We start from the raw sequence: 143,717 nt of genomic DNA on the forward strand, positions 1-143,717 counted from the left end.
GAGGAAAAACATGGGGTGGGGGAGCAAAGAAAATGGCCCTAGAGCCTGGCCTCCAGTCAATCACTTCTCCTTGGCATTCCGTATTCCATTTTCTATATGACTAGCAGATAGGGACACGTGCTCTGAAGGAAAACAAAGCAGGGCAAGGGGACAGAGAGGAGAGAACTGCTACTTTAGGCAGAGGGATCGGGAAGGCTTTTGGCAGAGTTGATATCTGAGCAAAGGTCACACTGTGATTAAATGAGGATGAGGTCTGCTGAAACCTTCCCTCCAGTGGATGAACACCTTCGCCTGCAAACAACGAAGAGGAAACCATACATAATTTATTTTAATTATGTTGATATTCAGCTTTAAAAATCAATAAGTTTGGGCTACTTTTGAATAAACTGTCTGAGTTTGAGCAAGAAAACCAGTAAAACCTAATTGGCTCGGGAGACAGCCACTGACATTCCTCAAAGAGGCTTGTGACTAAAGTACTTTTTTAAAAAAGGTGTAAGAAAGTCAGAGCAATGATTAGGATCATCTGAACCTTAGTTAAACTGGCATATTGTACCAAAGATGGCTTTGCTATTTCCTAGAGAAGGGAGTGATGTCTATTAGTGACCAGGATTTTGATGGCTCAAAGACAGAATGAGACAAAAAACACATTTCAAAACACAACGTTACAAAATGGCATATTCCTAGATAATATCCTCTCACATTGTTAAGTAGTATGTGTAAACATACACTAATTACATGTGTGTCTGTGTATAATTGATAAAATGATGGATGATAAACACAGATCAGAGTCTTCCGAGCAAAGCCTAAAGAACTTTTATTGTAATGCTTCCAGTAAAGAAGGTTGGTGGATTTGACTTGTATTCTCTTTGCAATGCAAGTGTTCAAAATTAAGTTGTTTATTTGTTTGCACTTCTCTCAGACAGGCTCACATCTCACTGTCAGACAAACAGATACATAGTATAATACTTGTTCTTCCATTTTTCAAGCGATAAACGGTGTGCTGAGGCTCTGAAGTCCAAGTTCCATCAAGATGCCACTTGGAATCTCTTTCTTGTAGTCAGAGTCGTCCTCTGAAAAGATTTAGGTGGATATTGTGAACCTGAAACACCAACCAAAAAGTAACTCTCATTAAAATGTTAATAATTCCAGCTCTCAAAAGGATTCCATGCAGATGATATTTTTAAAAAAGAAAAAAACTATTTTCATGTCACTTTTACATAAACCAGGAAATAGACAAAAACTGTCGTTTTGGGTCCTGAGAAGAAAGAAGGGGGCTCCCCTCCACTAAAGCCTGGGTGCTGGCCCTGTGTCCTCCCAGAGCGGGTGGGTTTGCTAGAACCTTCTACGCAGAGGTGGATCCCTGAGACCCAGGTGGTCTGGCGGCCCTACTACTTCATGGGGACAGAAGCAATGTCAGCTGCCTGAAGAGATCCTTCCAATCCCCTGTGGGGATACCCCACAGCTTCTCCTTTTCTCTTTTTTTTCTGCCACAGAACAAATGTTGGTAAGTTAATAGCTCCTGTTGTTTCTGACCCAGAAGCAAAGGTTAAGAAAGAGATTACACACCTGCTTGTCAGAGGAAAAGAAAATGAATGCTTAGAAATACAAGAATATCTCTCTCATGTACCCTCAGTTACTCTTATAGAAATGAAAAAGGCTTCTGACCATCAGTAACAATAGTCACAAAATTATCGATAAGAGAATATACTGACTTAGCATTGGGGGGAAATTAAGTGTGAAGATTTAAAACAAATTCAGAGCCCAGTTCCCTCTCCGAACCTCTAACCCTGGGTGCCCAACAAACTATTAGATAGCTCCGGTCAACATGCTACAGGCAACATCTCCAAAAATGAATTCATCAAAATTCCATGAGCTCTCTCCTTCAGCACCACGGTCTCCTGGCCACCCGTGGAATCTCTCTCTCTCTCTCTCTCTCACGTACCACATGATGCCCATCCTGCATGGCATGGCTCTTGGCTCCTCTGGGAAGCCTCTCTGTCTGTCTACCCATCTGCATATCCAGCTGGCGGTCCTGCTCACCTCCCTCGTGGTCCTTTCCATCTTCCCTACTACACTGAGTGTTCCTTGAGGTACAGACCAAAACGTCTTCGGTGTTTGAATGCCGGCCCTCAGCACAGAACTTGGCACAGAGTGAGCACTTGGCACGTTGTCATTTATTAATAAACACGCTTTGATGCCTACTTTCCTCCAACCATCTACACGTCAGACCGATACTTGTAACAGGGCATGGCTGCCTTTTAGAGAACAAACTACCATCACTGACAGTGAGAGTGAGCGCTGCTAGGGAATATACAAAGAAAAGCGACAGAAAGCCACAGTAGCTTAGGGCTATTCACATAGGAGAAAAATTGTAAAGGGCTTAAGAATCTTGGACACCACTCCGCTACAGAACTATAGAAGGGCTGGTGTAAACAGTGACAAAATTGCTGTGTTGTCCCAGTGCTTCCCTTTTACCAGATTTATTTTTATTTTTTTATTTTTATTTTATTTTATTTTTTTAAAGACTTCATTTATTTATTTGAGAGAGAGAATGAGAGAGAGAGAGAGAGAGAGAGAGCACATGAGAGGGGGGAGGGTCAGAGGGAGAAGCAGACTCCCTGCCGAGCAGGGAGCCCGATGCGGGACTCGATCCTGGGACTCCAGGATCATGACCTGAGCCGAAGGCAGTCGCTTAACCAACTGAGCCACCCAGGCGCCCCCCAGATTTATTTTTAAACTATAGCATTTGCCTTAAAACAGCAAATTATCCTTTACATTTCAGATTATCTAGAATGCAAATTATTCATAATTTTTAAACAAAGAATAGATGCCTGGAATCTAGCTAAGTCCTTTGCATATGTTTTTCCAACAATGGTTTTATCCACCCAGACTATTATAAAAGAGGAACTTGAGGCCCAGAGAGGTTGAGGCTCTCCTAAGACAGCTCAGCAAGTAGGATGGAAAACAGGCATTTGATTCCAGAATATCACAACTCATGACGACCCCGTCGCCTCCTTAAACAAAAATGCTGGCAACAGTTTTGAAAACTGAAACATCAGTGGCCTGAATTCAGACTAGAAACTTTACTCTAAAAATAGCTACTAGGCTGAAAATAAGTATTTATCTGTACAACTCTCCATTATAAAATAGTTAGAATATTTGTATTAATTTTATGAAGCATTTTTATAATTAGGTCTTCAAAGAGAACTAAGATTAGGGTTTCATGGAAAACATGAAAACTCTGTTGCAGAGAGAGACACTGATTTCTCGTAAGACTCATGAGACAGAATTGTCCTTTTGCTGAGAGTGAGGCCTCTGATTTAATGAAGAGCGTTTGGGCACATTTTCCCCATTATGCCAAACAGCGGATAGGTGCTTATCTCTGAGGTTTTGCTCTTTCTAGAGACTTCTGTGTCCGGACATAGCGGAGAAACACTTGGTATTTCCTCCTACATGGTCAAAATAGTCCTGTTAAGGTAGATAATCCTCAATTTCTCTTTCCAAAACTTGAACCTCACCTATTATATCATTTTATTTATATGTGGAGAAAACTGACCTGTGAAGAAACTCTGACTTGTCCATGTGTGGCCGGCAAATTCCATCAGGGTCAACGGACCTTTCCGGGGAGTATCTAACTATTGGAAGAAAAATAAAATGAGGGATGAGTTTTATTGTTTCAGACATTTTTAAAAATCATATTTAGGGTTAACAGGCAACCCACCCGAAACGCATGGGTCGTGCTCGGTCTTGAAAAGTGTTCTATAGTCAGAGATCTTTCTCGAAGAGGCGATCGCTCTGAACTGTCCGGAATCGCACTTAGCACGCGGTTCTGTGGGTGCCTCCCTCTGTACTGAATAAAGGATAATATGTTCTGGTTTAAGGTAAATGCAATCCTTAAAAAAGGCAAAAGAAGATCTCTATGTGCTCATTCACTTGTTAAATCAAAACTTTTATTTATATACTGTGAAGTATAAGGTCCATCACGCATGAATATCAATATACATTTTAATTATGTAATTTTATTATGTAACCTGATTAAATGGTAGTGACCTCAGAAATAAACATGGATTCAAAAACTTAACCACCTAAAATTCTCACTGTTAAATTATAATAGCCATGTAATTTTGCATTTGTGAAGCATCAGGCTTTTTTTTTTTTAATGTGATGTTTGCCTTCTTTTATGACTTTACTCTAAGCCACAACATCCTAAGGTTACACATCAACCCTTTGCAACTCCTGCCTCTCTAGGAATGGGTTCTATTGCAGTACTCGAGGAGGCAAAGGAATGCAAGAGAAAACGTTTCTGTTGGGTTTTCTCTTTAGTCCTTTATGCTCCCACAACTGGGGTCCTTCTATGTTTTGCGAAGCAGAGACAAGTTACTTGCATGGGAGTGAAGTGAGGAGTCATTGTACATCTGGGGGGAAATGTGGTTATGCAGACTAGGGACCCCAGACCTGCCCAGACCATTTGCCATCGTGTGGCCGCATGGAGCATGGGTGCAGGTGTGAGAATGAGGGCTGATAAAAATGCCACAGGTGTTTTCCTGAGGTCTTACTTTATGCAGGCATAATCTACCATCTATAAATTCATTTCACCCTTATAACAATTCTTTGAGGAAGGAATCACTTTGACCCTTTTACGGGTGAGAAAATTAAGGTGCAGGCAGAATATGTCTACAAGTCATACAGAGTTCACCCGGCAGGGTTCAAACACAGATCTCCCTGTCTCCTGACCTGACCTTCATGCTCTTTAGTTCCCTCTACCGTCCTATCAGATGTTCCTTGACACCTGAACTTTCTGACTTAGTTCAAATCATGTTTGTATTTCACAAAACAGTGAATTAACCCTCCCACCTCCTGTCCCTTGTCGCAAGCCAGTTACTTTCAGGAAGCAGATGATGAGACATTTGATGGCACTGAGTTCATTGGGAAGGTCAACATTATATTCTGCTTGTTTGTCTGTTTCCCAAGAGACAATCTAAATGGTGCACTTAAACAGAATGAAATCTGTCTTACAGAAACAGGTCGAGATCCAGGAACTGCCACATTCTGCTCACCGGTCTCTGAGCCTATTGGGGGTAACCTGCTCCGGGAGGCTTGAACCGGTGGGGAGGACACACACCCCATGCCAGTTTGCCTGTAAACAAAACAACATTTGGCTGAGCAGCTAGCTGCAGACAGAGGGGGCCAGACCCCCCCGAAGCTCCCCATCTGAACTACTAATCACAACTGCCTTCGAAAAAGAAATGCTCATGTAGAATGAGAAGTGTCAGCAAGACAAATGTGGAGAGGGACTGACCACGAGCTCCAGTCACCTCCTCCTCGGTCAGCAGTGATGTCAACCTGTATTTACTGAGTGCTCGGCTGTGCCAGGCCCTTGCAGGTTCCTGAAAACATGATCATCCAGACGGAAATCAATAAGGAATCCAAGGTTTTGAATGATACACAAGAATAGAGATGGATTGTCTAGGATAAATTCTAATTCATTTATTCACTAATAATAAAGTTATGAAAGCTAAAATATGACCCTTTTGACCTGTGATGTTTTAAAATACATATACTATCCATAGTTTAGAGGCTGCAAGGAAAGATCCTTGTGTCCTGCCAGTGGGATTATAAACTGTGAGAACCATTCTGGGAAGAGCTTTGGAAAAATATTTCAAGAGTCTTAAAAATATCCATAACCTTTGACCTGGTAGCTTTACTTCTAGGACTGTACCACCAGGACACAATTTGAAGTCTTCCTTATCAAGATTTATATAAAATGATACTGTACACCTGAAAGTAATACTACACTGTATGTTAACTAACTGAAATTTAATAAAAAGTTAAAAAAATGATTTATATAAACATGATGTTCAGGGACGCCTGGGTGGCTCATCAGTCAGTTAAGCGTCTGCCTTCGGCACAGGTCATTTTCCCGGGGTCCTGGGATCGAGTCCCTCATCGGGCTCCTTACTCAGTGGGGAGTCTGCTTCTTCCTCTGCCACCCCCTCCCCTGGCTCATGCTCTCTCTCTGACAAATAAATAAATAAAATCTTTTAAAAAATGATGCTCACTATACATTATAATAGTGAAAATATAGAAGGAATGAAAAGTTTCCATAATGGAAATACTTAATAGATTATCACATACCCACATGTTATTTTCTAGTCATTAAAATCATGCTTTCAGAAATATTTAACAACATGGAAAATATGAATTAAGTGAAAAAATCATATGAAAAAGTGCTACAATAGTAGGATAATGTAGTCTTAGAAAAAAGATAAGGGAAAGAAGAGAAAAGAAGAAACATAACCACAGACAAAATTGGTAGTCATCTTACCAAGTTATCATTTTTCTATTTCTATGTGTTGGGCATACAGGGGATCTTTGATACCTACTCATATTTTTGGTATTGTTCTAATGTTCCACAGAGAACTTGTTGTACTTTGATAGTTTAAAAAAAAAAAAGTTTATTTTAATAAAAGTGAAAGACAGAGCATGAACAAAATCACGGAAGTCAGAACACACACAGCTGGTCTGTTCGTGGGTCAGAGAGATGAGAAGGCTGCCCCCCAGTCAAGATGGGTGAGGAGAAGTAATGGGAAGATATAGGAATGCAGAGTCAAAGATGGTGACATTGCCCCCAAGGGGCAAACATGAATTGTTGGTGGGACCAAAAAAAAAACAAACCTTGTTCTTTTTATGCATAAAACACAGATATAAAGAACAGTACATAGACTGCACAGTGTATTTGTGGCATTAAAATTCCACGGGTGGGGGAGGAATTAGGAAAAAGAGTCTAAAAGGGCTCCTTAGTATGGCAGTAATAACAAAAAAGTTGAAAAACATGGGTCTACAGATAAGAAGGGGCCAGAGCATGAAGGGAATGGACAGCTGGAGGCATCTGACTTACTTCAATAGAAAACAGAAAAGGTTTGGGATGAAAGCCTGACGGTGGAGCCCAGGTGGGCTGGGAGGAGGAAGAGAGGGCCAGTGAGGTGCTAGTGACACCGGCAGGGGGGAGGTGTCCCTGGTGGTCCCCAGTGAGAACGGAGGAGGGGGAGAGCTCCTGGAAGAACTGCCAGAGCAAATAGCCCCGGATAACCGGAATACCCCAAATAACGCTGGAAATACCGGTTCCAGACTGTGAAAGAAACAGTGACCCATCAAAAAACCAATCGTGGCTTGGCACTGTGGAATGCATCCTGAAAAACCCAGGGGCTGGTTAAGCCCTGGCAGCTGCTTTGCCTCCCACCCCTGCAGGGGGGGGGAGCCTAAGGCAACCCCTTAAACACTAGCTCCCTTGAGGCAGGAGGCGGGTGGCCCCAGGGGCCCCGGGGGCGTGGTCTCCAAAGCTCCACAGCACTGTGCAGAGTCCCAGCTCTGCCTCTCTCTCCCTCGTGGGATCATCTCGGGCAAGTTATGCAACTTCTCTCAGCCTCTGTCTCTTCACCTTGGATCTGGGATACTACGAAGACCAACTCAAAACATTTGTGGCAGGGAATAAATAATAAATGTGACTCCTTTAGCTGGTGCTGGTGACAGAATGCACCCAATAAACACTGGCCCTTATGAGTGAGAAAGCTGGATTGCTCCTTCGTAATTCTGCAGTGAAGGAGGGGACAGATTCCTTTCTAACAAGGCAGTGATTTGAAGTTGATCCCTAAGGTCAGAACTTTTCTGAAACTCCCCACGTGCAGTGAAGCATAGCCTTAGAGATAAATAAAAACTAATAGTTATGCTACTTCTGAAACCAATATCACACTGTGTTAACTAACTAGAACTTAAATAAAAATTTGAAACAAACAAAAAGCTAATAGTTATATATGTCCCTTTTATTTGTGTAGCATTTTATGCACATTAATTTTTTTGAACCTCATAATGAGAAAGAATTAATTATGTAATTTGAAAGCGTTAGCTAACTGTTAGGTTTATAGATGAGGCCACTGATTTCCCATCCAAGATCACCTCACCATTACAGGCGCATTTTATAGTACGGCCATGGGTACATTACCTGACATTATATTCTAGTATACAGCCAACTTGACTACGCAACACAACTCATGTGAAATACTCAAATTCATGAACTACTTGGAAAGTGGCCACATAAAATTTGATAGAGGATGCTTCGTGCATACGAATCCATAAGCCCTAACTGGCAAGCGTCTCCGTCCTCTGTGACATCTGGTCTACCAGGAGAGAGACAGGACTTACAGTTTTGTTCCCCTAAGAACTTCATCATTGTACACATTGGGGGTTTTCATCCTCTGTGAGTCTGAAGTAAGAGAAGGCAGCCTCGTGTACGCAGGTGTTTTCCTTTCAGAAGTGTGGAGTATGCGAGCATCGGAGGAGGTTCGTCCCAGGCGGTGCCGTGCCAAAGAAAGGGCACTGGGCCCTGCACCCAACGATCTGTCCTCTTGCTCATTCCTGGGGGATGGATGGAAGTCAGGCTGATGACTCAGATGTCAGCCTCAGGACAACAGGGCACATATACGTGTGTCCATTACTAGGTATTGTCTAGAACAGTGCCTGGCTCAAGAAGATACTCCTAAATATTGGTTGAATGAATGGACAGGCTATCATTTCCAATTCAATTTCTATTTCAATGAAGAATCTTCCACAGGGGGAAAAAATCTAAGGTTCTCACTGATTGTAATCCTACAGTATAGCCCACAAGATTAAGAATTCACAGCTCTCTTCCCCTTATTTATCTGCCCTAACCTAACGGTGATCATTTTGTGGTTGATGTTAGAATAGTGTGTCTTCATTCTCATGCGTGGCTGTCTCCTTCCCCGAATGGGCTCAGGCACACCTAGTGCATATGGGGTTAAACAGGATGCTCCTTATCCCACATCCTCTGCAGTCTTCAGTGCTCAAGGGTATCCAGCATACAGAAGAGGCAGGGTAATTATTTCTTATACGTACTGTGTTCTATCTGAGAAATAGGTAGGTCTCTGCTGCAGTGGCTTTGCTTGAATTGTCATCACACCACTCAAATCACTATAAAAATTGTTGGAGAAGCGATGAATCTGAGAAAAGTAAAAACAATACAAATTAAAAAGCACCCAGTGCTATTGTGATTACCGGTGTCTCTCAGGAATCAGCGGGAAAAAAAATGGCACACTCCAACCAGCTAATTTGAGGAAAAAATGTAACACGGATGATATTTTACAAAGATGTGGGAAGAGAAATTAACAAGGACTGGCTTAATTCCCCCAGGCAATATAACAACGTAACAGCAGGGACACATTACCATATGCAGGCCCGGAGCGGCAAATAATGAGGGAGAGATTTCTGGAATCTGGACAGGATAGCTGCTTGGTGGAAATGCCACCAATGCCACAGTTACTGGTGGAATGTGGAATGTGGCAGAGAGGCCAGAAGTAAACAACGTCCTGCCATTCTCCCCGCCTTGCTCTGAGCTCCTAGAGCTGCAGGACAAGGGAGCCCTCCATACTGCTAGTGCTCCCCCAGAGCACACCAGGGGGAGGAAGGTTGAGAGAGAATCTGGAGAAGCAAAGAAAGAGTACCCCAGCTCCTAACTGAGCTGTTGCCTCAGACCTCTTCTCCTACCCTATCCTTCACAGCTGGCCCCAGCTGGCTGCCCTGGGAGTGGCACAATAGCCTGGGAAAAAACCCAAACACCAGATCTCGAAGGCTTACATTTGAATCCCAGTTCCCACAGCTCCCTTGGTCTTGGAAAGATTACTTTGTTCTTGGAGTCTTAATTCCCTAATCTTTAAGTTGAGGATAATGACACATACTTCACATGAGAAATAAATTAGATAACAGTGGTGGAAGCATGAAGTGAGGGTAAATAATCATGAATTCCCTTTCTGGTCCCATGATATGGCCAACTAGGATGGAAAACAACATTTAGATTCAGGGAAACAGGATTTCTGAAACTAGAATCATATTCTAGTTGGAGAATAGATGTAGAAGCCACAGTCACATTTTCCCCATGTTGAATATTAAAAAGAAATGTTAGAGGAATAAATTAAGACCTGTTGTAATTACCAGTAGGATGCTTTATTTCAAAATAAGCTCTAATAATACTTCATTTTTACTTTCAACTTTGTTGTCCATTCATTTTCTTTTAACATTGATCCAAATGAAAACAAATTAGCTGTAAAAAACATTTTCAAAACCCATTAGAAGCTATAAAAAGAAAATACTTGTAAAAAACCCTTTAGACTTAAAATTTTCCATATTTCTCAAGTTTACTTATATTGTCTAATACTTAAGGATTCTTTTCCATGTTGTCATCAGCTGCCCATTTTTATGGGATTCGTACTGCATATTTGAAAATGCAAAGTGGGGAACACTGTTGAACCTGCCTGAGCAGTTTAAAAAGATCAAAAAATACAATAAACGGTAGCAGTTCTGAAAGTTTATTTTGAACAGCAAAAGCAAAGAAGGCTTACTGTAAAGCCCTTACACTACAGAGTAAAACAATCCTATTAGACATTTCTATTTTCAACTTCTGCCCCCAGAACCATACACACTATTCTGTGTCCTGGCAACCTTGCGAAGATTGTCCCTTCACTTGCTCCTATGCGGGGAGCATATTTCCGCCTCTGCCTCGAGGCAGCCTTACTAAATGTTACCTACCATTTAGGATTTGGTTCACGTATCACTCTACTTTATGGAAGTGTACCACTTTCCCCCTGAACTCCGTGGCATTTATGAGCTAAAGGACATCAAATTACAATATAGGATAGGATAGGATAGCATACGGTGGGGTATAGCATACGATTCATGTCTGGTTATAACGAAAACTAACGCTTATTGAGTGCCTTCTCTACACTACACATTGCACTATGTGTCTTATTTCGTTTACTTCTCAGAGCGCCCTGACTCACAGATCCCACAGATAATGAGACGAAGGCTTTGAGGGACCGATTCAAGATCACAGAGCTAATAAACTGTGACGTCGGACCCTGTACTTGTAGTCCTACAGCGCAAGCTCTCACCCGCTCGACCATCTCCTGGCTGCCTCACGTTGCGTGCATGCACCTGTGTGCACGGGTGTAGTAGGGCTTGGCACGGCTTGACTCCTTGTGGCTAAACTGCACGGACCTCAAGACCAGGAATCCTGACTTTTCCTTTTTCTCTGTTCCCCCACACAAGACGAGCTGTGAGGGACATAGTCTAAGCTCCTTAGCACTACTGAAGGTCTCCCATGAAGAAGCTCAGCCTTGGAGATGGAAAAGATGGCGGAGGAGTAGGGGACCCTATTTCAACCGGTCCCCTGAATTGAGCTGGATATCTACCAAACCATTCTGAACACCCACGAAATCAGCCTGAAATGTAAGAAGATATATTTGGATCTCTACAAACAGAATATATCCCATGATCTTGAGGTATAAAGCGGCAAGCTGTGATTCTGCATGCAGATATCAGAAGATAAACAGAAGGGGAGGGAGCCGCCATAAGCTGGTGCCCGGAAGGTGATACAACACCGGAGCGCAAAAGCCTCCCGCGCTGGGGACAGGGCACAGACTTGAGACGGGTAGTGGCCGGGAAAGGACTTTAGTGCAGCCCCCAGACAGGATCCAGGAGCTGCAGGTGCATGGGCCCGCACAAACCAGGGGTGGCTCATGGTTTTAGAAGCACGAAGGGCAGAGATGGCCTGGGTTCCAGCGCTGGGAGAGTTGCTGAGGGGTGCACAACCAGAGAGGCTGTGGGTTTTAGCAGCGCAGACAGAAATGGAGACAGTGTGGCCTGGAGAGCTCAGTGAAGAGCAGACTGCGATCTCTCTGTTCTGAGACAGAGGTTTGGATGTGTCACTTCTGCTCTGACTCTTGGAAGAGACGTGAAAAGCCGCCAGAGAACAAAAGCCCGAAAAAAATGGTTTTCACTGAGCCCATACCCCGTCCTCTTCCACCCCTCCCCCCACAGGGGGCAGGGCAACTCTGCCCAAGCCTGGTTGCCTGAGTCACAGCGCAGCAGGCCCCTCCCCCGGAAGACAGGCTGGAAGAACAAGAGGACGACAACCCTAAGGTCCCTATAAAACAGGTGCATCTTGTTTGGGCCATGGTTAATACTTTGGATTCTGTACATTCCCACAACCACCCCTCAACAGAATGACTAAGGGGAGGAACCCCCAACAAAGAAAAGACTCAGAGACTGTGGCCTCTGCGACAGACCTAATGGAAATGGATATAAGCAAGATGTCAGAAATAGACTTCAGAGTAACAATTATCAAGGTGATATCTAGGCCTGAGAAAAATATTAACGACAATATAGAATCTCTAAGGGCAGAAATTATATCTAATCAGGCCGAACTTAAAAATGCTATGAATGAAATGCAGTCTAAACTGGATACTCTGATTGCCAGGGTAACCGAGGCAGAAGAACGAATTAGTGAGATAGAGGATAAGATGATAGAAAAGATGGAAATTGAAGCAGCATGGGAAAAACAAATTAAAACCCAAGGAATCAAACTGAGAGAGATTAGTGACAGAATGAAACGTTCCAATATCAGAAATTATTGGGATCCCAGAGGGGGAGGAGAGAGAGAGAGGTCTAGAAGATATATTTGAGCAAATCGTAGCTGAGAACTTCCTTAATCTGGGAAATGAGAGAAACATTCATGTCCTAGAGGTAGAGAGGACCCCTCCCAAGATCAATGAGAACAGACTGACACCCCAACATATAATTGTACAATTCACAAATCTTAGATCCAAGGAAACAATCTTGAAAGGGGCGAGGGGGAAGAGATTTCTTACACACAGAGGGAGGAACATCAGAATAACATCAGACCTGTCCACAGAGACCTGGCAAGCCAGAAAGAGCTGGCAAAACATATTCAGGGTACTAAACGAGAAGAACATGCAGCCAAGGATAATTTATCTGGCAAGGCTATCATTCAGAATGGATGGAGAGACAAGGAGCTTCCAAGACCGGCAGAAACTGAAAGAATATGTGACCATCAAGCTGGCCCTGCAAGAAATATTAAGGGAGGGTTCTATAAAATAAGAAAGACCCCCAAGAGTAATATAAAACAGAAATTTACAGAGACAATCTATAGAAACAAGGACTTCACAGGCAACATGATGGCAATAAAATCATATCTTTCAATAATCACTCTCAACGTGAACGGCCTAAATGCTCCCATGAAACGGCACAGGGTTGCAGACTGGATAAAAAGAACCCATCCATATGCTGTCTACAAGAGACTCATTTTGAACCTAAATATACATCTAAGTGTATGTGTGAGGGGATGGAGAACAATTTTTCATGCCAACAGACCTAAAAAGAAAGATGGGGTAGCAATTCTCATATCAGACAAATTAGATTTTAAGCTAAAGACTGTAGTAGGAGATACAGAAGGACACTATATCATTCTTAAAGCGTCTATCCAACAAGAAGATCAAACAATTGTAAATATCTCTGCCCCCAACATGGGAACAGCCAACTACATAAGCCAACTGTTAACCAAAATAAAGAAACATATTTTTTAAAAAGATTTTATTTATTTATTTGACAGAGAGAGAGACAGCGAGAGAGGGAACACAAGCAGGGGCAGTGGGAGAGGGAAAAGCAGGCCTCCCACTGAGCAGGGAGCCCAATGCGGGGCTCGATCCCAGGACCCTGGGATCATGACCTGAGCCGAAGGCAGACGCTTAACGACTGAGCCACCCAGGTGCCCAAAATAAAGAAACATATTGATAATAATATTTTAATAGTAGGAGACCTCAATGCTCCACTCTCAGCAATAGACAAATCCACTAAGCAGAAGATCAACAAAGAAACAAGAGATTTGAATGACACACTGGACCAGATGGACTTCATAGATATATACAGAACATTCCACCCTAAAACAACAGAATACTCATTCTTCTTGAACGCACGTGGAACTTTCTCCAGAATAGACCACATACTGGGTCACAAATCAGGTCTCAACTGATACCAGAAGATTGAGATTATTCCCTGGATATTCTCAGACCACAGTGCTTTGAAATTGGAACTCAATCACAAGAAAAAAATTGGAAGGAATTCAAACACTTGGAAGCTAAACACCATCCTGCTTAAGAGTGTTTGGGTTGACCAGGAAATTAAAGAAGAACTTAATTCATGGAAACCAATGAGAACGAAAACCTATGGGATACTGCAAAGGTGGTCCTAAGGAGGAAATACATAGCCAACATGTCCAACATAATCCCCTCATCCATTCCTGACTCTCAATGCCCTGGTCTTGGTTCAATGCCCCTGCTGGTCCCAGCATCCTCGCCTCTAACCCCACTCCGCCCAATCATTGTTCTCCAAACACGCCCCCCTTCATTCCTCCATGCCTCTCCTTGGCCTGAAATGACCCATGCAGACTTCCTACCCATGCAAGTCCTACTCATTTCTTCATGTTTCTGCTCAATTTTCACCTCCAACCTAAAAGATCAAGACTCAAGCCCCAGTCAGGATGAATCACTCTCTTCTTTATTCTCCTAAGGCCTTGTTTTGCACATGACTCACACAATGTATTGCATGTGACTTGTATTATGCTTTTCCTTTTACTAGATCAGGGACCATGCTTTGTTCATCTATGTATCTCCTCAAAACACCTAATACAGTGCACTTAATGCAAACTCAATAAATGTTGAATGAACCCAACATATTCTCATTGACTTTTGTTTTTTATCATTTGGTGGGAAGATAGGAGAACATCCGTAACCTTCAAATTGGCGCGAAATGTTGGGGAAAAGCATTTTTTCTCCTTAAAAATATAGAAAGAGCTCTACAGCTCCAAGCATGTGATAAGTCTCAAATCTGAGTGTCCCTACTCTATTATAGAACGTGGTGATGGTACTACACTCCATGAAAAGATTATTTTTAAATTTTGGTCTAATTGACAAACAGAACCAAACATGCCATAATAAAGTAGCACGCTGACAAACCAGGACAGAGATAAAAAATACTGAAGGAAAGAAAGATCTTAGCAGAAAAGCATCTACCTGAGGTGGATTAAGATGAGGAGCCAGGGATATGCTTCGGGCTTCAGAGCTTCTGGATGGGGGAACACTTGGTGCATCAGTGTGAATATGGGAAATGAGTATCAGTGGAGATTTATTCTCAGCTACTTTCAATTTTTCTTTTTGTTTCTTTCCTTCTGTGTCAACAACAAAAAAATTAATATTATTAGGAAACATGTTATCAAATATATATACATAAAATTCACTGTTCAAAGAGAATCTTTGTTTTTGAGTTATCGTGAGTCTGCTATGGCCACTGAACCCTGCATGGAGCAGAGACCCCACAGAGTCATTGGCTGATGTGATGCTTTCCATACACACATGCCTATCATTTCAGTGGTAGGTAGAAAACTAGGGATTATATGCTGGGGCAAGAAAAATTCTTGGTATTTTATAATATCCCAATTAACCCCTTTGGCTGGAAAAAGAATATATTTAAATGAACATGAGCAGTACCCTATGGTACAAACTGATTCCATAACATTAGCCATTAACATCTACCACAGACATTTCTAGGATTTGTTTCTTCTCAATTTCAAGTAGTTAAGAGAACACTTTATAAGGTTAAATGAAGTGATTATTAAATTATCTATGTTTCTATTTTGCTTTACAAATAAAGTCATATACAATTAAAAACCGATCTCCCATTATTAGAGAAGTTATCCTATTATTAGAGATTTTTAAAGTGACTTTAAGCTTCTTTCTTGTGCATTTCTATGTTACTGTTCCAAAGTGCGTATACATTTTTTTTAAAGATTTTATTTATTTATTTGACAGAGAGAGACACAGCGAGACAGGGAACACAAGCAGGGGAACAGCAGGCAGAGGGAGAAGCAGGCTCCCCGCCGAGCAAGGAGCCCGATGCGAAGCTCGATCCCAGGACCCTGGGATCATGACATGAGCCGAAGGCAGACGCTTAACGATTGAGCCACGCAGGCACCCCATTTTTATAACTCAAAATAATAATAATGTCCTTTTTGAAGGGATTCAAGATCATTTATGAATAAGGGGAGAAAACCTACTTCTCTTCTCACTCGATCATATCCTAGGTGTGGCCAAGTTGGGTGGAGACACAAAGCTGAGCAACGGGGGTCTTTTTTTTCTTTCCATTAGGGCCAAATGCTACAAATAAGTACCTGTGAGTGTAACTTCCCAATTTTTTCTAATCAGCTCTTCCAATATCTCTACCACACTCGTCCAGACGTGATCAAACACTTCTGCAGCCACCGCATCTTTGGTACAGTCATGAGGAGAAAGGGGAGGAAGTCCATGTTTCCGCCACATCCTACGGCGGTGAGCTGATTTTTGTTCAAGACATTCATCATCACTAAGAACAAAACCCATTGTAATTACTAAAAGTATCAATGGTTAAAGTTAAAATAGTACTATCCAACTAGTTGTCTCTCTCTCTAATATGTATGCACATGTACATTATACGTGTATAAACATAACATTCTTTTTTAACAGCACATTGTTACTTTTTAATGTATCCATTTTCAATCACAGGCAACTTTTTATTATTCAATATTTGTAGCTCTTTTCAAAGAACCAATTTAAGTCTCTGTATTTAGTGCAGAGACTGCGCCTTCCCTTTGTCTTTCTAGAAGGGCAGCCTGGAGTCCTCAGGGAATGAAGGCTACTAGGAGCCTCGTCCACTTTCACCAGCATGCTGAACACAATTCTTGTTTTCTAGCTGTGCCATGTTGTCAAGAAAAGGCGGGGGAGGGAAGCACTGATCTAGCATAGACATATCCTGCTAGGAATTGAAAAGCTTTTGGAAGCATATTACTCTCAAAAGAATGGAAAATCTTTTGGACAAGTAGAAAATATAGAAGACACTAAATGAGCAAATAATCAAAATAAATGCCAAGTAAATTAATATAATTACACTAAGTCAATGTTAAATAAATTCCACTTACCCTTCTTTTCTGTCAAAAGCAAAATATTCTTCAATCTTTCCATCCACGTCATAAACCTCTTCTTCCTGGGGTGAGCCTGCCGTTAGGCCAGCAACCTCTGGGCCCTCGGGGCCTGGCAGGGCAGGGGCTGAGCACACCTCAGGGAGTATTTGAGAGCCAGAGACACACAATCTATGGGGAGAAGTAGATCCTCCATGAGAGTTTGTAGAACATCAAGACTATAATGCTTGCATGATTTTGGTGAGTCTTTAAATTATCCATAAAGTACAGAATCCCAAACAAAAAAATCATTGCTTAAAAATTTGATAAAATCATATCCTTAAAAGCAACATTTTAACACAGGCATCATTAAAAAATTTTAAGGGCCTCTTAAAAGCTTAAATTACTTGATGAGTTTGCATCCCCTTTGCTGTAATAAAATGATGTCATGGCATAGTCCCAAATATGTGTGACTGGCATAGAGGGATTTATCAAAAGAAAATGGGATAGAACTTTAGTTCTTCTGCTATTGAGTTGGAGCTTAGGATGCATCACAAGGGAGTCAGTTTTTTGATTTTTCATCTGGCCCACCTTTCAGAGTCTTTGGAACAACAGTTCAAAAGTTAACTTCCTTGTTATCTGTATTACACACACTCATCATCATCATCATCATCAATCTAGAATCAGAAGCATCTTGGGAAAAAAGTGCTCTGTACCTGCCTTTCACTGAAATCTAAGCTTCCAAACCAGTGGAGCCAAGGCTCATGGCTAAGACAGACATGAAAAAGTTTAACTGAAATGAAATTAAAAATACTTTCAAAAGTTACTTATAGGAACCTACTCTCTGCTGTTGCGGTTGTGTCCACAGGCATCTAAGAAGGGTTTGTGGACCACAGTACTAGGCTCACTGCCCTGGAAATGTTGGAACCCTTCATCAGTTGGCACGATGAGCTGTCTTCCTAATACTCTGCAAGGTAAAAAAAGAAAAAAAAAAAGGAACTTACTAATATTTTTGATTGGAAAAAGGAAAAAATCTTTGCGATGCTTAAAGTCAGATAACACAATATTTTGAAGGCGCATGTATGAAGTGATAAGGAACATACTGGTATGTGAGAAGCACAATGGTGTCAAAGAGAAAGTGTAGGCTTTGAGGGAGCGGGACAGACTGTTCTCGCTACTGACAAAGAGATCTGAGGCAATGTTCTCAGGCTCTCTAAGCCACTGATTTCATCTGTTTGCTGTTTGTACACGAGATATAACCATAGTTACCTGGAGGACTGATGAGTGGTTTAGAGATAACACGTACCAGATTCAGACAGCTAGGGTAACGCTGGGCACACAGGAGCTCTCTATAAATGGTCACTAATATTTACATAATGAATAAAACTATACAAATATATATACCCGGCTTATATTCCTTGCAGTCTTCTTTTTTTTAACTTTTTTTTTAATTTTAGATTTTATTTATTTATTTGAGAGAGAGAGAGAGAGAAAGAGAGCAAGCATGAGCAGAGGGAGCAGCAGAGGGAGAGGGAGAAGCAGACTCCCCGCTGAGCAGGGAGCCCGATGCGGAGCTCGATCCCAGGACCCCGGATCATGACCTGAGCCGAAGGCCGACACTTAACCATTGAGCCACTCAGGCGCCCCTCCTTGCAGTCTTTTCTTTTTCCACCCTCCTCTCCTTCATTTTTATCTTAACTATATAAGACAAGAGGGACAGGAGCAGGTCTGAGGTTCTGGCTTTTCAGTAAGTGCCCCATGCCTAAAAAGTAAGCATCCACAATTAATACCAGGTGGACGTATTATACTCTTCAAGACGAGGGCTTATGGAGGACTGAATAGAAAGATTTAAAGACTACGTAGCCAAGATTTTTTTTTAAGTTACCTAGTTGAGGTAACCAGAAAATCCATCTACATTTGTATGAGGGTTCTAATCTATTCTCCCCAGATACAATATAGAGGAACTTCTGATAACGGAGATGGATTTTTCTCCTAAGTGGATTTGGCCGAATCACCCAAAGAAGAAAAGCTTTCCTTCAGACCTAATCTATATTTTCCATCTTTGATATGAAAAAATAAGTGATCCTGGGGCACCTGAATCAGTTAAAGGTCCAACTCTTGATTTCAGCTCAGATCTTAGATCTCAAGGTCATGAGTTCAAGCCCCACACTGGGCTCCTCACTGGGCGTGGAGTCTACTGAAAAAAGATAAATTAAAAAAACAGTAACAATAAATAAATAATTACATACATACATACATAAAATCCCAGAGGGATTAAAAAAATAAGTGATCCTTCCTACATAAGGAATCTTGGTTAGTTAGGAAGATTCATCTATCCAATCATTCATCAAATAATTACTCTGTTTCTCTCCCAACCCTGACCCCAAGTACTGTCCTCAGCTCTGAAGACTGATGTGTTGTTCACATACTAGTGAATGTGAAGGTAAAGGATCACTTCTACCACTCTTGCATTTGTTACATATGTAATGCCCTTCTGAAAATGAGCTAGGTTTGTTTCTCACAAGTTAAGACGCACTTGGGTATCTGGAATGTGCCAATATTTCCTCAGACACCATTTCAAAAGCTGTGCTTTCTTAGTAAAGACATGTGTTCTGGATACATATTTTGACTGGGCAACTGCTTTCAGTCAAAATATACTAATTGTATTAAACAGGCCAGGAGTGGGTGTTTCCAGAACGCATTTCAGAGAGTTACTATGAACAACTTCCCTACCTCAGATGGAGGGATCTTTTTGCCCACTCACTGCATTCGGCCACTAGATTCTGAGTATGAGGGCTTACTTTCCCTTCAAATAACATTTCCTCCACCTCCCAGAATAACTGCTGGACTTTCTCTGCGTTCGCCTTGTCAAACTCCTAAAACAGAAACGCACATTTAGTTACAAGACTAAAAGTTGTAGAAAGACGGCCTTCACGATCATTAACACTTACAGATTTAAAGTGCCCTTTATATAGGAAGAAATATGACGTGATAACAAGAATGTGGACTTTGCAGTCAGACATACCAGTGGCCCAATTTTTACTCTTCTGAGAAATTACATCCCACTGGGAGACTCAGCTTCTGTAACTGTTAAATAGAGATCATTTCTACCACATGCGTTATGAGACTTATTTGAGATTTTAAGTAGATATAAATATAGGTAAAGGTACACATATTGACAGACATTGATATACTCACATGTACACATACCTATATATCCATATGTATACATGTACATATATGTACACAGACATAAGTCCCTCATATAGTGAGCGTGACACACTTAAGCACAGCTGCAAAATACCAGCTAGTTTTTCTTCTGATGGTATCACTGAAAAGGAAAATGACTTTTATACAAAGGGCCATTTACCTTCTTTTAATGAAGAGCCCTGGCTATATTTTCTTTTAGGGGAATGTGAACCTAACATCTAATCCACAACTCAGAGCAATAAAGTGCACATTCATTTTGACATACCTGATCCAAGATGGTCAAACCGGATTGATTTTCATAGAATGATACTCAGTATTTTTTTTTGTTTTGCATCTTCTCTTAAATTGATAATAAACCAGATTCCCAGACAACAGGGGAATTGAATGCTCTCTTTTAAAATGCAAATCAGGTAAAAACTAAGAATTTTTGCCTCCGGGCAGGCAACCAGGTGGCTGAGGAGAGTAAAAGGGCTTACTTTCAATTTCCTCTCTTTTGGCTTTTGTTGCTTTTTGCAAATATGACCTATCAAAAAAGTTAAAGTTTTTAAATGAAAAGCAATTGTAGGGCCTTAAGTCATTTCAGTTCTATAAATGAAAGTCACAAGACTCTCCACAGAATTATGTAAAAACGTGTACTGAAAGAATCGCAGGATTGGGACGGTATGAAGCGATGGTCCTCAGCCTTCTTCCCACCTGCAGACGCTGGAGTGAGGGTGGGGACTGTTTATCACAGGTGAGCCAGGCCCGCCCTGTTGGAAAAGGCCTGAGTGGTTTGGAGCTGACGCTTTCCAGGGTCCCTCCCACTGCTGTGAGAAGCCCAGCTACTACACAGCCCCCATCCGAGCAAGTGGACCCGCGGGTGCCTTCCAAATGGCAAACTGCTTTCAAGACAGCAAAGGAAACAACACGCACACCAAAAAAGAGCTGGAGTCAGAGCATCCAAGGTAATGTAGTGGACATCCTTGCATAGCCACGTGGGCTTCACAAAATGCTGGGTCCCTGTTCTCAGCGGCACTTGAGGGAATAGAGACAGGCTGGCAGAGTGCCCAACAAAGCCTGAGCTGGAGACTCAGGTCCACACAGCTAAGAATCCCACTCCCGCAGAGAACAAAAATAGGGTTCAAGTTAACAGCTTCTGCTAGGGTGAGAGGTGAAAGTAAAAGATCTGATTTAGAATATTGGGGGGAAACTCCCCTAATCATGGTGATTTTGTACAATTTTTACTTCTCCACATTTTTTCTGGTATTTAAGTTGCTCATTGTCAAAGTCTGTCCTGAATTTCCAGTCTCGGATAGGACAGAAGTGATCATATACAACATACGGAGGGGGAGGGGTTGGGAAGTGGGGGAAAAACCAAAAGTATCAACAGCTATGACTCTGGGTTATGAGATTGAGTGATTTTTATTTTTCCTTATCTTTTCTATATTTTTATATTTTTCCATGATGTGACATGTAAACACGCTCATAGGGATGTATGTGTACGTGTCCAATAGGTAATGCTTTCAAAAGTGGTAAAAAGATGATTTAAAAGTAAGAAAGCAATTCATTACAAATTGTAATCACGGAATTATACAAAAGATGCTGAGACATACGTCATCTCTCCAAGAGTAAATGGAGCTCCTCTCAGTTGATAAGCCAGTGGTAGAACTCCGTGTCCCAGACCGAGACCAAGAGCTGTGGGTCCCTGCGGGCGTGGTGCTGCCACTGGATGTAAATGATGACCCAGGGTCACTGCAGAGACAAACGTAAGCCCATAAAGACCATTTCCTGGGAAGAGATTAAACTGGAACTGGTTTTACTTCTTGGAGCCGATTTTAAAACTGATTTTTTTTTTAAAAGATTTTATTTATTTATTTGACAGAGAGAGAGATAGCAAGAGCGGGAACACAAGCAGGGGGAGTGGGAGAGGGAGAAGCAGGCTTCCCGCCGAGCAGGACCCTGGGATCATGACCTGAGCCGAAGGCAGACGCTTAACCGACTGAGCCACCCAGGCGCCCTTAAAACTGATTTTAAAACATTCATGCAGTGTAACATTTCATTACACTAAAAATGAAACTTTTTTTTTTTTACTCTTAGAAATGCAATCACTGATATCGCTTCCTATATTCATTATGGGCATGTTTTGATTTTGCAATCAGAAGCATTGCAGTGCGTTCATTCTTACCAGGTATATTTATCAATGGCTTTCTGCACATTGCTTGTAAAATGTGTAGGTAAAGGATCTTTGCTTTTCACAGCCAAACTTTGCTTCCCAGATCCTTCTGACAGTCCTCTTCTGAAAAATAAAGTAAAATATGAAAAGTATCTCTAATGTAATAATTTTATTCATGAAAACTTTTAAAATGTCCTTCTGCATATAGTTGCTCCTCTCCTCTCGCCATGCCCCCCGAAACACACATGTGCGCATGCACACACACACACACCACATATCCTCAAGAAACTGAGGCATGAGACCTTACCATTTTTATTTTTCTTAGAACAAGTTTGCCATGAACCTACATGCCCCTTTATGTAAAACGGAAAAAAACAACAACAACTTTTCTGTGACTTGGCCAGACTCGTAAAAGTTGCCCAAAACTCTGGGCAGACACAGCCTCGCTCCGAGGCAAATGCAACATGAGCTGGACTTCAGGTCCCACTTGTCCTTTGACCAGTGTCCAGTGCCCTTGTGATTACAAAAGCAACTAGCCTTCCAGGAGAAAAAAAATCAATGATTCCATATTAATTCTGAAATATATTAAATTCTCTTTAGTCACCAAACACATGAATGAATCAAAAAAATGACTGAAACACACAAACAATAACTCATTTTAATTTGGCACCGTTGTTTGGTTTGTAGCCTGATGTGTAGAGAGTTTTAAAATATTAAAATTAATGGAAAACTAACACAGAAGAAATCTCTAAACTTTAAATAAGATACTAAGCCTGACTGGTGTATGAAAGTTAGTGTTAATCATTAAAATGCCCTTTCAGTGAACCTCTTAAAACATTTACTTCCCTCTTAGTCAAAGTAGCTTCCTAACGTTTAATAGTAAACACCTTGTATTGTTTTACAGAAATAATATTTTCCCATACAAATTACTCATATTTTGTATTAACTGAAGATGTGACAGTGATTTGGAAAAAGAAATCAACTTTCAATATTTCTAACAACGATACCACAGTAACATTCATTAAAAAAAGTTTGCTGTCATCAATTAAACTGGTGCCTAATTTACAACATTTGTATTTCTGAATGTAAATGGAGTTTTTAAAAAAGATTTTATGTATTTATTTGAGAGAGAAAGAATGAGAGAGAGAGAGAGAGAAAGCATGAGAGGGAAGAGGGTCAGAGGGAGAAGGAGACTCCCTGCTGAGCGGGAGCCCGATGGGACTCCTGGCATTCCAGAATCATGACCTGAGCCTAAGACAGTTGCTTAAGCAACTGAGCCACCCAGGCGCCCTGAACGTAAATGGAGTTTTAAAAAATATGAATACAGGGAATAAATTCTGCCCTTAGTTATGTATCTACAGTACTCCACAACAAATGGAATTTGAAAAACAAGTTCATTACTACAGAGGTTAGCAAGAGCCTCTGCCTTCCATACATATGTCTTGTATGAGAAGAACAGAATTGTAAAATTTTTTTCCCTCCTTATTACTCATATGTCTTAAGTACAATCAAGCGGTTCTGAGGATAAAGGTGCTAAGAGAAAAGAATACAGCACAAGCTTTTATGCTAATAAACTGCTTTACCTTTTGCCTTGTTCAGTTGCTTCAAAACCATCAATTATTTATCATTTCCATGTGACTCAATAACTCTTTAAATAAACATAAAAATACGATGAAAAAAGAGACATTCAACTAAAAATTACATCAAAAAGAGCTGCTTTGAGCTTTAAGAAATATATGCTAGCATGTGAGTTAATCTGCTTCTTGCTGAGAGAGAATTTTAAACCTCAGGGTGGTGAATTAAAATAAAATACGTTCTTTCATAATAATCTGTATAAGAGGGGCACCTGGGTGGCTCAGTCGGTTAAACCTTCAGCTCAGGTCATGATCCCGGGATCCGGGGATCGAGTTCAGCATCGGGCTCCCTACTCCGCGGGGAGCCCGCTTCTCCCTCTCCTTCTGCCTACTGCTCTGCCTAGTTGTGTGTGCTCTCTCTCTCACTGTCAAATAAATAAATAAAATCTTAAAAAAAATAAAATAATCTGTATAAGAATAACAAGGGTAGATTAGAATCCTGCTCTGCCCCTGATACTCTAAGCAAGTTGCTTCTCTTCTCCTGGAACCAATACACACATCTGTAAAACAGTGACAATACCGTACACGTTTTCCTACAGTTGTTGTGAGACCTAACTTAAAGTATGTAAAGTGTTTTCATAAATCAGTGCTCGGTCAGTCAGGCTGCTCTTGTTGACTGCTATCGTTATCACGAGGCACTCGATAAAAACACAGCTGTTTCTTTGTACCTCCCGCAGCATTTCGTATTATATATATCTCTTTCCGGCCCTCAGCTTTTTATTGGGATGATTTTGACACTTTATTTATTTATTTTTATCAGCAGCACCTAAAAGAATGCCTGTCACATAGAGATGCTCCATGTTCACTGAAAGAATCAATAGTAAAGATTAAATTAGTGAGCCAAACAAAGAACATGTTTTTACTCTGTAAATTCATGCTTACTACAAGAGGTTACATTGTGACCAGACACAAACATACTCTTCCAGTTCAAGACATTTCTGGAGATTTGTTTATCCTTTATAAAGACAGAAAATTCACAGCTCTTGGAGTAACTCACACCTATCTCCAAAAGTGACTTTTACAACTGAATGGTTGGATGAAATTGTTTCCTGCTTTCGGCTCTTCCTCTGCCTTTTGTGAGACTGGAAAACAAAATTCACTAAGCAGACACATGCCTGTTTGTTTTGTTTCCAATGAACAATCATCTCTTCCTCCAGAAAATTCACCTTTTTTGGGGGGGAGGGGAGAGGAGGGAGTCTTTCCAACCTAAGAAAATGATTTACAGAATGAAAGAACTACTTCCTCTCTTCATATAACACCATAGCCTTTCGCAGATGGCATTACTACTCACTTCAAAGTAGAGCTGATGACAGATCTTCAAGATGCAGGGATGGGGTGGGGGGGTGCAGGGGGAGGAATTACTGTAAAATGGATGCCCTCAACCACCATCTACTTCCATACTATTTCTCTAACTTTTTTCTCCCCTGCTCTTCCTGTCTCACCTACTTCAAAAGTCTCTCTATTTCCGTGGAACTTCTTGAACTTGAGAGTTTATTTGACCACAGAGTTCAGAGGAATTCTGAAGAGGAACTTGAGACTATTAATGCAATGACTACCCAACGTCACCAAGAAGATAGGGATGGAGCTGCTCCCTGGACCCAGGCCATCTGCATGTCTCTCCAGGGACCCCAAATTACTGACATTGTTAACCAAAAACAGAAGCTATACAATTTGCCTTCTGTTTTTTCTTTTTATGTTTTGCTTTGAATCTTTGATTTCTCTCCCCTAACCATTGTACTGTGACTTCATGCATAACATTGAACATTTTTAATTCCCTGTGAACTATCAATTCCTACATAAATGATGCAGTCTAAAAAAGTGTACAGGGTTTATAGGATGTGTCCTATAAATATCTTAAAACTTGAAAGTGGTGGAATGTCTATTAAGCTTTTATTACATTATACATAGACATATAAGTTTTACACTAGTTCCTGTCTATACTGCTTAAATTTTAGAGATGTTAAAAAACTGCTAATGGGTACATTTAAGGCTGTTCATTTGGAAACAGGATATGGGTTTTAGGGCAGACTGAAGTGCACCCACTGAACTATATGGCCCTAATTTGTCGGTGCGTCAAAGTGAAGGCTGAGTCCCAATCTCTAGGAGTCACTCATTTCCAGTGTCAAGGTAATGACTCTAGGATCTATTTTTACTTTTTAAAACTTAACTCTTGATAGCCCACAAACCTCTGCCACTTTGCCTTGTAGACAGTATTAAACAGTGATCGAAGCTTCCAAAATTTCCTATTTCTGCTTAAAAAGGATTGCCTGAAATGAAGACTTGTATTCTGCATGGGTTGAAATGCAGGATGGTTTTCTGGGTGGACTGGCTCTCACGAAGCCCCTCCTCCCATGAAAAACACTCAGCGCCGCCCTGACTTAATACAAGCACATCCTAGAAGCAACTGCTGCTCTCGGGACTGATGGAGAATCTGTCATCTCGGACGCGACGGATGCTTCTCAGTGCAAGTGAGCAACTTCGCTTGGGGAAGCGGGATGATGTCAGCACGAGAGATTTCATGAATCGATGCGGGGAAACAGACCAGATGAATTCCAGCTTTTCAGCCAGGGGAAAAAAAAAATCACACACATGGCACAAAAACATGACACGACAGAAAGTTCATCCGACCTCCCTTGCCAGATCAAGACTTACCCAATCACAATCAGCCCCAGGCCTGGGCTCGCGTCCCCGGGTCTGGGCCCCGCGCCCCGAGGCCTGGGCGCCTCCGGGCGCGGACACCCCGCGCGGGCCCCCTGCAGGCGGCGGGCGGCCGTGCGCCCCCGCGCCCCCGGGGCCTCGGCTCCCCGCCCGCCCAGCCCTGCGCCCCCAGCCCGCTAGCCCTGCACGGGCAGCCGAGTCGCTCCCGGGAAGCTCGAGTCTTGAGCGGCGCGGCCAGGGGCGCTCCGGGCCGGGTCTGCGCGGCCCATAGGCGCGGCTGCTCGCGGGGCGCCCCGACTGCCTTCCCCTCCAGGTCCCACGGCCCCGCACCGGCCAAATTCCGGCGCGGCGGGGCGACGCCTCCCGTCCCTTCGGCGCACGCCCTTCCCTCCTCCTCCCCGGCCGCAGCGCCCTGCGCGGAGGTCGGCCTGGGCCAGGCGGCGGGTCTCCAACGCTCCCCGCCCCACCCGCCACCTCCCTGCCCCGCGTCCGCCTCCCGCGTTCCCAGGAACCTAACCTTGGAAAAGTCCTGCGGTCAGAGGCCGGATTTCATAATCCAGTGACCTGAGCTTTGGCCGCCAGCCATTCGGCCTCGTGGCACCCGCCCTGCCGCCCTCCCTGCGCCTCCAGTGCGCACCTTCTGGCCTTCTCACCCCTCCCCAGGGCCTGCCTGGGCAGGAGGGTCTGTCCGGACAGGTGTTTGCTATCCTTAATTCTCTCTCTTTTTTTTAAAGATTTTATTTATTTATTTGACAGAGAGATAGAGAACACAAGTAGGCAGAGTGGCAGGCAGAGGGAGAGGGAGAAGCAGGCTCTCCGCCGAGCAGGGAGCCAGACGTGGGGCTCGAACCCAAGACCCCAGGATCGTGACCTGAGCCGAAGGCAGCCACTTAACCGACTGAGCCACCCAGGCGCCTCTATCCTTAATTCTTTTAAGTAGACCTTTAACTAACAGGAGAAAGACCGAGAACTACAGAAAGATTTCACCTGTCCACCTCCTCCCATCAAAGGATTCCTAGTTGGGCAGGGGTGCGGCGGGGAGGGTAGGCAGAAGGGAAGTTAAAAAAAAAAAATTGAAGTCTCAGACCTAGTAAATCCAAGATGCTAATTTGATTAACAGATTCTCTAGGTATAATTATGCGCCAAAGATTTGTCTCTCTCCATCTTCAAATAGATGCTTTATCTCATCCAAGCCAGTAACTTTTCTACAAAGCAGCGAGCATACCTGTGTCTACGTTTATTAATATGTGCTTGTCTCCATCTTGGAGTCATACAATTCATTATGCCAGGACCAGTCACTGGACCCTATGTTGTGAGACAGCAAAATGACCAAGCCACCATATTCATAAACTGAAAGAAATAGGAATGATTTAGCTTAAGATACATAAGCAAGGTGTCAAAGTGTGGGCACCACATATGGCGTGCCTGTCCCCACCAAAAGAGTTTTCATAATTACAGTTAATGAAATGGCTGCTGGTACTTTGCAGCCTGTGCTATATATCCATTCTCCTTTGATCTGAGGCCTTCTGAGTCTGAACAGGTACAAAGAAGCCCACCGATTCCTCCTGCTCAGCTTCCTGAATTTACAGAGGTACAGCATGCCTCTTCCATTTATTAGTGAAAAATCTGGTTTATTTATTTTTAATCTGACTTTCAAGGAGCAACCCTGAGAGGACAATAAGAAACCACTACCAACAACGAAACAATCCATTTCTGGAAATACTGGAATCCTCACCACATTTACCACCACAAATAATCAGTTTTGAAGTGGTAGATGGTTATAAATCCTAAAATTAATAAGATTTTAAATCGTGATCCACTACATCAAAAACTAATGATGTACTGTATGGTGATTAACATAACATAATAAAAAAAACCGTGATCCATACATATGTGTATATATGTGGGGAGCGAGTGTGCAGGTGTGTGTCTATCAGGAAAACTGATGGTGTCTGAAGTAAACACATACCCACTAATACTATTGATATGTTAAGGGAGACTTGACAGAGAAACAAAAGAAAGAAGAATATTATGATCCAAATACATGCTGGCTGCTTTATATGTATGTTGTTTTGTTTAAATTTTTTTTAACACCCATGCTAGGTAGATACTATCATCCAATTTTACTGATGAAAATACTGAAGACAGAGACCTTAAGTAAAAATGTTCCAGGTCACTCAACTAGGATGTGGCATGTGTGTGTGTGTGTCCCAGGTATCTACTATTGCACGATAAACTACCCCAAATTTAGTGGATTAAAAGAAGTCATTTTGTTATGCTCACAAACCACAGCAGTCAGGAATTCTGGCAAGACTTGGCTGGGTGATTTGTCTGCTCCACGTGGCATGTGGCTCCGTGGCATTGCTCAACTGGCCTCTGGGCTGGGCTGGAGATTTCAAGAAGGCTTCACCCACATCGTATCTAGCACTTTGGGGTGGAGGGATGGCTGGAAGGCTGGGCACAGCTGGGCCCTTCTCTCAGGTAGTCTCGGGACCTCCCTGGGTAATCTCTCCAGCAGGACAGTCAGAACTCCCACATGGCAACTCAGGGCTCTAAGAAACCAAGGCAGGGGCTGTCCGCTCCATTAAAGGCGGGCTCCGAACGGGCATAGTGTCACTTACATTGTACTCCATTATCAAAACATTCACAGGTTCAAAGCGTTGGAAAATAGAACCCATCTCTCAGTGGGAAGCGTGTCAAAGCACATTTTTACTCTACCATATCCACTTTCTCTCCAGACATTATTTACACTCCCTCCCCCACTTGCACAATACACTCAGGCCACTCAAAATTCCCTAAAATTTGATCATTTCAATCATGTCCAAGTGAGGATGAGGAGGCTCCTCCTTGGGGGCGTTTCCTCTGGATCTGAAGACCTGTGAACTAAAGAGACAAGCCAGAGGCCTCCTGCATGCACACGAACAATGGAGAGACAGAGACTGAAGAACCAGAGCCAGCGCTGGTGTCCCAGGGGAAGGGCAGTGGGAGACACAGCGGTCACTGGTCCACGGCTATTGGAATCCAAGCAGGCTCCTGTTTCCAATTTCCTCATTAGGACCCACTTCTGCTCCCTGGCTTCCTCCGAGCTCTTCGCTCTGCCTTCTGGGCTCTTGCTTCCACCCTCTGAGTTATCCTCATAAGGAAGAAATGGCCCAGGTTTGCAACTGAGTAGGCCCTCAGCCTGCTTCCTCACAGAGTCACTTCTAGTCCAAGCTGGTCATGCTTGTACTCCTCCTCTAATATAATCCCCTCACATAACTTGTGTGCTTTCCTTTGAATTTCTTTAGAGTTCACTCCATTAGCCATAAGCCACTCTGACTTTTCCTTCTGGGACAGGTCATTGGGGCACCTTGGAGGCTGCCATGGGACAAGGCTCTTACACCCCTAAATCTCCCTGAGGTTTTTAGTTGGCCAAACCTTTGGTTTCACCTTTACCGCTGCCCCAGATCTCATCTGTGCATGGAGGTCATTTCTTAATTGTGCTCAGAGAGCCTGTGAGGTTGAAACAGCTTACTTTCCAAACCCAACATGTGCTGGCTCTTATATTTCCTATGAAATCTGCTCAAAAATTGGACAGCTCCTTATTTAGTGCATATCTCTCCTCTCTCAAATTTCAAAACCCAAAGCAACATTGATTTAGAGACAAAAGTCACAGGATCTTCCCACTGGATTGGTCTAGAGCAGTGTGTTCCAGTAGAAAAATAATGTGAGCCACACACATATTTCTAAATTTTCTTGTATCCACATTCATCAAGTTAAAATAAACAGTTGAAATTAATTTTAATAATATTTTTATTTAATCCAATAGATCTAAAATATTATCATTTCAACATGTAATCAATATAAAATTATTGGGATATTTTAAATACTTTTGGGGGGGATACTGTCTTTGAAATCCAGTGTGTATTTTATACTTACAGCCTACCTCAATTAGGACTAGCCACATTTCAAGTGCTCATTCACTACATGCGGTGAGTGGCTTCTGTACTGGACAGTAGCCCAAGAGAATAAATCCCTTGACTTTTATCTTTAATTCGGCTTAAACATTTTAAGACTCCATCATTCTTAGCCAAGCCTGAAATTGTGAAATATTTATATACACAAGATATATATATGTATATGTGTATATATACATACAATACATATATATGAGAATACATATGTATTCTCTTCTAAATACACACATATTCTATGTAGTTGTCATAAACATCATCAATACACAGTTAGAGGCTTAACTGCATTATCAGAACTGAAAGCTACTGATCCTGTCAGTTTATCTTTAAAAACACATTGAAATTTATATAGGCAGAAAAAAATTCATTTAAAAAAAAAGAATTAAAAATATTCTACATTTGAATATGGTTTATAAAAGAAAAACATTTTTCTCAATGTTATTTGTACTTAGTGCATACAATTTTCATTCTTTATTGATTACTTAAACCATAGTTGAGAACTGAAAGTAAATAGCTATTTCCACATTCTTGTTTGAGTGTTTTACATTCTAATGGGGGCTGGGGGCTTGGGATCAATAATCACAGTAATTAAATAGGAGGCCTCAATTCCTAAAATAAGGATATCAGAATCTGCCTCAGCCTACTTTGGAGAATTCATTAGGATGAAATGAAATTGTACATGTGATCACCCTCTGAAAATCTATTAGTAATTTAAAGATATATCAATATATCAGTATCAATAGATAAAGATATATCAATAAAGATATATCAATCAAGCAACATTTAAATTGTCTAAAAATTGACTTGATTTGAGGGAGTCCTGAGCTGGTAATAATTCTCTGAGCATAAGTTGTCAAAAACAAGTCTAATATTATTCTCTTTCTTGTAGAGTTGTATGAATTAGAGATGATTTTTTGGAAAGTGCATGTAGATGCATAAAACATTGTGACTTAAATTATTCCCCCTTTCAGCTCTCCAAACATTGAGTTACTTCCAGTGAGAGTTTAAAAAGAAAACTGAATGGAGAGTTCACTTGTGTTCATTTTATTCTTATGCAGTTGCAATATACAAATGTTGCAAATAGACTTGTATATTTATCCAGTACAGGCAGCCTTGCCTTTGCACAGGTATCATGTAAATGAAAACTGTGCATATCAAAACTGTGTCCTTGCTTTGCAAATATACACATATAGACACACATGTTATTTTCTTTCTCCACCACAGAGCTGTCCCCAGTAGCAATGAGCATACCCAGCACCTAAATCTTGGTTTCTAGTACCATTCTCCAATAGGAGGAACTAGGGTTCCTTGGAGAAAGATGATTCCAGGGCTGGGGCAGGGAAAATATAAAAATGTACCTGAAGCATTCATAGTGCCAGAAAATAAGGAAGTACTCAAAACCCTACAAAAGAGTGGGGGCATGTCAGAGGGACTCGGGAACCAACCTGAAAGACCCCTGAATGGCTAAAGCTAAAACAATTTGAGTAACAAAATAAATAATGTGGTATTGAATTATAGTCCAAAGAGCAAAATAAATATCTATGAGTGCATACTGATATAAAGGAATGAATGAACCAAATAAATAAATGGAGGGAAAGAGGTGAATCTCCTACAGAAGAATTATAAATGAATCATGTAATTGCTCCTTCTTTCAGGAGATGGAGCTTAACACCTCCTACCCTCAACCTTGACTGTGGGCTTGATTCCAAAGAGTAGAGTACACAAAGGGGGCAAGACAGATTTACAGCAGAAACACCTGACAAGCACTCCCTCAGCCAGGGGATCAAGTTCAGCATCATTAGTGATGCGTTACGACGATAGCATGTCCTTACAAAGATAGGAAGATAATGTCGCTTCATCTCTGTGGTCTTCCTCCCAGAAACCCATAATCGCAGCCTAGTCATGATAAAAACGTAAGACAAATTCTAATTGAGAAACATTCTACAAAATACCGTACTCTTCAAATTCTCAAGGTCATCAAAACAAGGAAAGTCTGAGAAACTGTCTCAAACCAGAGAATACTAAGGAGACAGATGATTGAATGTAATATGGTATCCTGGATAGGATCTTGGAACAGAAGAAGGACAATGTAATGGCTCACTTTAAACCAGTGGACTTTGAATAAAGCAGATTATCCTCCATAATGTGGGTGGGCCTCATCCAATCAGTTGAAGCCCTTAAGAGAACAAAGACTGGCTTTTCTTAGGCAAGAAGGAATTCTGCAACCAGACTGCCTTTCGACTCAAACTGTAACTCTTCCCTGGGTCTCCAACCTGCCAACCTATCCTGCAGATTTTAGACTTAGTAAGCCTCCACCATCATGTGAGCCAATTCCTTAAAATAAATCTCTCTCTCTCTCTCAAAACACATCTTTTTATGTAAATCTATAAATATAGATGCAGGTGTAGACATAAAGATGCATCCTATTCTGTTTTTCTGGAGAATCTTGGCTAAATACACTGGTGAAATTGGAATGAAATGCGAATTTTAGTTAATAATAATACATCAATGTTGGTTCATTATTTGTAACAAATGTACCATTATAGTATAAGATATTAATAACAGGGAGCAACCTTTCTGTACATTTAAAACTGTTCTGAAATAAAGTCTATTTAAAAAATGTTTGTGGTAAACTCTTCTACACATTTAAATATATTTTACAAGTTAGTAACTACTTTCCAACAAGACCAATAAAACAATATTATGTTTTATTATTTTAATGTGAACAGTATAATAATCTTATAATGTGTTAGGTAAACTGTGAAGTCCATAGCTTATAGAAAATTATAGAAAAATGTAGAATTTATATGTATATATATATATATACTTTTTTTTTTTTGAGAGAAAGAGAGAGTGGAGGGTGGGGAGGGGCAGAGGGAGGGGGAGAGAGAGAATCTTAGGCAGGCTCCACGCTGGGCAATGTGGAGCTCATTCTTACAACCCTGAGATCATGACCTGAGCTGAAATCAAGAGTTGGACACTTAACAAACTGAGCCACCCAGGCATCCCTAGAATTAATATAATTTAACATAAAAATGAAAAAAATTTACCTAGATAGTAAAATTTATAAGGATGTTATTTTTAAAGAATTATAATAAACTATAATAAGTAATATCTTATATTAAGTAACAACAGAAATTTGCTTTATATGAATTTTTTTCTAAGAACAGCCTATGGGATGCAAAATATAACTACATTATTTGACTCCTTTGGGATTGAAACGTTTGCATGCAATCCTACTAGCGCGCCACTAGATGTCAATCTTTCTCATCTGTTAACACTGAAGAACATGCCCAGGTGGGTTTTAATACCATGTATGTCTTTTTGCAAGATTTAGGATTTAGTGAATTTTCTTTCCAGTGCAGATATGGAATCCTGTTTGCATTAAAAATCACTATTGCAGTGAACAATATCTAGTATACACAGCTGACAGAAAGTATCAAGATACTAACATTGTCTGTGGATGGAGTGCTAACACTTTGGTACACAAATAGGCTCGGGGACCTACGTAACTTACTGCTAAACCTAACAACACCCTGGTGGGTGGCTACTTTTAGGTACAGAAAAGAAAACTGAGGGTGAGCAATGTTAGTAAATTATCGAGGACAAAGAGTTTTATCCAGATCTGTCTAGTCTGAGTTCAAAAGTTTGCCATTTCTAAGATTCGTCTCTGATCTAATTTGCAGATTTCTGCTGAAGCTCCTTCTCTCATAAAGATGGCCTATGGACATCTCGTATGGATATACCAAATATGTTCTATAATAATATTCGATAACATTTCTTGGAGACTAACCACATCCCCGTCCCTGCTTTAAAGCACTTGCTACAAGTTAGTGCATTTAAGTTTCATAATTAATTCTTTGAAGAGGAAATACTTTTAGTACCATTCTGCAGACGGGTAAACTAAAGCACAAAGAAGTCAATGACATCACAAAGCCAACAGTCTAACTTAAGTTATTGAAGATAAAGCTTATTCAACGCCATACTTCAGTCTTTTATGCATGGCATACACCTCACAAGCCCTCTACAAAAGATCTGGAGAAGCTCAAGCACACTATATTTAATAAAGCACATGGAAAAGTTTTTAAATTTAGAGGAATGTTGTATCTGAAAAGCGTGACAGAGGGAAAAATTATTAGACTTTTAATATGAAGACTATAAAAAAGTTAGAAAGTCCTAAGTAATCTATGAGGTTAACAGGTTATATATAATTACAGAAAGATAGAGAATTTGTATTTTATTCAAAACAAAACACCTAAATTGGTTATTTAGAAGTCCAATAATTTCTAAATTAGTGCTGCAATCTATTTTTTTAAAGATTTTATTTATTTATTTGAGAGAGAGAATGAGAGAGAGAAAGCATGAGAGGGGGGAGGGTCAGAGGGAGAAGCAGACTCCCCGTCGAGCAGGGAGCCCGATGCGGGACTCGATCCCGGGACTCCAGGATCATGACCTGAGCTGAAGGCAGTCGCCCAACCAACTGAGCCACCCAGGCGCCCAGTGCTGCAATCTATTAAGGACAATAATTTTTAGGTAAGATCATATGAAATTGCCAATCATGTACTGTTTGAACCAGAAAACCAGAAATTTATGTGTCAAACTAATACACTGGATAAATGGATTAAATAACAACCTGTAATCAGTATTTTGTCTTACTTTTAAGCATTAACTTTACTGTACTATTATAGTAGAAAGTGATAGAGGAAACAACAATCTGAAAAATTTTTTATAAGTATTTTTATAAAGAATTCATCAGATTTTCAAACTGAAAAAAACTACCTACGTATATTCTATGAAGAGTTTAATTTCCCCCACTGCAGCATCAATATAGTCAAATTTTTCAAAAAAGTGTGTTTTAATGTTTAATTTCACTCATCCTTTTTTTTAAAAAAGATTTTATTTATTTATTTGAGAAAGAGAGAGTGAGAGAGAGCACGAGAGGGGAGAGGGTCAGAGGGAGAAGCAGATTCCCCACTGAGCAGGGAGCCCCAAGTGGGACTCAATCCTGGAACTCCGGGATCATGACCTGAGCTGAAGGCAGTCGCTTAACCAACTGAACCACCCAGGCACCCCAATTTCACTCATTCTTTTAATTAGTAGAGCAGAAAATGAAGACTTGGTAATAATTGCTAGATCACTATTATAAGTTTCAGTTCCATTTGATGTCATTAAAATATCAAATTACAGTTGATCCTCATTATTCATGGATTTCGTATTTATGAATTCACCTACTTGCTAAAATTTATTTGTAATTCCAAAATTAATACTCAGGGTGCTTTCATGCTTATTTACAGACATGCGTAGAGCAACGAAAAACCTGAGTTGCCTGAATTGCATGTTCTCAGCTGAGGTGGAACAGGGCAGCACTTTACCTTCTTATTTTTGCTCTAATACTATCAAGTATTATTTCTGTAGTCTGTTTAATGCCATGGTTTTTTTTTTTTTTTTGCATTTTTGTATTTTTAGTTTGTGATTTTGCTGTCAACATTTGTGGGATACTGCAAAAACAGTACTTAAAAGGAAATTATAGCATTGAATGCATATATTAGAAAAGAAGATTTAAAATCAATCTTCTAAGCTCCCACCATAGGAAACTAGAAAAGGAAGAGCAAATGGAATCCAAAGTAAGCAGAAGAAAAGAGATAATAAGAATTAGAGCAGAAATAAAAAATTGGAAACAGGAAATTTAATGGAGAAAAATCAATGAAATCAAAAGATGATTCTTTAAAAAGCTTAATAAAAACCAATAAGCCTCTAGCCAGAAAAACAGAGAGAAAGAGAGAGACAGAGAGAGGAGGACACAAATTACAGAAATCAGAAATGAAGGAGGGAATATCACTACAAAAACCATGGACATTAAAAGTTTAATAAAGGAATACTCTGAGCAACTCAGTACTCACAAATTCAATAACCAAGATAGAACAGACCAATTCCTTAAAAGACACAACCTGCCAAAACTCATACAAAAACAAATGGACAATCTGAATAGGCCACTTAAATCTATTAAAGAAATTAAATCAATAATTAAAAACATTCCAAAACAGAAAGCACCAGGCCCAAGTAAGTTCACTGGTGAATTCTACAAAACATTGAAGGAAGAAATTATACCAATTCTCTAAATCTCTTTCAGAGGATAAAAGCAGAGGAAATACTTCCTAACTCATTCTATGTGGACAGCATCACGATAATAATACCAAAACCAGACAGACATTACAAGAAAACTACAGATCAATATCTCCCATGAAGATAAATGCAAAAATCCTCAACAAATTACTAGTAAATTGAATCCAACAATGTATAAAAAGAATTATACACCATCACCAAGTAGGATTTATTGCAGGTATGCAAGGCTGGTTTAACATACAAAAATCAATTAATGTAATCAATCATATCAACAGGCTAAAGAAAAATAACATGATTATATCAATAGATGCATAAAATGCATTTGATAAAATCCAATGTCCATTCATGAAAAAAACTCTCAGTAAAGTGGATAGGGGGGAATTTTTTCAAATTGATAAAGAGCATCTACAAAAAGCCTACAGCTAACATCTTACTCAATGATAAGAAACTAGAAGCTTTCCCACTAAGGTCAGGAATAGGTCAGGATGTCCTCTTTCACCACTCACTTTCCAACATGGTGCTGGAAGTCCTACCAAATTCAGTAAGACACAAAAATGAAAGAAAATGTATATTGACTTGAAAGAAAACTATCTTTGTTCACAGACTATCTAATTGTCTTTGTAGAAAATCCAAAAGAATTGGGGAAAAAAAAAAAAAAAAACCTCCTGGAACTAATAAGTGATTATAGCAAAGTTGCAGGATCCAAGATTAATATAAAAAAGTGAATTGCTTTCCTATATATCAGCAATGAACAAGTGAAAATTAAAATTAAAAATACACTATTTACATTTGCACACCCCCAAAATGAATTATTTAGATATACAACTAACAAAATATGTACAAAATCTATATAAGGAAAACTACAGAATTCTAATGAAAGAAATCAAGGGAGAACTAAATCAATAGAGAAATATTACATGATCATGATAGGAGGACTCAATATCGTCAAGGTATTAGTTCTTCCCAAATCAATCTCAGATTTAATGCAATTGCAATCAAAATCCCAGCAAGTTATTTTGTGGTTATCAACAAACTGATATCTAGAATTGATTTTAAAGTTTATATGGAGACACAGAAGCCCCAGAAAAACCAACACAATATTGAAGGAGAAGAACTAAGTTAAGGAACTGATGCTACCTGACTTCAAGACTTACTATAAAGCTACCATAATCAAGGTTGGTGTTGGTAAAAGAGTACACAGTAGATCAGTGGAACAGAGTAGAGAGCCCAGAGATATATGAATGCAAATATATTCAGCTAATCATGGACAAAAAAATGAAGACAATACAATGGAGCAAAGACATCTCTTCAACAAATGGTGCTAAAATAACTGGATATCCACACGTGAAAAAGTCAATCTAGACAGACCTTAAACCTTCTCCAAAAATTAACCTGAAATGGATCATAAACCTACATGTAAAACAAACAAAGAACTATAAAACTCCTAGAAGATAACATAGAAGAAAATCTGGATGAGTTAAGGTTTGGCAATGACCTTTTAGATACAACACCAAAGGCATGCCCCATGAAAGAAAGAATTGACAAGTGGGCCTTCATTAAAATAAAAAATTTCTATTATGTGAAGGACATTGTCAAGAGAATGAAAAGACAAGCCTGGGAAACAAGACTGGGAGAAGATATTTGCAAAAGACACATTTGATAAAGAACTATTACCAAAAATGTAGAAAGAACTCTTAAAGACCAACAATAAGAAAACGAACAAACTGGTTTAAAAAAATGGGCCAAAGACCTTAACAGACACCCCACCAAAGAAGATGTACAGATGGCAAACAAGCAAATGAAAAGATACTGCACATCATAGGTCATCAGGGAACTGCAAATTAAAAGAACAATGAGACACTACTACACACCAGTTGCAAGAGCCAAAATGCAGAACAACACCAAATGCTGGGAAGGAGTAGAGCAACAGGAGCTCTTTTATAGCTGGTGGGAATGGAAAATGGTACATCCATTTTGGAAGACAGTTCGGCAGTTTCTTACAAAACTAAACCTACTCTTTTTTTTTTAATATTTTATTTATTTATTTGAGAGAGGGGGAGAGTGCGAGTGGGAAGGGGCAGAAGGAGAGGGAGAAAGAATCTGAAGCAGACTCCGTGCTGAGCGCAGGTCCAGAAGCGGGAATGCATCCCACGACCGGGAGATCGTGACCTGAGCCGAAACCAGAAGTCCGATGCTCAACCCCCTGAGCCACCCAGGTGCCCCCTAAACATACTCTCACAATACAACCCAGCAATCCCACTTACTGGTATTTACCCAAAGGAGTGAAAAATTATGTCTACACAAAACCTGCACACAGATGTTTACAGCAGCTTTATTCATAATCGCCAAAACTAGGAGGCAACCAGCGACCTACCTTCAGTAGGTGAATAGCTAAATAAACTGAGGTACTTCCAGACCATGAAATATTCAGCTCTAAAAAGAAATGAGCTATCAAGCTGTGAAAGGGCAGAGAGGAAACTTAAATACACATTACTAAGTGAAAGAAGCAATCTGAAAAGGCTACATACTGTATAATTCCAAATATATGACATTCTGAAAATGGCAAAATATGGAGAGAGTAAAAAGATCAGTGTTCATCAAGGGTTAGGGAGAGGGAGGGATGAACAGGGCACAGAGAATTCTTAGGGCAGTGGAAATACTCTGTGTGGTACTACCGCGGTAGATATATGTCATACATTTGTCCAAACTCATACAATATAAAACGTCAAGGCTGAACCCTAATGTAAACTATGGATTTGGAGTGATAATGATGTGTCCATGTAGGTTTATCGTTCATAACAAATATCTAACTCTGGTGGGAGATGTTGATAATAGGGAAGGTTCTGCATGTGTCGGGCAGGGGGTATATGCAAAGTATCTTTATTGTCATTCTGTTTTGTTGTGAACTTCAAACGGCTCAAAAAACAGTCTTTAAAAAATGCCAGTCTAAAAAGTTGCAAAAGTAAAAAATAAGAACCATAATTTCTCACATTTGAATCTCTGAGGTTGGGATGTGTATCACCAACAGCATCTTACAGTGGCCAGCAGAGCAGCAATCAGAAAGTCCTTGTCACAAACCATAAAAAAGATGAGCCTCCCATGTCACACTCATTAGGATGGCTATTATCCAAAAGAATAAAACATAACATGTGTTGGTGAGGATGTGGAGGAATTGGAACCCTTGTATTATTGGTGGGAATGTAAAATGGTGCAGCTACTATGGAAAACAATCTGGTGGTTCCTTACAAAATGAAACACAGAATTACTATATGATGCAGCAAATACCCCAAGGGTTGAAAGCAGGGACTCTGGCAGATACTTGTGCACATTATTCATAATAGCATTATTTGCACTGGCCAAAAGATGGAAATAACCCAAATATTCATCAACAAACATATGAACAGATAAACAGAATGCGGTCTATGCTTACAATTAAATATTCAGCCTTAAAAAAAGAGTGAAATTTTGATATCTGCTACAACGTGGATGGACCTTAAAGACTTGTTCAGTGAAATAAGCCCAACACAAAAAGACAAATAGTATATGACTCTGCTTACATGAGATTTCTACAGTAATCAGTTTCATAGAGACAGAAAGTTGCAGGTGGTTGCCAGGGGCTGGGGGAACAGAGGAATGGGGAGCTATTGTTTCGTAGCTACAGAGTTTCTATTTGGGATGATGAGAAAGTTATGAAGATGAATGGTTGCATACTATTGTGAATGCACTAAATGTCATTGAATTACACACTTAAAAATGGTGAAAATGAGGGGCACCTGGGTGGCTCAGTTGGTTAGGCTTCTGACTCTAGATTTTGGCTCGGGTCATGATCTCAGGGTTGTGAGATCAAGCCCCACATCAGGCTCTGTGCTGGCATGGAGCCTGCTTAGGATTCTCTCTCTCCCTCTGCTCACCCTGCCCCCAGCTCGAACTTGCTCTCTCTCTCTCAAAAAAAGTGGTTAAAATGGTACATTTTATGTTATACATATTTTACCACATTAAAAAAAAAAATCACCCTCCAATTTGCATAATGGGTATTAGTGACTTGGAAGGAAATCTGGAAACAACACAGAGGCACTTATGTAAACTTTAACAACAAATGCCCTTAGGGAGGACATGGGAGCGGTGTTGAATCAGACGTGTTTATTCATGTTCCCTATGCAGGGTCAGGTATAGGCTGGCTCTATGTTACCAACCGCAAAGCCAGCTTAAGAGAGCCCAGCAGCAGGGGCGCCTGGGTGGCTCAGTCGGTTAAGCGTCTGCCTTCGCCTCAGGTCAGCGTCTGCCTTCGCCTCAGGTCATGATCTCAGGGTCGTGGGATGGAGCCCTGCATCAGGGGAGCCTGCTTCTCCCTCTCCCTCTGCCTCTCCCCACTCCCCCCATCGTGCTCTCTCTCTCTCTTTCACTCACTCTGCTGTCTCTCTCCCTCTCAAATAAATAAATAAAATCTTAAAAAAAAAGAAAAAGAGCCCAGCACCAATAGCTTTTTATACTTTACTGGATTCATATTTAAAAAACTGTTTCATCTATGTTTTAATGGCATAGAAAATACTGTGTGGAAAAACCAAGGCCTTGACAATGCTGAGTGGAAAACAAATTCAGAAGAGTGTCTTACAATCATTAACATCATAAATTCAATGAAGTTCAGTAATTCTTGATTTTGAAATAAGGTTTTTATCAACACAGATGGCTTAATTTGCTGAAATGAATAATACATCTATAAAGTTTACCCTTTGTTAAAAAGCAGCACAAACTGGAGATGAACCATGACAGACTATGGACTCTGAAAAACAAACTGAGGGTTCTAGAGGGGAGGGGGTTGGGAGGATGGGTTAGCCTGGTGATGGGTATTGAGGAGGGCACGTTCTGCATGGAGCACTGGGTGTTATGCACAAACAATGAATCATGGAACACTATATCGAAAACTAATGATGTAATGTATGGGGATTACCATAACAATAAAAAAATTAAAAAAAAAAGAAATGTATGAAAATGACTTGTCTCTATATAACATCATACAAAATATATTTGCAAAAAATATGACACTTAAATAAACATGACATTATCAAAACAAAACAAAAAAAAAAAAGCAGCACAAACTGGAAAAGGATACTGTACCCGGGTAATTTGTCAAATAATTAATGGTCCCACGTCTCTGCCATGGAAATACTCAGTTTATCTGTTTCTAAGTCTTTTTATTTTTAAAGATTTATTTATTTACTTGAGAGAGAGTGGGGGGGGAAAGGGCAAAGGGAGAGAGAGAGAACCTCCAGCAGACTCTCTGCTGAGTGCGGAGCCCAACATGGGGTTCGATTGCAGGACCCCGAGACCACAACCTGAGCCAAAACCAAGAGTCGGACACTGACTGAGCCAACCAATCCTTCTTGGTTTAAAATTTACTTGGTCTGATATTATAAAAGCTATACCAGCTTTCTTTTCATTAGAATTTACATGTACAAACATGCCATCCATACACTTATATTCAGTATTTCTGTATTCTTATATGTAAACTGTTTCTTTGGTAAACACTATAAAGTTGTTGCTTATAGCTAAATTCAGAGAGGATTAAATTTGCTTCTTATGGCAGACTGGGCTGGGGGTTCTAGCCATCCCAAATCACGCTAATCCAATCAGTAATTAAGAAGATTTAAGTCTGGGTTTCAGTCTCTTTGGTGCTGGTCTCTTTCCAGTTCACCCCAACTCCTGAGTGTTTTTTTGTTGTTGTTGTTTATTGTCCAGTCTTCCTACCTGCACTCAGGTGGTGGTTGGTCTGACAGAGTCTAGTCTGCTATTGCTGGAAGTAGAATTAAGGGAATTTTTGTAGCAAAATATTGTACAATGCATCATATAAATCACCATTCATGTCCCAGGAAAGTCTTCAGCAAAATATACATTTTCCCCTAATGCTTTAATGAGGAAGAATTCATAAATGTTTTATGTGAAAACACGGTTGCATCCTGCTTCATGGTCAGCTTGAAACAAAAATAGAGGTTGCTAAACTTAAAGTGTCAGTATTAAACAAATGTGCAGCTGAAGTGCATTAAATAATAAAAATAAACATTCTAATCCTAAACTGAATTTAATATTGACCTTGAATTCACAAAAATCATGAGCTCTGAAACATAACAGACATATTTCCAGTAAGCACAGCTCAACCATTGGCTATAATAAACTCAAAAACGCATTTTCCTCATTATAAGGAAAATGTATTGTGTGCTAAGGTGTTTCACGAAGAGTTTCTTTGTTTGTTTTTGTTTTGTTTTGCTTTTGATAACATTTAGCCGGGTCACTCTTCAAGACAGAAAACTATTCTGAGTCCTCCTGCTGGGCATAATTTCTTCTTATCCATGTATCATCTAAAATCATGGTCCTTAACTTCAATCTTCATTGTGAGCTATGAACCACAAATTTGAGACTAATTTTATCAACGATGGGCCTGACAAAATAGACTGCTTTCAGGACCACATTTTCATATTCTTATTTACGTGGAGAGTAAAGGATTACATGAACAACTGTGCATGAAAACGTGTCTTACACGTAAAAATGTCATCCTCTAATGCTGAGGAAACCAAGGTTGAGAGCCCCTCCTTGACAGGGACCCCCTATCTACTGTCCAGCTCTGTGACTTCTGAAAGGCAGAGCTCCCAACACCTCTTTTAAGTGTTCGTATGAGAGAACCATTTTCAGTAATTTCATAAGCTATTGCTAAAAACATCCTTTTGTTCCAATCTACCTGTCATATCAGGATGGCTTTGGAAGTAAATATACTTCTTACACTTATTAGCAACGGTGTGCTGGTAAACCAGTTCTCTGAAAAAACATAAGTCCTGATGTGAGCCGTTTGCAGACTTGCAGGGTGTGAATACTCCCTCCTTGGCCAGCTTCCAGCCACCACTGGGGTGCCACTCAGTGTGGAACAGGAAAGAGATGCACACAATTGGCTCCAATCAACTCCAGCATGCTCCTGCTTCATGGGGATGGAGGGAATCTCAGAGAATCACACAAACTGCTACTCTTGCCTCTGAAACAACTTCCGTCACCACAATATGTGTAACTGACTCACAGGACAACTTTATCACTGCAGAAGTCCATTCTACTCTTCAGCCAGCCTCCTCGGTGGTTCCGAAGTGGAAAATCAGCTCAAAATCACCACAGAATCCTTAAAATAAATACCTCATTATTTGATTTTTCAGATACTCAAAATTATATCATTAAGTTAGAAACCAACAAGCAAGGTCCAAAATGTTAAATGTGATGTGAAAGAAAAAGAAATTCATTAGATAAACATGAATATAAGTGTCTGGCAAGAATTACAGTGGTCAATATCTAATTATCAGGCTTCTTCTAAAACCTTAAGTGAAACGTCTGATTAAGAAAATGCTAAAGTGAAGGTACACCCTTTCCCCTAGCAAGGGCCATATCTAATTGCTGTTTCTCCATTTTTACTAGTAAGACAATGCTTGCTAATTATCTGCCTTACTAGTATGAATAAAACATTTGATTTGCTATGAAATATATATGAAATAATTTATAAGAATACTATATACAATAAAAGGGAAGAGAGTTGATAAAACTAATGTTTTATTTTAAAGAAGTCATAGCTTTGGGATAAAAGTCACTTTTTTATCTGCACTGCAAAATGGACAAAACTAAGCCTTAAATTTGTCCCCTTATCAGTATTACTAGAAGTATTATTCTAAGGAAGATACTCTTAAATTGCTTATTAACATAATTTTTATTTTTTCAGATTTATTTTTGGAAAGGGTAAAATTTCTTAGAGTCAGTTTGTTCCAGGGAAAATACTACCAATTACTACAGATATAGATTTTTATCCTCCTTACCATCTTAAACAATTCATTAAAAAAACACGTATACATATAGGTACACGATATAGATTGACTGCCTGGATTTGAATGTGATATTTTCCACCCATTAGCCATGTGCAAGTAAATAATTTCTGTTCCTTTCTGAGCCTCAACTTCTTCATCTGTAAAATGGAAATAAAATTCCTACCTTGTATGTTTGTTTTGGGGATTCATGATAATGTCTATAAAACATGCATGCAGCCTTTGGTACCTAGTAGACATGGAAATACCAGCTGTTGTTTCCAATGCTAAAAATCTTGGCTTTGCAGAAAAACACATATTTGAGGAATGCTCACATTAGTCAACATGCTTATAAAAATGTTAAAACTAGTGAGTAAAACAAAAGTCTGACTGAGGTAGACTTTTTCTTGAGAATATGTCACCTGCTTCTTTAAAATATATTTTATATATAAAATTAAAGTTCCTTAGGATTTATCTTTATGCATCAATTTAGCACTGAAATTACTGGATTTTAAAGGGGAGGGGCTTGGGCGCCTGAGTGGCTCAGTCGGTTAAAGGGGAGGGGCTCACCTTCTTCCATGGAGACACTTAATTCAACTAGATTATAAAGAATCTTGGATATACACGAATGACTTCTAAGACTTCACTGGTGAATGGTAGAAATTTGAATTAAATATTTCATTTGAAAAGAAGTCCCCATTTTAACCTTTTAGGCATCTAGTGACACTCTCTGAAATTTAATTATTAGCATTAAAAACCTAATGTAATTTGTGAGCTTCCAAGTTGGGTTTCATCTTTATTATTGGCATTACAATAAATTTAAGATGACAATGATCCTAAGAAGAATATACATGTATATGTGCATATGAAAAGAACCTTTTATTTAGTTCTTTTTGTACTTAGTTTATTTAGCCTTAATAATCTGTTTATTAATCAAAAGTAGGGAAAGGCTTCGCTTGACTGTTTTTCTTGTCATTGCCAAACACCATTCACTTCCAAGTTCAGAACTGGATATTTACTCATTTCAAAAGCTTTAATTTCTGTGCTTTATGAAACATAGTATCTTCGTTGACTATTTTTACCTTTCAAGAATAAAAGTTCAGTTTTTTGAATTTTTCAATACATATTTAATGAACAGTATTTATTCATTTATTTAGTAAATAGCACAAAGTATTTTATGAATCATGTCCTATTTAATATGCATATGTAAAATACCTAGTATTCCTAGAACCAAAGAATATTCAGATAGTTTTTTGTAATAAAGCAAAATGTTTGCCTACAGATTGTAAAATTATACCCAAGAAGTGTGTGGTTTGGCTGTTGTTGAATTAAACAAATATCCACACTGCTCTGGTGAGGGGAAAAGTGTTCTCATGTGAAGTATTTTTAAATGTATTTCAACTGATATTTTTTTCCCCTAGTGTTTTCATGTTCTTTTGTCCCCTCCCACAATGTATAATCCAAAGTTTTTTTGCTTATTGCTTCAGAAAACAGAATGCAGCAGGGTTTTTCTCCCCCCTCAATTTTTATGTGTGTGTATGTTTTTAGTAAAGCTTGAACTTACAAGATTGGTATGGACTTTTAGCCTAGTAAAAGATTGAGGGAAAAACACAAATATCAGGGAGGTTCGTCCCAACCCTCAGAAGAGAAACAGATTCCTAAGAATGGGAAGATTCTGTGGGTCAGATCTTCTGTCTCTGAGAAGGGAATCTTAGGGAGATTAGGAAATGAGGAAGTGGGACTTGAGTGGCTACTACAAAGCAAAATAGTCGATCAAGGACGCTATACCCTAGAGAAGGCACAAAGCCAGGAGGTAGATTGAAATCTAGCCAGTCCTCTGCTTGATTTGTACTAGTGCAGTAATGGGCCTAGTGGAGGAAGGAATGTCTTTTCTCATTCCCATGAACTGGTGGGTCCCTGAATCAGGCATTCAGCACCAGGAATTCCTAGAGTTTTTTCAAGGATCTAGGGTAGGGGATCAGAGGGGACCTATGCCCGATCCTTCAGGAGATCTGGGGTAAGGATCCCAGAGGAAAGAAAGGCTATGTGGTGTGGACTGGCATTCTTCTGGAAGTCCTGTCATGGAGAATGCTGGTATGAGAGCAACAGGCTGACCCCAAGGGCTCTCGCAGAAATAAGGGAGGGAGCCCTAACTTGAAGAGTCTTGGTGGATATATGCATGAGACCTGGGTTATACAGAAGGATAAGATAAGATTACGGACATTTCAGTGGATCCAGCAAGGATAGAGGTTATCAACAAACAAGTGGGCTCCTTCCCTGCCACTGAATATCCCAGTCCCATGTAAGCAACACCCACCTCCACCCCACCACCAAGAAAGTGGCTCAAACCCAAGATAAAGATGGGAGAAATCTCAGACAACTGAGTTTTAGTTTCTACCACTTTGGCAGAATGTGAGCCTCAAATGTAAATTTAAAATATGGGAAAATAGTCTCAGGGGGCATAAGATCAGTGCCCTCACTGTGACATGCTTCCTTTCTATGGGATTCAGAAGAGATTAATACATTGTGATCATCTCTCAATCACAAGCAAAGGACTGTTCCCAAAGAGGATAGATGGGCAACAAGAGAAGAAAGCATATAATGTTTGCAAATTTCCTGTCAAAAGTTCCTTTTGTTTGGAAAGTATCTGTGTTTGCAAGTTATGCTTTATAAGACAAATTGCCATCAAGGGTTGTGAATGAATTTTGAGAGTCATGGTGGACATAGCCTTTGGCTTATGACTTCAAAAAACAAAAAAAAAGCAATAGTATGAGAAACCCCGTCCTATTGAACAGTGGACTCTTGGCTACAGGTTGTATCCCCAGGGCCCCAGCTCCCAAAGGTATTGTGAATAGAGCGTATTTGCAAGTCTGGATTATTTGAGCAACTGAAAGAATCTCATCTTTAACCAGAGGGTACTCTGAATGTACTTAGCCCTGTATTTTAGGGAGGGTAAAAAGACAGTATAATCACTTGGCTGGCTTTTTCTCTCTTGGTGTCCTGAAATATTTTGCTCCTTGTGGTCTAAAGGTATCTAAGTCAAGTCTGTCTCGGTGCTTCTCAAACTATTGTGTAGTGTCAGACCATTTAAAAAAATTTTCCAATTCATTGTGGATAAATAATTGTCAAAGCATAATAAAAATCAATTAGCTAGAAAATGAAATGGAAAAAAAAGATGCACAAAATACAAATACAAATGTTTTGTTATCAGCCAATAGGCATAAAGTTACTCTGTCAATTACTATAGAAGTGTCTAAATGTTTATTCCCACTTCCTGTACTTCCTAGCCCCCGCCATGGACAGGACACGTGTCGAGAAACGCTAGTCTAGCACAGAGAAGAAACACCTCTCATTTTCGAAGATCTTGAAACACCCATCAACAACAACAGAAAAGATTACTGTATCTTGCAGAGGATGTAATGCGGTGTTATATAATTTGTAATTGCTGTACATATTCACCACCACTATACATGGGAAGCTGCCATATTTATATTTCCAGTCCTTAATCCTTCTCCCAAGTTCCACTCACGAATGTCTGGCTCTCTGCCTGACACCTTCTTCAGTTGTCTTCCTAAGATTTCAACTCAATATGCATCCCAAAGTGAATTCCTCATCTACGCAACAAACCCACTTCTTCTGTGTTCCCGCTTTATTAATGGCATTCTCCCTGCAGCCATGTAAAATGATCTTCATCTCTCCTTCTTGCTTCCTCCAGCTGCACCAATGCATTGCCATTCTTGGGATACTTATCATCCCAGTATCTTTATTTTTATCATCTGCATCCCAGGCCCTCGTACCTCTCAAGGGGTCTACTGCCAGAGCCTTCTACTATTTCTGGGCTTACACTGTCCTGTGCATTAGCTTCATCCTTCTAAAGCTCAGTCCTGTTCATGCCACTTCTCTGTCTAAAAACATTTCACTAAACATTTCACTAAACACTCTCCAGTGTTTACTAAACACAGTCTGGAATCCAAGCCTCTCCCCGGTTTTCTCCTAATGCCTTTTCACAAACACTGTGCTCCTAACAAATTGAACTCCTTCTGTGACATATAGTTTTGTGCCTCCATGATTTGCTCACACAGTTTTAGTCTCCTGAAATGTCCTTCGAAATCCCAAGACTCCATGTGCCCCAATTTGACACATTATTTAGGACTCAAATTCCTGAGCCCCTCCCTTCCCATTATCTATGGATACCTTCTCCCCTAACCATGTGAGCATGGCAATTTGTCTGAAACCCCTCCTGAATCGTTCATCTTATTTTTCTTACTCTTTGATGATAAGATTCATTTCCAATTGTTGCTCTGAATACTCAGAAGGTCGAGCTCTGTATGGGTCTTAAATGGAACAGGTATTTTTTTTTTTTTAAAGATTTTATTTATTTATTTGAGAGAGAGAGAGAATGAGAGACAGAGAGCATGAGAAGGAGGAGGGTCAGAGGGAGAAGCAGACTCCCTGCCAAGCAGGGAGCCCGATGCGGGACTCGATCCCGGGACTCCAGGATCATGACCTGAGCCGAAGGCAGTTGCTTAACCAACTGAGCCACCCAGGCGCCCTGGAACAGGTATTTTATAAATACACATTGACAGCTATGTTTTGAAAATCATATATTAATCTTTACTGAAGATCATAGCAATAAACTGTACTTTATACAAAGAATGCTGATGATGGGTGATAAGTAAAAAGATACTGAAAATGATAATTAGGAGCCAATAGTAATAGCTATTTATTGAGCGCTTATGTCCCAGCCACCAATGGGAGATGTTTGCATATATTATCACTTTTAACGCTTACAATATCTCTTTGACTTGGTATTATTATCAACACCCATTTTAGGGATGAAAAGGCAAGGCTTAAAGACAAGGTGAATACTTAATTAGTATTCTATTCTTAGTATTCTCAGAAAAATTATAAAGTGGGATTTAGTCGAAGTCAATCTGACTTCAAACCTATGCTCTAAAAACTATCCTAATTTAAATTAACTAGTACAATTTCAGAACTATCAAGATTTTATATCCCACATTATAGGATTGTTGTTATGTACCTGGCACATTATCAAGTGCTATATATATTAGCTACTACATTAGAAAAAAATACCAAAAGGTGTTCTTTAAATACACAGCAGAACATATAATTATTAGCTCAAGTATAATTTTTGAGATTTTTAAATATAACAAAGTAAAGAAGATAACTGAAAGCATAAAAAACGATTCCATAAGACAGTAAAAATAAAATTGTTTTCTTGGGTTGAAGCAAATGCTTGGACAATTAAGCAAATATGTGGACAACCAACTCAAATTATTAGTATTTTTAATAAAGGTAATGGTCATAAGAGTGTAATAGAAAGTAACAGTCATATGACCATTGTCTACCGAGCTCACTATTCATCCCTGTGGAATTGCAAAGTCCCAGCAGAAAACGTTACTAACTTTGGGGAAACTCTAAGACAACGAAACAGAAAGACCTAAGACAGCAATTACTCCTAAGAAAGGACATTTAAATTGCCTCTAGATTTTTATGCGATTACCCATGAAAGTTAATAAAATTGTTTTTTATTTTACATTTATTGTTATATTTTTTACTTTATATTTATTGTTTTATTTATTGCATATGTTGTCTTCAGTGGCACAGGACAAAGAGTTTACAGTCCAAATAGGATATAATACGTGAACATGAATCACAACGCTAGCAGGTAGGAATGGCCAAGAGCTGTACAAAGCGGGGGCCGGAAACAATTTGTGATGTTACTGATTATTCTGCAGTGTCTGTAAATCTAAAAATTAAAAGTCTGATCCCAGAGTGGCAAATACATTTCTTCTAGGTATTATATCACAATCAGTGGTCGTACTAATGAAGGTAACCTTTATCTTCTGTCAGTTGTGATGAAAGATTAGAGGACTCTAATTTGTTCTCCCAAATAACGGAACTAAAAGACGCCTTTTAGTACAGTCAGATGCTAACTGTAAATGAATTCTTTTTTTCGGTCACTCTTTCCTTCACCTGGAATGTATCCTTTCAGGAAACATGCTCTCAAATATCATTTCTGTGCCAAGAAACAGATGGTGATCATGGCTCACATTTTTAAAGCATTTCTCCATGTGTTAGGCACTTAAGATATTATTGCAATTAATTTTCAGAACATCCCTATGAGGCAAGTATTATTATCAGCTGCATTCTATCAAGTAGGAAAACCTACAGTTTGGAACACTGAATAACCTGCCCAGAACTACACAGCTAGCAGGTGGTTTGAGATTGGAATCCCACTCTTCTGATTCCTGGGTGCACGGGCGTCACTCCAACCCTGGGCTGCTTCAGGAACGGATGAACTGAGAGATAAGCCCCTGCATTCGTGTTATTGCCAGCCAAGTTAACAAGCCCTGAAGGCAGTTACTGCAATAATTTCCACACTAACATGACTCTGACCATGGAACTCAATCACTCAAAAAAAAAAAAAAAAAAGGCATTAATTATATGCCAGCAGCTATGACTTATAAAAGATAGAAATCCTTTCTGACCATGTGAAGTTCACAATCTACCAACATTCATATACATCTATATAGTTATTATCCATCTATATAGCTACCTCCCTTACCTACTGTTAGCAATTCTTATATTTCCAGAACAAACAGAATAAGACCTTTCTCAAGGTGGTAATTGTGTAGTTCAGAAGCCCAAAGAGGCAGTGCAGGGTGCGGGCAAGACTGGAAAACAGTGTGAATGAGGTGCACAGTGTAAAGGAAAGGCAGTAAGGCATGGGGAAGTGAGGGTGAAGACAAAAAGTGTGGGATCACATAGCGGGGAGTGCAAGAAGGTGAGGTGAAGAAGGGAACTCAGTATCCTCTGCCTCTGGTTCAGATGTGGCAGCCAATGCACCTCGTGGAATGCAAAGGGCAAGCTTTTCTTCGGTGGGCCATTCATTTATCAAATCCGTGGTTCAGAGATCAAAATTTGTCCTGCCATACAGCAGTGTAGTAAAAAAGGAAAAAAAGAGAGAGAGAGAAGAAAGACCCAGAACTAAAAGAAAGTTTGCATACCTCCCCACTCCAATTAATTTCACTATTTTTAGTTTTAATAGAACAGTACAGAATCAGAATGTAAAATGCATGGGTTTTCTTCAAAGAAATATAAACTGTGAATGAGGATTTTGCTTTGTAACTGAGTGTAATGGTCTTACCATCAGATTCATGTTTCCCAAGGGTTTATTTCCAGTTGTTTCCATGTCTCCGCACTCTCTCTACCTACTGCTTTTTTCTTCCTACTCCTTCATTAACCACCTCCACCTCCTCATGTCCCTGGGGTTTAGAAAACTAAATACTCTATTTTAATATTAATCAAGCAGGCTAATAATTCGTAGCAGCTATCTGCAACCTGGCAGGTGAGGTTGTAGTTGTATAATGTAAATCCATCATTGAATGATGTCTCTTTATTCAATGTTATAAAGAGCCAACCCAGAAATCCAGGAGGGAAAAAAATATACTTCAAGGAGCAAAAGGTCTGTAGTATTGAAGGAAAAAGCAGCTTAATACTTTCTTTCTTTCTCCTTGTCCCTTTGTAAACTTTATAAATGAAAAAGGATTGAGGCATGAAAGGAAGAGAATATGAGGATTTGTGTATCTACAAAAGAAAAATGGTGCACTCAGAGGGCTGTCTGATGTCCCAGGAGAGTATGAACACACGTAATCAGAAAGATTCTTGAATGCTGTGCATATTATTTCTCATAGCAATTATCAAAAATTCAATGCCTGTACTTTCAGTAAAATTGGATACATTTACTAATGCAGAAGAGTCACTTCTGTATATAATGCCAAATACAGTGTCATTCAAAAAGTACCTATTAAAAATGTTCAGACAATAGAAACATGGACTAAGATGCTTGAGAACTGAGACCAGCACCCAGTTCTTTCACTGGCCATGCTGAATGTCTGGGTGCCTTTTTGTATAAAGCACTAAGCCTAGAGTTTAAAGTCAGTGTGTAAAACTGTTTGCTCATAAAACATTAACTGCATAAGTGATAAGGGCCAGTAGCCAATAACAAAGGCCTAATTCTTTAGGATAGGTATTCTAGCCACTTATCCAAATGCAATTGAATTTCCTTTGAAAAAAATCAATTGATTAATGCATTTCCTACTATGCTGTTTTAAATGAAAAGAAACAACTTAATGTTATTTAATTGTTTATTTTTGCACTGAGATGAATGTCACGCAGTATTGTGAAAATGCAGTTATTTAAATTGTGATAGGGTTAGAATCCATTTTAATGCAGAAGTTCTCCAGTCCATGGGGGGGCGGGGGGTGGGGAAGACCTGGTGGGGAAGAGCTTCTGTGCTAGCAGGACTGACTATTCTTCCTTCCCTAGGTTATAATGTAGAAATTTCCATCTGTGAATGGGCCCCTCTGGCCTGCCTTTGACCATTCCACTATTCTTTTGTAGGATTCAGAAGGCTGAACATTTTTGTGCCCACTTAAGAATCGCCGTATGTTCTGCTGGTTAAAAAATAAAATTCACCTTAATTCTGAACTGCACATTTTTAGAGCAATGTTTTCATCACTGCTCTTGATGGTGGAAGGATTGTGTGTGTGTGTGTGTGCGCGCGTGTTTGCGCGCGCGTGTGCGTGTGTGTGCGTGCATGTGTGCGTGTGCGTGCATGTGTGTGTGTTGAGGACAGTGTTGCCCGCTCTCCAGTGAAATGTTCCCATGAAGTCAGTCGGCGTTTCCGTAGTACTGCAGCGCACTATGGCAATAACTAGGAAGCTGTAGGGTATATGATCAGAAGTGTCCTGAGCATTACAAATCCCCTGTGTGTCAGATAATGTTGTACATATGTAAATTAATTAGATGTCACACAAAGAAAACCCATCCCATTTGGGATAAGAGTTGTGGCTGATCTTTGAAAAGTAGGGAAGCACCGTGTCTCACCCTGTCTTAAAATCGTAGCTGCCAAAGTGTGTATTCGGTTCGGCTGCACATCTATCTGTCTTATTCTGCCCGAGAGAAAGGGACTCCTTTCAAGTCCCCAAGGAAACCAGGGTATCAAACGATCTAAATGAACGCTTCAGGCAGAAGAGAGACAAAAGGCTGTCCTTTCCTTCAAGCCCTGCTTGGTCTCCCGTCCCTCTCCGCTAATAAACAGCAGAGGATTATCTTTGACAAAGTTGAGCAAAAGCACGTCGCAGCGTGTGTTTGAAAAGAATAGGAAGCCAAGCAATAAGGACTCAGGGAAAGTGCAAGGGTTGTGGGGGGGGGTGCCCAGGGGAGTTAGTGGAAGTTACTTGCAAATAGCACAATTTTCTAACGCGCGCCAGGCAAGGTGGGTGTGGCAGGGAGAGGGTGGGCGTCCTAACCAAGACAGACAAGGACCCCGCGGCTACTCACGCGTCTCCGCCGTCCTCCGAGTCGCTGTCCGAGGCCCGCTCCTCGCCGATGTGCGGCAGGGTGAAGAACAGAGTCTTGGGGCCAGGCCCAGGGGGCATCCAAGCGCCGGGCTCTCGCTCTCCGGGGCCAGACCGGCGGGTGTTCCGTGGGCTCGCGGCTAGACTGCTGCTGCCCGCGGAGCCCCCGACCGACGGCCGCGCAGCGCAGCCCCCGCCAGCGCCCGCAGACCGCCGCGCCGAGGCCGCCAGGTGGGCGGGGGAGCCCGCGGCGCTGCAGCCCCCGCTGGAGGGGCCCGGGGGCAGGGGCTGAACTCTGGCTGCTCTCGGGCTACCGGGCAGCGAGAGGGGGCTCCCTACTGCTTCCGCCGCGCGGCTCGCCACCGAGACCCTGGGGTAAGAGGCGGTGAGCGGAGGATGGAGCGAGGCGGGCGGTCCCCTCGAGGCGGAGGGGGAGTCGGGCGCCCGAGCGGCCAAGGGGGTCAGGGTCAGGGCCGTGTGGAGCGAGGCGCCCGCGCTGGAGCCCGCCCGCCGCGCGGTGGCGGCGCCTCCCGAGGGGCTGGAGGGGGCGGCCGGGGAGGGGACGGCCGGGGCCGCCGGCGAGGTCTTGAAGATTTTGGCAAAGAGAGACCCCAGGTCCAACACAGCGACCTTCATGTCCCAGTCTTGGAGATGCTGTCCCCGCTGCTGCCTGAACCTCCAGACCACAGGACGCCGGGCTGCTGGGCTCCATCCAGCGCCGCCCTCAGGGATCCGGCCCCGGCTGTCCCGCGCTGGGGCGGGCGTCCCGGGGTCCCCACCCGCCGCGGAGCCTGGGGGGCCTCGGGCGCGCTCTCCCGGCGGCGGAGGAACCTCTCGCGGCGTTCAGCCCCGCGTAGCTTTAGACTGACCTGCCCCGACAGCCTGGTCGGCCCGCGGCGTGCTGAGACTGCCGGCGGCGGCCGCCCTCTGTGGGCAGCAGCCCCTTCTCTGCCTAGTGCTTCGAGACCCGCGAGGGCCAAAGGTCTGGGAGCCCACGGAGGCGACGTGCCGCAGCCGCCCAGCGCCACCGCGGGCTGGAGGGCGACTTGGGCCTCCGCCCGCCGGAGATACCCCAACGGGCCCCCGGGACCGCGCCGGCGGTTGCTAAGCTAAACAAAAACCCTGCTTAGCTCATTGCTAATTGGGCCCCAGACTGCAGCTTGGGGCTGTGGCCACAGTGCACACACTGGCTCCCCTCCTTGATTCGCGCCTTAAAGGAACACTGCAATTTCTCCCTCACCCTGAGAAAGATAACCCTGGCTCCAAAAGATCTTGTCAAAAGATTTGGCAAGACCAAATGCGCCAAGGTCAGGAAGATGGCCAGCCCTCTGATACGAGGGAAGGTTAGTACAAACGTGTATTCAGGCGGGTGGACTTGGAACAGCAGTGCCCATTCCTGCCACCTCAGGGCCAAGTTCAACGTGTGTCACTAAAGATGACATAGGGGAATAACAGCAAGGGGCCTCACCCAAGAACTTGGAAAGAAGCTTGGGCTCTGATAGTAAAATCCATATACAATGCATGTGTTCAAAACACCTATTGGAGTGAACCAAGAGATTTTATACCTAAAATGTTTGAGAACTCGGACTATAGCCAGACTGACTGGATACAAACCCAAAGGCAGATATGAAAGGTAAGAGTTCTTTATTAAGTGGAATAAATTGCATTTTGCTAAATCTGAAGAAATATGTGTGAAAGATAAAGTTATGAGTGTGAATATATCTGCAGTAGCATGGGGTCAATTTTGTGCAAGATTTAAAAATAAGATTTTGACAGGGTTTATCCACTAATGTTTAGTAGAGAGTTTCTGTTTTGATCTCAGGAGGTTTATTTTCTGATTTGAGGTGAGGAAAAGAAATGAATAAGGCTGGTAATGAATAAATTAACTGATATTCATGACTATATACATTAGTCTTTTGGAAGTTATCAAACTGGATTCTGAGCCATGGGACATTTCTATAATAATGCCAAGCTTTTCATTGGCTTGAAGACAGCCAACCTATCATGAGCCCTTTTCTGCAACCAACTACCAGGATCAAACATGCACTGGGCACTTTTCTACTTCAAGATTGTGTTAAGCATTAAGATGTAAAAAAGGAGAAGTTCTCCTCCCACAATGTGGAATAATCAGCTTTATATCACAAGCTAAGTGTCAGGTGAGTGCCCCAGAAAACAAGGCAGGCCCCGCAGTCAGCATGAGCTTGAGGAAAGACGAACACATGTGTGCTTAAGAGAAGTAAGAGACAAGGCAGAGGAGGGTCAGATTATAAAAGGCCTCGGGTGCTGGAAAGGGGAAGAGCATGCAGTTGCAGCATATAAAGCACCAGCACACCGTGAAGAATCAAAATGAGGGAAAGAGTGGGGAAAAGTAACTGACACATCTAGAAACTAGAGGCCAAGGTCTCAGGGTCAAACCGAGCAAGCGGCACCAGCTCTCATCATGCAAGGAAACCAGAAGCAGCATGGTTTTGGACCATCAACATTTCTCATATTCTCATTGTTTCTCTTTTGTAGCAACTCATCAGGTGGCCTCAGGGGTGTGTGAGGTGCATTAGAACATTCAACTGTTTCTGTTTTCATACAGCACTCATTCAAGATTGTAAATCTGTTTCCTAAAGATTTTCTGTTTGTTTATTTCATAAGGATCTTGATTCTGGTTCATCGAACAATTAAATCCTCAAGGCAAGTAGAGATCATTTCTAGAGCATGCACTTTCAGTGTTTAAGCTGCTAATCGTCTGATTGAGTCCGAACATACGTACTATAACTTGAAGGGACAGGCAGCAAAGGGGAACCACTGCTGAGTGAAGCCTGGTTCAAGTCACCCAGTTCCTGGGGAGCGGTACTTGTTTGCTACCACATCTCAGACAGATTTTTTGGACTCGAAAAATCGGATCAGCTCAAGACCTTCAGAGCTGACCGGCCTCTTAGGATGGAGCTCCACTAACCTGACTCAAAAAATACTGGTGTATAAGTCCCTATTCAAATGTGTTAACTAATAATTACACAACTGCAGAGCTGTTTTCCGCTCTTTTCCTTTGAAGGAATTCCTGTTAAGACCAAATTAAGTTGGAAGATTGTTAGGTGAGCAGAGAATCAAATCAAAGGGAGTAAGTCATATATATATATATATGTATATGTATATGTATATATATGTTTTATACCAAAGGGACAAGTAACCATAGAGCCAACAACTTCTCCCTCTTAGAAGAGCAACCTTATTTTAGATATTTCTGTGCTTAAATCACTAACCACTTCCTTTCTATGCACATGCTTTTCTTTAAGTATATAGATACTGTTAATAAGACTACAGAAAAGCTCATGTTCTTCCAGAACCCGGCTTGAAAGTATTCTACCTCTAAGATGTGTCTACATGTATTCTATCTGTTTTGGTTGAATCATGTCCCCCAAAAAGATATGCTGAAGTCCTAACCCTCAGTTTGTGTGAAAGTGGCCTTATTTGGAAATAGGGTCTTTAGAGATGTAATCAAGTTAAGACAAGTGCATTAGGATGGGTCCTAATTCAATATGGCTGCCATGCGAGGATGAAGAGAGAAATTTGAAGACAAACACAGAGGGAGAACATCAGGTATTGACAGAGGCAGAGATTGGAATGATGCATCTGCAAGCCAAGGACTGTCAGGGATTGACAGCCATCACCAGAAGCTAGAAAGAGGCCAGGAAGATTCTTCCCTACAGGTCTCAGAGAGAGCATGGCCCTACCAGCACCTGATACCGACTTGTAGTTTCCAGAACGATGACAGAATAAATTTCTGTTGTTTCAAGCCACCCAGTTTGTGGCAGCCACTTTGTTATGGCAGCCCTGGGAAACTAATACACTATCTGGGTATTAATTAATTATTGGGGTAATTCATGATCATAGTATCTGGCTGGTATGTTTATGAACATCTTCAGTGGGGTATTTGTTCTATAAAGCTGGTCACAAATTAAAATCATAATTGTCTCAACTCTATACAGAGAGTGGCAGGAGTCATAGAAAGGACAGGGGAAGAAGTATCATTGTCAGTGAAAGCAGTGGATAAAACATTCTGGCCACCCAGCCTCCTGAGGAAGGCACAATGAATGAATGATTGATCCTTTTGTTTGAAGGTCCTTTCAAAATGGCCTATAATTGCAAACATGGTAAACAATTCCTAGCAAGATGCTAGGTCTTTTACACCCATTGTTCATCCATCAGCAGTCTTTCAGACAGATGTTAGATGCTACCAGGCTTCTCTGTTAATTACCATTCTCATAACATGAGCCCCAGGTGATGTACCGCAAAGATCTAACTCAGACGTAGTCATGAAAGCAAATGCAGTAAACCATTGCTTTTAACTGTGGCAGTGTTGATTTTTCAAAAGACTATTTCAAAGCAGTGTTTTCTGTGATAAAACTCTTCTGATTATATTGGCTAATTAACAATTAGATGCATTGGTTTTCTGATGTGTATAATGATGCTTGGCTGCATCACTGAAAAAATATTAGGAAGTTATGACCATGTTGCTATGAAGAAATGTTATGTTTTGGAAACCTGAAACTTAAAACAAATAACCTGAGTGTTTAATCTGTTTAAGAATTTAAACTGCCTTACGTAGCATGACACCAAGGCCAGAACCTGCAAGGAAAAAGACTATCAGATTTGATTATAAAAAAATGTAAAGCTTCTTGGGGCGCCTGGGTGGGTCAGTCAGTTGAGCTTCAGACTCTTGGTATTGGCTCAGGGTGGTGAGATGGAGCCCCTCCTCTGACTCAGGCTCCATGCAGTCAATGGGGAGTGCTTCTCTCCCTCTCCCTTTGCCCCTCCCTGCCCCTCAAATGAATAAATAAATCTTTTTAAAAAAATTTAAAGCTTCTTAATAGTAAAAGACATTTGTTGATGCAACAAATATTTACAAACAACCACAATAGAGACACTACAGTATGCTAGACTCTGGAGCGAGACTCGCTAGGTTCATGTCATCTCTGCCATGGATCAACACCCATGCCTCTTACTGTCGCTTAGTTTCCTCAACTGTAATCCAGGGATGCAAATAGTTCCTATCTGAAATAATGGTACTTTCTGAGAGTTATATTAATTAATACATGCTTGGCAATTGAAACAGAGCCTAGCACAGAATAAGCTCTCAGTAGATGCTAGTTTTTATTATATGCCATTTTATTATATGATATTAATGTTTATCACATAATCTCAGGTTACAGTGAATAACCCTGAGGGAAGATCTGAAAGGAAATTATAGCTACATTTACTTCCAGATGTACTCACTTTTGTACTATTTGAATATTTTCAGTAAGTTCATATTATTTGTTTTCTATGAAAAACACAATAAAAGAAAAGTAAACTAGATCAAAACCTCAAAAGCCTCAGGAAAATTGTCTTTGTATTTGATTAAGAGTTCTGGATTCTACCAAAGGAAAAATATTAAAACAAGAACAACTTTAAGCTGATCAAAAAGCAGCTTTAGATCACAGAGATTATGAATAGATCATGACTAAATCTACTGGGCGTAGGAACAGATACAGCACGGAGAGAGCAGAGAGCAGACTGATGAGGCTTTTAAGGTGCTCTCATGAACCGTGGCTCAAGCACTCACAGAGCAAGAAGCCCACAATAAACTGGTTCTGAGAATGGTGCCCTAAATTGCCAACATCATCAGAGATGCCAAATCTTTTTTTTTTCTTTTTTGTTCACACATTGTCACAGTGTTTTATGTATGGCCTGTTTCCTGGTGGTCCCAAGATGGCACCCTGAGCACCAACCATCTTTCCCTCAAAGCAAAAAGAAGGTACAGCCCACTCTTTCATTCTCCCTCTCATTAAGGAACAAAATACTTTCCAGAAGCTTCTCAAGCTGACCAATTGAGTCTCATTGGCTAGAACTAGATTAAAAGTCCATCCCTCAACTAATCATCAGCGAAGGAGAAATAAGGGTTATCCTGCTTTATAATCATAGCACATTCCATAGTACTCAATAAGGGGTCAAACCCGAGAAGGGGGTCATTGATCTGTAACTGGTCTGTCAGAAGCACTGGGGACACCCTGGACTTGTGACTGGTTTCTGAAGTAGAGGGGTGGGGAAAACAGTCTTGCAGGACTGAGCCCTTAAACTATGGGAGCTGACCGTACCTTCCAGGAGACAGTGTTGGAAGTGAGTTGAATTATAGGACACCCAGCTGGTGTTGGAGAACTGCTTAGTAGGGCAGGAAAACTACCAGCACCACCACACGTCAAAACTGGTTCTAGAAACTTTAGGGGAACTCCTGTAACTCAACAGCAAAACAAAACAAAACAAAACACAACAAACCAACCCCCCCCACACACACACACGCAAAAACCTAATAACTTGATTTAAGAATGGGTTAAGGAAAAAAAAATGGGCTAAGGACTTGAATAGATATACATATATTTTTAAATCTGCAAAGTATATGCGAGATATTTCACTCAGCCACATCTTAGATAGGGGATTCCCTTGTGTTTTGGTGGTGTTTGATAACATCCACAAGTGTAATTTTCTCCAAGTACAGCCAAGCTGAGAAGTGATACCTGGGCTTGGAAAAAAGCCTTTGCCCCATGTAGGCCCAATGACCCCTTCCCCTACCTTTCTGCCCAGAAGAATGCATTCTGGTGTTTACAGGTTCAAGAGTAATACTGCCCAAGAAGCTTAGCCACTCTGCAGTAGAGTATGGTCCTAAAAGGACAGATCAAGGGTACAATAATATTTTCCTCTGAGGGATTTTTTAAATTAATATGATCTGCGTTTTTCTCCTAAGCATGCCTCCACACCAGGTGTAGAACAGAGAGGAGAGAAAAGAATAGCAAAAGCAGATAAGAGAAACAAGAGAGATAGAAGGAACAGGGAGGATGTACTATGTGATAGGCAAATCTGTCCTTAAAGTTTGAAGTGGACCCAATGGCACCCCTTGGAATTTGTTCAAAGATATGATGTTCAAAACATACCGTGCCAAGATTAACAGAAACTCCAGCTTCCCACCCCTAGACCATCACTTAAGCACCTCCTCTTGTGTTCAGAAATCGCCAGATGTTTCTTAATGAGTGTGGGGGTGAGGGTGGGGGGTAGTTCTGCCTGTTCCACTCTCCTCTGGGGTAGGTTTGGTATTGGGAGCACACACACTTTAAGGCCAGAAAACGTCAGACGAGCCACTAGAGAGAGGTTACATCAGAAGCTGCAGAATCACTAAGCGGCCTAGCTGGGAAGTTGGAACTGTTATCAGGGAAGTCTAGAGGGACCCTCTGTTTCTTACCACTGCTTCGGTAACAGGGTTTCTCTGAGGAAGGACGATCTCACTTGACCCAGTGTTTATCCCAGTCAAGATTGCTTTACACCAAAACAACCAGAGCAGAAGAACAGGTCTTCAAATCCCCTTGCACTGAAAGGTTATCTTCTGTAAACAAGTAGAGCAGAGAAAAGGCTCTGACCCAAGAGCCCCCTCCAAAGTCACATGGCTGACACCAAGCCCCTTCTATCCAGGATTTGCACAGATTCTTACACTGGCCACAGTGGGTCTTAAGGTTACATCCTCTGTAGACTCTTTGCAGGCACTCACACTGTTTAAGAGATTGAGCTCTTCTATCCAAGAGTGCTTGGCACAGGATAAAAGCCAACTAACTCGTCCCAAGGAGGAGGTGTGTTTAGGAAGGCTCTAAGTTTCAAGGTTAGGTCAGATTCGGCCAAGGGTTAGGTCTCCTTATCGGAGAAGCCGATGCCTGACCTAACCCTTGAAACTGCATGCTTTTGCCAAGAAAAGGATGTAGGACAGCCGTGAAAGCAGAACCACATTTACATAGAGATGGAAACGTGAAAGAGCCAGGCATGTGAGCAAAACCACAAGCAGTTCCAGGTGGCTCGAGTTCGGCGTGTATTCATTCACTTGGTTCTTTAATCATTCACTAGCAAATATTTTGTGACTATTTACTGTGTGCTGGAAGTGAAGCAAGAGAAGAAAGAGCAACATCTCACACACACACACACACACACACACACACACACACACACACACAACTTCAAATGTGAACTAAGGTTTTCAGTGGGGGCTAGAACTCCTTGGACCATTGCTAACGGAGTACCAGCATATTCTTGGAATAGTTACTGCAGAGTTGGAGGAGGTTAGAGGAAATTTTGGAGCATCCCGAATCCCCGATTCTCTATTGTTCGTGGTCTCCCCCAGAAACATAATAAAATTTCTGCATGGTAAACATATATTTTCACAGAATGGAATGTGTTTGTTTCCTTTCTATGTCCACTGCTACAAACTTTAGTCTAACATTTATGGTTAGATTTGCAAAAGTGTGGTATGCAGAACATGCAGGAAGCAGGATGTTAACAAGTCAAATGATGAGAAGGGTTCTATGATCAAATTGGCTTAGGGAATGCCTTGATCATAAAAAGTTAAATACCTATCTTTAAAGCAGGACATCTTAGCTTTGTAATACCCTGATGATCATTGTGTATTTCTGAAAGGAGGAATAGCATACAGCGCTTCCCACATTTACTTGGCAGGGGCCCTTTGATGGGATGTGATCTTGGAAGACCAGTGAGGAACACCAATCAGCACCTTAGATGTATACAGCTATAGTGGAGACAAGTTTGAAAGATTGGGTGGAGACAGAGTGATGGAAAGTTTTGAATTCATTTTATTAGATGCCAGGAAGTCACCTGAAGAATCTGTGCTGGGAGTAGCTAACCACAGCCATGCCTCGCCTGTGAGTTAGGCTCCAAGGGAAGATTCTGCATCTCTGAAGAAGTGACAAAAGCATCCCATGACAGAAAGAGCCAGCCACCCAGAATTATGCTGCCAAGGCCCAGAGGCCAGATCATATCCATACCAGTCAAGTGTAGCTGTCTCTGTCCTTGATGTCCCTTCATTCCTCTGTGTTCTGAACTCCTGAGATTCTAGAGGTGTTCAGTTAGCCAGTGGGAGAGCAGGTGGAGTGAGCAGAGAGACAAGAAGCCAACACCATCACCCCCTTCAATGGGATCAAAGGGGTCTTCCAGCAGATGGAAGCAGACCCCAGCTGGGGAAGTAGAGAAGCCTAATTGGGCAAGAGTTTGTTATTACTACTGGACCAGAGGTTTGTGATGATGAGGTTGGACAACACTTTGTACTCTCTAAGAGTGTCTGAAAAGCTCCATGACAAGCCTGAGGTTTCAACCAAATGGCAGAATTTTCTTAAAAAGAACTTTGAGAGGAAGAAAGAATAACACAGTTTCCTTTTTGCACCTCACCAAGTCCAGCGTATTCAGTAGGGCAGTTCTACAGGTCTCAAATGGTGGTCATGAACCGCTGGGTCTGTCCAGCTCCCCTCTTTGGGAAACAGCATTCTATCTACCTGGTTCTGGTGGGTGCTACCAACCACAGGACCCCACTGCCATGGCACGGCATGGACATATAACCCAAACTGGGCTAATCAGAGGGCTTTCCTGAGGTTTTAGAAATTGGGATTGTGGACGTGAACTGGGAGCCTAAGAGATCCCGTGCACACACCCCCCCTTCTAGCAGTACAAACCAAGGGCATTAATTAACGTACAGAGAGGAGTAGGGATGAGGTGTGGTCGTGTTTGAGTCCCTGCTCTAGTTCTCCTCGACAGCTGGTTATATCCCTGCCCTTTTCCCGTTTGGTTATAGACCACAAACATTCTCCCTTTCTGCCTAAACAACGTTGAGTTTCTGGCACTTGAAACCAAGTGCTCACTAAGATGAAACGGTATTTCTTCCAGGAGCCAAAAAGATACCTGCATTGAAAGCCACTGAGAAAAGCAAAGAGTAGCCCCTGACATCCAGAACCAGCCCAGCACTCAAAGCTGGGCCATGTTATCCTCTTGGTGGACAGAAACATCCCCACAGAATATCAACCTCGGACAAGGCAACGCTGACACTATAAAATGAGACAAAGCATGACCACTTCCTAATTTTGTATAAGAACAGACAAAAATAAGGTCATGGTGCTACCTTCAAAATGCCATAAACACTCCTCTCTTGGCTAAGCTGCTATTTCTTTACCAAGTACAACTTCATCCGGGTTCTAGTCTCTTCTCTCTACAGACAAGCTTTATTGAGATAAAGGTGCCCCCTCTCTAAGAGCATCACAAAATTTCCCCCTCCTCTAACAGCATGAAATCTAGAAGGAAACTCTGCTTCTGTATGCCCTCCCCCCAAATCACCCAAGGAAAGCCCAAACCTTTCACATACCTTCTTACTGAGACCCCCCCCTTGATCTCCATGCTGTGTATCCTCCTTCAGTTCAGTGAGTAATAAACCCAACTTGTTCTTTGACTGGAAGACACTGACTATGTTAAAGCATCCTTATTTTTTTTTTTTAATGTTGGCTTCCTATAAAGCCATTTGTTTTCCAGAATGTCTAGAAGAGACTATATTTTTTAAAAAATAAAATGGTTGGAAGCTTGCAGAAGTGCTCAAAGAAACCAACTGAGCTATATCTATTTTAATTTTTAAATCCCTTGGAAGGTGTCGTGGATGCTGTTGGGAACTGCTCAGATCTCACCTTCAGGACCCAGGCACCTATTCTTCCAGTTGCCCGGAGAGTTCACTCCTCATGCTTCCCAACTGAGCTCCTCCTTTGGAATTGTTTTTGGCAAAGCTTTTTGCTCAAGGGCGTGCTTCCTCCCTGGGACTGCCTACATCCAATATGGATTGGCTGAGATGAGGGTAGAGTGGTCCAGTCCCCTTTTTGGCGTGAAACCTGTGGGGTCTCCTAGGGTCTGCTAGGGCCTCTGCTGCAACCTGCAATTGCATCGCAGATCATCATTCTCCCTCTTCCCAATCCAGTTGATTTCACTCCCTCATAAATCAGAGCACACCCCCAAACCTGCTGCATGTACCTCTCCATCCCAGGGTCTATTTCCTGGGGAACTGACTTAAGATAAAGGGGAGCTAAGAATTCAAAACTGGCTACCCAGCAATTCTCACATAGAACCAGAAAAGTTCCATCAGTGAAAAGTCCCATGACTCCTGCCCAATGTATGCAAGATGGCTCACGAAGTGGGTGGGGGGAAAGTCACATGACAGAACCAGTTTCTCCCTTGCACAGGAAGATGGAGAAGGCTAAGGAGTTGCAAGAGCTAAAAATGGCTAATATATCACCTAGTGTAATTAGCAACTAATGACCAATTAATTGGCCTCTTTTGGTTACTTTAATATAGATTTCCATGTTCATAGGAAAAAATTAGTGCGTTAAGTCTCCTTCTGTGATGTGGGAGTATGCCTGGATATTTGTACTGTCAAGTTAGAAGTTACATCCTCTATTCACCTAGTTGTCACAGAAATCTAAGTCATAGATCACAGGAAGGAATTTTATTATAATTTCTGGTTTTGCCAATTGAAACCCATAAAGTTATAATTTCAAAACACCTGACTCCTTAAATCTAAATTCCTCTGTCATGCTCTGTACAACATGGTTCCATCCTCTGCAGCATCCCTGTGACCATCCAACACCAAGTTTATGCCTCCTTCCTTCCATCTTACTGTTCATTCTGCCACATGCTTCTGCACTCAACAAAATCCTACCCACCTTTGAAAGGTCTGATCCTCTTCCATGGAGACTTCTGTTCGGGTCCATCTTTGATAGTCCCTTCCTACCCTAACTCTTCTTGCCCCATTTTCTAAAATTTAGCTCATCTCCTTTGTGCCCCATCATGCTTAGCACAGGGCAAGGCACACTGCTCCATGAATACTATTTTTCTAACAGCTTTATTAATATATAATTCATATACCACAAAATTCACCTGTTTTAAGAATATGATTCAATAATTCTTAGTAAAAAACTTACAGAGTTGTACAATCATTACCACATTCCAATTTTAGAATATTTTCATCACCCCAAAATCTCTTGCACCACTTATAGTTACTCCCCATTCTCATCCCTAGGTCCAGACAGCCATTAGTCTGCTTTCTGCCTCTATAGATTGCAAGAAATATTTTTTAAGCTCTTCATATTGAGCATCTTTACATTTTCCAATGGCCACCATCAGTTACTATTGAGTTCCCTTTACAAATAACCTAAGGTAGACATTTGAATAATTAGACATCGTTAAATAAATGGCATTGAAAACCCCCCTCCGCTAACAAACTGATAGCATGTACTTCTTATTACAGTCAAAAAGATGCCATTTTTAGGTAAAATCTAAATTCCCAGGTTGATTTTAAACTCAATGTTGATTCAGCTGGAACTTGTTTTGAAAGTGAAAAACAGGAAGAAGATGGAGTAAACAGAAAACATGATGGCACCTTGAGAGCATTCAAGCAAGTCACTTCACTCTTGGAAATTAAATAGGTCAGACAAACATCCTTTTCTGCACTTCCCTTGTTTCAAACCCCAGGGATGAGGACTCCTCCTGAGAACAATTATAAAGGACAGCTTGCTGAAGTTCAGGATGTTTCTTCCTGTGTAGGTCAAACACATGTCAAGACTCTCACCTTTTATTAGCTTGACTTATACTCAGTTAAATGGGTCATCTCTTGTGCATCTTCTATCTATTCAGCAACTTTAAAAAAATGACATTTGAACTCAATTTAAGTTGTAGCCATTTGATCAACTATCTTATAAGCAAATAAAAAAGAGAATGAAAGCCTTTTCACAAACTGATGAAACATTAATTCATAAGAAAAATTCACTTAGAAATATTTTAATGAAATTGAGACCATTGATACATAGATAACATACAAAGCACATCAAGAAAAATAGTAATTGTTAATTTTATTTTGGCATCATAAAAGTTTAATTTTATTTATTCATTCATTTATTTATTTATAGCTTATGATGCCAAAATAAAACGAGATTATTTTACAGGCAGAAAACACATTTTAACAAAAAAAGCTATAGAACAAGTGTCCTGTGTGCAAGGATGATGTATAATGGGAAAGTGAAAATGAGTCCTCCACACATTCACATTGTTGAGAGACTCTTTCAGAACCAGCAATACAGTGGATATTACTTCAGAATTCTGTGAGCTTAGCCCTGAGAATACTGAACTATTTAAATCAAAGCTCCAAAATGCAATACCTCAAATGCTCCCTAAATTTAGCAAACAGGTGCTTCTAATATAGAAATTAACTCAGCTTATCATTTCAACCCTCTCTTATATTTGAATACCAGAACTATAAAGGTGTTTTAAAAGGCTGTTCTTGTCTATTTCCAATAATTAGATTCTTTTCATTATAAGACAAAAATAAAATTTAAAATAATAGTCTTTCTAGAAGAGGACTAACATGTACATAGCATATAATTTTATGACATAATATATTTCATGTGAAGGCACTATACCATGGTCATCATTAATTATATGGGATTATTTAAGATTTTGTTTATCACCATAATTTTCAAGATCAGGAGTCAAAGAATCCCAGTGGGACCAAATAATTTGACCAGGGCCATCTCCTGAGTGTGTGACCAAGAGAAAAGAATATTTTATCTCCACAAAGCCAATCTACTAATTAACCTTCAGGAAGCAAGCCTTTCTGTAATCTTTTTTTTTTTTTTTGTAATATTTTTAAGTAAGAGAATTGTTTCTTCTAACACCTATAGCAGAAACCCAAATATCAGGAAAATATAAGTATTTACTAAAATATTTATTTTACTAAGTGATCAAAATGAACCGCAAATGTTTTCTGACCACGAATCTGTATATTAAAATGGGATTTAACACTTAACAAAATCAACAGTGAGACGGGCACCACTAAAATGAAAGCTTTCCAATTGAAAAAATACTATACCTAAGCTTTTAAAAATTGGGGTATGTATTTTACTCTTTCACAGTTGAAATAGCATTGTATCCACTAAAACAATTATCTCTTTTTTTTTTTTTAAAGATTTTTTATTTATTTATTTGAGACAGAGAGAATGAGAGAGAGAGAGAGAGAGCACATGAGAGGGGGGAGGGTCAGAGGGAGAAGCAGGCTCCCTGCCGAGCAGGGAGCCCGATGCGGGACTCGATCCAGGGACTCCAGGATCATGACCTGAGCCGAAGGCAGTCGCCTAACCAACTGAGCCACCCAGGCGCCCAACTAAAACAATTATCTCTTATTCTACTATGAGTGCATCTTAAAAAACTCCAAATATAATTATCAGAAACCTTCCCATAATTCTAACTTTTCTTTAAATGAGGAATATTTTAAAAATTTCTTAAGTTGTCATAGACCTCAGTAACCAATTGTATATTCATTCGTAGAAGATATTCTTATATGTTTATTTTGGGTCCAATTAACTCAGCTGGTAATAAAAGGCCTGCAATAGAGAGATAGAAGAGACAGAATCATGGGACAATACTCTCTAAATATGAATAAACAGATTTACATTATTTTCAAATAAAGCCTAAATTGACTATGAAACTTTTTAAGTTGGGAAAGTTACGCCTCTGTTACCTTATTCTTGAAATAAATTTAATGTACTGAATTTCTGGATCCAAGCGCTACTTGCAATTTATGATGAAAGGCATTTACCCGTTCTTTCTGAACTGGCCAGCTCAAGATGCAATGAGATTTAAACATCCCTCTTCGCAAACACAGTGCATGGTTCAGTTTATAATCTGGGATCTCCTCAAGAAAGATCAATATAATGGAATCCAGATTTTGTTCAATAGCTTGGTGAACTGCTTGGTGCACCTTGAATCTAGGGGAAAAAAAGTATTGAAATATGTTATATACCAGTATACAGTTTTTAACAGACAAAAGCTCTCACATCCTCCTTAAATTTGTTTTTATCTGTGCCTAATAATCAGGTTATTTTTTAAGAAATTTATTTTTAAAATTCTTTAAGTTGTGAGTCATAATGTAAGTAATATTTAAAAGCTCAATCAAAAAAATAAGTACACACTTAAAATTTCACAATGTTCACCTACCTTTTGCATAATGGATCTTTTAGTAGATTCTGTGTCACAACAAAAATAGTTTTTCTGCTCCTTTTGATGCTATTAACAATTGATTCAAGTTCAAGGACACCTGCCTCAAAGTCCCTTTCTTCGAGACAAAATTTGAGAGTTTGATCTTTTTCTTCCATTGAAAAGAAGTGTTCCCAGACCCAATCCTTATCTTTATAGGCATGAATTATATAAGCTGCATATTCAAACTGCTCTGGCTGTCTGTCTATTTCTTTGAAACCAAGAATTCGATGCACTAAAACATTCCAATAAAAAGATATCCTCCAGCCTTCAAAATGGATAAGCAGTACAATAACGATAAAAATCAGTGAGACACTGGTATTTATTATAAAAAAGAGTTTAAAGGGGGCACTGTCTTTGCAGGGTGATATATCAAAAAGCATCACAGGGAAACCATGATACTGAGGTGGAGTATTGCAGAGGTAATGGCTTGATAGCTCAGAAATGTTGGTATGGGTCCTGTTAATCCAATTAACAAACCAGGCAATACTTTCACAGGTACAATCAAATGGATTAAAGCTCATATCTAAATTACTCAGGTTCCTGAAGGCTGGCCCAAAAACATTCTTCTCAACTGACGTTATGAGATTCTTCTGAAGGTTCAATGACTTTAGAGATGCCTGACCATCAAAGATAGATGGTGGAAATATATTTAAATTATTCAATCCTAAATCAATGCTTTTTAATTCAAGTAAGTCCTTGAATACTTCTGCTGGGATCTCATCAAAGCCATTAGACTCTAAATTAAGAATGTGGAGGTGAGAAAGACCCTTTAGAAAATGAACAGGACCACCGGGGTTTGCATGTTTCCATAGCCTTGCTAAGTTGTTATGCTGCAAATCCAGAATTTCTAGTTTCTCAAGACCCTCCAACAGTTCAGCATTTATGTTGGCTATATTGTTGTTGCTTAGATCCAGAATAGTCAAGTTTCGAAGAGGATGAAAAGGTGAAGGGGAGCTGTCCACATTTCTAAGGGCCACTCTTCGGAGCATCAGTCGTCGGAGGCTTGGAACCAAGGCAAAAGAGCTGCTAGTCAGTTGTAGGTATTTGTTGTAGGAAAGGTAGATTTCAACAATATTTTCTAGACCTCTCCATTCTTGGCCCGTGAGTTCTTGCCCAATTTCATTAAGGCCAAGGTCGAGTACCTGTAGGTGGCCCAACCAAGAAAAAGCACCACTCTCTATTTTTGAGATTTTGTTTTTGGTTAGATTGAGTGTGACTAAAGGAGACCGAGCAAGGGACAAAAATGTTTCATTGGTTAAAGTTCGCAAACTTGCGAAGGAGTTGGAGAGACTTAAGTGTTTCAGCTTTATCAATCCCGTGAACATATTGCTTTTTATGCCTGGAAAGTTGTTGTCTTCCATGTTAAGATACTCCAAACATTTTAGCCACTGAAAGGAAAAATCATCAATCTTGGAATGCAAAGCAAGGGAAATGCTTTGTTTAGAAAAAGAGTGTCGCAAATCCAGGTATCTCACATTGAGAAGCCCGTAAAAGGAGCGAGAAAACAAATGCTCTATGTTATTATACTCCAGGAAGAAATATTCCAGATGTGGAAGCCAAGCAAAGGAATTATTCTCAACCACATTTAAGTTGTTGTGGGAAAGATCGAGCATGGTGAGATTTGTGTGCTTCAATCCAATGAAAGTCATATTGCTCGTTCTGTACAGCTGGGTGTTGCTCAGGGATAGAGTCTGAATGCTTGTGTTTGACAGTTCCAAACAGAGCTTCTCTGTGAGGCTGCGGGTCAGTTGAGCATTGTTCAGAGAGAGGCCAAATAATTTTCCAATTGCATGAAAACACCCTGGAGAGAACTAAAGTTGGGGGGGAAAAGGAGGTTAATTCTTTACTCAGTCCCATTCCCCTTCACCATCTTCTCTGCATTTCTTCCCCACACCTCCACTGCACCGCTCCTTACTCTGTGCCTGCAACACCCCCCTCCTGCTCCAACCCCTTACCCTTCCGGGTCTCTGACTACCTTCCACCCAGCATTTAAGGGTCTCCTCGTCAGGGGGCCTTCCCTGACCTCCCAGTCTAGGTTAGGTCCCTGGTGCTTTTACTTGATCTGAGTATAATTGTAATTAATAAGGTATTTGTAAAGTCACCACTGGGGCAGATCCTGTTTGTCTTGATGACCGCAGTTCTCAATGAACACATGAAATGAAAGGGTGGATTGTATTATGAAACAATGACTCCCACTTGCCCTTCTGTGACTCTGAGCTCCAGCCTTGCTCTTTGTCTTTCCACTACAGTTTTTTCTCCTGACTTTATTTCATGATAGTGCTTCCAGATCCCTTCTGCTCTGACCCCACTCCCTCACCAGAAGCCTTGGGTGGGGTTCAGCGCCAGAACGAGAGAACAGAGGCAGCAGGAGGGAAGGAATACAGAGGGCAGTAGCCAGTCCTGGGTGGTGGTTCAACACCAGGAGAGCAAAGGCTCCGACTCCTACTGCGTGTCATTTAGTGAGATGTGAAGGCTAATGGAAGAAAAGGCAAAAATGGGGAAGAAAGTGTACTTCACTGTAAGTAAAGGGAATTGGACTACGAAGCAGAAGATTGTTAAATTAATTAGGATGAACTTACATGACAGCACTATTTTACAGTAATCAAAATTGAGTTTTTGAATAATTCTTAATGATATGGAGAATGTTCATGATATGATATTACTTTTTTATTATGTCAGTCACCTTACATTACATCATTAGTTTTTGATGTAGTGTTCCATGATTCTTTGCGTATAACACCCAGTGCTTCATGCAGTGCGTACCCTCCTTAATACCCATCACCAGGCTAACCAATCCCCCCACCCCCTCCCCTCTAGAACCCTCAGTTTGTTTCCTAGAGTCCATAGTCTCTCATGGTTCATCTCTCCCTCCAATTCCCCCCCCCCCACCGTTTTCCCCTTCTTTCTCCTAATGTCCTCCATGCTATTCGTTATGTTCCGCAAATAAGGGAAACGGTATGATAACCGACTTTCTCTGCTTGACTTATTTCACTTAGCATCATCTCCTCCAGTCCCATCCATGTTGATGCACAAGTTGGGTATTCATCCTTTCTGATGGCTGAGTCATATTCCATATGATATTACTTTTAAATGGCAGGATACGCTGTCGCCGGAGGGAGCAATACGGAACAGCTGTGGAGAGCATGGGCTCTGATCTAACACTGCCAGAAACCCAGTTCTGTCACCAGATAACCACTTGTGAGACCTTGGGCAAGTTCCTCAATCCTTCCTTATCTCAACTTACCCTTGTGTAAAATGATGATAAGAATAATTTAGTTACAGGACTAGGTAAAAAAATTTTTTAAAAAACATATATGTCTATAGAACTTATCACAGTGTCTGACACACAGTGTATTTTGAATTTGTACTCTGAATTTCACCTGCTGTTGTTTTTTCTTATTATCACTTGGAGAAAAGCTGGAGCTAAAAATACCCAAATGCTAATACTGGCTGTCTCTGGAATATGGGCTTTTGGATGATTTTTATCCCCTCCCCCCCCACTACTTACATATTTTATAAGACTTCTACAACAAATGTTCTAAATTTAAAAAATGCTGTTTTTAGCCTGAGTATTGAGTAAAGTGTTCATTTGTTGTTTGTTTATATTTTATTATCTCAGGACCAATACACAGTCTATTTTTATTCTGAAAATGAATACAGCTTTTAAAAATCTGACTTAGTTTATGATTTCCAATATTCTTATTCTCAGCCTGTAAAGGAATAAAATACAGACATACCTGTATATGAAAGTAGTTAATGAATTGACTATCATGGATCCAAAGAGAAGGTTAGTTAGGTAGATCCCATTATAAGAGGATTTTTATAATATTTTAATGCTAGTTATCATTTATGGAGCACTTACATGCCAGACACTGCTAAATTCTTTACCATACAGCCTATGACATAGTTATTATTTTACCAATTTTACAGGTGGGGAACTGGAGCATGAAGAATTTGAATAATTTGCCTGATTACACAATCATTAGGAGAGAAAGCCCGGATGCAGAGCTAGCTAACCCAACTCTAAAGCCCATCCTCTTAACTATCACGCTATTTTAATTCTTTCAGAGATTTTATGGGATAAATAGTATTGTTTCCACTTTACAAGTGAGGAAAGTAAGACCCAGAGAGGTTAAGTAGGTTCCCCAAGGTCCAAGTAGTAGCCTGTAATTGGAACAAGGATTTTAACCCACTTCTATTAGGCAGCAGAGCCTCACCTCCTTACTGCTACCAGACTCTCTTTTTGTGAGGATGACATCAGTGTCCCCAAGCAGGAAGTATGAAGGATTTCTGGAAGACGTGGCAAACGTTATCACCCCTTTCTCTAGGAATCTTTAGATTCTTATCCATGTGACACAGTTAGGGACTGCCCACACTTAAAGGTAGAACACAAAATAATTTTACCTTACTTCTTACCTCTTTAATTGGATTTGATGACAACTCTAATTTTTTTAAAGAAGAATTACCAAGGAAATCAAGTTCTTCAGGTCTCAGTGCATCAATTTTATTATTTGATAACAGAAGCTCTTGGAGATTTTCCAGTTGGAGCTGACTTCCTAATTTAGTAGATGATAAACCATTATGAGACAGATCTAATTTGATTAAATTCTGAGAAAGAAAAAAGATGTACGTTAGTCTTGCCTCCAAAAATAGTTCCTTTAAATGTACTTGAATCTTAGAAATAACTCAGAAATAACAGCAAAAAGTTACCTCTCTACAATTCTAGAAAACTTACAGTAGGAGTAATAAAAAAATCTTTGTGTGATTGAAAATACCATTATTGCAAGCGTTTTGTTTCTTATTTCAAGATTCATTTAAAAAAGAATCATTTTATTTCTCTTACCAAAATAAAAGGACTTAAGCTCATTTATTCATGATATAAGGAGTATTCATAATAAGCATTTATTTAGGGGTACCTGGGTGGCTCAGTTGCTTAAGCATCTGCCTTCAGCTCAGGTCATGATCTCAGGGTCCTGGGATCAAGCCCTGCATTGGGCTCCCTGTTCAGCGGGGAGTCTTCTTCTCAGTCTGCCCCCCCAACCCCCACTTGCGCACTCACGCTCTCTCTCTCTCACAAAAATAAATAAAATCTTAAAAAATAAGCATTTATTTATAATAAGCATTTCTTTATGATGTGAGGAATATTCATGTGGCTTAACAAACATAGAGTGTCATGCATCATCAGCCTTGAAACTAAACAACAGAAAAAAAGAAGAAAAAATTTTCTTCTTAAAGAAGTATGAGTAGAACTTTGCTGTCCATGAAATCCTAAAAAGATTTTTTATATTGAGAAAGACTGACACTTATGTAAATTCTGCATCATGACTAGTGCAGAATATTCATTTTTGTTTGTTTCGTGGGACATTTTACCACCCTAGTGCTACTTTTTAACACACAGACTTCCACTCGGGTAAAAGGTAATGAAAAGCTGATATATATTAGGCCAGAATCTTATGTAATGTGTTCAAAGAGAGTAAGACTTTTATTTATGTTTTAAAAATAAAAGAACATTTTGCCAAGGATTACTCTAACCAGATTTTGAGGTCTTTGTGTCCAAAGACATTTCGTCCACTTCAGAATCTAAGGAGGCACAAGAAAGAATTTTCAAATCACTAGCAAGCAAATCATTTTATAAATGTTTTAAAGCATATTTAAGTTTGTACACTATTTTTGGCACATGAGGTCAAAGAATGCCAAATTTTTTCTAGGTCCATAAAATGAAGAAAACAAAGAGTTTTAAAAATGGCTTTGGTTTAAGAGAAGTACTTAATAATTGTCTCAGATTGAGAGACAATAACATACATTTTCACACATGCAAAATTCAAGCAAAGCACTGAAAAAAAAGATGGTGGCCATTGGAAAAGCAATCTTGTAAAGAGATTTCTTAAATCAAGAGTACGTAGTTGGGTTTTTTTAAAGATTTTATTTATTTATTTGACAGAGAAAGACACAGCGAGAGAGGGAACACAGCAGGAGGAGTGTGAGAGGGAGAAGCTGGATTCCCGTGGAGCAGGGACCCCGGATGCGGGGCTCGATCCCAGGACCTGGGATCATCTGAGTCGAAGGCAGATGCTTAATGACTGAGTCACCCAGGCACCCCAAGAGTACATAATTTTTAATTGAACAATTTGCTTTATCATTCATCAATCTGTTAACTTCATTTAAGTCAGAATTTGGATATGGCATTTTTTGTTATTACTTCAGGTACTAAATCAGCAGCACTCAGAGTTTTATTTGCTGTGTTCCTCGTGGTATATTCTGATTCTTCTTTGGTTATCACGGATCAGATTCTTCTTTGATCTCTACCTCTTGTATCTAAGTTAAATTTTTAATGGGAGGGAGCAAGAGAGGCAAAGTTCTTTAAAAATTAAGACTGAAGGGGGCACCTGGGTGGCTCAGTCGTTAAGTGTCTGCCTTCAGCTCAGGTCATGATCCCAGGGTCCTGGGATCGAGCCCCACATCGGGCTCCCCACTCAGCGGGAAGCCTGCTTCTCCGTTTTCCACTCCCCCTGCTTGTATTCCCTCTCTCGCTGTGTCTCTCTCTGTCAAATAAATAAATAAAATCTTTAAAAAAAAAAATTAAGACTGAAATTGGTTTAAGATGCTATTTTCCCTTTTGAAAACATTTTCAAACATAAATGGGGTAAGATTGGTTTTCTTATTCTTCACCTTGATATTTAGATACAAAGTCTAAAGATTCATAAGTGACTTGAAAACTTAACATGAGATAACATATTTTTAATTTTTTATATGGAGATGAACATTTTCATCTTACCTTCAGGTTTTGAAAGGGATTATTTTGAATTTTCTTGATTGAATTGTACATTAGATGGAGTTCAGTCAAATTCATGCAGAAGACAAAAGTTTGATCTGAAAGGTGAGATAGCTCATTGTGTTGGAGGTTCAAAATTTCCAACAGGGGGAGTTTTTGGCACAATTCTGGCTCCAGTTTTGAGATGCAGTTAAATCCTCCATCCAAGATAGTAAGTTGGCTATATCTTGTAAAATTGGCAGATGGTAATCTTCGGAGCTGATTATGGGTGAGATTCAACACTGTTATGTTTGCCGGAAGGTCATCAGGCACTTGAGTCAACTTCAGATGGCTGCAGTCAGCTACTTCATGTCTAACAACACATTTATTGGCAGAGGATGTACACAGTATCCACAAGGGCAACAGTCCCAAAAAGAAGTAGATATGAAAAGGTAAACTCTGGTTCATGATTCTCCCCTCTAAAAGAAACGTAAACAAGTAAGAGACATTAGTAACATAGGCTTTTACAGAAATGAAATCACATATTGTGCTTCTCTCAAAAAGGCACTGCATTAAACTGGGATGGAGGTGAAGGGTGAGGAGGGAGTTTGTATGCTCCATTTTTTACTTTTCTGTGCTATTTGAATTATTTCCATTTGATATATTGCTTGTATAATACATACTTGTATATCAAAGAAGTTGTGAGTCAAAAGATCATACGTAGTCACATTTGGTTATCTGTGAATGTTGGAATCCATTCCACCATATTCCTGGGTTAATGTCACTATCATGGATTTCAGTACCTTCTTTCTTGAAATATTTTTGACTAAAGTGTCTCCTTGAGTAGCTCTTCCCCCTCTTTCCCCAAAATACTTATAGGAGGTTTTATCTTTTAAGTTCTTGAATATTTGTTTTTGTTCTTTTGTCATATGATTTTGACGTGTAGGCTATTTGAGGTTCAAAATACCTTTTCTGCAAAGTCATGAAGGCATTATTCCATTGTCTTCTAGTATCCATTGTTGCTAAGAAGAAATCATGCCCATCTGGTTTTCTTTCCTTTATATAAAAGATAACTTTATTTCACTCTCTGTTTTCTCTTTGGAAGTGTCTTTTTCTTTATCCTTGGTAATGTAAAATTTCAAAAGGATATTTCATGCTAAATCTTTCCTCTAAAATGTAGATATACACCCTAAGGCATTTTCGGTCTGAGGACTCATGTCTTCCGTAAATTTTTAGCTTTCTTTTTCTATTACTATTTGGATCATTTCCCCTCTTTCTTTTCCTGTGTTCTCTCCTTTGAAACCACTTTTAGGTAAACATTGGCCCTTCATGTGATCTTATTTGTATTTAAAGTTCCCTTTTAGGGGCACCTGGGTGGCTCAGTCAGTTATGCATCCAACTCTTGGTTTCAGCTCAGGTCATGATCTCAGGGTCCAGGATCCAGCCCTGAGTCAGTCTCCCTCCTCAGCAGGGAGTCTGCTTAAGGATTCTCTCTCTGCCCCTCCCCTGCCCCTTGCTCTTGCACTCTTGCTCTCTATTTCTCTCTAAAATAAAGAAATCTTTAAAAAAATAAAATTTCCTTTCATATTCCACCTTTTTATCTTTTTATTCTATATTTCTAGATAAAAGCTCAGCTTTTTGTATCAGGATTTGTATTATATATGTACTTTTTAAATATTAGTAATTATATATATATATATATATATTAAAGATTTTATTTATTTGACAGAGAGAGACACAGCGAGAGAGGGAACACAAGCAGGGGGAGTGGGAGAGGGAGAAGCAGGCTTCCTGCAGAGCAGGGAACCCTATGCGGGGCTCGATTCCAGGACCCTGGGATCATGACCTGAGCCGAAGGCAGACACTTAACAACTGAGCCACCCAGGCGCCCCAGTAATTATATTTTAAATATATACAGAACAGTATACAAATCATGAATGTACAGCTTGTTGAATTTTCATCAAGAGCATATGTCAGTGCATTCACCACTCATAGCAGGAAATAGAGCACAATGAGCCCCCCAGAAACCTCCCTCATGCTCCTGCCCAGCCACCACCTCCTCCTTCCCCAGACAAACACTTCATTATGTCATACACAGAAAGACTAAGTTTACTTGCTTTTGTATTACATGTTAATGGAATTCTGCGCTGTGTATCATTGTATGCCTTTTTAAAATTCCATATTAGGTTTGTGAGACTGATCCACATCTTGTCCAATAGCAGCATTTGCTCATTTCCATTCATACAGAATATGGCTCTACCACAGTTATTTTTTTCTAGCATTTTAAATGAGAAGTCCTAAACAACAGCACAACTCACAGAATTTCACAGTGAACACTCTTCCACTATCATATATCTACCCGTCTATCCATCCTCTATCCACCAGTTCACCAAAGTATGCTGCAACATCAGTACCTTTCCCTCTAAAAGAGTGTGCATTGCTACTTTCAGTTCAGTATTTGTTGACTTTTTCTTTTGATATAAAATTTGCATACAACGAAATGCACAAATCTTTAGTGTACATTCTCTGACTTTTGACACGTGTATGCACCTATGTAACCTAAACCCTAAAGAGTTCCCCCATCCCCTTCCAGTTCATTCTAATCCCTGTCTCCCAGAGACTGTCATAGCTCTGACTTTTTTCTACTATAGTGTTGCGTGATTTATAACTTCCTATCAATGGGATCATATTCACTCTCTTAAATAAGAGGTATTTCACTCAAATATTTTTGAAGTTCATCCATGTTGTTTGTTTTGGGGTAGTCTTTTTTTTTTAACTAAATAGTATTTTTTTTAACTAAATGGTATGCCATTGTATAAATATATTTTATCCATGCTGATATTATTACACACATGGATTGTGTGAAGTTTACACAATTATGAATTAAGTTACTATGAACATCTTTGTACATGTTTTTATGGACACATATACTTGATTTCTTTGGGATAATTACCCATGATTGAAATTGTTGGGCATTTGGTAAGGTAGAGTATAATTACTTTTATAAGAAACTGCCAGATCTTTTAGTAAAGTTTATGCCATTTTACACTCCCACCAACATCTTTACCAACATTTGGCACTATTATTTTTCACTCATTCCGGTGAGTGTGTAGTAATATCTCATTATGGTTTTTAATTTTCATTTCTTGGCTGACTAATGATATTTAACAATTTTTATATGCTTATTATCCATTTGTATATTTTCCCTTGTATATTTGAAGATTTCACTCATTTTAAAAATTAGGTTGTTTCTTATTTATTATTGCATTTTAGGAATTTTTTATATACACAAGTATCAGTCCATTGTCAGATTTATATTTGTGTTTTCTCCCATTTTGTGGGTTACCTACTCATTTTCTTAATGAATGATGATATCTTCATAATTATGATCAAGTCTAATTTATCATTTTTTTTAATATTACTGCTTTCTGTGTCCTGTCTAAGAAACTTTGCCTACCCCCAAATTATGTTTTTTTAAGAAAAGATTGTGGTTTTAGGTGTTAGGTTAAGGCCTGTGATCTCTCTTTAATAAAATGTTGTGTGTGATGTGAAGGAAGAGTCAAGGTTCATTTTTTTCAGTTGCACACCCAGTTTGTCAGACTTTTTTTTTTCCTTTTCCTTCCCCCACTGGATTGCTTCAGTAACCTTCTTAAAAACCAAATAAGTGTGGGTGGATTTAAGTGTGGGTCTATATCTGGGCTCACCACTCTCTTACATGGAAATATTTGTCAGTTCTTACGCCAACACCACATTGTTTTGATTACTGTGGCCTTATAGTAAACCTTGAATTCAGAAGCGTAAATCCTTCTTTTTTTTTTTTTAATGATTTTATTTATTTGACAGAGAGATACAGCGAGAGAGGGAACACAAGCAGGGGGAGTGGGAGAGGGAGAAGCAGGCTTCCTGCCGAACAAGGAGCCCAATGCGGGGCTCCATCCCAGCACCTGGGATCATGAGCTGAGCCGAAGGCAGACGCTTAACGACTAAGCCACCCAGGAGCCCCAGAAGCGTAAATCCTTCTATTTGTTATTCTTTTCCTAGATTGCTTTTTCTGTGCCATGGTTGATGGGAATTATCTGAAATAATTTTACTTATTATTTAATTAACTATTCCACCTGACTAGAGTATAAAGTTATAATAGTAGAAGACATGGTTGTCTTTACTCTGTACTGCTTTGCCTGTGTCTAGAACAATGACTGGACCATAGCAAATATTGAATAAATACATGTTGAATGAATAGCTTTCCATGGGCAGTTAATCAGCTCAAGAAAACCTCTCTTACCTCCGTAAATGGTCACAACTTTATTTTGGTGGGATATGTACCCAATGTGATAGTCTCTGGTATGATCAATTACCTAGTTTCACTTACAGATATTTTAAAAAATCAAATACATCTTCAATGTATGCAGATGGATCTATAAAAATGATATTTAAATAAGTTAGGTTTTCCATAAGCTCTAAAAGTCATGTCACAAGAAGAATTCCGGATAAGTTTTAGAGAATAACATCATTTTAGAGGATTAATTGTAGGAAAATAGAACTAGTATGAGTATTTGTAATTGTTCTAATTGGCTTTTAAAATATAGTGGTTTTACTTTTATTCTAATCTAGTTCTCAGAAACAGAAGAAAAGTCAGTTTCTATTAATTATTTTATGGCCTTTATAATACTGGCACTAAGTATTGCTAAAGCTATACACAATTTTTATATTTATAGGCTATGACAAAGATCACAGCCCAGGCCAGCTATGAGGCCCCTCACCAAATTGCTCAGGTACATGAAAAATTTGGAGCTGGAAATGATACACTCTGGAAATCAGGAACTAACTCCCCAAACCTCACCTCTCTGAGATTCTCCCAAACCTCTCTTCCCTGTACCACAAATGCTTCTACTTGTATTTACCAACTCACACTTACAGTCCCTGCAATATATTCTCTTCCTTGTCTGGGTGACATTTATCTCTTCTGGAAGGGCTATAGATAAAGATCAGAATTACTGAAAAGGACTAATCTATTTACAAAGAATATCCCTGAAGGACTGAAAGACATTCCCAGATCTGAAAATACATTCATCACATGGAAAAGACTCACCAAATGGTAGGCAGGAGGAGTGAAAAATGAAAATCCACAGAGAGAATCTTATGAAACTTCGGAATTGTGGCCATTCACAAGTAAAAAAAAAATCCTAAAACCTTCAAAGGGGAACATATGATCAATTACTTCCAAAAGAAAAAGATCCTGAATGGTAGAAAACTTTTCGTCAGCAACATCAGCCACTAGAAAACAGTAGTGATGAGCTTCCAAAATGATCAGGGGAAACTGAACCTAAATTTCATTTCCGGCTGAACAACTCACGATAAGGGGGGAAAGCATTTTGAAATATGCAAAGGTTTGGTAACTTTATAACTATGCAAACTATATGCAAAAGTTATTTTGGAATTTGATTCAGTGAAACAAATGAAAATACAGTTAGAGGATGAAACAGAAGGGAAAAAATTGCTATTGTATGAGACATAATAGAAGCAAAGAAAGCTAAAAAGATGGAAAATAGGACTCAGTGGGCCTTGCAATTTTAGAAAGGGTACATCGAATTACATGTGTCTGTCCAAGTGAGAGATAATATTGCATCATGATGAAGACATGAGTCTGGAGCCGGGCTACTTAGAGCTAACCACTATTTAGTTGGCTTCTCCAGTTTGGTTTGTGCACCTCACAATACTTTTTCCCCCCTGAATGTGTACAGCTAACACCTAATGGCAGACACACACGGACACACAATGCTATTGCGAAATTGGGAGGTAACTTCCTGAGCTACTACCGCCCAAGGCTGACTCAGATTTCATCTGAAGCGCCTGCATTTGCCAGTGCTGCTTTCTGATCTTCCTATACACCTAAACGCCTTTCTGCTTGTCACCTTCCTCCACTTTCCTTTATGAGGTCAAAGAAGCCACTTTTGTACTCCCAGGAACACCTGAAGCGTTTTCTCCTTTTCAAGCGCATTATCCTAAAACGCCAGCTTCCGTCTCCTCTCCAGCCAACAAAACTGAGAAAAGGAGAGAAACTCTCTCAAGCTCACAGGGCTCTGAACTTTAAGACAAAGATATGATTTTATTTTTTTATTTATTTGAGAGAGAAAGCACACAAGAGCAGGGGGTTGGGGAGGTGAGGCAGAGGGACAGAGGGAAAAGCAGACTTCCCACTGAGCAGGGAGCCCCAAGCAGGGCTTGATCCCAGAACCCCGGGATCATGACCTGAGCTGAAGGCAAATGCTTAGCCAACTGAGCCACCCAAGCACCCCGAAGATATGATTTTTTTTTAAAAAAGGCTATTGCAAAATGATCTCCATAAATTTCCTAATGTGCTTTTCCAGGTCCAGAAATCCACAAAGAAAAAAAAAATTAATTACTGTCTAAAGGATTTTATTATGTTAATTATAAATTCTTGCTATTACATGTACACTGAGTTATGATACACTTCTCCCCACACCTCTATCATCTCTCTCTTCTTCCATTCTCCTTGTTGATTCTGACTAGATTTCAAGCACCACACCAAAGAAAGACCAAAGAATACTAAAACCAACGTGCAGTCCCAGCTCTAGCCAACATGAGAGATCCTATCCCAGTAAGAATTTTAAAGATGTACCTTCATTTACTCTGATAACAGCTGACCATTCCTTTTTTCATTAGTCCAAATTCAGTCGTTTTCACCAGGGAGGCATGGCAGATCTGCTGCAATCTCGAAAGTGAAACTAAAAAAAGAAAAGAAAAAAAAAAAAGCAAGCTTCTTACAGTTCTTGGATTCTAAGACGTGCAAAGGGAAAAAAGCACAATATCAGGAAGAGAAATATTAAATTGCTTCTTAAAAATGTCTTGCTTTTCTGCCTCGTGTACAGTCCCTTGGGTTTCATTAAAAGGGTCACAGATTTAGCAACAGAAAAGCTGAAAAAGTGGGACCTCCCTTGGCGTGGGCAGGGCTAGTACTCTAGAGGTTAGCAGATACCTGAGAGTGAATTCCTCTATTTTTTCCCAAAGACTGATGCAAAACTGTCAGAACCTAGTAGAGTATGGTCAGAGTGAGAAAAAACCTCAATCCCTAATCAAAGCTAAATACTTTCACTTCCCTTATCTTCTTAGCAACCCAGGATGATAAGTAATGCAGAAATTAACCTTTTGATCCAAGAAGGCACCTAGTTCGCAATAGAGAAACTGCTGGCCCCTGCAAAGCCAAAAGCCAGTCCTAACTCATGCTACTCCAGTTTCCATAGTTAGAGCCTGTTAGGGAGCAAACAGATGGGCCCAGAGAAGTCCAGATTCACCAGTTAGTTCTCAATAAACTTTACTGACTAGTTAAAGGAATGTGCTTGTCAGGAAAAGAACACATTTCTCATTATTGATATAATAGGATATAATGTTACCAACTATATTGTTATATACTAAAATATAACACTTAGAAGGAACTGTAGAAATCACCTAATTTGACTCCCTTGTTTGAGAAATGAGGAAACAGCATGGTGAGGGATTTGCCTAAGGATATACCACAAGTTACTATAATGCTTCGTTATTCAGACAAGTATAGTAATAAAACAGCCTGGATCAGTTAAAACACGTCCCTAGATTGACTCGATTGAAGAATGGAGGGCAAGAAAACAGGTCTGTATCGTGATGCAAAATGTCCTCCCCTTGGGCCTCAGCCTTAGTTGGAACCACCTTGTGGTCACTGGGCTCATGGTCATGCTTTTCTGATTTTTCATTTATCCTATCTATAATATAATACCATAAGCAAACAATTGTCCTAAGTAAAAGATCGTCCCTCACATCTACCCATTGCAATATGCAGTAAAACATTAATAGTATTCAAAAGGTTTCTTCTCTGTGAGCTCCTTGAAGCAGAACAAGGTATGTTCTTTGTATTATAACTCTCCAGCCACTTTTCCATGGTAGGCTGGTACTTTGGCCTCCAGTGAACCAGGCTCTTTGCATTATTTTTTCCCACATCGACTCTGGGCTTGGTCATGTGACTAGAGTTGGCCAATAGGATATTATTAAGCATGAAGTGAGCCAAGACTTGATAAGCATTTGCACATTGGCACTCACCCTCTTCCTTTCAGAACTCTGTTGGTGTGTGGTGAGAAGCCCAACCTAGGCTTCTGCAAAGGCAACATGGAGGAGAATTGAGTCTGGTCAACAACTCCACTGAGCACCTAGGAGACAATCAGCCTCAACTTGCTGTCCATATGAGTAAGCCATATTGGGAGTGGATCTTCCAATCCCGATTGAGTCACATGGAGCAGAGATGAGTTGTCCCCAGGTCCTGCCAAAATTATGGAAGAGTAAGCAAATAAATGACTGTTGTTGTTTTAACCCCCTCCCCTCAAATTTTGAGTGGTATGTTATATATTAGATAAATGAAAAACATTCCCTCGACAATCCGACACACCCATCTCTTATGCTTTATGACTCCTTTCGCATATTAGATTTTCCATAATGTTGATTGAACTAATGAATGCCTTTTTCCAAATACTTTTTATTGATCATCTCATAATGCAACAGTTTACATCCAGATATTAATAGTCCTCAATTCTTGCTAGTTTCTGAATACATCTCAGGTCAGTTTTTCTCCACTGCACATTCCTTAATTATGCATTAACTTATTTAGCTATTACGGTGGTAGGTGCTACAGTGACAAAGCTCATTTTTCCCTTTTTAAGGGAAATGTCTGGCAGTTATAAGCTGAAAGTAATTGGTAATTTACTATTTACAAATTTACGGAACTATAGACCCTCTGTCCTTCTCTGCCTGCTCCTAATAATAATTCTTAATAAATTAGACATTGTTTTTATTTTTATTTATTTTTTTAAAGATTATTTATTTATTTATTTCACAGAGAGAGACACAGCGAGAGAGGGAACACAAGCAGGGGGAGTGGGAGAGGGAGACACAGGCTCCCCGACGAGCAGGGAGCCCGATGCAGGGCTCAATCCCAGGACCCTGGGATCATGACCTGAGCCAAGGCAAACACTTAATGACTAAGCCACCCAGGCTCCCCTAGACATTGTTTCTGAAGGACAATTACAGCCTTTTTAATGTGAGGCAAAGAATCTTTTGATGATTGAAGACAATGTATAATCACTAGGAAGTCTATTCACTTCATCATAAGATTTGTAAAGGAAGGCTTAATTATGGTTTTCATCATCATCAACATCTATAAAACTAGACTACTGAAGGCTATATGGGACAGTGTTTACAATTTTCCATATAAATTAATTTAGACATGAAGATTGCTTCACTGCAATTTCTGACAACATATATAGAGAGTTGAAATTGTGGGGAAAACAGACTATGTGAAAAAACAGGTTACTTTAGAGAAAATAATTACACTGTTGCCAGATTCTATGAGGTCCAAATAGAGAACTAATTATTGAGGAATATTTAAACTTGGGTCAACACTGAATATCCAATTGCCAGGGAGCTGTTGGGTATTGAAGAGTCAATATCACACACAGGTTTAATTTAGCATAGTTCTTAAGAATGTCTGCAATAAATTGGACTAATCAGTCTTCCCTGTGTTAACAGGAAGTCAAAATAAGGTTGTACCTCTTCATCAATAAAACTTCTCATGGGTTTGTGATGTGATTAATGCACTATGAACCTAGATAAAGAGTTATGTTTGCCTCAGAGCATTAGATAGGCAGGCATTTTAAATTGTGCTCACTGGTCTCCCTTCATAGCTGCCTTTTGGAAAGGACATGATCCTACTCTGTACCATCTGAAATTCTAGCAGGCATTTCTTTCTCTTTTTTTGGTTTCTGAACTCTTTCTTTTTTTTTTAAAGACTTTATTTATTTATTTGACAGAGAGAGAGATAGCGAGAGCAGGAACACAAGCAGGGGGAGTGGGAGAGGGAGAAGCAGGCTTCCCGCTGAACAGGGAGCCCGATGTGGGACTCGATCCTAGGACCCTGGGATCATGACCTGAGCCGAAGGCAGACGCTTAACGACTGAGCCACCCAGGCGCCCCTGAACGCTTTCTTTAATGTAAAGGTACAGTTCCTCTTACCAGTGCCATTTCTATTTCTGCTCATTGACTTCAGCTGTTTTAAATTAAGCTCACCCAGACAACTCAGCAAGAACTTTAACAAGAGAGGAAATAACGCTATGTCCTTCCCACTACTCTAACATGTACTGAACAAAATTAAACTTGAACTTCCCTTCTGAAAAAGGAAATCAATATATGACACACAGAGCTTCTGGTTTAACCTAAACTTACTTACTTATTTATTTAGAAATTTTTCAAGGTAGTTGAAAAGTGGTGATATCTTTCAGTCTCTTATAAATCTGTGAAGTGTGTTAGTATGAATGAGGTCTCACTCTCCTTTATCTACAGTCCCATGATATGGTTAAGGGCTCTTCAAACCCTATGCCTTGAACTTAATATTCATGTACTAAGATAAAAAATAAAATTCTAGGCCCAACTTCATTTTCATTCTACATGTTAAACATCTTAATTAAATTTGATAAGCTTCTGTCTCCTGGGCATCTAAAGAATGGAGTTGTAAATGGCAGACAAAACCAACCACAGTCATAAATGGCAGACAAAAACCAATCACACAAGGAAGTTCAAAGTATCAAAAGCAACTAATAACTTACCGTAATCATATTGAACTGATCATTGGTGAGAACTAATGTTCATGTAATTGATCTCCATTCTATAATGCAAAATTTGAATCAACAGGGAAAATTAAAAAGAAAGGCCAGAGTTGGAAAGGCTGGGTAACTGTTTTTGACCACACTTCTTGATTTCCACCTAAGAGGAAGCTTAATCTGTTTCATGAGATGGTTTATAATAAGAATATGGGAACTGGTCCTTAAAAAGTAAGAAGTAAAAGTGGAAGAAAGGCGGGGCAAGGAAAAGTTTCCTACAATAAAGATATGGAGCTAAAATACATAAACCTAACAAAGTTCAGAAAGCTCCAATACAGAGTTTACAGCTTATATAAAATATTAGTCTTATTCTTTACTTTATCTAGAAATAAGCCAATATAAGAGTTGAATATACACTTTAACATCATCAAAAGAAATGGTAACATTTCTTTTTCTTTAAATTACCTGTATGTGTTGTTTGTTCAAATTGCTACTTGGTTTTCATATTTTTATAATTGATTTACTGTAAGAGTTTTTTGGGATATTACAGAAATTAGCTTTCATCTAAGTGTATTGCAATTTTTTTGCCTGATATGTTGTTTAATTTTTCAAACTGATTGTTTTAACTACACAAAAGTTCCTCAAGGGTGTGATATCAGCAAAACGCCAAACTAGAAAGTTTCAATCCCTTATTCCATGAAAACATCAAAAAACAAGAAACTGGCTGAATTAACCTTACAGTAGCTGTGAAAAACAGCCAAAGAGCTACAGTAACCAAGTGAATTCCTAGGCAAGAAAAATTTACTTTAAAATTGATAGGAAAATTAATGGAAATTTTACTCACCATTTCCCCACTCCCTCCTGGCTCAGCAGTCTTCATCTAGAAGATGCAGCAGCCAAATTCCCAGTTGCAGATTAAACTTACTGGCAATGTTCTACCCTTTCTGGGGGCTTCCTAAAGGACTAGTTGTCTCATCTAACTTGAATCTCAGTCTAGGGGAAAAGCAGTAGTCACTGTTTGTGAAAGCTTCAGGAAGATTACATATACAGAGGCACCTGAGGCAAAAGATGACAGGTGGGGACATACAATAGACCATCTAGGTCCCTGGTGAAAAGCTGGAATGAACTCTTTGGGATATTAAGACATTCAAAAATAGCCATGTATATGGAGGAATTGAGAGAGCCACACACAAGCCCAGGCAAGAGGCATTCTCAGAAAAGACCTTAAGCTTTTATCTCAGGCTTATCCCTGACCCAATTAGTGAAGCACTGCCCAATTGGTGAGGCACTGCTCCAGTACAGAGCTCGTTTGTAAGGACTGGGAGAGGTTGCTATTTTTTCAAATGCCCAATTTTCTAATAAAAATCATAAGGCATACAAAGAAACAAGAAAACACAGCCCATTCAAAGGAACAATATAAAGCTCCAGACATTCTCCTTGAGAAAGCACAGGCATTGGATTTACTAGAGAAAGACTTTAAACCAGCTTTTTAAAATATGTTCAAAGAGCTTGGTGCCAACACTGGCTGCCTAACTTGGTTACACCAAGCCCCAACCCCCGGTGCTCTGGTGGAACTGCCCTTCTCAGTCAAGCTTGTCTCATTCCCAGTGTGGCAGTCCCCTCCCCCGGAAGATTAGCACAAACCCCTACCCACACCACCTCTCCCACCAGAGAGTTCTGCAGGGCCCCAGTTCTGGTGGAGTTAGTGTCAGGTCTCATTTCACAAGCAGACCAGAGTACACCTAGTTAAAACTTTCCACATTTAGGCCAAGGAGCAAACACTGCCCCCTGTGGGCAAAGAGAGCCTCTGCAGACAATTGCTCTGAAGGATAGAGCAGCCAGAACACAACAGCAGAGTTCACACACACACTGGAGACACTCCCTGAAGTGCTAGACCCTGGGCACTATATGACTGTTCTTTATAAGGCCATTACTTTCAGGAGCAGGAGACATAACTAGCTTTTCTAACACAGAGAATAAGGCAGACTTGGACAAAATGCCAAAATGGAGAAATTTATACCAAATGAAAGAACAAAATAAGGCCACAGCCAGAGATCTAAGTGAGACAGATAGAAGTAACATGACTGATGGAGAAGTTAAAGCAACAATAGTGGGCGACTGGGTGGCTCAGTAGGTTAAGCATCTGCCTTCAGCTCAGGTCATGATCCCGGCATCCTGGGGATCAAGTCCCACACTGGGCTTCCTGCTCAGTGGAGAGTCTGCTTCTCCCTCTCCCTCTGCTGCTCTCTCTCTCTCTCTGTCAAATAAATAAATAAAATCTTAAAAAAAAATAAAGCAACAATCGTAAAGATAGACACCAGGCTTGAGAAAAGAATAGAAGACATCTTTTACCACAGAGATAAAAGAGTTAAAAAAGAATCAGTCATAAATGAAGAATGCAATAGATGAGATTGGAAACAGGCCAATACAATGAACAGCAGGCTGGAAGAAGCAGAGGAATGAATTAGTGATATAGAGGACAAAATAATGGAAAATAATGAAGGTGAACAAAAGAGAGAAAGAATAAGGGACACAAAAATAGACTTAGGGAACTCAATGACTCCATCAAATGTAATAATAATTGTATTATAGGAGTGTCAGAAGAGAAAGAGAGGAAAGGGGGCAGAAAATTTATTTCACAAAATAATAGCAGAACACTTCCCTACTCTTGGGAAGGACACACATATCCAGAGAGCTCCCATCAAAATCAACAAAAGCAGGCCGACAATAAGACATATTGTAATTAAACTTGCAAAATATAATAATAAAGAAAAAAATCTTAAAAATAATGACACAAAAGAAGACAGTAACATACAAGGGAAAAAACCAAAAGGCTAGCTGGAGATTTCCTAATAGAAACATGGCAAGCCAGAAGGGAGTAGCATGATATAGTCAAAGTGCTGACTGGGAAAAACCTGCAGCCAAGAACAGTCTATCCAGCAAGGCTCTCATTCAGAACAGAAGGAAAGGTAAAGAGTTTCCCAGAGAAATAAAAACTAAAGGAGTTCATGACCACTAAACCAGCCATGTAAGAAATATTAAATATTAAAGGGAACTTGTTGAATGCTAAGGAGAGACCAAAAGTGACAAAAACAAAGAATCAGAGAAAAGCTCCAGAAACAACTACAAAACAAGTAATACAATGGCAATAAATAATCTATCAGTAATTACTTTGAGTGTAAATGGATTAAATGCTCCAATCAAAAGACACGGCATGTCAGAATGGATAAAAAAAAAAAAAAGACCTATCTATATGATGCCTTCAAGAGACTCATTTTAGGCCTAAAGACACCTGAAGATGGAAAGTGAGGGGGCAGAAAAACATTTGTCATACAAATGGATGCCCAAAGAAAGCTGGAGTAGCAATATTTATATCAGATGAACTATACTTTAAAACAAAGATTGCAAAAAAAGACAAAGAAAGACATTATATAATCATAAAGAGGACAATCCAATAAGAACATATAACAATTGTAAATATTTATGCATCCAACTTGGGAGCACCTAAATTTATAAAACAATTAATAACAAACATAAAGGAACTAATCGATAATAATAGAATAATAGTAGGTGACTTTAACACCCTACCTACATCAATGGACAGATCATCCAAACAGGAAATCAACAAGAAAACAATGGCTTTGAATGACACACTGAACTAGATGGACTTAACAGATACATTCAGAATGTTCCATCCTAAAACAGCAGAATACACATTCTTTTCAAGTGCACATGGAACATTCTCCAGAATAGATCACATATTAGGTCACAAAACAGGCCTCAACAATTACAAAAAGATTGAAGTCATACCATGCATCTTTTCTGACTACAATACTTTGAAGCTAGAAGTCAGCCACAAGAAAAATATTGGAAAGAGCACAAATGGAGACTAAACAACATGATAGTAAACAATGAATGGGTCAACCAGGAAATCAAAGAAGAAATGTAAAAATACATGGAAACAAAAGAAAATGAAAACAGATCAGACCAAAACCTTTGGGATGAAACAAAAGTGGTCCTTAGAGGGAAGTATATAGCAATACAGGCTTACCTCAAGAAGCAAGAAAAATCTCAAATAAACAACCTAACCATATACCTAAAGGAGCTAGAAAAAGAACAACAAATGAAGCCCAAAGCCAGCAGAAGGAATGAAATAATAAAGAAGAGAGCAGAAATAAATGATATAGAAGCTAAAAACAAACAAACAAATAATAGATCAGATCAATGAAATCAGGAGCTGCTTCTTTGGAAAACAAACAAACAAAAACTTAACAAAATGATAAACCTCTAGCCAGACTCATCAAAAAGAAAAGAGAAAGGACCCAAATAAATAAAATCACAAATGAGAGAGAAGCAACAACCAACACCACAGAAATGCAAACATTTATAAGAGATTATGAAAAACTATATGCCAACAAATTGGACAACCTAGAAGAAATGGATAAATTCCTAGAAACATATAAACTACCAAAACTGAACCAGGAAGAAATAGAAAACTTGAACAGACCAATAACCAGCAAAGAAATTGAATAAGTAATCAAAAAACTCCCCAAAAAACAAAAGTCCAGGACCTGATGGCTTCACAGGTGAATTCTACCAAACATTTAAAGAAGTTAAATTAGAGTTAATATTTATTCTTCTCAAACTGTTCCAAAAAATAGAAAAGGAAGGAAAACTTCCAAATTCATTCTATGAGGCCAGCATTACTCTGATATCAAAACCAGATAAAGCCTCCATTAAAAAAAGAGAACTACAGGCCAATATCCCTGATGAACATGGATGAAAAAATTCTCAATAAAATACTAGTGAACCAAATCCAACAATATATTAAAAAAATCATTCACCACAATCAAGTGGAATTTCTTCCTAGTTTGCAAGTGTGGCTCAATATTTGCAAATCAATCAATGTGGTACACCACATTAATAAAAGAAAGGATAAGAACCATACAATAATTTCAATAGAAAAATAGAAAGTACAACAGCCATCCATGATAAAAACCCTCGACAAAGTAGGTTTAGAGGGAATATATCTCAACATTATAAAGTCCATATATGAAAGTCCCATGGTTGATATTATCCTCAATGGGGAAAAACTGAAAGCATTTCTTCTATGGTCAGGAACAAGATAGGGATGTCCACTCTCACCACTTTTATTCAACATAGTACTGGAAGTCCTAGCCACAGCAATTAGACAACAAAAAGAAATAAAATGCATCCAGATGGGCAAGGAAGAAATGAACCTCACTTTTTGCAGATGACATGATACTATACATAGAAAACCTGAACAAATCCACCAAAAAACCTGCTAGAATTGATAAACAAATTCAGCAAAGTTGCAGGATACAAAATCAATGTACAGAAATCTGTTACATTTCTAGGGGCACCTGGGTGGCACAGTCAGTTAAGCGTCCAACTCTTGGTTTTGGCTCAGGTTGTGATCTTGGGTTTCTGGGATCGAGCCCCGCACTGGGCTCTGCACTCAGCATAGAGTCTGCTTGGATGCTCTCTTCCTCTTCCTCTGTCCCTTCCCCTCCTCTTTCTCTCAAATAAATAAATAAACTTAAAAAAAAAAAAAGAAATCTGTTACATTTCTATATATCAACAATGAAGCAGCAGAAAGAGAAATCAAGGAATCGATCCCATTTACAATTGCACCAAAAACCCTAAGATACCTAGGAATAAACCTAACCAAAGAGGTAAAAGACATGTACTTTGAAAACTATAAAACTCTGATGAAAGAAATTGAAGAGAAAACAAATAAATGGAAAGGCATTCCATGCTCATGGATTGGAAGAACAAATATTGTTAAAATGTCTATACTACCCAAAGCAATCTACACATTTAATGCAATCTCTATCAAAATACCAACAGCATTTTTCACAGGGCTAGAACAAACAACTCTAAAATTTGCATGGAACTACAAAAGACCCCAAATAACTAAAGAAACCTCGAAAAAGAGAAACAAAGCCGGAGGCATCACATTTCTGCACTTCAAGCTATATTACAAAGCTGTAGTCATCAAAACAGTATAGTACTGGACCAAAATCTGACACATAGATCAAGAGAACAGAATAAAAAACCCAGAAATGAACCCACAACTGTATGATCAATTAACCTTCAACAAAGCAGGAAAGAATATCCAATGGGAAAAAGACAGTCTCTTCAACAAATGGTGTTGGGAAAACTAGACAGAACATGCAAAAGAATGAAATTGGACCACTTTCTTACACCATACACAAAAATAAATTCAAAATGGATTAAGACCTAAATGTGAGACCTGAAACTATAAAAATCCTAGCAAAAGACACAGGCAGTAACCTCTTTGATATCAGCCTTAGGAACTTCTTTCTAGACAGGTCTGCAGAGGCAAGGGAAACAAAAACAAAAGTAAAGTATAAAAAGTAAATTACATAAACTATATAATGCTCCTGCACAGCCAAGGAAACAATCAACAAAACTAAAAGGCAAACCTACAGAATGGGCCAAGATATTTGCAAATGACATATCTGATAAAGGGTTAGTATCCAAAATATACAAAGAACTTATAAAACTCAACACTCCAAAAATGAATAATCAAATTAAAAAATGGGCAGAAGACATGAACAGACATTTTTCCAAAGAAGACATACAGATGGCCAACAGACACATGAATAGTGGGTCAACATCACTGATCATCAGGGAAATACAAATCAAAACTATAATGAGATATCACCTCACACCTATCAGAATGGCTAAAATCAACAACACTAGAAACAACAGGTGCTGGTAAGGATGTGGAGAAAGGGGAACCTTCTTGCACTATTGGTTGGAACGCAAACTGGTATAGCCACTCTGGAAAACAGTATGGATGTTCCTCAAAAAGTTAAAAATAGAACTACCTTATGATCCAACAATTGCACTACTAGGCATTTATCAAAAGAATACAAAAATACTAATTCAAAGGGATACATGTACCCCAATGTTTATAGCAGTATTATCTACAATAGCCAAACTATGAAAACAGCCCAGGCGTCCATTGACTGATGAATGGATAAAGAAGAGGTGGTATATATATGATGAAATATTACTCAGGCATGAAAAAAGAATGAAATCTCACCATTTCCAAAGGCATAGATGGAGCTAGAGTGTATTATGCTAAATGAAATAAGTCAGTCAGAGAAAGGCAAATACCGTATGATTTCACTCATATGTGGAATTTAAGAAACAAAACAAATGAGCAAAGGGAGAAAAAAGAGAGAGGGAGGCAAAGCAAGAAACAGACTCTTAACTATAGAGAACAAACTGATGTTTATCAGAGGGGGTAGGGGCTGGCTGAAATAGGTGATGGGAATTAAGCAGTGCACTTGCTGTGATGAGCACTGGGTGTTGTACGGAAGTAGTGAATCACTATATTGTACACCTGAAACTAATATTACACTGTGTGTTAACTAACTGGGATTTAAATTGAAACCTTAATAAATAAATAAGTCTGGATTTACCAGGAGAGAGAGAGGGGGAGACAGAGCTAACAAAAAAGACAAAGAAATAATAGAAATCAGGGAAATAAAAAAATAAACAACTTGAGATTATCAACAGAGAGAGAAATTATAAAAAGGAACCAAACAGAAATTCTGAAACTGAAAAATATAACTTCATGGAAACATTCACTAGCAGGATTCAATAGCAGATTTGAGCAGGCAGAAGAAAGAATCAATTATTTTTTTAAAAAATAAGACAATTGAAATTATTGAGTCTAAAAAATAAAAATAAAAAATAATGAGGAAAAGTGAACAGAGCCTAAGGGATTTCTGGGATACTATAAAATAGAGCAATATACATTATGGGAGATCTAGAAAGAGAAGAAAGAGAGATAGGGGCAGAAATACTTCAATAATGGCCAAAATTTCCTCAAATTTGATGAAATATATGAATCTACAAATCTAAGAAACTTAACGAATACCAAATATGATAAGCCCTAAAAATCACACATGGAGACACATTATAATCAAACTGTGGAAAGACAAAGAGAAATCACGAAAGCAGCAAGAGAGAAATGACTTGTCACTTATAAATGATCCTCAATAAAATTATCAGTGAATTTCTCAGCAATAACCTAGAGGGCAGAAGGCAGCGAGATTGATATAGTTAAAATGCTGAAAAAATAAACAGTAAAGTGAGAATCCTATGTTGGCCAAAACTATCCTTCAAAAATGAAGGAGATAGTAAAACATTCCAGATAAGCAATAGCTAAGGGAGTTAATTACCCCTAGGCTTAGCCTATAAGAAATGCTAAAGGGAATTCTTCAGGTTGAAATAAAAGGACACTAGACAGTAATTCAAATATATATAAAGATATAGATTTCCAAAGTTAAATACATGGTTAATATAAAAACTAATATTATTGTAATTTTGCTTTGTAACTTCACTTTTATTTTTTAGAGAATTTAAAAGACAAAAGCATAAAGTAATTATAAATCCATGTTAGTGAGTATATAAAATATAATGACATATCTGTGTCTATAACTTAAGGTGGTCGAGAGTATAGTTTTTGTATGCAATTAAAGTTAAATTAGTATCAATTCAAATGAAATTATTATAACTTTAAAATTGTACAAGTAATACCCATGGAAATCATAAAAAATATAACTATAAAATATACAGAAAATAAAATGAGAAGGGAATCAAAACTATGTTATTATAAAAATCAACTAAACACAAAAGAATGCAGTAATGGAGGAAACGAGGGACAAAACAGCTATAAGGCATACAGAAAACAAATAACAAAATGGCAAAAGTAAGTCCTTTCTTACCAGTAGTTTTTGTTAAATGTGTATACATTCAATTCCCCACTCAAAAGGCATAGATTAGCAGAATGGATTTAAAAAGCATAATTTAATGATTTGCTAGCTACAAGAAATTCACTTTAAATCTAAAGACACAAATAATATGAAAGTGAAAGAATGGACAAAGATATCCCATATAGAATAATAATCAGAAGAGAGCTGAGTTGTCTTTACTAATATCAGACAAAACTGACTTTAAATCAAAAACTGTTATGAGACAAAGAACCTTATATATTGATAAAAGTGTCCACCCACCAAGAACATATGAAGAATTATAAATATATAGCCACCAAACATAAGAGCTTCAAAATATATGAAGCAAACATTGACAGAATTGAAGGGACAGATAGATAGTATACAATAATAGTTGGAGACTTCAATACTCACTTTCAATAACAGATAAGGCAACCAGATAGAAGATCAATAAGGAAATAGAGAACTTGAACAACACTATGAACCAACTGGATCTAGCAGGCATATAGAGAACACTCCACCCAACAAAAGCAGAATACATTTTTTTCAAGTGCACATGGAACACTTTCCAGGATAGACCATATGTTAGGTCACAAGATAGATCTTAATAAACTAAAAGAGACTGAAATCATACAAAATATCATTTCTGATCACAACTGAATGAAACTAGAAATCAATAACAAAAGGGAAACTGGGAATTTCACCCATATATAGAAATTAAACAACACACTCTTAATGCAATCATTTGGTCAGATAAGAAATTACAAGGGAAATTAGAAAATATCTTGAGACAAATGAAAATGAAAACACAACATATCAAAACATATGGGATGTAGCAAAAACAGTGCTATGCAAATGGTAAGTGGTCAACACTTAGAGTAAGGAAGAAGAAAGTTCTCAAATCAAAGTCTAACTTTACACCTTAAGGAACCAGAAAAAGAAGAGAAAATTAAACCCAAAGCTAGAAAAAGGAAGGAAATAATAAAGATTAGAGTGGAGATAAATAAAATAGAGAATAAGAAAACAATAGAGAAAAATCAATGAAATCAACAGTTGGGTCTTTGAAAAGATCAACAAAATTGGCAAACCTTTAGCTACACTGATTAAGAAAAAAATCACTCAAATTATTAAAATCAGAAATGAAAGTGGGGACATTACCACCACTTTCACAAAAATGAAACAAATTATAAGAGACTATTACGAATTATTGCTCACCAACCAATTGGATAACATGATGAAATGGCCAAATTCCTAGAAATGACACAACTATCAAGACTGAATCATAAAGAAATAGAAATAAATAGACCTATAACTGGTAATAGTGATTGAATCAGTAATCAGAAACCTCCCAACAAAATAAAAAGCCCTGGACCAGATGGCATCACTAGTGAATTCTGCCAAATCTTAAAGAATTAACACCAATCCTAATCAAGCTCTTCCAAAAAAATTAAAGAGGAGGGAGCACTTCCAACTCATTTACTGAGGCCAGCATTACTCTGATACCAAAGCCAGACAAAGACACTATAAGAAAAGAAAACTACGGGCCAATATCCCTCATGAATATTGATGCAAAAATCTTCAGTAAATTATATACCATGACCTAGTAGGATTTATTCTTGGAATTCGAGAATGGCTCAACATACAAAAATTAAACAATGTAATACACCACATTAACAGACTGAAGGAGAAGACCATAGGATCATCTCAACTGATGCAGAAAAAAGCATTTAACAAAACTAAACACGTTTTCATGATAAAACACTCAGCTGTTTTGTAAGATTTAAGGGTTCTTTTGAGGAGTGCCTGGGGGGCACAGTCAGTTAAGCATCCAACTCTTGGTTGTAACCAACTCTCAGGTCATGATCTCAGGGTTGCAAGATCAAGCCCCACATTGGGCTCTGCGCTCAGCACAGTCTGATTATAACTCTCCATCTCCCTCTGCCCCTCTCCCTCCCTCTTTTTCTTTCTAAAATAAATAGGTAAAGCTTAAAAAAAAAGATTCTTTTGATGATAGGAGACAACACAATGACACTCAGATGAAAGCTAAACTCTGTTACTTAGAGCTCCAAATGAGAGAAGGCTTCCAGACCTTGCCACACAAAGGATTACCTCAACACAGCAAGCATACTGGATCTGTAGTTGGCAGCTTATGTGTGGCAAGCTGAGTGTGGTTAGCTAGGTTTTGCAGGTTCCCTATGGACTGACTAATTTGAGTAATTTCAGTGGGCTCTAGCATATAGGGGCTTTCTCTAGTGGTCTGAAACCTGCTCCCAGGACAATTAGTATGGGTGTATAGTGGCCTAGAGTGTGAGGACCTGATAAGGGGAGTGAGTTGTAATTAGCTCTTCAAGAAGGAGAGCTGAGCAACCCCTAGCCAGGACCTCAAACCTGGGTCAAGACAGCATTGTTTAAAAACTATATTACAATTGATCCCTTAATATCTTGACCTCAGTTTTGAGCTAGTATTTTTTGGCGTGGTGGTGGGGGTGGTGGTGGGGGGGGGGCGGTATTTGAGTGTCCTAAATAATAAAAGAGACTTCCAGAGATTGAGCATAGTTGCCCTAAACAGCACAGAAAACAATTTATCATAAGAGCAGAAAAGAAAAAAAGGAGAAGTATGAGTCTTTGTAGGCCCTCCCATAACCAAGTTCCTCATTTAGGTGGTATTAACCAGATCTGAACTTGCTGGGCTTCTAACAATATTTTGGTGGAGCTGTAAAGTGTGTTAAAAGCATGAATTATATTTTTTCGTGACAACAGTATCTTGGCATATTTCTTGGGTCAAGCTGGCAGGTCAAGCAGTTATGTTGTTGGAGGGTGTAAATTAACTGTTTAGTAAGAAATATGTATGTAAAGGTTAATAGTATTTGTTTATAACCGGTGAGAAGGGGTGGTTGTGGGGGACATGGTCAGAGTACACAGTGGGAGATTGTGATGGAAAACTGGAGTAGGGGAGTAAAAGAAGGCACTGGGAAGTGGGAGGTTCTCTCCCCAGGGGGTTGAGGGCCGGAATAATAATTGTCATTAATTTTTAGAATGGCACACATAATAGCAACCTCTCTATGATTCCCCGTTAGGCATGGGAGTGTAGGGGTTTCGGCCAAGAGCAAGGTATATGCTAGAATCATGGACTAAGCAGACAGTGAGCTCAGGAAGTATAGTACAATCTCTAATACCAAAGAAAGAAAAGCAATAAACGTCCCATGTCCAGTTCGTCAGTGCCTTAGGAGAGGCCGCCTGTGGGCATTACTGGGGCAGCGGTCTGAGAGTCAGGGATGAAGTTATCTCTGATGAAAAGAGCAATGTCATCTTCAGCAACAAGTCCTGGGCCAGGGTGATGTTGTCTGTGATGTGGGACTAGGACATCTTTCCCATGGGATATCCACTGGGGCTGATGTGGGTCATGTTTTTGCGGCCATATGGCCCAAATTGTAAGGCTTAGCCCTTGCAGACATTGAGGGCAATGTGGGGCCTGGGAGCTTGTAAATATCTTTTAAGTCAAGGGGCTTTCTGGTTGCAGAGCTAGCAAAAGTGGTGCCAGCATCCATGATAGTGTTGTAATTGGACCAAAGCTCTGGAACCCGACTAGCACAACTAATGGTCTACCTAAGGGTGGCAAAACCTAAAAGCTCCCAGCAATCCAAGCATTTGCCCAGATGGATGATGAGAGGGGTTTTATTGCAAATAGGATGCATGTGGTTAATAGGGTGTAGGATTATTAGTCATCTGAAGTATCTGTGGCTGGGATTGAAACCAGCATTAGTCTGTCAGCAGGTAAACCAATGACTATAGGCCCTTTGGCTCAGTTGTTATTTCGGTTGGTGGCGGGCAATCAATAAGGTCTTTGAGCTGCAGGGATTGCATTAGCCAAACTGGATGGCATGTGGACATGAGGAGTTATCTAGTTTTATCATTAAGGGATATGATGTTGATTCCATTATTATCCCTGAATGTGATTTTTATTTACTAAGTGGAACTTTTGATCTCCCTTCTTGGTAGTCCATACTATTCTGTAAATGGACCTGGAAAACTAATTTTAATTTTTTGGAAAGGATCAGAGAGAGAGACAGATTAATGATCTCCCCTTGTGGCCTGAACATAGGAGAAGATTTTAGGTGGTGGAGGTTTAGGCTCAGATGGGCCCTATATCACAGCGGCAGGTATCTGGCCCATGGGATAATCTGGTCTAATGCATCCCAGAAGAATATTTACCATTGATCTGGCTCCAGCCCATATAGGATGGGAAGGATAGAAAATGGATAAAGATAGGGGAGACACTATTAAAGGGCCTCATATATAAGTCTTTGTATGCATGGAGGAGAGACACATCCCCCTTTACATTAAAGGGGGATGGGAAAGATTATTAAAGTGGGTATGAAGTGTGAGTAAGCCAAGGGGCCTTGAATTAAGACAGATTAAGACCTGGGAAAGTTATAGATCCATTTAATGGTTCATTTGTCATTTTGTAACTGAAGCAGGAGTTCTCTGAGGAGCCCTTTAGGCTTCTCAATTAAACCTATTGCCAGGAGGCTAAAAGTTCTATTAAATGCCTTCTATAGGAGCCTAGCACTGTTTATTTTGAGAAGTGAAATGTGTGTCTTGGTCAGTATCAGCAATGTCTGGAATACTGAATACCAAAGTGGACAAGGAGATAAGGAGTGTCCTGGTGAAGCTTGGTATTGTGACCTTTGCATATGTAAAGACACGTGTAACTTTGATTTATATTTTGGATATTAGGAGGCAAGAGATTTCAAGAATTCTTTACCCTGAAAGGCACAATGGTCCAAAGGCAATGGTCTAAGAGTTTGTAAAAACATGCAGACAGAGCCATTTGCTGATTAGAGTCTCCAGTGCTAAGATGACGGCCTGAAGTTCAACGAACTGTGCTGACCCTTGGACCCCATCCTTTAGCAGGAACATCTTAGTTGAGAGATGGAAAGTAGCAACATTCCACTGAGCTCCATCACATATGATGGTGGCAATTCCATCTGTACAGTCTAATCTAAAGGGGCTCCCCAAATAGCCAAGGAGTCTGAGGGAAGGGTGACCTGCTCTAGACCGTGGTATCTGGCAAGGAACTGGGAAAGATGGAGCCCACCCCCTCCTGCAGGCAGCGTATGCCAGAGGGTCCAGGTATTAACTGGAGGTCCGTGGGGCCAAGCTGATTTGTAAGTGCCAAAGACTTAATTGTAATCTACTGCTCATTGTGCAGAGTGCTTATGTCCACAGTGGGATCTTTCCCTGCTTAAATTTAAGCAGGATCCCCAGGATGTGGCCAATAATTATAATTTGAGCTCAATGTTGATTAAAAGTCCACACAGCTTTATGAATTGGTATACTTTAGCAAATGTTTATGTTATCTTAGAACCTATGTTGTAGGAGGACAACAAGACTTGCAGCACCCTTTTATCTTTTTGTTATATACATTTTTAAAGTAAATTTTGGATTTCCAGCTGGGTCAAATTATGGACCTTTGTTTTAATTTAAATATATATGTTTAGATAATTTATAAAAATATGTGATTTTTAAACTTCTTCTCCCTGCATTCCTATATTCTTATTAACGGGGGAGGGGAAGTGGGGGGTGCTTCTATCTGCCTAAAGCTCTGGTGTTTAGTTTCTATCTCTGTCTGATAAGGGATTGGGGGATCTTCTAAATGATTACAGGAAAAATGGGGAAAGGCAGCTGTCTCTCCTTCCCAGGCTTCCCAGTCTACCTCCCAGGGACTAGGTTTGTACTTAGAGGGCTATGGCGGCCTGACCTTGGGACAGGACACTTAGCCCCCTTGACCCAAGTATCAGTCCTTTGGCCTGTTCATACTGGTAGCACTTGCTGAAGCCCAAGCACCTTTGCCCTGGGTTCTGTATTATTGAAGCAATTGGTTAATTCAGGTAGGTGTTGTGGAGAGGCTGCAGGGATGAGATATTGGTGCTATTGTCCCAGAGGCCCCCTTTGGATTAAACATTGGGCTACTGGTCTCTGAGGATGCAACTCATGATACCCCTGAGAGTCTGGGGAGCATGGTGTTCACTGGCAAGAGCAGCAAGGTAGGCAGCTGCAAGGGAGATAGGTTCATACCTCCACCTGAGCGGCACCGACATAAAGACCAGGGCACCAACACTGACAGGAAATACAGGGACAAAGCAGGGTTTGCCCTGAAGAATAATGAAGAAACACCAATGCCAAAAAAGTGATGGGTCCCTGGAACAGATCTCTGCCCAAACACAGGCTGTGACCCCAAACACACCAGAACACCTCACCCTGGAAAGTGTAGCTCTAGTGGCCTATCACTCCTATCGCCCTAAGGTGGCTTTGCACTGGGGCTAGTATTTAGCACCCCAGTTTAGCCGGTTGACGCTGTTTGGTTTTAATATTCCCGCACTAAGGAAATTTCGTAAGGAGAGCTATGGCAGCCACTGGCCGACACAGCAGCAGGTAGCAAGCCGACAGCTCAACAGGTGGCAGTTCTGTCCTAAGCCGCTTTCACAGTCATTTGGAACCAACTTGTAAGACAAGAGCAGTCCCTTCACAAAACTACTCCAGAATCAGCAATCATGGTCATACCATCCTGCTCAGAGCAACAATTGTTTTATAACACTTAAAGATTCTTTTTTTTTTTAGAGAGAGAGTGCGCTCAAGTGAGGTGGGGGAGGGGCAGAGGGAGAGAAAGAGAGAGAGAATCTTAAGCAGGCTCCAGGTCCAGCGCGGAGCCCAATACAGCACTTGATCTCATGACCCTGAGATCATGGCCTGAGCTGAAATCAAGAGTCAGGCACTTAGCCACTTAACCGACCGAGCCACCCATGCACCCCTAAAGATCCTTTTGATCATAGGATAGAACACAGTGATGCTTGGATGAAAGGCAGCTCCCAATAAGAGAAGGCTTCCAGGCTGACCCACACAGGGGGTTGCAACTGGGGACAGGGTAACAGCAAGCTGGGCTGCAGTTGTATGGCAAGCTGGAGGGAGTTAGCCAGTTTTTTGGGACTCCCTGTGGATTGACTAATTTAAATAATTTCAGTGGGCTCTGGGGCATAGGGACTCTCCCCAGTGGTCTGGTACCTGGCCCTGGACCAATTAGGCAGATGTATAGTGGCCTAAAGTATGAAGGTCTAATAATGAAGTTCTGGGATTGTGCTTATAATCAGCTGCTCAAGATGAGGAACTGACTGGCCTCTAGCTAGTTCCTCAAAACTGGGTCAAGACAATATTAAAATAAACACCACTATATTAACAAACTGGGGATAGAGAAAACTTTCTTAACATCATAAAAGCTATTGTGAGAACCCCACAGCTAACATCATACTCAATGGTGAAAGACTGAAAGCTTTTACTTTAAGATCAGGAACAAGAGAAGAATGCCCACTTTTGCAACTTCTATGTAACATAGTATTGGAAGTTCTAGCCAGGACAACTAGGAAAGAAAAATAAATAAAATCCAAATAGGAATGGAAGCAATGAAATAATCTCTGCTCACATATCCCAAAGATCCCAACACACATTTTTAAAAAGCTGTTAGAACTAATAAACTGATTCAGCAAAGTTGCAGGATATGAAGTCCACACACAAAAATCAGTTGTGTTTCCATACACTAAGAATGAACAATCTGAAAAGAAATTAAGAAAATAATTGTATTTATAATACTACCCCAAACATCTACAGATCCAATGTATCCCTACCAAAATCCCAACTACCTCCTTTGTGGAAAAATAAAAAGTCATCCTAAAGTTCATATGGAATCTCAAGAGATCCCAATAGCCAAATTAATCTTGAAAAAGAACAAAGTTGGAGGATTCACACTTCCAGATCTAAAAACTTGTTACAAAGTAATCAAAACAGTGTGTTGCTGGCAAAAAAGAGATATATAGATCAAAGAAATAGACTAGCCCAGAACTAAGCCCGTATATAAACCCACATATATGTACAACTGGTTTTTGGCAAGGGTGCCAAGATCATGAAATGGAGAAAAAACAGTTTTCTGACCAAAAGTGCTTGGAAAACTAGATATCCACATGCAAAAGAAAAAAGCTGGATCTTTTCTTACACCATATCCAAAAATTAACTCAAAATGGATCAAAGACCTAAATGTAAGAGCTAAACGGTAAAACTCTTAGAAGAAAATATAAAGGATAACCTTTGTGACATTGGATTTGGCAGTGATTTCTTGCATAGGACACCAAAAGCAAAGGCAACCAAAGGAAAAATAAATAAATTGGAAGTATTCAAAATTAAAACTTTTGTGCATCAGAGAGAACTATCAAAAGAGTAAAAAGGTAACCCACAGAATGGGAGAAAATATTAAAAAATATTTAATAAGGGATTAATATCCAGAATATACAAAGAACTACAATTCAACCATAAAAATAAAAATTAAGAAATAGACAAAGAACTTGAATAGATTTTTTTCTAAAGAAGATATATAAATGTCCAATAAGCACATGAAACGATACTCAACATCATTAACTAGTAGGGAAATGAAAATCAAACTCACAATACAATACCACTTCACACCCATTAGGGTGATTATTATAAAAAAAATATATGAAAAAACAAAATAATAAGTGTTAGTGAGGATATGCAGATATTGAAATCCTCATGCATACCTGATGAGGAAGTAAAATGGTACAATTGCTCTGGAAAACAATATGATGGTTTCTCAAAAAATTAAACACAGATATATCATATGATCCAGCAATTCCACTTCTAGATATATGCCAAAAAAAATTAAAGCAGGGACTTGAACAAATACTTGTAGACCCATGTAAATGACAGCATTCTTGATGATAGCCAAAAAATGGAAACAACTCATGTGTCCATTGACAGAAGAATAGAGAAACAAAATGAGATATATACATGCAGTGGAATATTATTAAGCCTTAAAAGGAAAATCTGACGCATGGCACAACATGGATGAACCTTTAAAACATTATGCTCAGTGAAATAAGCCAGACCCAAAAGGACAAACGTATGAGTCCACTTATTCACTAGGATAGGCAAAGCCATAGAGATGGAAAGTAGAAGAGTGGTTACTAAGGGCCTGAGGAGCAGGGGCAAAGGGGGAGTTAACTGGCAGAGTTTCAGTTTGAGATGATAAACCAGATGGTTGCACAAAAATTTGAATGTAATTAATGCTACTAACTTACATACTTAAAAATGGTTAAAAGAGTAAATGTTATGTTATATATATTTACCGCAATTTTTTTTTTAAAGATTTTATTTATTTATTTGAGAGAGAGAGAATGAGAGAGAGGGGGGAGGGTCAGAGGGAGAAACAGACTCCCTGCCAAGCAGGGAGCCCGATGCGGGACTCGATCCAGGGACTCCAGGATCATGACCTGAGCCGAAGGCAGCTGCTTAACCAACTGAGCCACCCAGGCGCCCCACCACAATTTTTTTAAGTAAGAAAAAACTTATCAAATAATGGTGCTTCATTCTGAGGGTGATAACTCTACAATACTGATCATAACAGAATTGAGGCGACATTATCAAATGTTTAAAGGTATAGTCCCAAATACCCTTATTAATTTACAGGAACTTGGAAGTTCATTAGGGTCAATTTGAAATTCACTTTGTAGAATACCATGTTTAGCTTTCTTCAATAATATTTATTGCAAGAATAAATTTGCAATTTCCTAATGGTAAAAGGAGATTATCCTTCTGTTCTAAAACATCTCTGAGTTCTAAAATATGATTCTGAGCTAATGAGAGAAACAGATGTAGTATTAGAAATTGTGTGAACTTTGGAGCTAATCAAACTTAAATTCAAATCATGACTCAGCCACTTACTAGCTGTTTGACCTTTGGTAAATTACTTAATCTCTCGGACCATGAATTTCCTCCTTGGTCAATTGGAGACAACATACCAACTTGCAGAATTGCTGTGACGATTAGGGATAATTAAACTAAATGTTTAGCACCTAGCATGTACCTAATAAATCGTCGCTATTGCTTTTACTCTTAAGATAAATCAAGAGAAAAAAAAAAGATAAATCAAGAAATTCTTATAAGAAAATGAGATAGGCAGTACCTTTGAGTTTTGATCACTCAAAACAAACAAGTTAATTGTATACAACAGCTTGTTACCATGTAAGAAGAACTGCATCAGATTAACAATGTAGTTTTTCCCAAGGAGTCAACATAGATACAGTCTAGGAAAATAGTACCTGGTTTTATCTGTAAAATCACCATCTGGTGGCACTCAGATACTGTTACAGCCTGGTGTCCACATGTCCAGGGACACACTTGCCAGCACATCAAAAGGGAAGTTTGGTAAAGACTTTATATGAAGATATAAGAGACTTAAAAGTGCATGCTTTAAAAATAAGGCTGTATTTTTAAATTGTGAGAGCTTGTTCAATCTTTTTCCCAAATTTTATGCCCATTACCAAACTACATTCCCACCAAATAGTTCTTGAGAGTGTTACGGAACCTGGACTGGATCACCCGACGGGAGAACCAAGCGGCGCTTGGAGATCTTGGAGGATAGGAGGTTTATTTAACGCTGCCGGGCCCAGAGGAGAGTGGTCTCCAAAGGTCTGAGCCCTGAGCGCAAGCAAAGAGGGTAATTTATACACTTCTACTTCCGCATACTTGGCACTTTGGCACGGGGGGATAGCGGGGCAGGGAGAAGAACCCGGACTGGTGCACGCGGGAAGCGGAGCAGAGAGAAGAACCCGGAAGAGCCCGGGGGCAAGGACTGGGACTCCCTTGCTGGCTCCGTCGGCCATCTTAGGACACAGATTTTTCCTTATCATTACCCCCCTTTGATGCCCCTTTAAACACCTAGTTTAGAGGGCATTGTTTTCATTCTCTAAGGGGTGATAGTGAGTAAGGAGCAACTGGAGTCTGATGTTAGCAATTTGAGTAGTGATAAAGAATTAAGATTAAGAATACAAGGACCAGGGGCACCTGGGTGGCTCAGTCGTTAGGCGTCTGCCTTCGGCTCAGGTCATGATCCCAGGGTCCTGGGATGGAGCCCCGCATTGGGCTCCCTGCTCAGCGGGAAGCCTGCTTCTTCCTCTCCCACTCCCCCTGCTTGTGTTCCCTCTCTTGCTGTCAAATAAATAAATAAAATCTTTAAAAAAAAAAAGAATACAAGGACCAAATGCTACTATGAGGAGAAGCAATAGGAGGGGGCTGATGAGGGGGGCGAACCAAGGGAACCATTGTGAGAGGGAATCCCACCAAGTTGTCCACTGGAATGCTTCCCACCGGTGATTTACTCATTCCTGTAATTGGGTCAGAGTTTCTTGGACCACTCCTGATTCATTAGCATAGAAACAACATTCCTCCTGTAAGAAGAGGCAGAGTCCCCCTTGCACGGCCGTGAGCAAGTCGAGCCCACGCCTGTTTTGGAGGACCACTGAGGCCAGTGAATCGAGTTGACGCTGCAGGGCCAGGGCTGACTGAGTGAGGGCAGGAAAATCCACTGTGAGTTGTTGAGTTAGCCCCTGGTACTGAACCTGAGACATTCCGACACCGGTGGCGCCGAGGGCAACACCTGACCTGGCCAGCATGCTCACGATAAGAGGGATGGCCACAGGAGAGCATCAAGGGTGGCTAGGAGGTCTCCGTATGAGTGGGGCATCGCTCTCGGGGAGGACTGAAAGATCGGGTAAGATACTGACAAGCGTGCATGATTGATTGTGCAGGGTGAGGCAGATGTGTACACCTTGATCACAAGCCAGAAAAGTGTTGTTAGGCGCACAGACCCGACTGTGGCCCGTGGTGGGAGAGGAAGAGTTTCCATACAGCAGTACCGGAGCCAGAAAAGGATAATCTGAGGTCCCCGATGCTGAGGTGGGAGGTGACATGGTGGACTGGTTGAGGATGACACCTAGGTATTGGACGGGACTGGGCTTCATACAGATCAAGCAGTCAGACACTAGAGGTGGATTTGAGTGGTTAAGCGCTTGGTAGGAGGCGTTAATCATACCTAACAGTTGTGCTATAGATGCTTGCTGTGTATGGATGGGGGACCCAGGGATACGCCGGGGCGAGTTATTTTCTGTCTGACTCTGGGGGTTGACTGTAAGACTTGGAGTGAACATGGACTTAATCATAAACTTGGCCATGGGGTCAGTCCCTATAGAGTGATGCTGGCCCAATAAGAGAGTGATTCCTGTGGCCCATAATGTGGCATTGGGTTCTAGGACTGAGAGTGAGCCATATACAGTGATTGTTAGGGTAAGAGGATGGGGTGGCACTGCATGACAAGGAAATCCAGATGTCACTGTGCTATTTGAGACTCCACCACCCATTGGACCACTGCTCCATTCCTGGCCAAGTTGCCACCCATGACTCATATTTCCAGGCTTGCGAGCAGAATTGAGGGCAGGTGTTTGGCTGTTGAGGCGTAGGGCCCCCACAGATGCAGACATCGACCAGCCAGTTACCTGAGTGAGGGCCATGGTAGGAACACCATCTATGAGGTTCCCAGGAGGTATCAAGAAGGTGGCATCCATGAAAATGGAGGTTAACTTTTGGTGTGTGCCCATCCCAGGTGGAAGAAGTCAGTGGGGATGCTGGTGCGGGATTGAGGGGGATAAGCTGGGAAGTCCATTTGCCAGTAACAGTGATAAGAGAGTTTGCCCCCCTTGCCAGGCCGGGCAAGCTAGAGGCAGTGAGGAGGAACAGCACACCAAGTAGCAGAAGACAGGGATTGACTGGGCCCAGTAGAACCATGGTGAAATGCGCTTAGGAGTAGACAGCAGAGGGCCAATAAAAGTGGGGTCTATGACCTTAGTTAGAGGGAGCCATTGTGGCTAACACAACAGCAGATAAAACCTGTGGACAAGTAAGTGCAGTAATACATCCTAGGGTCACCCAATAAGCAATGGCAATAGTAAGCTCTGGAGGAAAGTCCAGTCAGGAGGCGCAACAGTGTAGAGTCCAACTCCTAAGATGAGGGAAATCATGCCGATGAGAGCTAGGGACCACGGTGAGCAGGTGTCCATTAGTCGGTGGGGTCTCGTTGAAAGGAAAGCCAGAGCGGGTTTGTGAGGTCTGGCTGGACTCTCCATTGGCGTGGCTCCTTGTCCGGATGATGAACTTTCTTCCCTCTTGAGTGGTGGACCCATGGGGTGACACCTGAGACCTTGAGGGCAGCAGGGGTGGTTGGAACAACAGTGTGGGGCCCTGTCCACTGTGGTTTTAGGGGGTCTTTCTTCCAATCTTTGACTCAAACTGAGTCCCTTGTCTGGAAGGAGTTTACTTGAGACCCTAAGGGGATTGGGGCCCTCTCAATGGTGTACTTTTGTAATTTATTTAGGTGGCCCCCAGGGCCTGAAGCTGCTCCTTTATTTTTTTATCTCCAACCTGATGTAAGTTTTCTGGAAGGCTCCCCAGGCACGGGGGAGGCCATCCATATATTAATTCAAAGGGGGAGAAACCTGATGTCCCAGGTGTGCAGCGAGCATGCAGGAGAGTTAGGGATAGCAGATCCCGCCATGGGAGGTTAGTCTCCTGACAAAACTTTGTCAAGGTTCCCTTGAGGGTGCGATTCATTTGCTCTACTTTCCCTGAACTTTGGGGCCGGTAAACGGTGTGGAGTCTCCAGGTGATGTTGAGAGATTTGGTCAAGACCTGTACAATGACTGCCACAAATGCGGGTCCACTGTCACTATGGATTGTTAATGGCAGGCCAAACCGGGGCACGATCTCCTGCAAGAGGACTTTACCTACTTCCCAGCTTTGCTCTGTCCTGGTCAGGAAGGCTTTGACCCACCCAGAGTATGTGCATACTATTACTAGGAGATATTTGAGCCCCCTGCAGCTGCACATGTGTGAAGTCTACCTCTAGATCTTCGAAGGGGGTTGCTCCCATCCTCTGGACACCTGGTGGGGACCATGGTGCAGACCGAGCATTATTTTTAGCACATGTTATGCATCGTTCACTCGGTGCTCGGCACAGTGCTGGCAGCTGACTGTAGTGGTGCTTCTTGAGAAGGGCTCTAATGCAGTTTTTCCCAGATGAGTGAGTTGGTGGTGTTCCTTGACTAGATGCCCTCCAGTTGCTTTTGGAACGAAGATGCACCCATCCGGCATCATCCACCATCCCTTTTCAGTCAGGGTGGTCCCCTCAGCCATGGCCCATTCCTTTTCCTTTTTAGTGTAACTGGGCGGAGGGACTTTTTCCAGGGGTGTCAGGGCCATGGTGAGGGAAGGGGCTCTGTCTATGTCCTCACTGGCTGCGGTCTTGGCTGCCTCATCTGCCAGATGATTTCCCCACACTATGCGGTCATCTCCTTTCTGGTGTCCCTTACAGTGCAGGACTGCTACTTCCTTTGGAAGCCAGATGGCTTCAAGGAGTTTTAGTGTCTCCTCCTTGTTCTTGATAGCATTTCCTGTGGCAGTAAGGAGGCCCCTTTCCTTGTAGATGGCTTCATGTGTATGTACAGTAGCAAAGGTGTACCGAGAGTCAGTATAGATGTTGACTCTCTTGCCTTCACTGAGGGTGAGGGCTCGGACTAAGGCATATAGTTCAGCCCGTTGAGATGACCATCTAGCTGGTAATGCCTTAGCTTCTAAGACTTCAGTAGTTGTGGTTACTGCATAACCCACTTTCCGGGCACCCTCCTGTAGGTAACTGCTGCCATCACTGAACAGTGTGAGCTCTGGATTCTTTATGGCTTGATCCCGCATCTGGACAGCTCACGTAGACTTCATCAGTCACCTCGGAGCAGTCATGGTGTGGTTTCCCCTCTTCCATGGGGAGAAGGGTTGCTGGATTTAATGTCCTTACTGTTTCAAGGGTGACCCACGGGTTTTCGCAGAGGAGCCCTTGGTATTGTGCTAGCCAAGAGTTGGAAAGGAAGTGGGTGCCCCTGTGCGTTCATGAGGGACACAACTGCATGAGGGACCTTAATGTTAAGTTCTTGCCCCAGGGTAAGTTTGACAGCTTCCTTGATGAGTAGGACTGTGGCTGCCAGCACCTGAGGCATGGTGGCCATCCCGCTGCCACGGAGTCCAGCTTTTTTGACAGATATGCAACTGGCCATTGCCAGGGCCCAACAGTCTGGGTGAGTACCCTGAGCACTATCTTTTCTTTTTCATGTACAAAGAGATCGAAGGGTTTTTCTATATCTGGTAGGCCCAGGGCTGGAGCCTGCCCCAGGGCGGTCTTTATCTCTGTGAAAGCGGCTTCTGCTTCCTCAGTCCAGGCAGGGGGTTCTCGATCTGGTCCCCCTAAGAGATCATAGAGGGGTCTCGCTATTGCTGAGAACCCAGGGATCCAGATGCAGCAGAATCCTGCAGCCCCCCAGGAATTCTCGTAGGCCCCTTTTTGTCTGGGGCTGTGTCAAAGAGATGATGACCTTTTTTTTCTCCAGCCCTAGTTCTCTCTTTCCTTGGGTGAGGAGGAAACCAAGGTATCGGACCTGTTGTAGGCACATTTGTGCCTTCTTCCATGAGGGTCGGTATCCCGAGTCTGACAGGAGCTGTAGGAGGGCCTTTGTGCCTTTTATGCAGTCTTCTTGTGTGTCACTGGTGAGGAGGAGGTCATCCACATACTGGAGGAGGGTGCATCATGTGGCCTCTCTTGGGAAGCTGGCAAGGTCCACGGCCAGTGCTTCCCCAAAGAGGGTTGGTGAGTTTTTAAACCCCTGTGGGAGGCACGTCCAAGTCAGTTGCATCTGGCGCCCTGTATCAGGTTCAGAGCATTCAAAGGCAAACAGTGGCTGGCTCTGGGGAGCTAAGAGAGGCAAAAGAAGGCATCCTTCAGATCTAGGCAAGTGAACCATCTGGCCGACCCTGGGATTTGGCCGAGGAGGGTGTATGGATTCGGGACCACTGGGTGCAGAGAGAGGGTCACCTTGTTGATGGCCCACAGGTCTTGAACTGGTCAGTATCCCCCTCCTGGCTTCTTGACCGGCAGGAGTGGGGTATTCCAGGCCGACTGGCACTCGACTAGAATACCTGCTTCTTTGAGTTTGGCCAGATGTTCTTGGATGCCAATCTTAGCTTCTTGTGGAAGGGGGTATTGTCTTTGCCTCTGAGGTTGGGCTCCTGGGATCAATTCAACAATGATAGGGGCCCGATTCCGGGAGAGTCCAGGTGGGTTGTGTTCAGCCCATATTGAAGGAAAGGCGAGTCTGAACTCTGGTGGGCTGCTCAGTTGGGCCTGGGCACAGAGTAGCCTCCATTCTTCTTCCCTTGGTGTGGTAATTGTTAGTACCAGAGACCCTGTCTCCTTTTGCCTTGGGTTCAATCAGAGACTGGTGTGTCCAGTGGGCTCAAATGTTATTTGAGCCCCAAGCTTGGAGAGTATGTCGCGGCCCAGGAGGGGGATGGGGCCAATCAGGCAGATAAAGGAATTCATGTAGGACCTTGTTGCCCCCAAGTTCATACTGGCGAGCCGGGCAAAAGGGCTGTTGTATTGGCCGTGTCCCGGTGGCCCCAAGGATGGTTGCAGTCCTTTTGCTGAAAGGTGCCACTGGGGAGGTGGCAACAGAGTGCTCAGCCCCAGTATCAACCATAAAAGTCACTGGTTGGCCCCCCACTTTCATTCTGACCATGGGCTCATGGGGGCCAAGGAGGAAAGAACCCAGTCCCCTTCAGTCTGAGTCTATTCCCGCAAGGCCTATGAGGTCTTCCTCTTGGGGTTCTTCCTTGTAGTGGCTGGGCTTCTGAGCCTTTCCCCAGTTGGGACATTCGTTTTTCCAATGCCCTTTCTCCTTATAGTAGGCACATTGATCCTTTGCCAAGGGGGTTCTGGGTCTCCCCCCTTTCGATGGTCGGGGTCTCCCCACCTTTGTGTCGTCCTTTTCTTTCAGGGTGGCAGCAAGGAGGCTGACCTTCTTTTTCATCTTTTTGTCAGCTTCCCTTTCGGCTGTGACCTCCCTGTTCACGTAGACCTTATTGGCAATCTCTATTAGCTGGGTGATGTTCATCCCGGCGAAACCCTCTAGTTTCTGAAGTTTTTTTTTTCTAATGTCTGGGGCGGCCTGACCCATGAAGGAGGCGTTTACCATCTGTTGGCTTTCCTGTGCCTTGGGGTCAAATGGAGTGCATATCCTGGATGAGGCAATTAAGACCCTGGCCTGATCCTGCCTATTGCAAATGAATCGCACCCAGGGTGGAAGGGTCTGGGCAAGTCCTAGCCAGGAGTCAATTTACGGAAACTGGTCACGGTGTCCTGGTTCTCCTGTTACGACTCGTCATACTCGATGAATCATTGGGACATGCAATGTCCCTTCTGAAGGCCACCCAACATTAAAGGTTGGCCATTCCAATTCACATAGGGTTCTCAACTTGCTGGGGTTCATCCTGACTCCATAGTCTCCCGAAAACCCCTTCTTGAAATTTTTGATCATGGTCTCTAGAACTGTAGGTTTCCTCTGCCCTGACCCCATGGTGATGTTCCCATGTGTGGTGATGCAGAGACAGACAAGGGGGTTGCCTCTTGTGGTGAGGAGACCAATCAGATGCCCGTCTGGCCGTGTCCCAAAGGAGCTTAGGTGAGGCTTAGCCATAGCGGTCTCAGCATTGTGACTTACAATCGGAATCTATTCCAATGCCGCCCTAGACTGTATGCCATTCACCATGGAATCACAGACAGGCCCACTCAGACTCCATAGGCTTCTGGGGACTTTAAGAGTGCCCACCCGTGGAGTCACAGAATCAGTCCGCTTGAGCGAGCCAAGTTGGACTGCACACTCACTCACACATTCACTCCAGACGTTATTACATAGCCTCCCTGGGAATCTCTTCCTGTGAGACCTCTAAGAGGTCTCTGGGTGGTGATCAGGCTCCCCTCCACCCCCATGAGTGTCTGGGTCCTGGGGCCCCAGGCCTTACCGTAATCTGACATTGGGACCAGGTCCTTGAGTCCGGCAGGAACAGCAGAGCGGGGCTGGCCCGAGGCAACCGGGGTGGGAGACTGCTGAAAATTAGGCAGGGTGCGCCTTCTCCGCTATGATCCCTCATTCACCGCCCTGCCGTTGCCCCCAAACTGGTGGCAACAATGGGCCAGCGTGGTTGGGTTTCCCAGTCAGGGAACCAAATGTTACGGAACCTGGGCTGGATCACCTGACAGAAGAACCAAGTAGCACTCTGAGATCTTGGAGGATAGGAGGTTTATTTAACGCTGGCGGGCTCAGAGGAGAGTGGTCTCCAAAGGTCTGAGCCCTGAGCACAAACAAAGGGGGGCAATTTATACACTTCTACTTCTGCATACTTGGCACTTTGGTGCGTGTGCAAAGCAGGGCAGGGAGAGGAACCCGGATTGGCATGCGAGGGAAGCAGGGCAGGGAGAAGAACCCGGAAGAGCCCTGGAGCAGGGACTGGGACTCCCTTACTGGTTCAGTCGGCCATCTTAGGACACAGACTTTTCCTTATCAAGAGAATACTTAAACTTTCACAATTTGATCAACAGTAAACAGTATCTTCCTGTTTGATGGTATATTTTAAATGTTGAGTGAAGATGAGCTTTTTTTCCATATTATTTTGGTTCATTTGTATTTCTTTTTTACTGAAGTGCCTGAATATGTCATTTTCCAGCTTTTCTGTTTTTATATTTTTTCTTATTACTTGCAAGAAGTTTTTGAATATTAAGAAAATTAAACTTTCATCATATAAACTGCCATTTCTGCCTGGCTTGCTATATGTCCTTTCATTTTTTTGTTGTTGTTGCTGTTGAGTGTTGTTTTGAACTATGAAAAAGTTTAATCACATTTTACCCATCTGCTCATAATGTCTGAATTTTGTTTCTAGTTTTGAAAGTCCTTCCCAACCGACACCCTTTAATTTAGTAAATCCATTTCAGGGCATTTGTCTCATAAATATACTCTCCAAAATGAATTGAAAATTATGTTCAAAAACTTTTACTGCACCAATAGGGGATTGGTCAATAATACATGCTAATCAATAAACAGAAAATGTGTAGTTTAAAAACGAGTATATATATATATATATGTATATGTAAAAACGAGTATATGTATATATATGCAGAAGTAGAAGTGTATAAATTGCCCCCCTTTGTTTGTGCTCAGGGCTCAGACCTTTGGAGACCACTCTCCTCTGAGCCCGCCAGCGTTAAATAATTTCCAAAATTATTGGAAAGATTTGGATTTTGGAATTTTTGAAGGATCTTCAAGTTATATTATTATATGATATATTGTTAAATAATATAATCGAATTACAAGACAAAATATAGTATGACCCCATATGTGTAAAAAGAAAAAAAAAAAAGACCTAAACCTAAATCATATTCTTTTATATTCTTAGAAATGGTCTAGAAAGTTACATAAAAATGTGTGAACAGTGGTTACTTCCAAAAAGTTGGGCTGGAAAACTCCAGGTATGTGTGGGAAGGAGGATTTAATTTTCATAGTAAACTCTTCTATGCTGTTTGAATTTGTATCTTGCCTATGTGTTGTTTTTATAATAAAGAATGAATGACTATTAGAGAATATTAGAGAAAATTAGAGAATAAAGAATGAATATTAAGACATATACACTTTGAAGATATGACAGTAGCAGCAAATAGTCTCTGAATCTCCCTGAATCATCACATTAAAAGCATACCAGCTAGACTTAAAAACCAAAATACATGGACGACATCAAAAATAAAACAAGTTGGCAAATTATTCTTAAGAACTTCAAAATATCAGAGAGTGTGGAAAAGCTGTCAACAGCCATAAGACCGGCATCATATCAGCATCTATGTATGAGAAATTAGAGGGATGTGGCATTTGACAAACCTAAGTACAAGAGAACACCAAAACAGTTAACAGGTGTTTGATGAAAGGCATGGTGGGTGAATATGAGACCAGCATATAAAACTGAAGACGGGGCACCTGGGTGACTCAGTCGGTTAAGCGTCAGAGTCTTGATTTTGGCTCAGGTCATGATCTCAGGGTAGTGAGATTGAGCCCCATGTCGGGGGCTCCATGCTCAGCGTGGAGTCTGCTTCTCCCTCTCCCTCTGCTCCTCCCTCCTCCCCTGCTCCCCATCTCTCTCTCAAATAAGTAAATAAATAAAATCTCAAAACAAAACAAAACAAAACTGTAGAAGACTCTGGTCAAGCCAATAGATTTGGTGAGCGGAAGAGGTCAGCCATAAGATCTGAAGAAGCTGAGAAACTTTACAACTAAGAACTCTCAAAACTGACCAGCCAGGGCTCAAGTCCAGAACAGGTCCTCACACTGAGAAGAAATTCCTAGAAGTGGAGCCAAAATAGAGATGAAGAAAGGAGAAGATCAAGATGAAAGTGAAAAAGGAGAGCAGACACAAGAAATCTCAAAAAACAAAGCCATGAGGTTTTTGAATCCTACATGAAAACAACAGAAGATAAAGTTCTGTGAGTTTAGAAGGACTTTCCAGAAAATGCTTCCTTACAAAAAAAAGTTCAGGAAAATTAATTTCAGTTAAAATTGAGCACCAAAAACAAAAAGAAAAAACAAAAACAAAAACAAAAAAAAAAAAAACAGATAAAATCCTATCCAAAGTTGTTCTAAGAAAAAAATTATAAGGGAAGAATAACATTCCTAGAGACAGTGAGAATATTCCAGGAAAACATGCCCATAAGAAAAATCAAAACTATGTTGAAATTTGTTATAAGACACTAGGAAAATAAGATGTGATAGAACAACTAACTGGAAGTAGAAAGATTTAGAAGTAAAGTCACAGAGCCCAGGAAAGAATTAGAAGGGAAAGAAAAAAATCCCTTCAGAAATGAAATCTACACTTGAGGGAACAAAAGAGCCAGTAAACACAATGGAAAGTGTCTTAAGAGAAATAGAAGGTAAAAGGGGAAACATTTTCAAAAAATTAAAGATATGAGGAAAAAACCCAAAAAGAAGATTCAAGAGAAAACAACATTGTTCAAGACAGGAAAACAGTATCGGCATTTGAATGAGCAGAATTCCTGAAGAAGAAAACTAACGAGGGCTCAAGCCTTTCAAGAAAGATATTTCTGGAAAGCAAAAAACATAATTCGAAACCATGTAGTAAAAACCCCCTGCGCTTGGGATTACTGACACAGAGGAATCAAAACCCAATCTTGTTCTAGGAAAATGAGGGAGTTTAAAGACAAAAATCTTTTGTCACCTAGGCAAAAAGCACAGATGACTTAGAAAAGAAAGACAGATCACTGTCTGACTTTCAACAGCAAAGTTTTATGCCGAAGAAAACAGAGTGACATCTTTAATATATTCAAGGAAAAAAAAATGTGAGCCAAAGCTTTTTTATCCTTGAAAACTATCAGATATAAAAGACACTAGCTATTATCAGCATGCCAAAGCTGAGAATATTGTTCACATGAAACCCTTCCTAAAGAATCTACCAACGAATGAACTTCAGACAACCCATATGACTAGAAATAATCATCAACATACAGACTAGCAGGGACCATTAAATATACGGTTACTGTAGAAACAATACTAACTGAAAATTAAAAGAATACAGTTTACAATGTTCTAATAATGTAGATACAGTGTAGTTATTTTAAAAAATGAGATAATAGAAATAAAATTTCTATTAAAATATTTAACTGTTTTCTGGAATCATATTCACAATGGTAGTATTAATATTAGTATTTTGAAACTGTCTACTGTATATAATGTGGGATGAAACATACAAGTAATTATTGAATATTCCAATACAATCTTCCCCTGTATCCTTGAAAACTGTCATCATCTTGTAGAAGAAAGAAGATATAGATATAATATGGAAGAGTTCAGTAAAAATAGGTAGCTCTGAGCTTGGATTGGGGATATTAGTATAAATTCTGTCTAGTGACAGAATTAGTCAGTATTCTTAGTACTAAGTTACAATTGATAGACTACTTCCCACTAAAAGAAACAACAGTACAAGAATAACCCTGGGACATCTCATCATTCCTTATAGCAAGGAGGCTGTCAAAGATACTAGATCATGACATTTATATGGAAATCCTTTTCTCTCATCATATTTCAGCACACTACTTTATTTAACGAAATGTAGATAAATGAATGAATTCCAGAAAAGTATTTTGATTTCCAGTAAGTATAAAAAAAACAGTTGTTTGATATGCATATGCTCACCCACACTTTCTGTATCTCCAGATCTCATGACTCCTTCCCTCAAGCAGTTCAGAATAATCAGCAGTTTTAGAGTTGAAATGGCCTCTTTTCCCCAAATTTTTAATTCTCTCTCAAGATATGGACAGGTTCTCTTGGGACTTTATGCAGTACAGGCAAATAACATTCTAAAGTGAAGGTTGTGTCTTTTTTTTTTTTTTTTAAGATTTTATTTATTTGACACAGAGAGACATAGCGAGAGAGGGAACACAAGCAGAGGAAGTGGGAGAGGGAGAAGCAGGCTTCCCGCGGAGCAGGGAGCCCGATGCGGGGCTCGATCCCAGGACCCTGGGATCATGACCTGAGCCGAAGGCAGACGCCTAATGACTAAGCCACCCAGGCGCCCCAAGGTTGTGTTCTCAGATGGATTCCCTATAGCCTATTAGAAAGCTATAGATTTACATTACTAGGTAGGAGTCAGAATTGTTCGTCCCACTATATTTTTTAGTGAGACCACTGCTTTCAGCATAATTGAATCGGAAACCTACATTCGGAGCCTCAAATAGCTAATTTATAACTTAACTTTTATAATACAACGTGCACAAAAGTTGGGCAAGTCCCAGTTTGGGGACACTAATTGTTGTTCCATATTCCAGCCCCAGAGAGATACCTGGAATAATTCACAGGTGACAAGGAAACACTGATGATAGTCATGATCTCTCTTCAAAATGAAATTTTCAGGTAGACAAAATAAGCGTTATTATTGTGTGTGTGTGTATTTTACTATATTGCTTAAAGCTTCCTCAGAAACAGTAAATAGCTATTTCAGGTCACAATTTGTCATGGTCTGCCTGAGAAATAAGTTAACAGGGAGAAAGCCTGGGGAGAGGACAGAGTACATAGGTAAGGCTTTCCTGCTATCTCATTCCTACCTCTACCTCCAAACCCCTGCATTTAGCTTCCCTAGAATCTGTAGGTCAACAGTCAGGAATGACAACAAGATACTAACTGTCGGCCCCATGGTTTGGTTGCAAAACTCGAGGCATAGTTTTGCATTGGTCTTATGTATCACCACTTCAATATGTCTAAGCATACAATCATAGCTCTCTGTTTCCACCACTGTTATCTCTGTTTTTACGGGAAACCTCAGGTCAACATAGGATGGTGGTAGGCAACAGAAGACAAATGGCATATTGTCCTTTTTTATTTCTATGCAAAGGGATCTAAGAGGGGCAGGACAACAGGAAGGGCGCCGTCCTGAGCCTCTGCCCTCCCAAAAGAAAAGTGGAGTTTTCAATGCTTTCCCTTTTTTCCACATCTGGTCACCAAATGTAAGAGTTGTAAGGTCATGTGAACCTCTAAAATTACATGTGGTAGGCATCCATATACATATATACCACCCATATGTTCACATTCAGAATAGTGTGTATACGGTATAGAATGTGGGTTAATTCCTATCAATAATTATTGGAATTCTGATCACATCATCTTCTGTATCTCTGAGATCTAAAATCTTGTTGTGGAAGAAAGAAGATACAGATATACCATGAAAGAGTTAAGTAAAACTATGCAGTCCTAAACTTGGATTGGGAAGATTGGTATGAATTCGATATGCACGTGTGGCAAGTACTATCATAGATCTGTGTGTTTATGTTTTAAAGAAAGGTTTTCAGTTGAAGCCTTGAAAAAAATAAACTGCTCCTCAGAATAAATTTAATAATCAACCTCATAATTCACTTTAAAAAATTCTCCTCTCTTTTACCTTTGAGTTTAGTCCTTCAGATGCTATTAGTGATGGTCTAAACTATATATCCAATTACAAAGAAATCAACTTTCCTTCAGAATATTCATTGAGATCCTCTATACTGACCATTTTCCAACATTCCAAACATAAAGAAAAGTTGAAAAAATTATACAGTAAACAGTCTTCTACCCACCACTTAGCTTCTATAATTAACATCTTACTGCATTTGTTTTAATACATAATTCTCCATCTAGCCATCCCTTTATTAATCTATCTTATTTTTCGATACATTTCAAAGGAAGGTTTGAACATCAGCACACTTCACCCCAAAATCTTCAAAAGATATATCATTAACTAGAGTTTAATATTTGTTTATAAATTTTTTAGATGTTTGCATATAATGAAATGCACAAATCTTATGTTTATCACTCCATCAATATGAATAAATGCAAATCCCTTCAAGATATAGAACATTATTGGGGCGCCCGGGTAGTGCAGTCAGTTAAGTGTCCGACTCGTGGTTTTTGCTCAGGTCATGATTTCAGGGTCTTGAGACCGAGCCCCGAGTTGGGCTCTATGCTCAGGGCGGAATCTGCTTCAGACACTCTCTCCCTCTCCCTCTGCCCCTCCCCACCCCCATCCCCCATGAGCTCTCTCTCTCTCAAAATAAATAAATAAATCTTTAAAAAAAAAGATATAGAACATTATTACCTTACCCCAGAAAGTTCTCTCTTGCTTAACTCCAGTTGATCTCTGCTTTACACCCCTGTCCTAGAAGCAACTATTGTTCTGGTTTCTTTTCACCATAAGTAAGCTTTTTTCTGTTTCTAAAATTTTAAATAGGTAGAATGATGTATTACGTGGTTTCTTTCACTTAACATGTTTTTAAGATTCATTCATGTTACTGCGTATGTCAGTGATTTGGTGTTTTTTATTACTGAATGGTATTCCTTTGTATGAGTTCTGTTGTCTGTTCATTCACCTGTCTTATTTCTAGGTTTTGCCTATTATGAATACAAGCTCTAAAAATTCTTGGGTAAGTCATTTTGTGACCTAGGTTTTCATTTTTCTTAAGTAAATACCTAGGATTGAAATTGTTGGTAGGTATATCTTTAGTTTTATAAGGAAATGCCAGGCCTTTTGCTAAAGCAGTCTTACGATTTTATGCTCCCACCAAAAATGCATGAGTTCCAATTGCTCTATATCTTTGCCCATACTTGTTTGGCTGGTCTTTACAATTTTAGCTGCTCTGGTCAGTTGTGAGGTGGTATCTCATTAAGGCTTTCATTTGCACTTCCCTAACTAATGATGTTGAGTACTTCTCCACATGACCATATGAATGTCTTTTTTTGTGGGATGTCTGTTAAAATACTTTCTTCATTTTAACAATTAGGTTACTTCTCTTTTCTCTGCAGCTGGCTTATGTGGTGTTCACAGCTGATCTTCCCTTACCTCTTGTACCAGCACTCTGCTTGAAGAGAAACTCCTTTGCCCTGGCCTCTTGCCCAGACATCCTGTGGAGGTCCTTCAAGAAGGCACCTTCCGGACTTCAGTTGGCCTAGTGTTAGCCTCAGGCCACATCATTAAGCCAATAAGAATCTTCCTGGAAGGGGGGCCATGTACTCTATCTCTTGTTGCACTTTTGACTTTTGAACATACAAATTTATATCCAGCCAGATCCCCAAAATTCTTCTTCATATAAATTCTGTAGTATTAAAGAAATAAATCTTTGTTTTCATGCTGACTTCAATTTACCAATGACATCATGTTTGAAGTATGAGAAAAATCAACCACCAAGTCTGAGAAGGGATAGGTAATAACTTTCCCATTTCCCCACATAATTGTTTTACTATCACGCTTAACTACTTTTAGAAATAAAAATACTTTAGTCCTAAGTCAGACTATTCTAGGATGCTTTGGAGACCAAAAAAATACCACCTTGGCCTAACATTCCTTCATGTCCATTCATAAAGAAAATGTTTCTTTTTTGTTCCAGACTTGTAGATTTTGATGACCCGGAGCATTATGGGATGGTTTGGTGCTTATATAGAACAGAATTCTCAGCAGGAACATAATTAACCAGCTGTATGGGCAGTTTAGAGAGTGCGGTGGAAAAAACCAAATGCAACTGGAGAGAAAGAAAATTTCTCCCATTTTTTATTTATGTTTTGGAAAGCTCTTGATATGGCCTAGCAGGAGGCACAAGACCCTTAGGAATTGGTTTATTTGCTAAGCCAGGAGAGGGCTTGACAATTCTCCCTTTTGTCGAGACTGCAAATCTGCTGTTGCTTCATTAAGTCATCGAGGCAAGGTTTCTGCAGAAAAGACTGTCATCTGTACAGTACTTCCTTCTCACAAGATCAATGTGTTGATAATGTTAGGTCTTGATACTCTGAGCCGATCAGATGGAGAGATCTGCACCTTGGCATTTGGAGATGCTATAGGAACTTAAAGCTCCCTTCCTTTGCCTCCTAATTTGGGCATATTCCAAGTTTTAAATGATCATTTCATCCATGTTGCACATCTTGCAATAGCAAGTGGTTATTTCTGGATATAGTTCCAAACTATTCTAATGAAAATGACAGGAAACAGATTAGGGGTCACAAACAAAGAGGGAATTCAGCTTTCAGATTGATGGCTGGCCATGAATTTAAAGCATTTCTGACAGGAAGAGGCAATGTGGCATAGCAGGGAAAAGCAGGGTTTGTCATCAGAATGGCATCGCTTCACATCATTGTTCTGCCCCTTAATGACTACGTGTGACCTCGAATGACCTCAACTTCCCCATCTGAATAATGGTCACAAGGATACTTACCTTAGAGGACTACTGTAAGGATTAAATGAAAAATATAGGCACACATCTGGTATATAGTAATAATTAATGGTTATTACTGTTATTAGTATTTTTCAGTAATCATTTAGCTTGCCTGTTTAATGCATTTTATCAATATGCTTATAACAATCACATAGTCTTATGACAGTGTATTTTACTTTTGGTATTCATTTATTTCCACCAGATATGGTTATATAGATATGATAAGCTCTACCTCCTCCCTCCCTCCTTCTAGAATTGCATATATACTTCTATAGTCTATGATGTAATTGTCAAAAGAGCTGATGTTAAAGTTAACCCACAGAGGTTACATTCTCGGCTATGTTTATTCTCTTTGCATTGGGAGCTAGAGTTGTGTCCTGAACCTGAAATTCCAAGTCAGTGATTGGGTCATAATTATTGCCTCGCTTTGGATCTAGGGATTTCCTTGGAGACCTTTGAAAAAATTCATTTGGTGCCAGAAATGCATAATCTTCTGCCTTGGGACACTTTGCAGAGTTATGCAACGGAAGAGGCTCTTCTTACCTTGTCCTTCTTTAAATTTCCTTTTATGTAACACTGCAGTTCCCTTAGGTTGTGAGAGGCGTCAAGGAGCATGTCATTTCAAGACATGACACTAGATGGAGCAAAAAGATCAATTTTTGTTCATTTATGTCCTAAAATTCTAAATTTCATCAAAATAAAATTGCGTTTTAAAATTCGGTGACTAAATAGGCTACTCGGAGATTAATTAGACACTTGAGTTTGCTCTTTGTTCCTCCCTTTCCTGTTCTTTGTCTTCTCTGTTCCCTTGTTGGGGCATGCAGCATGGCTTGAGAATTGGGTTCCCTTGCAGTGGTAGAAAACGGCGGGGGGGGGGGGGGGGGTTGTCCCACTGGTTATCTAGGTGTAGGTAAAAGATGCATGGGCCCAATTTTCCTGTCTTTGCAAACACAGGGGAATGGCATCTGTGTTTGTGTTACATCCACATGTTGTGCTGCTTATCTGCCAGATTCTGGAAGGCTGGTATGCTGGGCTTGAGGCAACCTCTGTCCTTAAGAGTCCTTATCCACCCCCTCATCTGGTCAAGCTCAACAGTGTGCCTGCCTGGATGTGTAATAGCCACGGCTCCCACCCATCATTTCCCAGCCTTCCCTGTAACATCTCTCCCTTTTCTACAACTTCATCTCTCTTCTCTACATCCCTGCCAAGAAAACCAACTTTTCATCAGGTCCCCTCAGTGTGCAATCAACCAGTTGAATCAGATTACACTACAGCCACTTTCCCAATATAAAGAGTTTATAATGCTTGACCAAGACCAGCTTATTCTTTTGTTCTTCTTCCCTTCTGTTGCCTGTATTTCATCTCTTGCACAACCTTCCACAAAGCTGCATAAGGACTTGTTCAATCAATGAGTGAATTGATAAGTGAATGAATGACTAGCTCCCTTGACCTCATCCATCTATCTCCAGCACTTCCTTTCCTATTCTTTTCTCCACACCACCCCCTACTTCTCATTCTATTTACCAGTCCTTATCATTCAATTGTCCTTTTTGAATTCCTCCCTTTCAAAGTTAATTCATTCATTGTAGTCTTTTCTATTGCTTTCCAACTGCTTCCCTGCTATGTCATTTTAATTGTTAGTGTTGTGTGTTTTGTTTTCTACCTTTATTCTGGTTTACACGCGTTAGATTTCAGCTCACTAAATAGACAGAGGTATTTACTGAAATGGCAGATTTGGATTCACCTCAGCTTGCAAATGAAATTTGAATTATAGATTATAAAATTAAAACTGAATTGGTTACATGAATAGCTGGAGAGTATCAGGTAACTATAAGAAGCAAATTAGTGTTAATTCTTTGGAAGATAGTCTTAGATGCAAATAAATATATTTACAGAGTTGAGAATGTTGTTCATCTCCACTTAGGCCATTCCCAGTCTTTACCAACAGATAACTGATTTCTTGTAATGCAGAGAACACATTTATCTACCTATTTTCCATTATTTATATTAATGTCAGGAGCAAAGTTTCTCCCAGCACGTGCCAGGCCATTAAAATAGCCATTGAATATGTACCAAAGCATATTTACTCTTTACATTTGAAATGAAGAATGACTGAGATCTTGATAGGTAAGCGTATATTTAAGAATTATTTATCAAAAAGTTGATATATATAAAAATAACAGTTTTTTATCATCATAAAGTGTACATAAAGTATAACAATTTAACTTTAATTGTAATTACATGTGTAGGGGTTCAGACTGAATTGCCCCAAAATGTGCTACTTTAGCATGTGGATTATTTTAAACTAAAAACAATCAAGGACCAAAGACTCAAGAACAAATGCTGACCTTCCCCCTAAAAGAATTTAGGTACAGAACCTGCTTCAGGAAGGGAGCTATCCTCGTAGATAACTACAGTATAATATGAACTAGGTGTGGTAGACAGAGAGGAACCTAAAAAAGTCTGTTACAATTTCTCTCTACATTCTCTTGTTTCTGTATGGCCAGCAAATATTTGTTTACTAAACATTTACTCTTTTTCATCTTCCTACCACAATGTTACAGCAAGGGGACTGGGAATCCATATATGCATCCAGAATTATCTATACACCGAATATGTAATAACTCTTGTATGTATGTGACAATCTTTATGTATATAGATACTGTTTTAATGAATAAAATAAAATTTATTTAAAAGGAATGATAGGTTTTTGGGGTTTTTTTGTTTGCTTGCTATTTGCTTGTTCAAGTAGAGACAATTTCACTGGCTTTCTTCACCAGTGTTTATGTTCTTTAGAGAATACTAGAAGTTTTGCTTTGGGTAGTTACTTGCTTTCCCTCAGAGTACGTTAATTGCCTTTTTGAATTTCCCGTTCCTGTTTTCTTGAGTATCTTTTAGTCTTTGTAGTAGCCTGCAAGTCACAGCAAAGAAGTCAATTATGAATTGATTGCCGATTCTTCTATTGGTTAATGTAAGAGTGGGGGTTCACAAAAGAGAAACTGAAGTTGACCAGCTGCTCTTCCAAAGCAAAGTCATTTTAGATCATGGCTGAAAATGAGTCAGGATGCTGAACTGACCTGGGCTTGATTGGAGTTCAGACTGATAAAAAGCTCTGCCTCTTCATGGAGGATTATGGGTTAGGGAGAAATTGACTCACACAATATTTTTTGTTTTGTTTTGTCTTGAGTTTGCTGCCTCAGTGACTTGTAACAACAGCACGAAGAAAGGACTTTGTCATCAGTACGACTTCAGGTGTCATTTCATTTTTTTTCAAAGGTCCCCTATTGCCTCCGCAAAATAGACATGCAGTCACTGGCTAATTTAACTATGTGACTGGGCAGCAAAATTATTCATATTGCATTCAGATTGGTAAAGAAAATGTAGCTTCTCAATTTCTCTATAGCTGTTCTTATCTCACTCTTGAGCATCAACCTGCTGGGGTTGATGATGGGGCAGGATTGTAAATCAAGATTTAGTTCAACCTGATTTATTAATTTAAAATCCTCTTCAGTAGATGCTCAGTTTCCCAGATTTCCTATGTCTCCTTCCCACCCTCTCCCAACACAAAGGGTACAGACACAGGCCTTTGTTCCCCTCCCTCAAAATTCCTCACATCCATTGCATCCTGTTACTCTGGATCAGGACGGATGTCTGGTCCATGCCCTCCTAGGTGCAAGGTAACTTCCCCACCAGTGGCAGAAACACTGTGATCTCCAACAGCCAAGCTGGTTCTCTATATGCTTAAGAGATTCAGAAAATTCTCTATCTCTCCCTCTCCCTCTCCCTCTGTCTCTCTCTCTCTCTCTCTCTTTCTCCTGTCTCTCCCTCTGTCTCACTCACTCTTGCTTGTTTTCTCTTTCTCTTCTCTCCAAAGTCTGGCCTTTGGTCTTACGGTCTTGCTGCTGACAGCAACAAAAATCACATTTGATTATCAAAGCGTTATAGCTCCACTATGAATCCACGTTTCCCTTGAAACCTTTCGCTTCAATGTCTGAGGTACCCAGACATTAAGATTTACCAGAAATGGATATATCTGAAAGGAATACGTCAGAAAATACATTTCAAAAAACACTGTGCTCAAATGTGCTCAAATGAAAGTTATCGTATTTTATATGGGGAAAAAAACCATATACGGGTTGTTAAGTTGGCCGAATTCTACAGCTTCAGGAGGGCAGGTCATAAGGAAGAATCCCCTTTGAAAAAAAAACTAATGCAGAAAGCTGATGTCACCAGGAAGTTTAGAAATTTTTCATTAATTTCCTGCATGTTTTTTTGCTTGTTCATTGCTGATTTGCCTTTGAAATGTGGAAGTCTGACAAATTAATCACTTGAAAAGAGAATGTCTCCTTGCCAAGTGCAGGTTTCTCCAGAGCATTCCTGTTCTCCCTGGGTAGCCAGATGAGAGCAAACAGGCCTCCTCTTTATTCTCCAACTGCAGCACTAGGTGGCCTGGACCAGGCCCCTGGCCTCATTATTTTGGGGTGGGGCTGGGAGCCCCCATGAGTGTTACTGACCTTCATTTCCCTCCCTTCCTAGCAAAAGAAAAGAGAAGGCAAGGGGGTGGGGGGTGGCTCCTGAACTAAGCAGTGGGTGACACCAAAAGAACTAGGAAGTTGAATGCACAGACAGAACACCAAATTCCTCTCATACTAAAACCGAGAAAAATGCCCCAGCTCTCTGAAATCCGCATACCTTCCCTTCTTGTTAATCTCCCTTTCTGGCTATTATTCAATAACTGAATCCTTTCTCAGGCTTTTAGCCAACTTGAAGCCCGTAGAGAGAGGATGAAAAAAGTGCACCCTAAGACCTTGGATCTTTTTTCTTCCTCTTCTATTGCCAGTGAATCAGTTTGAAAAGGGAGCTGGAGCAGGCTCCGGGAATTTGTGTAAATGCCTAATGGAGAGATGCGGCGCACTTGCCATGGGCTGGTCAGGCATTTCCAAACATGGTTCTAGCTGATGGCTGGCGCTTGTAGGGGAGGGGCCTGCCAGCGACGCGTGTCCTCCTACCTGCAGAGAGGCTTGCAACATTTCACTATTTCCTTTCTATTTCTTGGGGGGTGGGGGTAGGGGGCTGGGGAGGACATACATTTTAAGAGTTCTGTCATCAAAACTGCTGCGTTTAAAGCAAGGTAGCGAAGGCACATGTGACCTCAGTCTCCTCACTGCACTTTCTTCCTAGGGATGGCAGAGAGTTGAATGTAAATGTTGTGACTGTATTTTTCCATGGAAAAGGCAATCGTTTTTTGTTTTTGTCTTCTGTTCAATTCTCAAAGGGTCTGCTGATTCATCCAACAGTATTTACTGAGTGCCAGGTGTCTGCTAGGCCTCGTAATGTATGGTGAGGATATAGCAAAGAACAAGGTGGATAGGATCCCTGCAGGGCTGGACCTCATAAATGAAGGGGGTGGAGGGAGACATTAAGCAAATAAAAGTGAACAAACAACCACGTGTATTTTGTTTTGTTCTAAATGCTCTGGCACTATGAAGGAAATAACCAGGGTGATTTAATGGTAGCTAGCTGGGTGGCAGGTGCAGTAAATATTGGATTGGCTTTTCCAACACCTCTTCCATTCCACGTAAAGGATCCCTTCCTGAACTGCAGAAGCAGAAAAGCCAAAATTTTGTTTTTAATTAAGCAGACACTTCCAAGACTCCCTTGTCCTGAGGGTCTTCCACAGAAGCACATCTACGGCGTGTCGGGTCTCCCAGCTTCCAGGAGCCCTGGGCAGGACAGTGACCCGCCCCTTTCCCTGTGGTAACAGTCCTTCGCTTGTATCCACAGCAAGACCCCCAGGTGCAAGCCTGGGCATTTTCCAGCCTCTCAGCCAAGGGTAACAGATCTGCTTCTCCTCCTCCCTTGGCAGCAGAGCACCTCTGTCAGGGACTGTTTCCTACTCTGCTGCAAATCTTTCTCACATGCACGCAGTGGAAAACTGGGGGAAAGGCGATGAGTATGTGCACCCTAGCCTTGTGTCTGAGCCTCCCGGGGTTCCAAGTGATCTTACTTGCCTGCCCTCCACCTTTAAGAATTTGTTCACATTTTAGCTGTTTTCTTCCAACCTGCCTTTGTGGTGGCTCCGTCCTCCTCCCGTGCATTGTCCAAGGTGAAACAGCCCGCGTCACCCATTTCCCCTCAACAGACTTGTTGCTCTTCAGAACTGGGTTTACTTGGTTGCTGGACAACCTAGGCTCCTGTGATGTGCTCAAGAAAAGTTCTAAATTTGTAGATCACCTGGCTTCCTCTCATCGTTAAAGTGGGAGTGACATCTTCTTGAAGCTATCTACATCTTAGGCAGGAGCAGAATTCTCTTTCTGTTTAGAGATCCCACATTGGAGGGTCTGGAGTTTGGGCCTTCCCCTGGCAAGTGATCGAAGCACCCACGCTGCTAAAAGCTTCAGATGTGAAACATTTGCTAATTCACTGGGTATTTATTAAGTGTCTGCTATTTGCTCATCACTAATAAAGAGCTGAGGATACAAAACAATGAGGCAAAATCTCTGTCCTATAGTTTCTCACAATCCAGAGAGAGTGAGTGCATGCAAACAAATGTTATAAAGTGGGGTGATGAATGCCCTAACAGGAGTGGAACAAAACACTGTCGGAATAAATAGGACATGGGTCACTGAAGAGGTAAAATTGAGTCATTTCTGGAATTTTCAAGTAAGAGTTTTCCAGACAGAAAGGTGAGGAGACATCCACAGAAGATGATTCCTCCAATTCCTCATTCACTAATAACTCCATTTCCTGGGGGCACCTGGTGGCTCAGTTGGTTAAGCATCCTACTCTTGATCTTGGCTCAGGTCATGATCTCAGGTGGTAAGATCGAGCCCCAAGTTGGGCTCTGTACTCAACTCAGAGTCTGCTTGAGATTCTTTTCCTTTCCCTCTGCCCCTGTCCCTACTCACGTGCACACTCGCTCACTCTCCCTTTGTTTCTCAAATAAAATAAGCAAATAAAACCTTAAAAAAAGAAAAAAAAAGAAAAAGAACTCCATTTCCTGGCAGTGTTATCCAGGATCAGAATTCTCTTCTTGAGGTCTAACTGGTCAACCCACTCTCAACCAAGGTCAGCTCTATGCTCGTTTCCTCCAGGTGAACTCAGCATTTCTGCAAGGTCAGAAGTTTCCAGGTCAACAGGTCTAATAACAGAAACTCTAGTAGGTTATATTTGACTAAAACCAGTATTTTCTTCTAAAAAAAAAAACAACACAGAAATTTGATACCAATATCTAATATACTATCTTTCACACTGGCCCTCTTTATATTTTTATTAACCTCTAGATTTGTTATACCCTGAGCAGGTGGATGTCTGGCCATCGGCATATTTGGACCATGAGGAGCAGACGTCAGTCAACATTGTTCTAAAAGGAAAAGTGAGGCCATACAGTTGCCAAAGCTCTCCTGCTTGGGGCCTTTCGCCCAGCCAGGACGGCACAAAATGTCAGCGCCAACATTGGAATAGTGGAGCAAGACAGGGAGTCAGATGCCCACAGAAGCATGGGCCAATATTTAGTCCTTGATACGAAAGCTGAGTCTGTGGCAGGCTGGGTTTAGACAGAGTATTAGCAGAGCAAAGGGTGTTAGCTCCCAGTCATGTGAGTGCAGTGACGAGTCTGTGGACAAATCCAAGATCAGAAGGTGGCGACGTAGACAAAACAGGATCAGGAAGCAGGACAGGAAGCTAGATTGCTGAGGTGATCTCATGAGGCCGCTAAGCAGGTGTGCCAGAGTCTACCTGGATCCTTCAGACTCAGCCCTATTATTCAGTCTGCACTGGCATTTGAATATCATTTTCTGAAAGACACGCACAGTATACACCCCAAAACATGCAGGCCATAATGTAGGACGATATAGAGCAAGAAGAGTATAAGCAACGTGCACGTGAGTTTGTGTGCTCGTGATGCTATAGGATTTACTTCAACATATTAAACTTGATAGCAATACACTAAAGAAAATTTGAAGTATGTTTAAAAAGTTATATAAAAGGCACACATTATTATTCTAAGAAATAGAGAAGAATATTTCAGTGCTCACGAAGTTTCCCTTTTCTTTAACTACTGACTGATGAGGAGAGAGAATATCAGACTACTGAAGAGGACAAAAATGTGATGTTGCAGAAAATTCCAGAATTTGGCACTGCATGTGCTGACACATCAATGTCCTTATTTCTTGGTATTTCAGGCAGAGTTGGTGGCTGAGCCCTGCACTGGGAAAATTAATTCCACATTGCAGATTAAACAGCTAGCCCATTCTTGGTTGTCTCAGCATCCCTTTGACAGTTTTGTTGTTATTTTGAGCTTTCACAGAAATCTGAAGTTAAAATAGTTGTCAACATTTGCCAGACATTGTCTTAGATATCCTGAGGGTCATTACAAGAGAACCAGAAAAAAAATTATTCTAAGTCATTGTTTCCCTTCTTAGGGAAATGTGCCTTCACATTCCACCTTCCCAGCATAGTATATGAGAATGTTTCCTCTTGTTTAGTTTCTGAGTCTGAGAGTTCACTGAGAATTTTTTTCTGACTTAGAATTACTCTCTCCACTGTCCATTTCCTTCCAGAGCAAGCATGTGCATGCTTTATAATAACAGTTGTGCAAGGGCACTAGACTGTGTGGGTGCTCTGGGAATGTGGGTTAAAGAAATCCTTAAAGAATATCCCTGTGAGTGAATCATAAAAAGATAGGAACATATATTTTCCGAAGTTCAAAATCACCAATAAAGCATATTTTTCATGGTGAGATGTTCATCAGTGGAGCTAGAAGAGAGCTGACTGCACAGAATATAAATTAGTTTTCTATTACTTGTATATATTTTTATTTATATTGGTATATATAAATTTATATACATAAATATATATAAATAATGACATATAAGATATCATTATTATGTTGTATTTCTAGGTGAAAAATCCTAAAACACTAAATTGAATTAAGGAAGTGTCTTATTTTATTTTATTTTTTTTTAAGTAGGCTCTACGCCCAGTGTGGAGCCCAAGGTAGGGCTTAAACTCATGATTCTGAGACTCTGAGATAAAGACCTGAGCTGATATCAAGAGTGGAATGCTTAACCAACTGACCCCCAAGGAAATGTTTTAAATGATAATAGGTGAACATGTATTTTCCTCAATAATAACATTTGTTCAGAGCTTTATACTCCTAAACTGTTTTCATATACTGTTACTTAACCCCCACCATAAACCTATGAGGTGGACAAGGAGACATTATTTCCTCATTTAAGTGATGAAAAACTAGATATATACTTTATGGTGATAGAAACATCTTGAATTTGCCATTAGAGAAGCTGAATTATGAATAGAATGGATCCATGACTCACTGCCCCCAAGGCTGGATCAGATCATACAGCCATGTTTATCCAGACAAGTCAGAAAAAAACAGGATTATTTAGGTTTGGATTTTATTCAATAAATTGTATCCATTGTTCCCTTCCCTTTGGTAGCAGTAGATTGCTCTGGGAATTACTGACAGTCTCAGGCCAAAAATAAGAGTAAAAGCAAACATCCTAACTTCCAGTTCTGACTTCTCACCACGAGAGGGTAGTATTATTCTCTGAATGGCTTGTCCAGTGTCCGTTCCAAGAGAAAAGATTGGAACCCTGAAATCAATTTATCCCACATCTTCACAGGATGTACCTAAGCCGTAAATATCAGGGGTATGGCTTTGAATCTCCAGTTCTAGACAGTGTCTCATTTTCCAGCCCTAAGCACTGATCATTGTCCTCTATACTAGCTAAGTGTGGTTTGGATGGAGGCAAGGAGACAGTCTTTCTTCGATTAACCACTCTCTGATTTGGGGCTCCAACTAAGGCTATCGAACCCAAGGCCCTCTTCCTAAGTATTAAGCTATCAACGAGCAATTGTTATCACAGGTTCGTAAATTTTCAGCCTGATTCATTTCCAAGAGAAAGGAAAACAGTGAATGGATTGCTGGATCATGGTATTGGGTATGAAAAATCATAAAGGGTACAGGAGGAGGGGAGAAAAAAACATTCTCTGCTCCTATGATTAACTCCTATATAAAAAATATACTGTATAAAATACTACATAAAAATATATATTGCATAACCTAAAGTATAATGTTCAAAATGCTTCCATGGGTGTGTGCTGCTGGAAAGATGTTTCTGGTACATGACACTCAAGTGTTTCCAGGGGAATACAGAAATAGCCTGTAAAAGTTTTTACTGTGGAAAATAATGATCCCTAGCTTTGTCTGGCTTCATAGGCAGTATGACTCGTGCTCTTTACAATGCCAACGGAAAATAACAGCTACTGATCTACAAAACTTCTGTGACCAGGTGAGCCCACAGGCGGCCGTACACCTCATCTCACAGGTGATGACTTCACTCATATTTTGGGTTTCAAAGTTCCTCCCTGCTCTGAACTCCGTATCTGTAGCCCTCCGGCACTCACCACCTGCTACCTTTGGTTTTAAGTCAATTTCCAGAGAGACGAGGTTGAGAACTCATTTCAACTCAGTGAAGATTTCCTACAAATGTCGTACACAGTGCTGTGCTGTGTACTAAAATACATGTACATAGGACGCTGGTTTCTGCAGAGCTAACTGGTCTGTGAATTCCACCACCATCCCATTCATGGTGCTCTGTTTTGCAGTCCAGGTCCGTACTTCTTTCCGAAGACACACACTCTCCAGGCAGTTCGCCCTGCCTTGATCCGAATGCTGGGAGTCCTTGAGATGTTTCACCAACACCCTCTTTACGTTCTGCTTTGCACACCCACCCTGGTCACGTGTGTTACTCTCAAAGGCCCATGACAGCAAGACCTCCTTGTATGGCTGCTGGACATCCATGTTATACAAAGGGGACAGTGCCAAGGGATCCCCCTCTGCTGACCCTCCCCGGGGTCTTCAATAAACCAGGGTCATCCCCTCCCACACCTTCCATATACACCTCCATACATCCAGGCTGAGGGGCCAATAAATCACAGCTCACCTCTCCTATTCACCCCATTACTGTGACAACCCCTGGCTCACTCCCCTTCAGCCACAAACCTCCTCCCTAGCAGTCATCTCAGTTAGCGCTAAATTCCACCGTGGCTTTATGTGAGCCTTCCCCGAAAAGGGACAGATAACAGGGATGTTCCCCCTTAGGAAGCTCACATTCATAGCTCGGCCTATTCCTGACACTCAGCAGAGTGAACTGGGCATAGCAGAGGCCGAGAACATGTTAGTGAGTGCTGCAATGATGAGTGTGGGAATTTGCCTTAACTGGAGGGGTTACCAAGGCTGTCATCCAGTTAATGTTTATTCTGGCAAGCCCTACGATAGCTGTCTTTAGTATTTAACACTGAACTGACTTGCTTGTCAGAATGTGTCTTTAATTACCTATTTCCAATGATTTCACCTTCATAAACCTTATCTCCCCAACGAGACCATAACGTTTGAGAGGTGGGGGAATTGATCTTCTGATTCTCTTATTTTCCTTTCCTCACCGTCACATACCCTCTCCGTAATCCTCACGCCCGGTGTCCCCAGTCCAGATGGCCACCTCTTCCATTTACAGCTCATTCCCTCTAGCTACCTATCAACATACCTCCCTCAAACGCGTCCTTCGAGTCTTTACTAAAACGTCACCTCCAGAGACCACTTCTTACCACCTTACTCAAAATCGCAAGCCCCCCTCTCCCTTCTCGGCTTCCTCTTACTCCCGAGCACCTATGACCGCTGACATGCCATCAATTTTTCCTTTGCTTATTGCCAGCCCCCTAAGGAGAAAATAAGCTCCACAAAGGTGCTTTTGTCTATTTCGTTCACTCCTGGAGCCTCTAGGCCTGCAGAAGCGTCTGGCACATAATCAACACTCCATAAATACGTGTTCAAGAAATTGACAAATCAAGGATTTAACACAGTATTTTCCCCAGAGTGGGCAGTGAAGAAATACTGGTTTGCTGATGTTAACACAGGTATGTTTTCATCAGTTTAGGAAAATGGAAGGTCAGGGGTCACTTCCAGATGGGGCCTCCTGAGCCTGAGGAAGCCCACCAGCTGTTAAAACCTCCAGACATTGTTTCCATGTGCTTTTCCTTTGGTAGCAAAGTAAGCGAAGGATGCTTTGAGATGAAGACTTTGGGACTAAAATTATGGAAGTCCCTGGAACTGGCTAAGCTTCTAGGATGGTCAGTTCAGGATTTCAGCACAATTTGCACAGCTGTAATCTTTCCATCGATAATGTGATTGGCAAGGCTCTGTGTTGCAGAATATGGAAAGCGTTCAGTGGATAACACTTTGCAGTATTAACCGTTCCTAATATTTCCTTTTTTTTTCCAATTAGGGAGACTAGAAATGAATTTTCCATTGCTCCAAGTGTTATCTGGCACTGCAGAAGGCAGGTGTAATAATCATGTCTTCTTTTTTTTCTTTTTTTTCAGCTTTATTGAGTTATAATTGACATATAACATTGTGTAAGTTTAGGGTGTACAGTGTGATGATTAGATATGTGTATATATTGCAAAATGATTACCACAATAAGGTTAATTAACACATTCTTCACCTCACATAATTATTATTTTGTTGTGGTGATTGTGAGAACATTCAAGATTCACTCTCTCAGCAACTTGCAAGTGTACAATACACTATTGTTAACTATAGTCACCATATTGTACATGGGGTCTCCAGAACTTACTCATCCAATAAAGGGAAATTTGTGCCCTTTGTATTTTCTGTACTTTGATGCTTTACACCTGGAGGCTTCTTGACCCTAGAGGCGCTGCGCCTCCCAAGGCTAGCCGGTTCCTACGGACAGTAAATGACTTGCCCTCAGCCTTTTAGAAACCTCACCTTTCAAAAGCAAACTAACCATTTCAGAACCTGCGCCCCCCCCCCACCCCGCCACCTCTTTTTTTGGGTTCTCAAACTCAAGGCCATTATTCCCTGCCCTAATTGCCCCAGAGATTTCCAGAAACTTTGGAACAGCCCTATGCCCAGGAGCCCAATGATATTATTCAAACTAGCCAGTCTTGAGCCTGTTTACCCTGCCTAGACAGCTGCTTCCCATGAAGGCCACAATAAAGTCTCTTGCCCTCATTTTCCCTTGCTCCCTCTGCCTCCTGACTGGCCCTACGTGGCCCCTTGCCATGTGGCGTGTCCTCTCCTCTTGGTATCTGTGACCCGGAAACTATCTTTTCAACGGCATAATTGTTTCCTGGTCTGTTGGTCTTGCTGTACCTAAATAATTACCAAACTTGTATTTCAAAACAGTAGAGAATAAAATAAGTTAATCTGTGGTTTTCAAGGGCTTCTCTAGCTCTGGTTCTGGCATATAAATAAGCAACTACTATATTAACAACAAAATAGGTTTGAAAGGATGAAAGTTCTGTAATTTAGAAAAGAGGAAAAGATGGGGCGCCTGGGTGGCTCAGTCGTTAAGCGTCTGCCTTCAGCTCAGGTCATGATCCCAGGGTCCTGGGATCGAGCCCCACATTGGGCTCCCTGCTCAGCGGGAAGCCTGCTTCTCTGTCTCTCACTCCCCCTGCTTGTGTTCCCTCTCTCACTGTCTCCCTCTCTCTCTCTCTGTCAAATAAATAAATAAAATCTTAAAAAAAAAAAAGAGGAAAAGAGAAGAGCAATAGATCACAACAAAGATGTTGGCCTCTGAGGAGGGTCCCAGACCCTGTCTTTCCACCCGCCCACCATCCCCTCTCTGGTGCTCAGCCTGACTGAGGAGTTTACATAGAGCTGAAGGATAGGTTTGGGGAAGCAAAACTGAGACAAATCTTTACCCAACCTCCTCTCTGGACTTCTGGTGCTTGGCAATCTTCAGACATCTCTAATGATGCTTTTTTATTTTATCTACTTGATTACATATCACAGTGTAGTACAAATATGAAGCACATGGGCTCTGAATTCATGTAGACTGTTCTAATTCTGATTTTGCCACTCAGTAGCAAAATATCTCATCTCTCTCTAGGTCGCAAGTCAATGTCATTTAGGTCTATTTTTTTCATTTTATTTTTTTACATTTTGTCTTGAGAACTTATTAAAGCAATAGATGAAAAAAGGTTTTGTTTGTCTGTTTGTTTGTTTTTAAAGGTGAATAGTCCGAAAGGCTTTTAATGCAAAAACAGCAATCCCCAGCCTACTCTTAATGACCATCAACCTACTCCCCAGGGCCAAGCACTTTTTACTTTTTAGATGATATGTCTATGCCGTTAGTTTTGATTAATCAATTTTATTTTTTTAAGATTTTATTTATTTATTTATTTGAGAGAGAGGGAATGAGCAGGGGAGCAGGATAAGCAGACTCCCTGCTGAGCAGGGAGCCCGATGCAGGGCTTGATCCCAGGACCTCAGGATCAGACCTGAGCCGAAGGCAGACGCTTAACGACTGAGCCACCCAGGTGCCCCTGATTAATCAATTTTAGACAATATCTGTCACCTCACTGTTACAGAAGAGGATTTAGGTGCTATAGATGGATTACCTGTCTAATGCCACACCGTGCCCTTTGTATCCCCACCTCCACCTTCATAATATGTATCTGTTACTTATACTTTCCTACATTCAGTATATCCTTTTTTAGGTTTTCAGTCACATATTTTTCTGTCGCCTCTCCCTGGAATGCCAAGTGCATGGGGGCAGGAATATCTGTCTATCTGAGTCACTGCTGTGATACCGGAACAGAGAAGTAAGTGCTCAGCACACAGTAGAGCATCCATAAACACTATTGCATGAATGAGTCTCTATGAGAAAGGACTTACTAGTGTGGAGTTAACAGAGCTGTGACCAATTAATGGTTGAGAAAAATAGAAATATTGTGGATGTCCCCGAGGGTACAGAGACGAGGAGATGGTGCTAGAGGATGAGTCAAACAGTTCCCTGCATCGACCTCTGCGTGGCTCTGGGAGCCCACGGTCATAGCTAGCATGAGTCTGAAGAAGAGGAATGACGAGGGCCACTTAGCAGTGCTGTGGTGATGTTGCTTTGCATACACGAGAGCCGGAGAGATCGCAGAAGAGGGAAAACACGGAAAAAAGAAAAAAAAATCTGTTTCCGGCTGTTTGCTTATCTGAAACATTCATGAATTAGATGTAGTAGGTTAATACCTGTTGTCTTGCCTGGGATGAATCAAACTTCAAATAATAGGAATAGTTCAGAGGCAAATGTTCAGGTTAATTGATTTTTCTACTTAACATAGGATTGCCAGAAAATCCGTTTTAATTACTCCCTTGTTAAAAAATAGTTTAGGGGCGCCTGGGCAGCTCAGTCAATTGAGAGGCTGGCTCTTGATTTCAGCTCAGGTCATGATCTCAGGGTCCTGGGATCGAGGCCCGTATTGGGCTCCGCGCTCATTGGGGAGTCTGTTTGAGGATTCTCTGTCTCCCTCTGCCTTTGCCTCACCCCCCTGCGCACGCACATTCTCTCTTTCTCTCTCAAATAAATAAATCTTTTTCTAAAAAGTTTTAAAATACTTAAGTAGACCTCTTTCCTTAAAAGAATAATATGTGGAGTATGATTAATTTGCATTTGGATAATATGGTAGTTTTCATTAGGATTAATGAAAGATTAACTGTGGTCAGATAACATGATATGGAAGAAATAACTGTTGTGAGGATCTTCCTTCCTTGTCCTCGTTTGACCCTATTTAGCTGACAGTTACCTTTTCTATATCATTTTATTCTTTTTTTTTTTTAAGATTTTTATTTATTTATTTCACAGAGAGATAGAGAGCGAGCACAAGTAGGCAGAGTGGCAGGCAGAGGGAGAGGAAGAAGCAGGCTCTCTGCCAAGCAGGGAGCCAGATGCGGGGCTCGATCCCAGGACCCTGGGATCATGACCTGAGCCAAAAGCAGCCGCTTAACTGACTGAGCCACCCAGGAGCCCCTATATCATTTTATTCTAGTCTCTTTTATTTTGCTTCTAAAGAAGGGTATGGAACTAAGTGATCTGATTCTCATTAGATTTTAACAGGCTATTATTCTGCAACAGTTTAGATATAGAATATGAGGGAGGAAGGGATTTTTACATGCTGATCAAATCGAATGTTTGGGAAATAGCGGGTTTAAAATATTCTTTAAAGAAATCCCACATCATTCACTATCATGATTCTTTTAATCAATAAAGAAGAGCAAAAATTCTAGGTATTTGGTAAATTCAGTAGTATGGTCCCCATTAAGTTTTACTGTGCTACATTCTATTATTTCTAATAAGGGTGGAATCATACATCTGGTCATTATCAGTGATCAGTGGTATATTTCATAAAATCATAGACTCTCATAGTTCTAAACACCACTTGGTCTAGTTCTTATATCTTTACACACAGGAAAAAATGGAGCTAAAGGTGTGTATGTGTGTGAGAGAGAGAGAAAGAGAGAGACAGGAGAAAAGAAAATAAAAGCATTTTTTAAAAACCTTTGTATTAATCTAACCCACAGCCATCCAATCTAACAAGTTCTAGTCCCTGAATTTTCAAAAAAAAAAAAGTTGAAGAACATTAAGCTCTTGTGTTTTCCCAGTTGGTCGACACGTGGAATATTCACATGTAACCGTGGAAAGATGTAGCAATGAAGTTGTTGGCAAATCAGTGTGGAATCCATATGCACTCGTAGATGGTGAAAATATTAGTGGGCCTCGAGACTTGAAGACCTAGTGAGCCATCTTCATGAACTCTGATAAAAACATTTTTTATGACTTCTAGCAGGGCATGAGATTGAGGTAAGAATGGGAAAGGAGGGGTTATCAGTTAATAAGGAAACGAAGTAAATCCGTTTTCTTTGTTGTTTGAAACCATTTTTTCTAAGTGCTTACTTTTTTTTTTCCTTAATAAAGAAAATCTCATGATAAAATATGTGAGTGTATGGTATGTTTTTCCCAGCTCAACACCAGCTCCACATAGCTGGAGTGGTTAATCCCACATGTGTTAATTTATAAACTTGATGTTTTAAGTTACAAAATTTTAAAGCTTCTGACAGAATTTAATTCTCCTAAAAATGTCTCAAAGGAGGTGCACATTTAACTCTGAATCCTTTTTCTGAATTTATAACCCTGCATTTTATAAACAGCAAAACCTACATGGGGAGACCCAGGTTTCTGATAGTGTAATTTAGGAAGAAACCTACAATCAACATCTTCTGCAATGGGAGAGAAACTTTCGGAAAGTATTTAACAGTAAAGTATCTTTCTTCTTACCACAATTTAGGACCATCTACATACAATCATGCCTTGTCACAGTTTACACGGGGGAGAAGGTATTCCTGGCTATCCATCAACTTTGGGAGGCATTTATTTTGTAGAGTGCTCTGGAAGGTGGAGATCTACTTTGGTCTCAGCATCACACAGGAGTGGGTAGAGGCAAATCCATAAGGCTTTCAGTACTTGAAGTGTGACTTACTCTCTACAGACAGTTACTAGATTTTTCAATAGCTATAATAAATGCAATTTATCAAGAAAACAGCTAGTCCACTGTAGACCGATTAGAACTGACAATTAAAAACAGAAAAATAAAAAATATATATCATACAAAAATTATTTGTATGTATTAAATATACATTACTATATGACCCATAGTTGGATAGTGTGTGTGTGTGCGTGTGTGTGTGCTTACACGCAGTACAAGATATAACTTGGTGTTGGCGTTGCAGACTTGGTCCATTTTTATCGAATAAGATTTCTTATAGTTGCAGAAGGGGCAGGTCTGTGGGGAACCCATCATCTCCTTGGGGAGCAGCTTGCATCTTGACCATCTGCCTCCCGTGCCTCCAGGAGTATGAACGTGCACTCCCCTTTCCGTGTAATGGTGGCCCTGTGTGTGTGTGTCTATGTGTGCATATGTACATGTGTGTATATGTATGTGCATATGCGCATATGTGTGCGCATGCTCCTCCGGGTCTCACTAGCCTGAAGAAACGGATAGAGTCCCAGCACTGTCACTCGCCCTTCCGTAACTCCCCCTGATCACACAGGACATGAGCATCCTGCCAAATTCTTTCCAGACACTTCTAAAGCTCGCCACGTATGTTTCTGCGAGGGGACTGGCAGAGCAGTGGGGCTCCTTGTCCAGTCAGGTGCCCGGAGACTTCCACCAGGCACATTTTGCTAATTCTACAATGTCCTCAGAGCTGTGGCCATTTTCCCACCCAGACACCACTGCAGTGCACCGATGGCTTCCTTGTGCAAAAGCCCAGTAAAAGGTCATCTGTGGAGAAGGGGGGAGAACGTCCCTCACATTGTTCCGTGTTTTGTTCTGTTGCATGGTACAACCGGAAATAGCTGTTCCCTTGTTTGTTTTTCCTTTAAAGTCTTCCTCTCCTAGAACCAAGCCTGCAGAAGCGGGGCGGGGACAGAGCTGAATGGTGGGCATCTTGTTGCACTCAGACTCACTCCACCCTTAGGTTGTGTATTTTTTTTTTTAAAGATTTATTTATTTTAGAGAGAGAGTGCGCACCTGCGAGCGGGGGAGGGGCAAAGGGAGAAGGAGAGAGAGAATCTCAAGCAGACTCCCCACTGAGCGGGGAGCCAGACACACTACTCAGTGCAGGGCTTGATATCAAGACCCAAGATCATGACCTGAGCTGGAATCAAGAGCGGATCGCTCAACCACTGAGGCCCCTGGGCGCCCCAGTTTGTGTATTTTACAGTGTTCCAAGAACGGGGTATTTTTTGTGTTCCAAGAACGGGGATTAGATGATGGGGAGGCAGCGGTAAGCAAATCAGAATTCCCTGACCTCATGGAGTATACAGTCTGGAAGAGGAGACAAACACTGAATGAATACTTACAAAGTAATTGTGAATATGTAAAGTACTGAGAAGGGGAGGTACTAGGCATGTGATTGCTACCAAAGTACCTAATCAAATCCAGGGGATAGGGGTGTTTCTTGGAATGCAAAGAATAAATATGAGCTAGATTATTTTGGTTGTGGAAATCCAATTAGAAATTGCTCTAACAAACCAACCAAATATAAAAGGAAAATGTCTCACGTATTTATAAATTCCAAGAGTAAATATTTCTTTAGGCAAACCCAGATTAAACACTGTTGCAAGCAGCCTCTTTTATATCTTAGCTCTGGTTTTTAAGATGTGGGCTTCATTCTAGGGAAGGTTCTGTTGATGTGACGGCAAGATGTCTTTTACATCCCCAGATGTACAATATGGCAGTTCAGCAGCCCCATCAGAAAAAGAGCACCTTTTCCCCCAGTAGTTAAAAAACAAGTTCTTGTGGTCAACTCTCTTTAGAAAGCTTATGTCACGTGACCATCCTTAATGCAATCATTGTAGCCAGAAGTGTGGGATATGCCAATGGTCCTGATCAGAGTTAACCCCCATGTCTGAAGCCTGGGGATGGTACCAGGAACCTCCACACCATGGAGAATGAGAGTAAAGAGGAATGTCAAGCCTTTCCAGAAAAAATCAGGACTGTTCTCCAAGAAAGGGGATTGAATAGTGGGCAGCAAAACCAACAGATCTTTTCAACCCAACTTGAATTTTTTTCAACCACTGAGGAGTTATTCTTTTTAGGGTATTTGGATTTAGGCTCACTTCACCCACAATTAATCATACTAATATGCTACTGTAAACTTAACAGAAAACTCAAAATATCTTATAAATCACTGTATAATATTTTGTTTTCTACAATGATAAATAAGGCAGATTTTATAGGCCAAAGTCAATATTACAATGTTGTAAGTAATGAAGCTAAAAAGTCAACATATTTAATTGTAAGTCTGAATGTGTTACTGACCTAGAGAAGAAGGGAAAACATATTTAAGACTTTTATGGGCATGAAGAAAAGTGGTTGAGAAATGGCTCCTAGGGTTTACACATCAGTGCAAATAAAACAGCTTTGTAAATCTTAAACACAAGCCATCACAAGGAACCTTAACCATTAAAACATGCCTTCAGTGCTTGATTGGGTTGGTAAAATTATGCTAAATGCAATTCAGCCTAAAAATTTCTGTGAAGTTGGTTATTCTGATAAAAGGGAATGTGAGTGACCAAGAAACTCTGAAACCTGGCAATTCCCCCAATATTTACCACAACTGGGGAAAAATTCAGACAGAGCATGAAATCTTGTGTTTATCAGTGACTAGTTTATCTGAATCCTTGTTTTTCAGGCTCTAAGCAATTATGCTGTCAACTCAGCAAATGTGGCTTCTAAAATCCTAAAATCAGCAATAGTTATAGTCCCATTATTACCAGATAAGAGTGTATTACTCTGCTGAGTTATAATGTAGTGTTCATTCATTCCTGCCGTCCACCTTTAACAAATGAATAAGGGGTTGGTTTATGACCTGAACACAGAATGAGCTAGTTGAAAGTGTTGGTAGAGACAAGCAAAAATGTTTATGAATAGTATTTGTTTCTAAATCATTTGCAAAGCATTAGAAAATTTCGGACTCATGAGAAAATTTTGTAGTTTGAGGAGTCAAATCTGTGAACAAGTAGTAGAAAGTGACATACAATTGAAATGTAAATTTACATCCCATTAAATTTTTTCAAATTGCAAAACTATGATTGTTAAAAATATTACAGGACATTAATGAATGGCATTGGACTTTAAAGTTTTACCCTGCTAGCAAAACAGGTATTGGATGCCAAAACTTAATCCACCATCTGCAACAAATATAACAAGAGTAGAAAAGGCAACATACCTACTGAATGCCAGAAACTTCTCATCTCATTTTATTACCAACCCCATTACACAGATAAGGAAATTGAGGATCAGGAAAATTAAGAAATTTACTTTTATTTTTTTAAATTAATTTATTTGACACAGAGAGAGAGTACAAACAGGGAAAGCGGTAGAGGGAGAGGGAGAAGCAGACTCCCTGCTGAACAGGGATCCTGAAGCGGGGCTCTATCCCAGAGTCCTGGGATCATGACCTGAGCTGAAGGTAGACGCTTAACAGACTGAGCCACCCAGGTGCCCCAAGAAATTTACATTTAGAAATTTACATACTGAGATATGAACCAAGGTCCAGCTGGATTGCCAACGTATGTCCTTTTGCTACACCATGTCACACCAAGGAGCGTCAAGCACCCTTTTTTCATTGTTCTTTGCAAGGAGTAAACTCCGTTTCTGTATGCTGATTGATATATATTACTGCATAAATCTACCTCAGATATGTGACTTTTTCCATATACATATATACTTTAGACTCATTTGTTACATTTTTTTTTGTATGTGTGTATGTCTGTGTTTAACAGCAGTGAAGTGTTCAAATAAACTGACCCTTTAAATGTGACAATTCTAACTTTGTAGGAGACATCACATCGTAAAGCTTATTACAATTGAGAGGCTATAATTCTAGGATATTCCAGGACATAATTTACTCTTGCTTTTTAATTAAGTCAACATACTACTGATATTTTTGAAGCTTATTTTACCTACAGACGGTGTGGAAATTTGTTGCAAATATATTCAAGTAGAATATGATGCAAGTCTTATGTATGTCCTGCCACATTTAAATGACCACTTTATGGGAAATTGGATTGTCGTTAGAGTTAAATTAATTCGGCTTATAGCTCACCAAATCTAACACTCCTATATTTGCTGAATTCTTTTTCTAACCCGTCTACCTGGAACTGCACCACCTGTTAATTTATCCTAAAAAGGGATGCCAGATTTAATCTCAAGACAATCATTTTTTTTATTTGTTCAGTCCACAACCTCGCTGACTTATAGTGCAGTCTCCATATTTCCTTTCCCTCTAAGCCATTTCCATTTTGCAGAATTCAATTTCTGGCTTTAGCCCATGTTTCAGAGGAATGAGGTCACCCAAATATCATTTGCCAGATCTCTCCATTGAAGGACAATAACCAAGGACTAAATGGAAAGTCTCACACAAAGCCTGATTAGAATTTGCGCTAATGAGACCATGGTATTGGTTACAATGATGCTATCTCTCAAAGGCAGCATAGTTACCAGAAATGCTCCAGTCATCTTCCTCTCCTCTTCAAGCTCTCTTGGGCAGACCCAGAGACTCCAAGTCTAGATTTGACCTTGTTTTCCAAGAGCTTTGTTTTCTTTACAATTTGAAGTGGCCAGTGCAGGTTCTAAAAATTAAGGCATAACGTTAGAATAAAGTGGAGGTCTCTGACCCCAACTACATTAAATGCAACCCATCGTTTTATATTATTCAGTGTTACTACAATTGTGGCATATTGTGGAGGTATTTTAGTAGTCAGAAAATAATTGGACTTGGAACTGGGAATCTGAATTTCTGTTCAGTTTGCTTGCTATGTGGTGTTGCTTAAATCACTGACATTCTCTGTGCTTTCCTCTCTTCATTGTTAAAAACTGGAAAAGA

At 40.4% G+C, this 143,717-nt stretch overlaps 2 protein-coding genes across 8 annotated transcripts; both read right to left on the bottom strand.

Moving 5' to 3' along the window:
- Positions 1 to 796: 796 nt before the first annotated feature.
- FAM149A (family with sequence similarity 149 member A) lies at positions 797 to 54,765 on the bottom strand. 5 transcript variants are annotated; one of them, XM_078069756.1, is made up of 14 exons: positions 53,775 to 54,754; positions 22,227 to 22,337; positions 21,655 to 21,793; positions 19,586 to 19,728; positions 17,694 to 17,819; positions 16,874 to 17,044; positions 16,091 to 16,281; positions 14,937 to 15,091; positions 8,911 to 9,014; positions 8,200 to 8,412; positions 5,017 to 5,137; positions 3,722 to 3,850; positions 3,557 to 3,635; positions 797 to 1,099 (listed from the first exon to the last, which is right to left on the bottom strand). In XM_078069756.1, exons 1-14 carry the CDS (start codon positions 54,425 to 54,427, stop codon positions 1,026 to 1,028), a joined length of 2,409 nt encoding a protein of 802 aa, XP_077925882.1. In that variant the 5' UTR covers positions 54,428 to 54,754; the 3' UTR covers positions 797 to 1,025. The 5 variants fall into 5 exon arrangements, with proteins under 5 accessions (XP_077925882.1, XP_035968298.2, XP_077925885.1 ...); XM_036112405.2 differs by lacking the exon at positions 53,775 to 54,754 and adding an exon at positions 26,501 to 26,657; XM_078069759.1 differs by lacking the exons at positions 21,655 to 21,793; positions 22,227 to 22,337; positions 53,775 to 54,754 and adding an exon at positions 20,063 to 20,164.
- An 11,670-nt stretch (positions 54,766 to 66,435) lies between these two features.
- On the bottom strand, positions 66,436 to 82,515 carry TLR3 (toll like receptor 3). Of its 3 annotated transcripts, XM_078069755.1 has the most exons (8): positions 82,453 to 82,515; positions 82,096 to 82,201; positions 75,480 to 75,934; positions 74,237 to 74,284; positions 73,121 to 73,312; positions 68,663 to 70,515; positions 68,265 to 68,433; positions 66,436 to 68,049 (listed from the first exon to the last, which is right to left on the bottom strand). In XM_078069755.1, the coding sequence occupies exons 3-8, from the start codon at positions 75,921 to 75,923 to the stop codon at positions 68,026 to 68,028; spliced, it is 2,730 nt and encodes a 909-aa protein (XP_077925881.1). In that variant the 5' UTR covers positions 75,924 to 75,934; positions 82,096 to 82,201; positions 82,453 to 82,515; the 3' UTR covers positions 66,436 to 68,025. The 3 variants fall into 3 exon arrangements, with proteins under 3 accessions (XP_077925881.1, XP_077925880.1, XP_035968296.2); XM_078069754.1 differs by having other exon boundaries at positions 66,436 to 68,433; XM_036112403.2 differs by lacking the exon at positions 74,237 to 74,284 and having other exon boundaries at positions 66,436 to 68,433.
- Between the last annotated feature and the right edge of the window lie 61,202 nt (positions 82,516 to 143,717).

This window comes from Halichoerus grypus, chromosome 3, assembly GCF_964656455.1.
Source record: "Halichoerus grypus chromosome 3, mHalGry1.hap1.1, whole genome shotgun sequence".
In the NCBI taxonomy this organism is placed as follows: domain Eukaryota; kingdom Metazoa; phylum Chordata; class Mammalia; order Carnivora; family Phocidae; genus Halichoerus; species Halichoerus grypus.

What these genes read in the sequence shown, in the direction of transcription:
- TLR3 (XM_078069754.1), bottom strand. Translation starts at nt 75,923, where the DNA reads ATGAACCAGAGTTTACCTTTTCATATCTACTTCTTTTTGGGACTGTTG. An exon ending in CACAAAGACCTCAAAATCTG is followed by an intron (nt 73,313 to 74,236) that starts GTTAGAGTAATC and finishes TTTCTTTCTCAG; the next exon opens with AATTTAATCAAATTAGATCT. An exon ending in AAAGATCCATTATGCAAAAG is followed by an intron (nt 68,434 to 68,662) that starts GTAGGTGAACAT and finishes TTTTTCCCCTAG; the next exon opens with ATTCAAGGTGCACCAAGCAG.
- FAM149A (XM_078069756.1), bottom strand. Translation starts at nt 54,427, where the DNA reads ATGAAGGTCGCTGTGTTGGACCTGGGGTCTCTCTTTGCCAAAATCTTC. An exon ending in TTGGGAAGTTACACTCACAG is followed by an intron (nt 15,092 to 16,090) that starts GTACTTATTTGT and finishes TTGTTGACACAG; the next exon opens with AAGGAAAGAAACAAAAAGAA. An exon ending in GCACGACCCATGCGTTTCGG is followed by an intron (nt 3,636 to 3,721) that starts GTGGGTTGCCTG and finishes TTCTTCCAATAG; the next exon opens with TTAGATACTCCCCGGAAAGG.